General features: G+C 42.7%; 10 protein-coding genes, 1 long non-coding RNA gene, 1 other non-coding gene and 1 pseudogene across 13 annotated transcripts; 3 read left to right on the top strand and 10 right to left on the bottom strand.

Moving 5' to 3' along the window:
• LOC8067356 (calcium-transporting ATPase 4, endoplasmic reticulum-type) lies at positions 7,795 to 13,149 on the top strand. Its single transcript, XM_002440444.2, has 8 exons — positions 7,795 to 9,741; positions 10,003 to 10,072; positions 10,191 to 10,312; positions 10,434 to 10,712; positions 10,870 to 11,247; positions 11,629 to 11,738; positions 11,865 to 12,093; positions 12,203 to 13,149. The coding sequence occupies exons 1-8, from the start codon at positions 8,329 to 8,331 to the stop codon at positions 12,776 to 12,778; spliced, it is 3,177 nt and encodes a 1,058-aa protein (XP_002440489.1). The 5' UTR covers positions 7,795 to 8,328; the 3' UTR covers positions 12,779 to 13,149.
• On the top strand, positions 23,029 to 25,297 carry LOC8070700 (probable membrane-associated kinase regulator 3). Its single transcript, XM_002440443.2, has one exon. It carries the CDS (start codon positions 23,363 to 23,365, stop codon positions 24,368 to 24,370), a length of 1,008 nt encoding a protein of 335 aa, XP_002440488.1. The 5' UTR covers positions 23,029 to 23,362; the 3' UTR covers positions 24,371 to 25,297.
• On the bottom strand, positions 28,741 to 30,628 carry LOC8068709 (UPF0769 protein C21orf59 homolog). Its single transcript, XM_002439134.2, has 5 exons — positions 30,358 to 30,628; positions 30,151 to 30,236; positions 29,499 to 29,628; positions 29,127 to 29,224; positions 28,741 to 29,044 (listed from the first exon to the last, which is right to left on the bottom strand). Exons 1-5 carry the CDS (start codon positions 30,533 to 30,535, stop codon positions 29,006 to 29,008), a joined length of 531 nt encoding a protein of 176 aa, XP_002439179.1. The 5' UTR covers positions 30,536 to 30,628; the 3' UTR covers positions 28,741 to 29,005.
• LOC8067355 (E3 UFM1-protein ligase 1 homolog) lies at positions 36,792 to 46,137 on the bottom strand. The gene is made up of 20 exons (XM_002439132.2): positions 45,720 to 46,137; positions 44,683 to 44,994; positions 44,092 to 44,358; positions 43,965 to 44,012; positions 43,444 to 43,509; positions 43,261 to 43,364; positions 42,735 to 42,828; positions 42,613 to 42,669; positions 42,041 to 42,482; positions 41,805 to 41,959; positions 41,470 to 41,535; positions 41,298 to 41,366; positions 41,015 to 41,101; positions 40,817 to 40,882; positions 39,892 to 39,938; positions 39,750 to 39,813; positions 39,057 to 39,134; positions 38,893 to 38,955; positions 37,859 to 37,951; positions 36,792 to 37,215 (listed from the first exon to the last, which is right to left on the bottom strand). The coding sequence occupies exons 1-20, from the start codon at positions 45,891 to 45,893 to the stop codon at positions 37,111 to 37,113; spliced, it is 2,457 nt and encodes an 818-aa protein (XP_002439177.1). The 5' UTR covers positions 45,894 to 46,137; the 3' UTR covers positions 36,792 to 37,110.
• LOC8068707 (disease resistance protein RPM1) lies at positions 51,741 to 60,326 on the top strand. The gene is made up of 3 exons (XM_021448469.1): positions 51,741 to 52,081; positions 56,413 to 57,118; positions 57,939 to 60,326. Exons 2-3 carry the CDS (start codon positions 56,769 to 56,771, stop codon positions 59,956 to 59,958), a joined length of 2,370 nt encoding a protein of 789 aa, XP_021304144.1. The 5' UTR covers positions 51,741 to 52,081; positions 56,413 to 56,768; the 3' UTR covers positions 59,959 to 60,326.
• LOC110430631 lies at positions 53,855 to 55,948 on the bottom strand. The gene is made up of 3 exons (XR_002448017.1): positions 55,609 to 55,948; positions 54,303 to 54,502; positions 53,855 to 54,230 (listed from the first exon to the last, which is right to left on the bottom strand). It is a non-coding gene; the product is annotated as an uncharacterized LOC110430631 (long non-coding RNA).
• LOC8068706 (nudix hydrolase 9) lies at positions 60,570 to 65,054 on the bottom strand. Of its 2 annotated transcripts, none has more exons than XM_002439131.2 (10): positions 64,816 to 65,054; positions 63,966 to 64,040; positions 63,812 to 63,868; positions 63,164 to 63,246; positions 62,949 to 63,007; positions 62,425 to 62,573; positions 61,748 to 61,885; positions 61,490 to 61,648; positions 61,299 to 61,404; positions 60,570 to 61,118 (listed from the first exon to the last, which is right to left on the bottom strand). In XM_002439131.2, the coding sequence occupies exons 1-9, from the start codon at positions 64,915 to 64,917 to the stop codon at positions 61,309 to 61,311; spliced, it is 918 nt and encodes a 305-aa protein (XP_002439176.1). In that variant the 5' UTR covers positions 64,918 to 65,054; the 3' UTR covers positions 60,570 to 61,118; positions 61,299 to 61,308. The 2 variants fall into 2 exon arrangements, with proteins under 2 accessions (XP_002439176.1, XP_021304145.1); XM_021448470.1 differs by having other exon boundaries at positions 60,570 to 61,105.
• Positions 66,168 to 66,241, bottom strand: TRNAR-UCG. Its single transcript has one exon. It is a non-coding gene; the product is annotated as a tRNA-Arg (tRNA).
• On the bottom strand, positions 80,926 to 87,344 carry LOC8068705 (disease resistance protein RPP13). Its single transcript, XM_002439130.2, has 3 exons — positions 86,351 to 87,344; positions 83,787 to 85,065; positions 80,926 to 83,031 (listed from the first exon to the last, which is right to left on the bottom strand). The coding sequence occupies exons 2-3, from the start codon at positions 84,593 to 84,595 to the stop codon at positions 81,120 to 81,122; spliced, it is 2,721 nt and encodes a 906-aa protein (XP_002439175.2). The 5' UTR covers positions 84,596 to 85,065; positions 86,351 to 87,344; the 3' UTR covers positions 80,926 to 81,119.
• LOC8067354 (vegetative cell wall protein gp1) lies at positions 90,706 to 91,509 on the bottom strand. The gene has a single exon (XM_002439129.2). It carries the CDS (start codon positions 91,451 to 91,453, stop codon positions 90,776 to 90,778), a length of 678 nt encoding a protein of 225 aa, XP_002439174.1. The 5' UTR covers positions 91,454 to 91,509; the 3' UTR covers positions 90,706 to 90,775.
• Positions 103,258 to 104,135, bottom strand: LOC110430548 (proline-rich protein 2-like). Its single transcript, XM_021448315.1, has one exon. The coding sequence runs from the start codon at positions 104,079 to 104,081 to the stop codon at positions 103,362 to 103,364; it is 720 nt and encodes a 239-aa protein (XP_021303990.1). The 5' UTR covers positions 104,082 to 104,135; the 3' UTR covers positions 103,258 to 103,361.
• On the bottom strand, positions 106,775 to 109,697 carry LOC110430240 (annotated as a pseudogene).
• On the bottom strand, positions 125,115 to 127,872 carry LOC8068703 (G-type lectin S-receptor-like serine/threonine-protein kinase At2g19130). The gene has a single exon (XM_021446849.1). It carries the CDS (start codon positions 127,809 to 127,811, stop codon positions 125,226 to 125,228), a length of 2,586 nt encoding a protein of 861 aa, XP_021302524.1. The 5' UTR covers positions 127,812 to 127,872; the 3' UTR covers positions 125,115 to 125,225.

The following is a 129,757-nucleotide window of genomic DNA, read 5'->3' as shown; positions in this document are numbered from 1 at the left end:
ATGGACACTATAGCACTTCCGTTTGTATTTGACAAATATTGTCCAATTATGAACTAACTAGGCTCAAAAGATTTATCTCATAAATTATAGATAAACTGTGCAGTTAGTTATTTTTTAGTCTATATTTAATATTTTATACATGTGCTGCAAAATTCAATGTGAAGAGGAATCTAAAAAAATTTACAAAATTTCTTGGGAACCAAACAAGGCCTAGATGTAGGGTATGCAGCTGATGAAACAGGGGACATAAAACCCATTGCATTTTTAGGAGCCAACAAATATGTTTTGGATATTTTTATAATGGTTGGAGAGACGATGAGAAGTGATTACTGTGTCTATGGTTGGTGGACCTAGAACATAAAAAGCGATGAGAGGCGATTGAAGTAAGGCGATAGGAGACGACAAGTGTGTCTATGGTCGGTGGGCTATAGACGTCACATCGCCTCCAATCACCTATAAAAATTATAGAGATTAGGACCTAAATAGAGGAGTGATAATTTCTTTTTTCGTAGTTCTTTTTTTAATGAAGGGTACATGGGTAAATTCATAATTATAAAAATAATATTTTGAGTAGCATAATTTGGGTGTATGATTCAAGTACTAAAGTCCGTTAGATGAAAATCTTTTTCTTAAGTTTATTTTTTTTAAAATGTTCTTAGGGTTCCACCTACCGGCGTCCACCAATGCGTGGTGCAGGAAGCCAGCACCGCCGATGGGAGGGCACCGTGCGGGGCTGGTCACCGGTCCGCCTTCGGCCGAAATCTCCGGCCCGACGCTGTGCAACGGCGGCGGCGACGACGGCTAGAGGGAGGGAGAAAGTAGGGCTGCGGCAACAATCTGTCGAGGGCGACAACGAGCTGAGTGACGAGGCGAGGGAGAGAAAGGACATGCGCAATGACCATATTACCCTTCAACAAATTAAATCAACAAAAATCACTATTTTGCAGAGGCGATGGGAAGCAATTCCAACCATTGTAGTATGTTTTATACAGTGTTGCACGGTCCCTCGAGGCTTATTCTCTCTTTCTCTGTGTGTTTTGTCATTCTATTGGTCACTCCGTCCTCTTACCGAGTTTCCAAAAAGTTTTGCAAAAAATTTTAGATTCCTCATCACATCAAATCTTGCGGTGCATGCATGAAGCATTAAATATAGATAAAAATAATAACTAATTGTAAAGTTTATCTGTAATTTGCGAGATGAATCTTTTGAGCCTAATTAGACCATGATTGGACAGTATTTATCAAATACAAACGAAAGTGTTACAGTGTCCATTTTATAAAAAAAATTCAGAGCTAAACAAGGCCCAAACCCATAAGGCCATGAGAAAAAACCGAATTAGACACTTAGGCCTATTTTGTAGAACTCTTCTCTGGCTTAGACTCCTATAAAAGAGCCCTACCGAATGGTATAGTAGGAGGAGCCGTTTTAAAAAAAGAAGCCAGAGGCTCTTCTCTAAGAGCCCTACCTGTTCATGAGATTATTTGTCGAATCTGTTAGTTATTCAGCAGTGTTTTTTATCTCAATAAATCAACGAACAGTATTTTTAGCCGTAGCTTTTCAGCTAAGCGAACAGAAAGCCTAAAGTTGACTTTTGCCGCTGCCTGTAATACATTCTTTCCATCCATTAATCATCCATGTAGACTTGCATCATCAAAAGCCGTTCACTTCAGTGGTGCAATCTAGGGTAGGGAGCTATTGAAACAGAGGGCATAAAAACAATAGCACTTTTAAGAGCCAACAAATGTCCTGTACCGTTTGCAAACCCTAAACAAATACGCCTTCTGTTTCGAATTGTAAATAGCCCTGGTTTTCTATATACGGAGAACTATATACTCTAGATATGGTCATATGATAATGTGTATCTAAGTGTGTAGCAAAAGCTATGTATATCTAGGAAAGACTCACAATTTGAAACCTAGTACAATGCGTGCAAAAGCAGGGACAATACCTTATGCTGTGGGCAAAACCTTTAGGATGCTCTTTTATTTGTGGTATTCTTTTTGTCTCAATGGAATCTATAAATGTTATAAAAAAAAGATTCACAAAAATGCCACCCTTTTGAACCCTCTCAACTCTTTATTATTAGGGCCTTGTTTACCTCCCAAAAGTTTTAGAAAATGTTCAAGATTTCTCGTCACATCGAATCTTGCAGCACATGCATAAAGTATTAAATATAGATAAAAAATAACTAATTACACAGTTTATATGTAATTTATGGGACAAATTTTTTAAGCATATTAGTCCATGATTGGACAATATTTGTCAAATACAAACGAAAATGTTACAGTGTCTATTTTGCAAAAATTTTTGCAACTAAACAAGGCCTGGATATGCCTTACAAATTCACAGTAGTAAACTACTCCGATGCACGAAATTATCAGATTGCAACATTGTGAATTTATATAGTTAATAACATAGCTAACAATGAATTTTTATTATTGTTTACTATACACATATCACATATGTATAGAGTTTATCATACTATATTTCAATCTCTCATTACATGACTTATTTTTTTATAAAATCTTTTTGTAACACAGATGGATGCTTAACTCTAGACAACAAATAAATAAATATTCAAATACAAATCCAAACTATTCAACTTATATCATTATCTTATATTTTCATGTTCACCTGCAAATAACCGATTTTATGGCTGTTGGATTCAAAAACAAACAAACCAAAATAACCTAGCTCTCGTTTCCTCGCAGATTGGGAAGGTTCTTTTTAGGCCTGGTTTAGTTTGCAAAAATTTTCAAGATTTCCCATCACATCGAATCTTTGGTCGCATGCATGGAGCATTAAATATAAACGAAAATAAAAATTAATTGCACAGTTTAACTGTAATTTGTGAGATGAATCTTTTGAGCCTAGTTACTCCGTGATTGGACAATGTTTGTCAAATAAAAACGAAAGTGCTACAGTAGGCAAAACCTAAAAAATTTGCGAACTAAACAAGGCCTTAGTTGGTGAAAAGACAATTTTTAAGCATTCTACGCCGGTCCTGCTACTCCAGTAGCATGTCTCATCTGATGACAGAATTTCTGCAGAGATGTGACTCGCAAGGATGACGACGATGGCTTGTGGAAAAAGATGGGAAATTATTCGATCTTTTTTCCAAAGGTGGAAATTCGAATTCCCCCTGCTGGTTTTGTCGCGCGGTTGCGTGCGTGGAGACAAGTCAAATTGTGTTATGGGTGGTGGCCCAGTGTCGATGTCATGGATGACAGGAGTAGATTTTTGGTCACAGTTTGGTTATGACATTTTTTTTCAGATGTTTGGTTCGATGGAAAACCAAAATTCTCTACGCAAAAATTTTTTTAGTGTATTTGGTAATTATTGTTCAACCTAAGAGTAGTTAGACAATAAGGCCTTGTTTAGATCTGAAAAGTTTTTGGATTTTGACACCGTAGCACTTTCGTTCGTATTTGACAAACATTGTCCAATTATGGACTAATTTGGCTCAAAAGATTTGTCTCGTAAATTACAGGCAAACTGTGCAATTAATTATTTTTTAATTTATATTTAATACACCATACATGTGCCGTAAGATTTGATGTGACAGAGAATCTAGAAAAGTTTTTGGATTTTGAAATGAACTAAGGCCTTGTTTAGTTCACCTAAAAACCAAAAAGTTTTCAAGATTTCCCGTCACATCGAATCTCGCGGCATATGCATGAAACATTAAATATAGACGAAAACAAAAAAAAACTAATTATGCAGTTTGTCTGTAAATCATGAGACAAATCTTTTGACCCTAGTTACTCTATGATTGGATAATATTTGTCATAAACAAACGAAAGTGCTACAGTAGCGAAATTCAAAAAAAATACATCTAAACAAGACCTAATTATCAAATACAAACAAAAGTGCCTTGTTTAGTTTCCCACAGAGTTCGAAAACTTTACAAAATTCCTAATTGCACAGTGAGGTTGAAAATCACTAGAGATTACTTAGTCCATAAATAAATAATAATTATCAAATAAGTATAAACAAAGAGTACTATAATGTTGAAATCCAAAAAAAAATTGGACGAGGGCAAGGCCTCCATAGCAAGAGTGAAATCCGCGGTCAGGCCCACGTCCCAGTGGTACTGGGTACAGTACTCTGGGGTAGGGTAGGAAAGAGAAGAGACTTTCGGCGGCGCACGCTCTCCACAACGTTGGCATGCGCTAGTGGTAGGCTGGCCGCCGCTGTGGGGCCTCAGGAGATGGTAGGCCCACATGTTCACAGCACAGCGCGTGGTGCTGCTGCTGTCCTGGCTGCTGGCAATAATTAAAAGAAATATTTTTGAAGTTGAGATGGAGAATTATTCATCCTTGGTCAACTCGAGGGATACGGAGGAAGGAAAGTATGATACGCATTAAGGCCTTGTTTAGTTTTGAAAATTTATTGCTTTTGGGTATTGTAGTATTTTTTATTTTATTTTGTAAATATTGTCCAATTATAAACTAATTAGGCTTAAAAATTCATCTTGTGATTTACAAGCAAACTGTGTAACTAGTTTTTATTTTCGTCTATATTTAATGCTTCATGTATATGCCGCAAAATTTGATGTGACGATAAATCTTGAAAAGTTTTTTTATTTTTAAGGTCAACTAAAAATTTAATAGGTACTGTAGTATTTTCGTTTTATTTGACAATTAGTGTCTAATCATGGACTAATTAAACTTAAAAAATTTATCTCACAAATTACTCTATAGCTATATTTTTAGTTTCTTAAATAATCTATATTTAGTATTTCATTTATGTGTTCAAATATTCGATATGACGGACGATAAATTTTAGCAATCTAAACAATGCCTAAGAGTGGATGTGGAATTGTGGATACGGTGGATGCCGGAGTTAAAAAGTGTAGTCGTCGTTCCTTGGCGCTGCGGCTGCGCGAGGTTTGTCGACGTTGATCGTTGAGCCGGCGGCACACGTTAACATCTCCTACTCTCCTGCAAAAAGTGATGCAACGCTCTTTAGTTTCCTAAAAATTTTCCAAAATTTTTTAAAATTTTTCGTTGGATCAGATCTTACAGTACATATATAGAGTATTAAATATAAAAAACTAATTATATAATTTATATATAATTTGCAAGACAAATTTTTAGGTCTAATAAATATATAATTGAACAATAATAGTTACTCTCTTGTTTCAAAATAAATGACGTTTTTAACTTTTAAAAAAATTATGTTTGACTTTTTTGTAAATTATAAAATAAATAAATCATTTATAAAGTATCTGTTGTGATAAAATAAGTCTTAACAAAACATATAATATTTATGTAAAAAATTAAATAAGGCGAATGATCAAATAAGATATCTGAAATTCTAAAATAATGTTCTTTTTTGAGGCAGGGAGTAAATACAAATGAAAACGGTAAAAAAAACCAAAATATTTCTAACCACAGCCCGCGAACCTTCGTTGACAAAAAATGGATCGCCCCACACCGGCAGGGCATATTCCCCGCTTTCATGTCTCGCTAAATAATGATGATAACAGTATAATAATACTACTACGACTGGTGAAATTTAAAAAACTTTTTAAGATTCCCTATCACATTAAATTTTGCAGTACGTACATAGAACATTTGATATAGATAAAAAATAATTAATCATATAGTTTGTTTATAATTTATGAGACAAATCTTTTGAGTATAGTTAGTCTATGATTAAACAATAATTTTCAATATAACAAAAATACTACACTAAGCAAAAACTTTTCAGCAAGGTAACTAAACAATGCCTAACCACATTACACAAATCTAACTTTATTATTATTACTAGTATAGTACCCGTGCTAACGCTAGGGTAGCATTTTAGGGATGCATCAAATTGGAAATCAATTTATAATGCCTATTTATTTTACCACAATTTGTTTGTTTCTTTGGACCCTTTGTTTTTTATATGGTCCGTTAGATGTAATCTTGTGGTTTTCAAATTCAGGTGTTTGATTTTCATATGTCACCTATTATGTAATTAATGTGAGAACCGTGTGTTTTAATTGTTTCCGTCGCACGAGTGATAGAAGCATTTAAATCATCTATGTTTCCAATAGACTGATTCTTCATTCTTGTCGCCAATAAACCTTGGGACGTTGACACTACGTCATGCCATAGGCTCATTGCTATGATCGAGTACGTGAAAATTTCTTATTTACTCGTACTCCATAATATTCCATCAAAAAAATAAATCGAGTCCTAAAATTATATACCTTAGGTCAAAGGATCCTGAGTTTGACCAATTTTATAGCAAGGAATAATAACGATATTTCTAACACCAATTTTAGACAAGTTAAAACATGTTTTTGACTTTGCACAACTGTAAGTTGAATTATTTACGCGGACTTACTATGTCCAAAATTATAAGACGTTTTGATATTTCTAAATTTATAGTCTTTTACCATATATCTAATATATATCTAGGTAAATAGCAACAATATGAATCTAGAAAAGTTAAAGTATCTTATAATTTTGAATGAAGCGAGTAGTTGATTAGTTTTTAGTGACTACCTCTAATAAATATACACATAGGCCTCTTTATGCCAATTTGTCTTAAAAAACCCAATTTCTTCATTCTTAAATATAAGGGGTATAGATTGTTTTAAGTCAAACTATGCAAGATTCGATTAATTTAACACAAAAAATATTAGCATCTATCAAATGGAAAGATATAAATTATAGAAATACGTTTCCTATGAAACCAATCATGCTATTTTCTTTATGTCGTAACTACCGCTTTTTCTTTTTCTAAAGTCCATCAAAGGCATGATTTGACTTAGGTAATGTCGAAGCTACATAGGTCACGCCCTCCCTCTTTCCGTTTCCGCCGCCCCCGCCCCCGCCTCCGCCCCTGCCCCCGATCCCGCCCCGTAGCGGTTCAAATATCTTAGAGATATCAAAGGATGATGTTTAGCATGTAATAGAGATTTACACATCAAGGGAAATCTTTTAATACTATTGGTTTTCTCTTTAATTTCCACCAAGCTTCATTGGTGACTTAGATTAGACTTAGTTAAAACCCTTATACTTCGTCGGTTGGCGACTTGGCGCAATGTAACATGAAAATCGTTATGCACGTCGTGAGACGCCAGACCATATTATTATTATTATTATTATTATTGTGTCGATATATGTGGCGTGATATTGTATTTTTGTGAGGCCAGACACGTGGACGCGTCCAAAAGACTTAGAAATAAGAAATAAAAATACGTGAGATTACGCGTCTAATAAAAGGATTAGAAACTGATATTAGACCATTTTTAAAATAATATTTGAAAAAAAGATTAAATTTAAAATAAAAAATTCCGCCTGGGTTGGTTTGCGCGTAGTATAGTAGTAGTATCATCATACCAGCACACAACATCAGGCTATCAGTTCTCGTCAAAAAAAAAAAAAAGAAAAAAAAAACATCAGGCTATCAGCAGTGATGAATTCGATTGGCACGCATGCCGAGCACACAGATATGCAGTGATGAGGCCGGGCCCGTCCCATCCCATCCCTGCCAGGTGGCCATCACCTCCACGAGGATGCGACGGCGTGCGCCATCTGTCGACGCCACCGTGGACGACGGGCACCTTTCCCTTGCCTTCCACTGGTAGATGGACCGGTGCCGCGCGGCGCGGGCGGGCGGCGCCACTTTGCAGCCGCAGCAGACCTCCGCTCCGCTTCCATTCCATTCTGGATGCACCCGCATTGATTCCGACGCGGTTTGCCGGACTGCGCTAGCGGCGGCGGTTGGGAGTAGCCGCAGCCGCCCGCGCCACCGCAGGCCGCTTGCGGCTTCCCTCCCCCACCCGCCCCCGCGCCGCAGGCCGTAGTAGTAGTAGTAGCAGCCTAGGAAGCTTCGCGGCAGCTTCGTCCGCAGGCCGCGACCCCAACCCGAATTCCATTTCAAGAGGACGAGGACCTCGTCGTCCTCTCCGTCCTCCATCCACACCGCCTTCTTCTTCTTCTTCTTCTTCTTCTTCTTCTTCAACTCCCCTCCTCCCCTCACCACCAACTTGCAGCACAAGCCGAAGCAGAGCAGAGGAGACGCACCGACCCACCCCGCCCCGACCGACCGCCGCGCATGCGGTTCCCACCTCCTCCACCCCACCACCACTACCCGTAGCCGTAGGTAGGGACCGTCGGGGCCCACGCCGAACAACTTCCGGGACCGCGACGACTCCTCCTCGTCGGTCGCCGCCGTCCTTCCTCTCCCACCGCCACCGCCGCCGCCGCCCGGACTCCGACAACTCCGCCGCACCCGCTTCACCCGTCCCCGCTCCCCCCGCGTGGGCAGGGCATTGCCATCCCCTGCTTCCGCTTCAGCCGGCCCCACCGAGTCCGACGACGGCGATGGGCGAGGCGGCGCCACCGGTGCCCGCCGCGACGGACCCGGACGACGACATGACGGCGTTCCCGGCGTGGGCGCGGACGGTGTCGGACTGCGAGGCGCGGCTGGGGGTGTCCATCACCCGGGGCCTCTCCTCCTCCGAAGCCGCGGAGCGGCTACGCGCCTACGGTCCCAACGAGCTGGCGGAGCACCCGGGCCCGTCGCTGCTGCGGTTGCTGCTGGACCAGTTCGAGGACACGCTGGTGCGCATCCTGCTGGCCGCCGCCGCCGTCTCCTTCGTCCTCGCGCTCTCCTCCTCGACCGCCTCTGGGTCCGCGCCGACGCTCGCCGCCTTCGTCGAGCCGCTCGTCATCTTCCTCATCCTCGTCGTCAACGCGGCAGTCGGGGTGTGGCAGGAGGCCAACGCGGAGCGGGCGCTGGACGCGCTGCGGGAGATCCAGTCCCACCACGCCGCCGTGCTTCGCGACGGCGGATGGGTGCCCGCGCTGCCCGCGCGGGACCTCGTCCCGGGCGACGTCGTGCAGCTCCGTGTTGGGGATAAGGTCCCCGCCGACATGCGCGTCGCGCGCCTGCTCACCTCCACGCTACGACTCGAGCAAGGGTCGCTGACTGGGGAGACGGCGTCCGTCAACAAGACCTCCCGCGCGGTGCCCGTGGAGGATGCTGATATCCAGGCGAAGGAGTGCATGGTGTTCGCGGGCACCACCGTCGTCAACGGCGCGGCGCTCTGCATCGTCGCGCGCACCGGGATGGCCACGGAGATCGGCGCCATCCACGCGCAGATCCACCAGGCGTCGCAGGAGGAGGACGACACGCCGCTCAAGAAGAAGCTCAACGAGTTCGGGGAGGCGCTCACCAAGATCATCGGACTCATCTGCGCGCTCGTCTGGCTCATCAACGTCAAGTACTTCCTCACCTTCGACCTCCAGGGGGGGTGGGTGCCCAGGAACGTGAAATTCTCATTCGAGAAGTGCACCTACTACTTTGAGATCGCCGTCGCGCTCGCCGTCGCCGCCATACCCGAGGGCCTGCCCGCCGTCATCACCACCTGCCTCGCGCTCGGGACCAGGAAGATGGCTGCCAAGAATGCGCTCGTCAGGAAGCTGCCTAGCGTCGAGACCCTCGGCTGCACCACCGTCATCTGCTCCGACAAGACCGGGACGCTCACCACCAACAAGATGTCAGTGGCCAAGCTCGTGGCCATCGGCGATTCTTCACAGGAGGTTAGGAGCTTCAAGGTGGATGGTACGTCCTACGATCCCCAGGACGGGAAAATTCACGATTGGCCTGCTGGGAGCATCGATGCCAACCTCGAGACGATCGCTAAGGTCGCAGCTGTGTGCAACGATGCCAATGTGGCACTTTCTTCGCAGCAGTATGTTGCCACTGGAATGCCAACAGAGGCAGCTCTAAAGGTGAGGTTGCTAAAACTTATTCGCATTTTGCTATTGTTACAATCTCCAAATCCTGCCAGTTAGGAGTAACTCTGATTTGCCGGTTACAAATGTACCAGTTGATTATCATGCTGCAAACAGCCTACTAGGTACAGTACAGTGATAATAACTGAACTGAAAATGGTGTTCTCACATGTGTTGGTCCAATGCTAAACAGGACAAGATTGCTGTCGGGAAACAAGGCGTTGTGTTCACTAACTTCCTTTTTTTTATTACTTCTAGGTTCTGGTTGAGAAAATGGGCCTGCCTGGAGGAAAGAATGGTCTGTCCTTGGATCCGTCTGAGACATTAGGTAACAAATACACGTTCTTCGCGCCTTTATTCTATTTCCTTCCTTGTAAGTGATGCTTAATAAATACATACATGCAAGGAGTCTCACACAAGTGGATTGCAATGCTGTTTGCTGACAGGCTGCTGCAAATGGTGGAACAATGTTGCCAAAAGGATTGCTACCCTCGAGTTTGACCGCACAAGGAAATCAATGGGTGCCATTGTGAAAACCAGTTCAGGAAGCAATGCCCTTCTCGTGAAGGTATCTATTCCCCTATTTCCTGCACTTGTACTGAACGATTTTTCATTTACAAGCTAAGTATGCTTTTCATTGGATCACATGTTTGCTGGACTGGTATTCAGAGTTCTTATATTTATGGCAGGGAGCTGTTGAAACTTTACTTGAACGAAGTAGCCACATTCAACTGAAGGATGGTTCCGTGGTGCCATTAGATGATAAAGCAAAGAAAACTGTCCTGGCAAGCCTCCATGAGATGTCAACAAAAGCTCTGCGCTGCCTCGGTTTTGCATACAAGGAGGATCTAGCAGAATTTGCAACATATGATGGTGAAAACCATCCTGCTCATAAGCTCTTGCTGGATCCAGCCAATTATGCAGCTATTGAGACTGACCTAATATTTGCGGGTCTTGTAGGCCTAAGGGTAAGATAACGCTCCTACTTTGAGCTGCATTGAATTGTCTCTGCACTCCACAATCTGGAATAGACACACTTAGAGACAGAGACGTGCACAATGTGTCAGCACTTGAGTTTCTTATAAAATTAACAATTTTCTTCTCATGGATGTTTTGATTTGCCAGGACCCTCCCAGGGAAGAGGTCTATGATGCTATTGAAGATTGTAGAGCTGCAGGCATCCGTGTTATGGTGATAACAGGGGACAACAAAGAAACTGCTGAGGCAATATGCCGTGAAATTGGTGTGTTTTCACCTGATGAGGATATCACCTTCAAGAGCCTTACAGGGAAGGAGTTCATGGCACTTGAGGACAAGAAGACACTGCTACGCGGGAAAGGTGGCCTTCTGTTCTCTAGGGCAGAACCTAGGCACAAACAAGAGATTGTGAGGTTGTTGAAAGAAGATGGGGAAGTTGTCGCCATGACTGGAGATGGAGTCAATGATGCCCCTGCTCTGAAACTGGCTGACATTGGTATAGCAATGGGCATTACAGGAACTGAGGTAAATACTGTTTTCCATCTTATTAGGTTCACCTCAAATCACATCTTTCTAGTATCCTGGACATAGAGCTACAGCCTTTTGAATTGCCGTATTATTTCTGCTTGAGGAAGCTGTAAAATTATTATTTTTAGATAGGCAATCCAATTCCAGCGACTGCTTTTATTGAAAGGGGTGTGGTGTTGGCCACTAGAGAATGACTGCTGCTTTGTTTTGCTGCTTTTCATATAGCCAACAGAACGGGTTAACAACATCAACTTTATTCTGTAGGGCATGGATTTCTAATATGTTGTTGTGCCCACAAGGAATATTCACATGTAAAACTATGATTTTGTCATGCTATAATATGCAGTGTTTTTCTAAAACAAATCTCTAATGTTTCAGGTTGCCAAAGAAGCCTCTGACATGGTGTTGGCTGATGACAATTTCAGCACTATAGTTTCTGCAGTTGGTGAAGGAAGATCTATTTACAACAACATGAAAGCTTTCATAAGGTTTGTGCTCTAAGAGCATGGTTTGATTATTGTTCACACTTTCTAGTAGTTCTCATCAGTCAACAGTACCAGCATAATTTTTTTTCCCTCTTGAGCATTCTTGACTGTCTTCCTTGGCTGCTGCAGATACATGATCTCCTCAAACATTGGTGAAGTTGCTTCTATTTTCCTAACTTCTGCCTTGGGCATTCCTGAGGGGTTGATACCTGTTCAACTTCTGTGGGTCAATCTTGTCACCGATGGTCCCCCTGCAACTGCTTTAGGTTTCAATCCACCTGACAAGGACATCATGAAGAAGCCACCTAGGAGGAGCGATGATTCACTGATCACTCCCTGGATTTTGTTCCGCTACCTGGTAAATGATCTCCCTTGTCTTTTACTATTCATCCCTTGAATCTGTTCGGTCATTTTTGGAACCTTATATCTTTCGAGACAGTTCCTCATGACTTTTACCTTGTCTGCAGATAATTGGCCTTTATGTTGGGATTGCAACTGTTGGCATCTTCGTCATATGGTACACACATGGGTCTTTCATGGGGATTGACCTTACTGGAGATGGTCACACTCTTGTCAGTTACTCACAGCTTTCAAACTGGGGCCAGTGCTCTTCCTGGGACAACTTCACGGCTTCACCTTTCACCGCTGGAACTAAAACTTTCACATTTGATGACCCATGCGACTACTTCCACACAGGAAAAGTGAAGGCAACAACGCTGTCCCTCTCTGTCCTGGTGGCAATCGAGATGTTCAACTCGCTCAATGCTCTCTCTGAAGACAGCAGCCTGCTCACTATGCCGCCATGGGTGAACCCGTGGCTGCTCGTTGCGATGTCGGTGTCGTTCGGGCTCCACTTCCTGATCCTCTACGTGCCATTCCTTGCAACAGTGTTTGGCATCGTTCCACTGAGCCTGAACGAGTGGCTGCTGGTCCTGCTGGTCGCTCTCCCGGTGGTGCTCATCGACGAGGTTCTCAAGTTCGTGGGAAGGTATACAAGCTCTCCAGGCCCCAAGAGGCGGTCGAGGAAGCAGAAGGGCGAGTAAAGCGCTAACATTGACTCAGTGCTCAGTTACTAAACCATTCCATTAATCATGTAAAGATGAGCGTCAGAGAAAAATGTTCTCAAGCTCCAAATTATTCAATCAATATATCAATACAGGAAAAGTGCAGATGATAGCTCATTTTCAATGTTTCTCTTTCTCCACCTAACACTAAAACAGCAACAGAAGTAGCTTCTTTGTTCTCAAAACAAGTGGTTAGTTGGCAACTTATATTATCCTGTGAATTATGTAGCGTTGAGTCAGAACTTCAGATGATACTTTTCAGTTTTTTTGGCTGCAAGACATGTGAAGCAGGGATACAATACAGCAATTATGCAAGGGACTATACCTTATTATGCTTTTAGATTGACTAATTGGTGCTAGTGCTATCTGAAACATATATTTTCTATTCTATTGGCTTTGGCCTGGTGTATCAATGTATCATTCGTAGATAGAAAAAGCTGGACAACAGCACATAGTATCAGGCGGAGGTGCTCGCGTAACCGACTGCAGTACAAGTTGCACACGTCCAGCGGTTTACCAGGAGTGGACTGAAACATGCTACATTCTGAACATGTAGCGACACAGACGCGCAATGGGCAAGGCCTTGTTCAGTTTTCATCCAAAAACTTTCGAATATTTAAATAAGTATTAAATATTAAACACAAAGGAAAAGATAATCCACACATGATCTGTCATGTAAACTTCAGGTAACCTTTGATTTGAAGGCTTTTTCGCCACCCTAGAGGCTAGAGGGATTCATCATGCATCTTTACTTCCCCTCAACTTTGACCAGTGCCTTGTTTAGTTCACCTGAAAACCAAAAAGTTTTCAAGATTCCCCGTCACATCGAATCTTGTGGCACATGCATAAAATATTAATATAGACGAAAACAAAAACTAATTACACAGTTTAGCTGTAAATTACGAGACGAATCTTTTGATCCTAGTTAGTCCATGATTGGATAATATTTGTCACAAACAAACGAAAGTGCTACAATACCGAAAACTTTTCACTTTTCGGAACTAAACAAGCCAGCTAAGAAAATACTTGGCTCGCCCACCGATGCTTTCAGCATTGGTCTCACACAAGCCATGCTCTCAAAATTTTTTGAGTGGATTTCTTTGACTACTTTTAGTGCTGTCTATTGAGATGATTATGCTTGTTTTTGAACTTGCTACTACTTCTTAGTACTCCTTTCGTCCTAAAATAAGTATCATTCTTATTTTCCGAGAAGTCATCACTTTCAACTTTGATCAAATATATACAAAAAATATATTAATATTTATAGTACATAATTAGTACCACTAGATAGATTATTGAATTTATTTTCATAATAAACTTATTTGAATATACAAATTTTATTAATATTTTATATAAACCTAGTCGAAACTGAAAAAGTTTGACCAGTACATATGAATACCACAACAACACTTATTTGGGATGGAGGGAGTATAATGTTTTCTGGATTAAAATAAACTGGAAATTCCCCTAATCGTAGCACATTCATATTCAAATACTTCCCTTACCCCCTATTTAGTTCCCATCCAAAAACTTTTTCGCTCCATCATATCAAATGCTTGGATACATGTGAATTGGGGCAGATGCATGGAGCATTAAATATAGATTAAAAAAAGCTAATTGCATAGTTTGTTTGTAATTTGCGAGACGAATCTTTTAAACCTAGTTAGTCTATAATTAAATAATAATTATCAAATACAAACAAAAATACTACAATACCCAAAAACTTTTTCACTAAGAAAATAAGAAGGCCTAATTGTGTTTGCAAGCTGATCTTCTCAAGGGCGCCAACGTACGTTCTGAACCTGGGATGTGATGGGAGTTCTACAGTAGCACGTGGATGCTCTCGATAGATGTTAGTCTGTCTCTGACAACCCTTACCCAAAATACAAACTGCATTTAAAGTTTAGGTAATACTACAGTCAAAAGGTTCTATACTCATTTTTAGTCTTCTTCAATAACAAGATTCAAAAGAAAATTCTTTCTGTAAATAGATCTCGAAAAGAGAGGATACTCATATCTGATACCTAAAATTGATCTATAGGTATTGTGTTCGAGACCTATTTTAGATTTTGTCTCCTAATAAGGTCTTTTGTTGGAGATAGCTTGAACGAGTGGCTGCTGCTTGATCTGCCAGTGGTGCGCATGGACCAGCTTGTCAAGTTTGTGGGCAGGTGTACATGGGCCGGCTATTTAGTTGGGCCTTCAGGCTAAATATTTTTTTTATTTACAATATCATATAGAAAGTAGCCTATAGTTAGGGCCTGTTTCGAATGTGATTTTTTAATATTTCTATGTTTTTTCTGTGAAATTTCTGTGTTCCAAACACATCCTTAATAATTCTTGAAAAAGGTGAAAACTAGAGTCGATATTTATTTACAAACTAAGAAGAGCACCAATGGATCGGAACATCTCGAATTACAAGTTTAGAACCGTCTGGCTGTTTCTAACGAGCTCTCAAAACGCATGAGGAAAAGAAAGAAGCACGGCATGAGACGTTGACATCAGAGATTTAAAAGTTTGTGTAAATGCTAGTACAGTAGAAGGCCAGCAGATGACACTACTATATTAATTTTAATAGAGATGGGCAAAAAAGTTTAACCGAGACATTTTGGCCAACCCTCGGACCAAAAGTCACAGTAAATTAGACCTTTGCCGAGGTGGTTTGATGACCGCCTTGGTAAATCAAACAAAAAAGAAAAAAAATAGAAAAAGCTCATACCTAGCCCTAACCAGGCCTCGATCTGGGCCGCCACCGCCAGGGGAGCTGGCCCTGCTCCATGCACCGCACGCCGCAGCCTTGGACACTCGATCCTCCACTACCTGGATGCTCGAGGGAGGCCGCTGCTAGAGGGAGGCCTGCTCGCTAGATCTGCTCGAGAAACACTGCTGGAGGGAGGCCTGCTCGTCGGCTCCAACCACTACTAGAGCCGCTGGGTTGCGTGCCTGAGCGCCAGGCCCGTCGGGAGGGCCCGCTGCCGGAGGGAGACAAGAGAGGGCGTGTCAGGACCATCACCGCCTCAGTACAGGAGTCACTATGTCGTGCTGCTGCATCTGCTTGGAGAAATAGCCGCACCACGTGAGGGGGCCATGCCGCTTGTGCGCCCTTGCCTGTGAGACTGCATCGCCCGCGCTCGCATGAGGCCGCAAGGCCGATGTCCGCGCAAGGTCACGCTGGCCATGCCACTCGCACCTGAGAGGGAGAGGGAGACCACTCAGAGTGGGAGAGAGAGAGAGAGAGAGAGAGAGAGAGAGAGAGAGAGAGAGAGAGAGAGAGAGAGGGAGAGGAGCTGCTCGGAAAGGGAGAGGCGCGCACTCGGGGAGGAGAGGGCGCCGCATACTATGAGGCTTTGGGAGAAGGAGCTCAGAGAGGAGTGAGAGATGAGAGAGGAACCCTAACTTATGATTCTATACTTGGTCATGCCTACGGGCCTGATCTGGGTCGTCTATAGGCCTCGGTTTTTTCCAAGGCGGGGGTATTTTTGGAGGCAGGTCACTTATAAGGCCAGTTTCGGTTAATAAATTTTATGAACCGCCTTTGTTATTCGATTTTGTGAGGCAGGTCACAACCAGAATTTTTAACTTCTCTTAGGCCTTGTTTACTTCCAAAATTTTTTGCAAAATAGGAATAGTAGCACTTTCGTTTGTATTTGTCAAACATTGTTCAATTATGGACTTACTAGGCTCAAAAGATTCGTCTCGCCAATTCCGACCAAACTGTGTAATTAGTTTTTATTTTCATCTATATTTAATACTCCATGCATACGTCTAAAGATTCGATGTGATGGGGAATCTGAAAAATTTTGCAAAATTTTTGGGGAACTAAACAAGGCCTAATAGTGATGTGGGCTTCTCCTAGTGTTTTAACATTCAAAATTTAGTACAAACTTTTCCTAGTAAATGTCTCCTAGTGAGGTTTCTCTAGTGCTATGACTAGTGGTAGTGTTTTATTACTAATTAAAAACACTAGGAGAACTCCAATTTGGTAGGATTGATTGTAACTGCCTGAGCTAATATAAAAAGTGACTGCCTCGATTAATCTCAGGTATTTACCGATGCGGTTGAAAGTTTTGCCTGCCTCTGAGGCCCAATCCAAAACACCATGTATTTTTTTTTGTAGTACTGTGATAAACCGGCCGGTCAAGCACTCTGGATGACACTCTTGTAGCCTGAGTTCAATCCCTCATGAGGACAAATTGTAGCGTCGAAGTTAAAAACCCCTTCATCTGCCTGCGTTACCCAAAGCACATGTTTGTAATACCGGCCTACTCATAGGTAACGATACCGAGCCCTTGTGTATGGATACGCATGCTATCCCCCACAATCTGAGTTTTTTTTTCTTGTATAGTAGAAGAGTACAGATGGCAAGAGAGAGAGAGGGGGAAAAAACTGAGGCTCCATAAGCTTCACAAAATTGATATGGATATAAGAATCCGCGTACGTAATTGGCCCAACAAGCACATTAAGCGAAGGAACATGTCCTCACCGCTTTCCTTCGTTTTTGGCGTATATCGTGGGCCTAGCTGCACAAAAAAAATAAGGCCTGCGTCCTCTCCTCATCATCTTCTTCGTCCTCACTGCTGCCAGATCAATTTGACTTCTAATACTTCATCCGTTCTAAAATAACTATCATTTTGGATTTTTCTATCAAAAGTTTTACTGATTTATAAAAAATATAAAAAATATTTATATCTCTAAATAAATTTGTTAAATAAATTAAATTCAAAGATCTTTTCAATAATACTAATTATATATCATAAGTATTAATATTTTTTAATATATATATAGTTAAAGTTGTTTCTTGAAAAACAAGAACGACAGTTATTTAAGACAGAAAAATATGTTAGATAGGGCTAGACTTAAATTACCAGAACATCACATCGTTTTTATTTTTTGGGTATGAAAAGATAGAGTAGAAGCATGTTATTATAGACTGACAGGTGGAGGAGAGAGCATGTGTCCAGGTACATTTTACTTTTACTGCATGTTTATAGACTGACAGACGCAGGAGTGTGCTAGACGATAGACACGACAGATAACCAGTTACCGGTCTAAAACAAAAAAGTGTGGTTAGTTATATGTACTGGTTACACCTTTTGTGCTGAATGTTTGCTTGACTAATAAATCATGGCTGAAAATACTTCGCTAATTTATTGTGAGAGAAAAATAATACTGACAAATTCGATAAGTTCAAGCTAACACTAAATACAATGAATACAATAGATAACCAGCCTAAAACAAAAGGTATGTTTAGTTTCCTGTAGTAGTTTTAGGTCTTGTTTAGTTGGTAAAAATTTTTAGGTTTGGCTACTGTAGTATTTTTGTTTGTATTTGATAATTATTGTTCAATCATAGACTAATTAGGTTCAAAAGATTCGTCTCGTAAATTACAGACAAACTATATAATTAGTTATTTTTTATTGATATTTAATGCTTAATGCATGCATTCAAAGATTCAATGTGACAAAAATTCTTGAATTTTTTTGGGATTTTAGAATAAACTGGACAAGGCCTTAGCATGATGTTTACTTTTACTGTATGCTTATAGACTGACAGACGAGGACAGCGGACAGTGGACACAACAAATAACCGGCCTGAAACTGATGCCTGTTTGGTTCCAGAGGATTTTATCTGTCTTGGATAAAAAATCTCAGAATTCTAAATCTCTTCCACACCAGCAGATTCTATTGAATTTTAATATACAGACATAAATTCCAATGAACACATTAGATTTTTTATCCAGATTTTTAAATCCATTGGGATTCAAACGGGCACCAAACTCTAAACTGCGCACTCGACCCTTTGCCTAAACTCTACGTACTGGTAGCAAGTACTGAGGTTGATACCGAATCAAACTGCAACCTAGGCCAGGTAATCAAAACCAATTATGTTACGCTATATGCTACTACAAGTTACTTAGCCACCAACATAAGCTGATCTCTTCCTTTGTTTCTTTTGTTTTGCTTGAATTGAAAGGAGAACAGCAATGAAATGGACAACAAGAGGGTCCCTATTTTATAGTATAAGAGGGAGAGGAAAAAAGAGAGCAGCAGCATGCAAAGGTTTTCCGGATATCTTTCTTGTTTTTGTATGGCTCCAAAAGCCAAACAGTTACCAGTAGTAGCTGCCAAGCAACTCTATATAAGACTTTCTTTGAAACAAATAAATCGTAAGAAAAAAACTCATTGCTACAACGTATGTTTGTCTCTCCTCTTTATTTTCCTTGAAGCGAAAGGGTCAGAAAGCAGCATGCATGCAAAAATGTTCCATATATCTTAGCTGGGTGCAAAGCCATATTATTTTATATATTTTAGAAAAATCAACCTAAAAAAGAACCCAAAATAATTCGAAAATGTCGTCTAACCCTTTTGTTTCATAATTTAATTTTTGTATATAGTTTGGCATGACCAAAAACATAACTAGTGGTCATCTGTAACTTAATTCGGTGGTAAGTTATTTTAAAACATTTGCTTAAAAATAGGTCAAAAATAATAATAATAAAAAGATTCACAATGGAACACCCCTCCCCAAGCCCCACACCCACAACCCCCAACAAAAAAAATCATAGACCAATGTCATTAGTAGCTGCGTTGGCATTGATCTCGAATCCTAGTGCAATCTCAATCTTATGGGCTGAATCATTTTCCATACTAAGCTCACCGCCTGACAGTCTTCATACACAAATAAACTAAAGATGAAGCTAGCTAGCTAGCAGCTCTTGATGACTTCATGCTTGCATTACTAGTAGCAATATTTTGCTACGACAGTACTAGGGCTACGGCGGCTCTTCTTCCCCTGCCCTTAACTAGACACTGACTAATCCAGCTTAAGCAATGAGAGCTAGTTAACCCTAACAAATGAAATAATGAGCTAATCAGTCCTCAGACAAGCAGTAAACAAGTAGTTTTTTGCACAGTGTCATGTGTGGGAGTGGAGTCACACACATATCCAGGCACAAGGCAAGGGGCTGGCTTTTGGACTGGAGTCTGGAATGGAGTGTGGTGTGTGGAGCAGACACGAGAGCAAGGCCAAAGGGTGGTCAAACAAAGTTTAACTGCCCTCTTGTGACCCGAATGAATATGCCTACTGCAACTTTTAATAAGCACCCTGTGCCTGTGCCTGTGCAAGCATACACATACAGTGAGATAAAAGCATGTGTGTTTAACTTTAACCCCACCGTAACATCAGTCAGTCCAAGGTAAGGTAGGAAGGAAGGGATAAATCATAAATAAATAAAGAGAAAAAGATGAGTGTGAGGTGCCAAGCAAAGCAAACCCATCTCTCTCCGGTTGGTGGCCGTCCACAATTGCATCTGCAATTGCCACTGCCATTGCTCTTGCTGCATGTGTGTGTGTGCGAGAGAGAGAGAGAGAGAGAGAGAGAGAGAGAGAGAGAGAGAGAGAGAGCAGGCATGGACGCATGGTGATGATGGCTTGGCTGGAGGAGTGAGTGGTAGCTGCCATTGCCAATGGCACATTGGCATGCCATGCCATGGCAGGCTTTGAGAAAAGCTTATTACCATCCCATCCCATCCCATCCAGCCGGTGGTTAGTTAGTCACTAACTCACTAAACGATAGGTACTGTACTGTACTTACTTCACCATGATAGCCGTCTTTAACCGTTGGGAGTCTTTTTGACCGCGTGCCTGCCTTGGCTTTGCTTGCTGCAAGCAGCAAGCTACCTGGTCCCTGCTCCTGCTCGGCTGCTTTCCCTGCTAGCTTGGGCACGGCACGGTTCACAGTCAGAAACCGGCATGGCATTGAATGAATTCAATCGAACGCCAGCCAGCCAGCCGTGCCGTGTGACCAAAAGTCTTGATGCGTGAACCTGCCAAAGCCAAACGGAACATTATCACGGTTTTTACCGCCATCACCGAGGAGAACAATTCCGAGAAAGCATTGACAAGAGAACAATTCCGAGTCAGCTTGTAGCAATTTAGGCCATTTTTAGTCCCCAAAATTTTTCAAGATTTTTCGTCACATTAAATCTTTGGACGCATACATGAACCATGATAAAAAAAATAACTAAGTGTACAGTTTGCGAGAAGAATCTTTTAAGCATAGTTAGTCCATTATTGGGCAATAATTACCAAATACAAACAAAAATACTACAATAATCGAATCCAAAAATTTTCGTAAACTAAACAAGGCCTTAAAACATATAGAGGAGGTAGCCGAAAAATTTTCAGTCAATAACTAGTACAATTAAAAAACAACTTACGAAATCGAAAGCTAGAATCAAACGCAAACCCCCGAGCGCTCTCCCTGGGCGACTCGGGGGACAACCACCGCCGCACCCGAGGTAGCCCCCTCCCCAGTCCTCCCTCCGGCCGCCGTCGCTGCCCCTCCGGCGTGCGGCGGCGGCGGCCCAAAGCAGGTGCCCACCGCGTCCTCCATCCCCCTACTCTCTTCCTCTCCAAATCCTCCACCTCCATGACCTTGTCGGCGTTCCTCCGGTGGGCTCGTCAGCTGGCGGCCCAGATCCGCGTCCCCCATGTGCAGATCCGGCGCCTACTGCTCTGGATCCGGCGCTTGCAGTGCTCAGCATGCCTAGGGTGTTCGCTGCGGGCCCTTGGGTGCTGCTGGCCGCCACTCCCCTTCGCCGCTATTGTGGGTCGCCCCGTCCATGGCTACAGTCGGGTATTGGCGCTGCCGGTCGCTGTGCCCCTCCACAGCCTTCCACCTGTGGTCTCGGGGCTGGCCTCTCCCTCTTCGAGGACACAGCTCGCGGGGATGAGGCAGGGGGGTGCTGTCCCTGCCCGTGCTCCCCTTCGATGGCGACGTGGCTGGCGGGGCTGGAGCCAGCGCCCCCCTGGCCAGACCGGGGCTTTGTGCGGCGGTGCTCCTCTACTTCCGCGCCATTGTCGGATTTCGGGCAAAAGCCCAGCCTTAGATGCTTCTAAGGCCAGTGACAATGGCGTCTAGGGCTGTGCCTTGGGCGTCACCTCCTTCCTAAAGGCGTCGCTGCTGGATCTCTTTTGGCCCATCATTTGTCGCGATGTCGGTGGTTACTACCGTGCGACGAGCTCCTGGAGAAGTCCTCTGTTGTGCCTGTGTGTTTATGTTCTACCGCAATGGGTTGTACTACTACACTTGACGTCGTCGGCGTCGTTGCTAGCTGATGCTTTGCCGCTAAGCGCTTTCTTCGTTGATGCATGCTTCCCGTCGTTGTTGTTGCTAGCGGATGCTTTGCCGCTATCACTTTCAGTCTAGTGGATGCTTTGTCGCTTTTGGTTGTTTGGCTGTTTGGTCCCCCTCTGTGGTAAATGCTTTTGCTACCGAGAGTGTGTTGGCCCGGTTAGTTCGTGGATGCTTTGACGCTATCAGTTGTTTGGCCGTGTGGCCCCCTCTGTGGTAGATGCTTTGCTACTGAGAGTGTGTCGGCCAGGTTCATAGGCGGATGCTTTGCCGCCATGGTTACCCGACTCGTGGGTGGATGCTTTGCCACCATGGCTTGGTCTTTTGGCGCAGGAATCCATTGTGTTCTACCGCATGCACAGGACAGGTCTAGGGTGTTGAGGGCAGTCGCTCTCTCTTTGTATCTGTTATCGCTCTTATGTTTATTCCAGATTATGCACTACTATCTTAATGGTGTGTAATCTGCGCTACGAGAGTTCTCTCATAGCTGACTTGTAATTCACTCTGCTTAATGAAAAACGGGCTATATCCCCAGATCTGAAAAAAAATACAATTCATAACTTTTTTCATAGCCAAACAATGACAAGACTACAAACTGTTTGAGTAACAATAAAGAAAAGAACATATACAAGAAGTGACATAATAAGAGGCAGCTGGTGTTGTGCCACAGTATCATCCTTTTGCCTCCTAACAGCAACACACCTGCATCAACCCAAACAAGAAAAGGTGATATTGCCAAACCAAAATCCCAAAAACTAATCACAACGCCAACCAAACCAAAACCAAGCCAAGCGAAAAGCGAGATGATCCTGACCGATTCATCATCATCATCACATCCACTGCTGTTTCTATCATCACAGTATTCCACAGTAGCTTGCAACAGAGACCCTCTCCTCGTGCCAGATCACTACCATCACTTGCCTGCCACTTTTTTTTTTAAAAAAAATAATTGCCCGCATTTGCATTTGTTTAGTTCATCCAAAAACCAATTTTTTTTTAAGATTCTCCGTCATATCGAATCTTGCGGCATATACATGTAGCATTAAATATAGTCAAAATCAAAAAAATAATTACACAGTTTACCCGTAAATCGCGAGATGAATCTTTTAAGCCTAGTTAGTTCATAATTGAATAATATTTACCACAAATAAACGAAAGTGCTACGGTGACCAAAACTTTTTGTTTCCAAGACCTGCATTTTGCATTCCATATTCCATATATCCATAATCCATCCAAACTGTCAAGAAGCCGTGCATCGCCCAAAACCCTATAAACCATATCTCCCATCTCTCTGGCTCGCTCATCTAGCAGAGCAGCAGACGTCCCCTGTCTTCTTCCTTCGAAAATTCCAATCCCCTCTCCTCCCTTCTCTCACAGTCGGCCAGTCCCAAAGCTCGGAGCTCCAAAGCTGGCATTGGCATTGCGGCAATGGCGAGGCCACCCCCCACAATGGTGATCCAGGACGACTACATCGACATGGACCTGACCCCATCGGTGCCGCCGCCATCCTCGCCACGCTTCGAGTTCCAGAGCGCCGGGGCTGCCGGTGCCGACGCCAGGCACAGGGAGGCGGCGTTCGCGTCCCCGGCGGACGAGCTGTTCTACAAGGGCAACCTGCTGCCGCTCCACCTGCCGCCAAGGCTGCAGCTCGTGCAGAGGCTCCTCCAGGACCAGGAGCAGCCGCCGCCGCTGCGAGGGGCGAAGCGGGACGCGGAGTCGGATCCCGCGGCGGCGACAGAGAGTGGGGACTCCGACGCCGACGCTGCCGCCGCGGCTGCCGGCGGCAAGGCGTGCGCAGCCAAGACGAAGCCGTCTTGGGCCAAGAAGCTCAAGGTGGTGAAGCGGTGGGCGTCGAGGGAGTACATCCGGTCGCTGTTCCTGGCCAGGCCGCCGTTGCCGAGCGACATCGTCGCCGGCGTCGGCGCCGGCGCCGGCGCCAGCGCCAGTGGGCACGGCATCGGCAGCGTGAGCGCGAGGGGGAGCGTCCTGGAGCAGGAGGAGGCGTGCCAGTGCCACCACCGCAAGTCCTTCTCCGGCATCATCCGGAGAGTGCGCCTCGTGGCGACCAGCAACAAGGTGCCCGGGACCTCGCCGCTCTGCTCCTCGTCTTCGTCCTCCTCGTCGTCGACGCCGTCGTGCGGCAACGCCAACGGCTTCTTCTTCCGGACGGCGGCAGCTTCGGCGGGGACAGCGACGCCGGCGCTGAAGCGGAGCAGCAGCGCGGGGTCGTCCGAGGAAGGCGCCATCCAGGGCGCCATCGCGCACTGCAAGCGCTCCCAGCTGCTGCAGCCTGGGATGGTGGTCTCGTCGGCGGCGGCGGCGCGGAGGAGCGTCAGCGACGTCATGTTCTACTCGGTGACCAACACGCCCAGAGCCTCCTCCGTGGCCGCCGGCGAGGTGGCGCAGGAGAGGCGGCAGGAGATGTGCAGGGGTTGATGCCATGGCTCGTGCCATGCCACCCCATGGATCATCAAAGCAACATTCTTTTGTTTCATTTTTGGTTTCTTTTGCCTGTGAAGATGATGAGCAATGTGCTGTGGATTGCTCCTGTGATGATGAGGACGCAATGCAATGTGCTGTGATTGTTTCCCCAGTTCCCTTGATTCTTTGTCATCTTCTCCGATCGAGCCAAGGATTTTCTCACTTGAGCTGTTCATTCATCTTTTCCCCAGCTGCAGCTCATCCTCTGTTGCATTCTTCTCCCATCTCCATCTCTCAAAGGCTCTGCTGGTGCTAGTGCTCTCCATTGTTGGGGGAGGTAGGGCAGGGTAGGGCAGGTGCCAGAGTAAATGGTGCAAGGGTGGCACTGACTTGGTGGCAGATTTGATTCCGCACCCAAGTACACGCAGCTTGACCATACTCCTCTGTACAAATCAGTCTACTCCTATTTGTTGTACTCTAGTTGTAGTCAATGGGATCCAGTGCTTGCACCTACCCCTGTACTGTATTAGTACTCGGTAGATACAGACAGTGTACGTAGAGGTAGAGCACTCCAGTACAGACAGGTCTCCAGCTTAAGCAAAAGCAGAGCTCTCTGCAATCTGCATCTACCTCGCCGCTCCCTTGGCTTCGAAACAAAGCTTATAGCTTTGGAACAGTCGTCTCGTCTGCTCCATGAAAAATGCTTGGTCTTTTGCCAACATGAAGCTTTTAAGGAAGAAAGAAACCCTTGGCGAGCAAGATTACGACGGCCCCATCGTATGGATCATCCAAATGATGCGTCTGCAAACGAACAGATCAGCAAAAGCAAAGCAGTGTTAGGCAAATCTGGAATAAGATTAGGAATGTAGTTCTGGCATAGTGGCATCTGTATTTTTCTCTTTTTTTTTCTTTGTGATGAAAAAGCCAAACCATTTGAATGTTTGTGCTCCTTTTCAGATTTATTTACCGGTGCTTGTGAGCCGGAGATGCTTGCGCCTTTTTGTATTTGTGGGGGTGTCAGCCTGAACTGGAACAGCTGCAAGCCGAGTAGAGCAGCATTGGGCACTGAAAAGCCGAGCGCCTTTGAGATGAATGATCCCCAGCTCTCACCCCCACCATGGATTGTCCTGTGATCTGATAGAGATGTGTCATGCAATCCAACAAGCACAAGAGGCCCAGGCCATGAGCACGGGCAGGCAGACGAGCCACATATACAGAGAGAGCTTTGCAGATCATAATACAAACCCCAGTCCAGAATAGATTCCTTCACCGTCCATCCCTCTGTGAGACTGTGACTGTGAGTGAGTTGAGTGGCTGGCTGCTGTTAAAAGCCACAGGCTTTGAGCACACCACTAACAGCAGAACCAGATGACCAGATGGATGGAAATGGGATGGAGCAAAGCATTTGCCTGCAGCAAGGTAACAAACCAAAGAATCTTCTCAGAGGTGAGGAGGAAAAAAGGCAAGCGAACGAGCTGGGCTGGGGATGGCCCTGTTAAAGTGGCAAGCCACTGAGAAAAGGTCTCACCTTTCTGTTTCTGGTGTTCAGGAGGAGGGAGAAGAAGGAAGGAAGGTGAGAGATTTGCAATCACAACAAACTGGAAAAAGGGAGCAAAAGCCTGAGTGTACTGGCAGCATCACTTTGGTCCGTGTGCATACGTCCTTAGCGAATAACTAGGTCATCATCGTTTAGAATGATTGTCGTCTACTGGACTAGGACATGCATGAACAAGTTCGGCCACCCCCAGCTCCAGCTCCAAATGATGAAGCGCAAAGTTCAGAAATATTAATGTATGTCGTTTTCACTTTCTAAGAACAACTATGACTAAATATATATTCAAAAATATTAATATTTATAATATATAATTAGTATCATTGGATAGATAATTGAATCTAGTTTTTTAACAAATTTATTTGGAGACATAAATGTTGCACCTATTTTCTATAAATCAATTCAAACTTATCAGCATGCAAACCATTGCGAGGGAGTACTCCTAGTACCCAAGGGCAATGGGGGCAGGGGTTTGTTCAAGATGTTCGCAAGACACAGCCATTAAGTTGGCAGATGGAGCAGAAGAGCATTGGGTTTGCTGCTAACCTGTTTGCATCTGGTATGGTATGGCTATGGCTGCAGCGGCAGATGCCAGAGAGAGAGAGAGCAGCAGATAGTTTGACTGGCAGGTCAAAGATTGGAGTATAAAAATGCATATAGTAACACTGTAATAGATCAGGCATCACTGAACAAATAGACCAAGGTATGGTACTGTACTGTATTTTATTAGTTTGCAAAGATACAACAGCATGGCAGCAGGATAGCATCACTGATTCATGCCACATAGCAAAATGTTACTAGCATATTATATAATATAGAGATGAAAAAAAAATGAGTACAACGTACGTATGCGTTTTTTTACCATTGAAAGACAACGGATATGACAAAAAAGGATTCGTACCTGGAGTCTGGAGGCAGGAGGCACCAACTTCATCGCTTGTTTGATTCCTGGATCCAAACCGGCAAACATAAGAATATTTGATAAAAATTTTGTTAGGAGGTGGCTCCAAAACTCAACAGTAGGCTGGGTTTATCTCTGGTGAGACATGCCAAAATCACTGCTTGGCCACTTTCTGAACTTGCAATGACAGCAGGAAACATTTGCCGGTTCTTCAGCCAAAGCACCAACAATTCCTTTCAGGCTAGGCTAGTCACGTGCAGGTTTTCACATTGTGGAGCTGGATGGTTGAGGGAACTCGAAACTATGAATTTTCAAGCTGGCACATCCAGAAATAGTCCTCAAAATACCCATCATGAAAGAATCTGGGATCCATGCTACAAATAACAAATCTGGACTGTTTTTAGAATCAAGGATTTCTCTTTGGAAACAATAAAATTGTGTTGAATTTGTCTAGTGTTCAAAGAGAAATACAGTACAAGTAAAGAATCATCTGTATCTGTCTGCAACCTGACTGTAGTGGGGTAAAGTCATCTACTGAATCAATCTACTGACATAGGAAACCAGAAACCCAAATGAGGGTAGCATTTAGCACACCTTTTGCTCTTCAGTGTGTGTTTGTTCATGGGGAATTAGGAGACATGCATAACAGGACAAGCAAGCCTTGGTAGAGAACTAAATACAACAGCCAAAGTTGAGCTAGAGCCTAGAACAAGCACAAAAGGGGCCCAGGCATGTTGGACCATTTTTCTCAGCACGACTCTCTAGTTTGAAAAAAAAGAAAAAAGAAGAAAGAAAGATACCATCATGTATACCAAACTATATTGCAGAATAAGCTGGCTACATTCTTTTAATAATAAACATAAGGAGCATTATTTTATTAGCTAATTTGATGGGACATATAATACAATAAGAGATTGGATGATCTTCCGGTGTCTCCTTTACAGTTACAAACCTACAAATACTATACAACAAGCTGTTGATGATAATGTATTATCAGGTTCCAGTTCTCCATACAGAAAACAAACTCCGAAGTCAAGCTTTCACTGACTCCAATAGTCCAATCTACAGCCTAACTGGTATATAATGTGAACGGGAGACCAATGTTCTTAACAATGTTCCCTCCTAATTTCCTAGAGCGATTAGATTGATCACTACTCTGAGCTTAAGTGTGAACACAGGTTAAGCCCAATAGGTGGTTCTCTTCTGACATTAATATTTTCTTCAAACTTTATATTTCTCCAGTACTTAAATTCTGTACTAACTGCTCTTGACAGGATGAGACTTATGTCTGCAGGTCCACTCCTGCTGTCAAATTCTGCATCATCTCCCTCGAAAGGGAACAGCCGCTTCAAAGTGATTTGCATGATTGTATCTAGCCATTGATATTCATTACGTATGCACCTCTAAGTTTGTGCAAGGACGTAAGCCCGAGTAATTAGGGGCTGTCAAACATAGTATTCCATCTATCAAATTAAACATCACATCACCAAAGTAAAGCTATTTAACAAATAAATGTATGCACCAATTTTGTTCATTAAATTTCATATAGTATTAGAAAGCATCTCTATGTCAAACAGGCAAACAGCTATTGTTATCATAAGGAACTCCTTAAGTTTTAAGGTATTTTTACAGGCTGTCAATTTGTAATAAGCAGAGATGCAATCAAACAGACGAAGAGGATGCTAGCTCGTCAAATTATAAAAATCATAAAGAAAGACAAGTGGCACATACTATCAAAAGACAGCAATTTAAAGGGCACGACATGCACCATTTTCTTATTTACCAAATTCTATATATTTCTATTAGGTGGCACCTTTAAGTTGTGGAACACTGGAACTGAAGTGATGGTAAGAACCTCTATAAGTATTCTGGTGTTCATAGAGGTTGTCAGTTGGTACACTTGGCAGTGCTACAGATCAAAAGGATGATAGCTCATGTAAAATTTATACCATCTTATTAAATGGGGATAACTGGCACATAACACCCAAAAGGAAGTAAACCTCTGTGAGGATATATTGTACAAGCAATTGGTATAAGAAGTCAAACACTTACACCTATTGTCAGTTAATACAGGTGAAAAGAATGTGGCTCAAGGGAATTAAAAATGTCTTACAGGGACTGAGGGACAGTTTCCATATCCTATTACAATCCAAGAGGAAGCTAACTCTACGATATCAATGAAGAGGTAGGAGCACAATCAACGCTCATCACGAGCTTGAGTTAGCCTGACGACAATCTGCATAGATTACGAAAAAAATAAAAAAAGACAATAAATAGATGAAGCAATCATTCTTGCACTGTGGATGCAATGTTGTTACCTTGGTTTTATCATTAACACCGATATAGTCGGATAGCTTCTGGTCCATGGCTAGCTCTTTCCCAGCCCACCAAATCTGTTTTCTCTCATGCTTGTTGTCTGGGAATCGCATACAAGAAAGAATTGATTGTAAGCAAAGGCCATTCCATGTCAAACAATCCTTTTATTTTTCAACTTGGAAGCTGGAAACAGTCGATATCAAGGTTTATGCACTTCATGAAAGACTGAAATACAGGCACGACAAAACTAGAAAAGAAAAGTGCAGCCTGTGTAGTGATAAATTGAACTTCACTCCTGGACTATTGCATATGCATGCTCATTTTGTTTATTTATCTTCTGAAAATTGAACCTATCTATCCTGTGCTTGTGCTACCTGATGATGACCCTTGCAGAGGCAATGCCTCCAGAGGTTCGTGTAGAGCAGTAGCACATTTCTTCTCAATGTTCTTGATATGTTCCCTTAGAGCACGAGGGGACAGGAATCTGTTACGCTGCACTTGCTCCTGTAAGAAAATTCAGAATCCTGTCAAAATCTCCTTAAGTGGATAGGCCCTGAAACTTCAGTACATTTGCTAAAATCAGATTGACATATGTCCTGTGAACAAGTTACAGCTAGTCGTACAGCAGAGTAGTGTTGACTGTAGTCGATGATGAACAGAACAAAATGTTACTTCTGCTTCCTTTTCCCAATCTAAAATAGAGATCATCTAATTCAGTTTTCAATTTTTGCAAGCACAATAATATGACAGTGGTCACAGTTCTCAAGCATGGTAGAACTCAACCAGTGAACGCGTGTGCGTGCTACTCCAATATGTAAAATTAGCAGACTTCAGTAAACCAGGTCGATCGAGAATGACTCTCAGTGCCAGTGTATTAAATCATAGAATGTATTACTGATGAACAACCTGACACGTACACAAGCAGAAAGAGGTTCATAATGATAAACCAAGCGCAATTCGCATCTAATTCAAACTCAAGCGTGCGAGAAAACAGCGAGGGAGTGGGGGAAACAAAACAATGCTGACCTTGGAAGCGTAGGCCTCGGCCTCGTCCAGCGCCCTCTCGAGCTCGCCCGTCGCACCAGCACCAGCACCAGCACCCGCGCACCTCGCTGCGGATCGCAGAACCGGCCACGCCTCTCGTGTCAGTACGAGTACGACTCGATCAGCATCCCCCCACGACGGGAGGTAAGACTAAAACGACGGACGGGTCTCTGGGTGAAGTTCTCTCACCTTGGATGCGGCGGCAGAGGGAGAGGAGGGCGGCCTGGAGGCCCGCGAGCGCGGCGAGGGCGGCCGCGACGTCCGCCACGGCCGCGGAGGCGGCGCACTCGTACAGGAACTCCGTCTCCTCGTCCCCGTCCTGCGACGGGGAGGCGGGAACCGCCGACTTCACGTGCAGCACGACCATCTCGCCCCGGACGGAACGTTCCAGAAGCTTCGGCTCGCTCCTGGGGAGACGAAACGGAACGGGAACGGCCACCACACGGCGCGCGGCCGGCGGTCCAGTCAGGGGTTCAGTTGGTACAAGTCGTCCGTGCTGATCTTGGCCACACAGGGCCGATCCAACGGCCGCAAGGAACCCCTGAGAAAATGAAAGATCTCTAGCCTAGCCTATATAAAAGCTTGTGTATAATGTGTTGGACTCGGTACAAGTTGATTGGAAAAGTCTTGGCAAATAGTCTCAAAATCCATATCTCCTCCCAGATATTTAAATTTTAGTGACCTAAGGGCCAGTTTCAATGGGATTTTATGGGGGATTTCATGCATATTTAAGTGAGTGTCACATTAGTAATCTGTGTGAAACGAGGAGGACAGAGAAAGAATTCATTTCATGGCCATGAAACGACTGGGTGGTGTTTCCAACACCACAAAACGAGAATGAAACCCGCGTTGAGGAGCTCAAACGTTTCATGGGTGTCACTCAGCTTCATGGTAGAAGAGATGCATAAGAGAAAATATAGTAAGAGGAAAGATAGAGATGAGAGAAAAAAATAGTAAAATAAGCTATTAAACCGTGTAATGAAATTTTACACTGTGAGAGAACCTCGTTTTATATCAATGTTTCGTGTGTTGGAAATTTGAAGGTGAAACTCATTATTGAAATTAGCCTTACTAAACTTCGAAATACACTGACTAAAACAGTTTAGTTCCGCTACTCACCCTAGAATATCTAAAATAATTTTAACTGGCTAAAATTTGTAAGGAAACCAGTAACATGCTCTCGAAAAGGCCCAGCAAGCCCCCGCATGACTCTCCCACCCGAGGCGGCGTCGGTTGCTCTCGCCGTCTCCTGGTCCCGGCGCCGCATCCCGAACTCCCCTGTTGCAAGCGCGGCCATGCTCGACGGTGTCCGCGACCTCGTCGTCCGTTGCCGCTGCCCTGCTGGCCGATGCCCACTACTGCCTAGTGCCCAGGTTGCGTGTGACCCGGCCCCAGATCCCGCCATCCCGGTGCCCAAGCGTCGTCAGAAGCCAGGATTTATATTTGTAGGTCCGGCTCTTCTCGGCTCTTCTCCTTGTTTCCAATAATCCCTGCAACAGTATCTCTGTTTATTCATACCAATTTTCCATTTTCGTCATACTCTGCACAGTTCACATAAATCTGTAGGGCTTCACTTTTCGGGTGCCTGCTGATGGCGGCTCTCCATGCAGATTCTATTTTGGACCCCTGACCGCATTTGACACATATATACAAGAAGATCTTTTCGAGGCTAGCAAGGTGCTCGATGCCACCAACTAGACTGCGTTCTTGCAGTTCCATTGCACCTTGTCCCAGAGCAAGTAGTATCTCCAGTCTCTGTAGCTGCGGCATTGCGGCTGGCTCAAAAGTCAAGCTTGGCAGCTCACCACAAAAGGTCAAGCTTGGCAGCTCACCACAAAAGAATTTGAAGCACTTGAGGCTGTGGAATGTTTGGGGGTGGATGATGATGTTGTTCTCTGGGATTGTTTTAGCTCTTAACTGGAGGTAGATGAGGCAGGGCAACTGTGCAAGAACCTGAACATCATCACTTGGGAGCTCCTGGACCTCTAGTTCAACATGCGCCAACCTGTCTGCATGCCCAATCCAATTTGGGACCTTGGGCATTGTTACGCCGTACAAGCTAAACCTCTGCAGATGCCGTGGTTGTGCTAAGCAGTTACTCCAGAATTGTGCTGATGGAGCCCTGGCACTTGACACAACCTCAAAAGCCAGGTTGCGGAGGTTGCTGTTCCCAAGCTTGTTAAGAGAAGCTGCCAAGATTGTTGTCTTACAGTTATTTTCTACTCCATCTGGCTTTGAGTAATTGTACATCATCACCTGAAGATTTCTAAGATTGGTCAACTCACTGAGATCTCTGATGCAATCTGTGGAATTAGAACCAAAGTCAAACCAGAACAGATCACGTAGGTTGCGCAACTTGCTAAGCCCATTTTTGATAATTACACATCCTGGTAAACTGAGATGCCTTAGAGATGACAAGGAACTAAAATCTGATATTTGTTCACTAGGATTATCCAACCATGGCTGGGACATATTTAGGGTCATCAAATGCTTTAGCTTGCCAAATTTCTTTGGCAGCTTGATGCGAAAGCCCCAGACCCTCAGATACCTCAGCAGAAAGAGGTGATTTATAGCAGACACATCAAGGCACACAAAGTGCATAGAAAAGCTACGCTCCATGTCCAATACTCTCAAAAGCTCAAATTTCGAAAATGGAGGCATACAATCAGCCAGACGCAAGCAAATATATGTCCGAACTTGTGATGCACTCTCGACCGTGAGGGCCATGTCTCTGTTTTGGAACTGGTGGCTGATCCGGCGAATCTGCGATGCTCCATTCATGGGGAACTTCCTATTGATTATAGTGATCAACTTTTCCTCTTTGCACTTTGATATAATAAGCTCAAGCATTAGGTCGTGAACCTGACATGTCAACACCTCACCAAAATCATATTCACTGAAGCAAGGTTGGATCATACTTCTGTTGATGAGTTCATTGAAACAGCTCAAGGCAGCTTCCTCCAGATCTAGACCATGCTTTTCCCTAACAAATCCTTCAGCCATCCATTTTCTTATCAATTCATACTTGTGAATTTGATGATCTTCAGGATATGTACCAAGATACAACAAGCATGTCTTGAGCTCATGTGACAGGTCATTATTATAGCTAAGACTTAACACATGCCTCATCCATTCTAGTGTAGGATTTGTGTACAACTCGGAACCCAATGAATTATGTATCTTCTCCCATATCTCAACATGCATGTGGTTAGCCAAAAGGCTAGCAATACTAGTAATTGCCAATGGTACCCCTTTACATTTCCTTAACATGCCATGTGAAATCTCTATGAATTGCTCAGGACAACTATCTTCTGTACCAAATACCCTTTTGAAAAACAACCTTCTTGAGTGAATCTCATTAAGAGGTTGCATCTGGTATACATGGCCTTGACTAGGAAAGCAACATGCTATACCACTGTCTTGAATACGTGTGGTAGTTATCACTCTGCTGGCATTATTATTTTCCACAAAAGCGCACTCAATAGTGCGCCAATCCTTGATGCTCCATAAGTCATCAATTATGATGAAGTACCTGCAATTACGTGTTGCTGCTATTAGTCTATTAGATGACAATGGGAAAAACTGTAAATATTTGAGACAGACAACTAGAAACAGAACACTAAAAAAGTTTACAGAAAAATATATTACCATAAACTCCAGATGAACACATACCTCTTATCGTTGAGCGTTGCTCTAAGTATCTCAATAAGCTTTTGGACATCATCTTCCACTTCCGTGTCACGATATCCAACTCCGGACAGTATGTCCTTGAGAAACTTTGGAATGTGAGGAGTTCTAGAGACTGTCACGAACGCTGCGCATGCAAACTCATCCTTGATTTTAGAGTACACTTGGTTTGCAAGAGTTGTCTTGCCGAGGCCACCAAAACCAACGATGGATAGCACTGCACGTAGCCAGCGGTGGGGCTAGGGGCTACCGCTGCTGGCCTAGTGAAATTTCTAGTGTTTTTCTTCTAATTTTAGACATAAATTTATAAAGTAGGGTGGGCTGAGAACTTTATTTTTTAAATATATTTTGTGAATTTTATTATTGGTCTATATTTTTAATCTAAGACTACTTTAAACTAACATATTTTTTTTATTACGAGGGATAATAGTAGAGCTAAGTCGATGTAGAATTTTTGTTCAGCCCCCCCTAAATTTTTTTCTGGCTTCGTCCCTGTCGAGAACAATGATAGCCGTCATCTTCTCCCATCAACCTTTTTATGATTTCCTCTCGTGGACCATCAATGCCCACAAGCCTCTTTGCATCCTCAAACAGTGCAGGCAGCCTTGGATCAACTTCCACCACCACTCTAGACTCTGAGATGGATCCATCATCAATCCTGTATCTCTCTCGGCTTTGACTCTGCTCCACAACACGAGCTCTGAGCTCCTGAATCTTGTCAGCAAACTGGTAGTGCAGGCGTAGCTCCCTAACCTTGCCTACAATCCTGCGAAACAAGTTGTCGTCGTCGTCGTCTCCTTGGCCAAGCTTGAGCATGAAGATGTCGATGGAGTCCTCGACATCATAGGCCATCTCGCGAACTTTGTCTCTCCACACCTTTGTTTGGGCATCAAGCTTCTCCATGTCTGCTAGCTTCTCTAATGCCGCGTTCATGTCTGTCAGCTCACGGCGGAGGAAGTCGATGTCCCTTCGGAGTCCCTTGCCTTGCTTGTACTGGTCAGTGAGCAGGTCCGATAGCTTGGAGAGGAGTGAGCTCAGTGCCCCAGTGGCAGCACTCACCACCATGCCTGCCATAGGTTAGGGGAGGAGGATGTGAGGATAGTAGGTGCTCAGGAGTAACTATCTCAAAAGCTATGGCAACCTGGAGTTTGGGGAATTCTTCTGTTGACTTTCAGCTTCTCAAGCACGAGTCTGTTTGCCCGCTGGAAACGGCACAATTAAGGCCTTGGTTTAGATGCAAAAAGTTTTTGGATTTTGACACTATAGCACTTTCGTTTTTATTTGACAAACATTGTCCAATCATAGAGTAACTAGGCTTAAAAGATTCGTTTCGTGATTTACAGGTAAACTGTGCAATTAGTTATAATTTTTATCTATATTTAATGCTTCATGCATGTGCCGCAAGATTCGATGTGATGGGAAATCTTGTAAAGTTTTGGGTTTTTGGGTGCATCTAAACAAGGCCTAAGGATGAAAACTACAAATCCTCACCCACGGGTCTCGCCGCACACGGCACACCAACACCACCTGCAAAATCAACGACTCCACATACCACACGAGGTGGACGGGAGTTGGGAGGTGCCGACGTTCAGCGTCTCTGGGAATTGGAGAAGCAAGCAAGCACTCGGTCGTCGTGACTTGTGAGATTCGGATCGTCTGACTTTTAGCATCAAAGTTAGACACTCTAAAACATTAGCCCATGTTTGTTTCAGTGGCGGATCTAGGATTTCAATCATGGGGCCACGGACGAAAACAATGTAGTTCATCAACATAGACATAACATAATTATATCACTAAACGATGATAAAATAATTATGAATGTAGAGTGTTGAGGCTGTTGTATGGACTGAACATACTAGCATTGTACTCCCTCTGTATCCATAAAAAAAGTCGTTTTGGACAAGGTTTGGGTCAAACATTGCGAATATAAATTATGAATAACTTAAGTTGTTGAATTTGGAAATGTAAAAACCATATGAATAGATTTGTTTTGAAAAATACTTTCATAAAAGTATATATATACCACTTTTTGGTAAATATTTTTATAAAACAATAAGTCAAAGTTAGGCTTTGAAGAATGTGTCATTGTCCTAAACGACTTCTTATATGGGTATGCAGGAAGTATATAACAATATATTATACATGTACATATTATTAAAAGGTATATATACTAGATGTTTTTCAAGAAATTTTGAGAAACAGTTGTATCCGCCCTGCCCTGTTTTCATTCACAGCACAGATTTTTAGCATTTAAACAGCCTTGGAAGTTTTTATGGTTGGAGTTATTAGTTATGTGCATCAAAATAAGATCCTATATGGTAATTAGTACTCCATTCATTCCAAATTACAAGATATTCTAAGAATCTTAGAGAGTCAAAACATAAGTTTGACCAAAATTATAGAAAGAATTATAAAGATTTATAACATTAAATAGATACTATGAAAATATAATTAATTAAGAACCATACTTAGGTAATATCATAAATATGATTATCTTATTATATAAATTTGGTCAAATTTAAAATACTTTGACTCTTCAAGATTCTTGGAATACCTTATAATTTGGATGGAGGGAGTATGTCTTTTTTTTTATTGTGCTAACTATTCATGCTTCGTGAACACTCACTGAAGTAACACCAGCAGCAATCGGTTGTCAAAGTTCAACACAAATTAATATGCATGAGTCGTTTTATGGCAAAGTGATACCAATGTGATGTGAATGCGAGCTGTTTGTTTTCCAATTATACGGACTTCATGGGAGCGTGCAGATATGGCATTGTGTGTTTGGGTGCAGCAAAATTTACTCATAAATTTCCTCGAAATAAAAAAAATTGCTCAGCCTACGGATATCGGAATCAGACTGAGCCAGAAACAACGACGGACTTCTGTAGAGTGGTTCTCTTATCAAGCTTTTCTCGCATGGCCTCCAACGTGTCTGAACTCAAGTGGGAAAATTAGTGATCTCATCTGCCGACTAAATTTGGTATCAACATACACTATGTTATACATTATACACCATAGGATAATTCTGTTGTCACTAGAAACCCTGCAGTGTGTAGGATTGCGAACGGTACTATAAACTAGTAGGATTCTTATAATCAGTATAAAACCTATTTTCCCTGCTATCTTTTGCTTTAAAATGGTGCAAATTGCAAGAGACGAGCGCCAAAATAGAGAGGAAAATTAGGGTTTTCAGCTAATGGTAGCTATGTGTATGTACGCCGAGATGGCTCAGTATGCACATGATGTTGCTGATCACTCTTTGTTTGTGCCGAGGACCAGGGATTTCAGTTCTGGCATCAGCCTTTCTTCCAGATCTTCCTTCCTTTCCCGCGTTCGGTCTGATGTGCAATCTTCTTCCTACAGGACAAAGACAGTACAAGTTTCATGGTTCAACTTTGTTCCCGTCCTAGAAGATTGATAATTGTTCAAACACCATGCTCATGCATATGATGCAAATATATGGTTCGCAAAAATTTTCAAGATTCCTCATCACATCGAATCTTTGGTTGCATACATGAAGCATTAAATATAGACGAAAATAAAAACTAATTACACAGTTTACCTGTAATTTGTGAGATGAATCTTTTAAGCCTAGTTACTCCATGATTGGACAATGTTTGTCAAATAAAAACGAAAGTGCTACAGTAGCCAAAACCCAAAAATTTTACAAACTAAACAAGGCCTAAACATGCAGAATCACAAATAGTTGTCAGTCTGTAAAAATATATGGCTGTGCTAAATTGCTAGAGGATGCATTTGTTTATGTGCAAGTTGTGATGCTTAAGCGTATGTGGCCTCATAATTGCAGAATCTAAGCCAATGAATATATTACCAGCTAAAGCATGGTTTTCAAAAAGATTTGATCTAAGGATCTCTAAAGTTTCAGCATTATGCACTACATATTTCAAGCCAGCATCAAATACCTATTGCAAAAAATATCAATACTACTCCAATGCAAAAGCATGAATATATAATTTGCAGTCGTGTAAAGTGGACTTACATCATCAGTAGCAGCAGCTTGTAGTGCTAGAAGTTTCACTGTAGTGCTGTGATAATCAGCCAATACCTTGTAAGTTGAAGCTGGCAGCTTATCCTGCAAAATGGCGGAAGAGTAGTACAATCAGACAGATTTAGCTTTCATGAAAATTTAATCTGAATATGAGAAATATAGCATCATGTAAGTTCAAACATCCAGATTTCTATTAAAAAAAACTTAACCAACTGATGCGCAAATATGAACTGGGAAGGGGTAGATTCTCCAACCTATTTCAATGGATTTATATGCACATGGAGATGATTTCCAAACTTTTAAAATATAATTGATAAGCTATTAAGACTTTTTTTTTAAAAACCAGGCAGTTTCTAGCAAACAGAGAGGGAATGCATGTTCATGAGTCCTAGTATTTAATCCTCATTTATGCACTGTGCAAAGAAATACATGATGGTCTTATGAAAGGCCCTTTCTACTGTGAGAAGTGACTCTTCCTCTCTGTGCACTCATGCAAACAAAGGAAGTGACCATTTTTTTCTCAAATGATGCAGGAGAGCTGCATGTCATTTCATTAAGAGAGAAAAAACAACGGAGGAGAGGCAGAGCCTGCTTCCCCAAGTAACCAATTACAAGACTCTTAGCGCCACACACTATGAAAAACAGACGAGCACTACCCAGAGAAGCACCCAAACAGCTATAGGCAGCAAGGAAGTGACCAATAGCTGGCTAGCCAATTTCAAAACGGGATTTTTTTCCTTATTTGTTGATGAATAAACAAAGTTAAGCTGAGTACATAACACACAACACATTGTACAAGCTGCTCTTCCCAGAGGGGGGGGAGGGGAGGGAGTTTATCATTATGAGATGTGGGACAAAAAAAAATCTTTTGGAAGTCAAATGAAAAATATGCAGCTCAGTGAGTCAAGCAAATAGATCATCAATCTGCCATCTTTAATGACTATTGCTACAGAAGATGATGTTCTGCCAGAACTACAGAAGAATGTCTAACAAGTAACAAGAAATTGAAGTGAGAGTACTTGTACCTTCAGCAGTGTGATAACAGCACCAACAGCCCTTCCTGGTGCCTGAAGAGCCTTATTATATGCCTACAAAATATTTAAAAAGGTTGCAAATGAGATCAATATGAGAATATAGAACGACGATTTGATTGAGAAATAAAAAGGAGAAAATATATAATCAAACTAACCTGCAGAAAAAGTAAAGCAACGACTTTTGGAAGAAAGGAAACAGGATCGTTCTCTGATGAAACTTGGGCTGTCAAGTCCTTCATTGCATATATTAAAGTGTCAAATATTATCAATAGATAACTTTACGCATAAAAGCAATTAACATGCCAGGCAAATATCATATTCTTTGTTCAGTACACTGTATACTATATTGGAATAGTCTTTTTCCACACCCAATATCTCAGCAGTTTAAACTCTAAACATCACCATATCAATCTATCGATCTCTGTAATATGATCAGATATTTTGTGTTATGGACTTATGGTACTTGTGCTTGCACTATGCTCATGGAGTGATGGAGACACTAATACCACCATATAACTAATACATAAATATTAGCAAATCATTATTAAGCCAGATACAGAAAATTCAAACAAACAGGTGAACAAAGAAAAAAACTACAGTACATCAGTTTCGAAAACCCTACAAGAAAGGTTCCAGCTTTCCTAGAGTTTGCTAAATTTCCAATTCATAATTTGATTCTGGGGCATACACATACCTAATGAATTAGCAGATCAAATAGGATGGATGTGGTTTAGGGCATGATCTGGCTAAAATTTGGAAACCTGTTCAGGGACTGGTTTACAAGGAACCAACTGGTTCAAGCCAGTTCTCTGAACCCTGTTGTGCAGTCCAGAAAGCAAAAAACATACCTTGCGATAGGAATGCAGCATTGTTCTCTCTAATCTTTTATCAAGCTTCTTAAATGTCAAGCCACTGCTTCCAAAAAAAAATGAGTAAGCACATCGATGACTATGAAAAATGCATGTTACAGTTACAAACATTACATATTACCTTTCCTCCAGTACATCTCTTAAGGCATCCATAAATGAATCAAATCTCTGCCACATATTATTCATAAAGGTTAGAAAGGAACAAATTCTGGGTCATTATTGGATGCTAAACAGCTTCATTATATATTCAGACAGCAATTTGTCATTACTGTTAGACAACAATAACTACAATCACATGCTAGAAAATGTGTGTAACTGATGAAGTAATCATATGACTCTTTAGGTATGCTGAACTTCTCATAAAATCTAAACCACTGTCTAAAGCCACGTTTCGAATTAGACAACTTTTTCTTACATGATATACTAAGAACAAATTCAATGCTTATCTTTGTGTATGCATACCTTTTCCGGATATCGTTTTCGTATTCATTCTACCTGGCATTAGAAAATAGAATAGCTGGTATCTTGGCAGGACATTTTAAAGGATATAGGCACAGCACAAGCAACTACAGATTCGCTAGTGTATATAACAAAAATCAGAATATGGCATCTTGACAGTATGGCACTGAACCATACTCAGTGGTGGAGCTAGTAGTTCGTGGGAGGGTGAATTGGCACAAACATGATTGTGTTCGAAATCAAGAAGGCTAATTTAGCATCTAGCTAGCGTGTAGAAGGTAAAACATAATGCTAGTATATTCTTAAGAAAAATGTAGCTTAAGGGAGGGCCACGACCTTCTTTGGCCTCCTACCACTGAAGAACGTCCTAATAATGCAGAATCGTAAGTGAAGAACTTCTGAAGAGACAATTTCATTGCTTCAAGAATATTTTTCACATTTCCATACCAGATACCACAACTTATAGGTGCTACCTTGTAATTTCTAGTGCATCACCAAAATTGCAGTAAATATTACAGATGTAAAAGAAATACAAAATTCAGGACTTAATAAATATGCCAAATTTTACTTCATGTTCAAAGTTATACCTTTCCCTCCAGTGCTTCGATTAAAGCTTGAGCCTTCAATGACAATGCACCAGGAAGATCCTTGGCCTGAAGAATTATTTTGCATTTACATGGAGGGTAAGTCCATAAAGTTAGACCAAATGAAGTTCTCATTCAGGACTGATGCAAGGAATTATCACATGATACATGGCAGAATAAAACAAAAAAGGTTAATTATACCAGAGAGCTTCGGTCAGCAGTACTCAATTGGACATGATCTTCGCTATCCTCAACCTCCATTCCATTCTTCAATTTGCTATCCTTATCCTATTGACAGTTCAGTGAAATAACTCTTCTCAAGCTCATAAAACAATAGAACACCTTAACAACCACCATAGCCAGAGTAAAACAGCTATAGTAGTATAAACTGTGGAAGGAAAACCATACTACGCAAAAGAAACTAGTCCTAAATTTCAAACTTGCTGAAAAACATGTGTGCATGAGCAGGGGTAATAAAGATTACCAATGTAATCAAAACTTTGTCAACTATTGGAGTGCCCATACTTCTTAGCAGATGCTTGTGTAGGATACCCTGCAAACCACAAAAAGAGATAACCACAAGGAACATAAGTAAATGCTCATAACTAATTTGAGAAGCAAGAAATCTTGTGAGAATGGTGCCTGTGGCAGCTTACAGAAGTAGAAGGATCATCCTCAAATACATCCAAAGCTTTCTCATAAAGTTGCATATCCAGGACAGCCTGATCACAATAGAAAAAGAATTCCACTCAAGGAACAACAGATAAAGAATATATGACAATATCATCAAAAGGGTCACATGATTTACCATCACAAAAGGGTGCACAAATGTGGAAAAACGATTTGGAAATTAGACTAGAGCAGCAATGGCATAAAACCATGAGGCAGTACATATCTAGATCAACAATTTGAACACAGCCACCCCGGAAACTAAAAAAAAGCAGGGAGAGTACAAAAAGAAACCAACATATAAATGGGATAAACTGGTTACCTCATCTATCTGCTTCTGCAGATTATCAAGCAAGCGACGCCTCCTTTCAGCATTTCCAGACAGCATAGTGTTACGTTTCTTTGTCCATGAGTCAACAAGCATTGGCCTCAGGTGAGAAGATAACAATTTAAGGGGGGCATTCGAGTCATCAGAGCCTAATATTCATTTAAACAATTAGAAAACTTTTAGAATCACTTCAAAAACACTGTTGTCTAAATATTGATCTAATTCCTGACCTCCCAACTCTTCTAACTCTGGAGCGGCAGCCAAAACCTTTTGCTCTATCAATTCATCAGGGAAGATGTTTGTACTCTCCTCTTTTATTTTCTCTGACGCTTTTTTACCACCATGTTTTACATCGCCTGATGCACCAGCATCCTTGTTTTTCCTATGAGATTTCTTTCCCTTAATAGGAATACTTTCTTCATTGTCATCATCCTTTTCAAGTGATCCACCTTTGGTAGACCCTGTCCCTTTCCCCCTTTTCTTCTTTGACCCTCTGTCTGATGAAACACCAGTACTGCTAGTGTCATTATCACCGAGATCTTTTGTGTCCGAGTACTGACCACATCCTGTCTTGTGCTCACTACCCAGATTCGCATTCAAAGGCCTTCCTTGACCAACACTATGTCTAATACCAAACGAGTCCATATCTTTCTCAAGTCGGTCAAAAATGCTCTGATATTGTTCATAAAACAACGGACATTGAATTAATTCATAAGCTGTAATGGTATAAAATAGTAAAAATACAAAGAGTAGACAATTGAAAGAAAGGTTATCACTAGGTCATGAAGCTGTGAGGACTCACCTTAATAAACATGTTACTAAAGACACATGACTCTCCAAATACCACTGCTTTAGAAGACTGCAAAAGAAAGAAGAGTTGGTCATCATGAAAAATGTACAACTTGAACTAATTAAAGGCACCACCTTGATAGCCTTCTGCAGAGATGGACAGATAGACAAAATTTTGGTTGCATCAGGGCCACTAATATATGATGGAAGAACTGAAAGAGAATCAATCCTGAAAGAAGAAAGAATATCTTATGGCACCATAAAAGTAGTCGTCATGGCAGCAAAACGGAGTAATTACAGTCAACTAGGAAAATGCTGAAAAAGAGATAATGATGTACTCGAAATTGTTGATACTGTCTTTTTAAGTCCCAACTGTTTTAGTGAACAATGAACATAACTTTGTTAATTACTGAAAAGTGTGAAAAAGAGTTACTAGCTATTCTGTTTACATAGCTTGTTATTACTTGATCAGTTTACATCATTTGCACCTCTACTATGATGCTATATCACAACCTGTTTGTCATAGTTCAATGCCATGCATAGGGAGAGAATCAAAGAGAAATAGATGGGATTTTTTTTCAATACATGTCAAGTTAGGAGCTCATAGCAAATAGAAGCGGAAAATCACAATAAACTATTGAGAGATGAAATTTAACAATACCAGTGTCCGTTCTCAATTGCATCACCGACAGCAGTATCGAGCATATCAACCACAGAAGGATGAACAAAGACAGCATCCAATGCAATACCATCTGGATATCGGGCCTATAGGAAATAATTAGATAAACATTCTAAGAAATAAAGATGACTGGAACAGGAAATGCATATTGGTAGCCTCAAGTACCTCCAAGAACTGTTTAGGTTGAGGAATTGCAAGTTTCTGAAGCACATCATACCCAATGTAAGAGTTCTGTACACAAAAAATGAACAAGTCAATACAAAAGGAAATAATGCATCACAACAACGCAGAGTATGAGATACAAATAAAGGTGATTGTGTTAAATACAACTCCCTCTGTTCCAAATTGTAAGTTGTTCTGGTTTTTCTAGGAACATAGCTTTTGCTACGCACCTAGATATACATTATGTCTAGATACATAGTAAAACTATGTACCTAGAAAAGCCAGATCCACTTACCATTTGGAATGAGGAGTAGATGCAAAGATGTGAATAGTACTAGCAATGTGTGGGCAGGTGGGCATGTGTGCGTGCGCGTGCATGAAAATACCATACAAGCCAGATCCATATTCCATACATATTTTGCTCTGTGAAGTCTGATTTGCCATTAGCCCAAAATACCCTGATAGTCTGTTTCTAACATATGCTGAAATGTAGGAACAAAAATGTAGGTTACAAATATCTCAACCTGTGAGAAAAAAGCATCAACACTCTCCTTTTGGGCATGGGCAAAAACCTAACAGAGAATAAAAAGTCGAAACTGTTAAGCACAGTTCAACAATTAAGAATATCAATTAAACAAATGCAGATCTTACAGCTGGTGTCCACTGTCCTCCTGCACGGACTGATCCCAGTACAGCACCATCTTTTAGCAAACCATTGAAAATGGATTGGAAGAATGAACCTTCCACAGAAACTCCACTAGCACCATGCATCTCATGAAGCTGTTGCTGCAAGGAGTTCCAAACAGATGGCAAATTTGTCGGCACTGTTATACCCCTTGCAGCACCACGGACCATAGCAGTAATTCGTGAGACGTATGCTGGAGTGTATAGCTGTCCACCTTCTAGCCTTCCTTTCACCTGGGAGGGCAATAAGACAGCAGGACATATATAAAAGTTTTTGCGAATGTCATATATGTAAAAAAGTTGAAAATAAAGTATTGCAACATGAACATTTAAAGTTAGAAGATGTGGAACTGAACACTATATTCTGATCCTAAGCACCAGATATGGGAAGAATAAACTACTTCTTAAAACAATTTTATGGTTCTTCTAAGAGCTGATTCATATGAATCAGCTAATTCATAATGCTTGAAATGGCAGGTTGCATCAAGATTACTGAATTGAAACTACAGAGCAAAGGAAAATGAACTACCACTACAAGAAAAGCCATGAGAAGCATACAATAGTTCCAAGCCGTGGCTCGAGGATACTGATGACAAGCTCTGATCCAATATGAAGCTGGGCAGCAATCTCTGCCAAGGCAATCTGGCTGCGCTCCTGCAGCTTCTCGTTTATCTCTTCTGTCACTGTATCCCAGTAAGATTGTGACATGATCTCGCCATTTATCAGCATTAGAGTGGGATCATCCGAGACGACCTTCTGTGACTGCCTCTCAACATGGTAAAGATCCACCCCTAGAGTATCTGATAAGTCAACTAGAGACGCACGGCCTCTCTTCTTGATCTCCATCTTAATTTCATGCTTCAAATGGTCCTGCCACACCATAGTTTACCATGAATCAGCTAAAAAATCAACGAATTCTCAACTGAGCAAGTGTTCGGAACTGAACTGAACAACGGAAGAGCTATGCCATATCATAGGAATGCTAGATGAAATTATCCAATAACTCTTATCCTTGCTAGGGGCATAAAAATGTGCAACTGCCTATGTATCTCTAATGTCTGCTTTGATGGTGAAAACATGAGAGAAAGATCGAGTCTTCATTATAAATACCAAAAACCCATCCAGAGGTTCCTCTAAGATATTTCTAAACCAGAATCCAGTCCCGAATCAAAAACATGTTTCACCGGTTTCATAGAATTCCCTGCTTCCAAAATGTATAATGCCATCCCAATATCCTTTTGAGTTATTAACCCCGATATCCTAAAAACCCTTACTAAATGTTGGCTTAGTTCAGCAACTACTATGATAAAAACTGAACTATATATGTTAATCAAGTTCAGGCTAGTCCACAGTGATTAGATCGCTGACAACAACAGTTTCTGCATTGTTTATGATTCACACTCCACACCATTTATTTCTATATACAGAATACGCTTAGGAGCTGCTGCAATCCCTAGGCTACGCAGCCACAGTAAATCGAATCAAATGAGAGAAGAAGGGGCGATGGTTTTGACGGGATTGGGGGAAGCAGCAGCCACAGAAACAAAAGTGGAAGGGACGAATAGAGAGATGGAGGACGGGCAGGGGGGACGTACGGATGTGATGTACTCCTTGCCGGAGACGGTGTGGAGGAGGTCGAAGTCGATGATGCCGCGCTCCTGCAGCTTCTGCACCAGCTCCACCACGTTCCGCTCCGACAGGCGCACGCTGGACTTGGCGCTCTGCGCCGCCTCCAGCTGCCGCTGCAGCTCCAAGAGCTCCGCGTCCATCTCCGCCCCCTCCCCCCTCCCCCCTCTCTCGCTCGCTCGTCGCGGGCGAGTGCAAGGCGTGATGCCGCCCGCGCGCAGCCTCGCCGGAGACGCGGAGGACGCGACCGCGAGATCGAGCTGCGGGGCAGAATTTGTGACTGGCAAGTGGGCCCCGGCAGATGACGGCGGCGTGCGAAAGCGTAGAGACGGAAGGGGATCTGGGGCTGCAGCGGAGTGCCGACAAGTGGGCCCGGTGCAACGCCCTCGTGCAACTGCAGAGAAGGCATGCGACTCCGAGATACAGTAGCTTGTGGGGATGGGAGGTTTTACTCAGAATTTGTGTAAGCTGTCTTGTTTAAATATACTACATCTGTCCTATAAATAATTGCACTTTTTGACTTCTATGATTCATATTTGACCATTCGTCGTATTCAAAAAATTTTAATAAATATTATTTATTTTTTCATGACTTACTTTATTGTTAGATATATTTTTATAAATTTATTTTATTATTTGCATAAAAATTTTAAATAAGACGAGTCAAATAAATACATTTACTTGTGGGGCGGAGAAAGTAGGAAGTAAAGTTTTAGCACATCGGGTATTACGTGAGAGTATTACATCAAGTGTTTAGATAATAATAATAAAATAAGTTACAAAAATTGCCAATATTCCACGAGGCAAAATTATGAAGTCTAATTAGTCCATCATCTCTACTATAATTGAAAACTTCTCCAAGCCAATTCTTTCCCTCAAGATCTACGGATGCAACAGTTGAGATTAAAAGTTTGGTGAGGTTTCCCTCTCTCTCTCTCACCACGCCAATGCTCGTGCGGCCCTTATGATCACAACGTCCGCCGCGGGTTCGAGTACGGCATCCATCGATTTTTTTTTTTCTCCTTTTTCTACTTTCCACGCTCGATGACCTTCTCAGCCTGCCCACGCCCAGCGACGCTGCCGCCGCCTTCCTCGCCCCATTCGACGACGCCACCGGGGCCGATCGGCACTCCAGCAAGAGGCAACGCATTGGCGGTGGCAACCGACAGGTGCCGGCGCTGGCGGAGTCTCTGATGAACGAGTATGTCTTGCAACTGCCACTGCCACCCGCGCCCTCGCCCGTGGTCACGGTCCCGACGACGCAGGTTCTGGAGCCGGTCGTGTTCGTGCACGACGTGGACACCAACAAGACCGGCAACGGCGACGCATGCCAATCCATGTAGAAAATTGGCGGCAAGCTAGGCAACACCGTAAGCGGATCAGCGAGAAGACGGCTGAATTGGCGCGGCTCATCCCCGGGGTGCACAAGCTCAAAACCTTCGAGATGCTGGAGGAGGCCGCTTGCCACGTGAAGCTCTCGCAGCGTAGGTCGGCGTGCTCGACTTCATGCGCGCCGCCGGCTCAAGCGAGGTGCATAAAAATTGGCTGGCAATCGCCGCGCGCACGCATTGCATTACAAACTCTCAATGTGCATCTGTCCCTATGTTTTTTTGGGATCATGATGTCCAAATTGAGTCCCTGTGCATGCATGCAGATGCAGATGAAGGAGGAGAAGATACTGTCGGCCATGGCGCAGGAGTGATGTGCAAGAGCGACTGGCCACCGAGGGTAAGTGCCTGGTGCCGACGAGTCCGGTGGACGCCGTGGCAAGGACGACGGTGTCAAGGCCAACCCGGTGGTGCGCAGGGATGTCGCCCGGTTCGTGGTGTTGTAGAGGACATAATATCATCTGCAATGAACAACTATCAAGATCACTAAGGACGAAATTTGTGGTTGACATTTTGGCGAGTGGTGCAAACAATATCCAATATTTAGTTAAGGAGGTAGGGAGGATGTAAATATGTCTAGAGATATAAAAAATAGTGTAAACGACAAACTCTGTAGAAACAAATTGGTTCTTTTAAAAGTATTCTTTATTAAAAACTATAGCGTTAGCACGAACATTATACTAGTTAGTATATGTTACTGTAGCTTTACTGTAACACCATATTGTGAAATTATGAACTAAAAAGATTTAAAAGAATCATTTTATAAAATAGTCACAATCTGTGTAATTAAATTTCTTTAGTCTATACTTTATGTATATATCAAAACATACGATTGGATAGTGAGTAAACTTAGGAAAAACTAAACAAAGCAGGCGAGGTCTTTAGCTTCAGTTGATTCCCAGACTCACGAGCTCGTATATGCATTACAGCTTTTTTTAAACTTGAGATCTCTCATATAGCGAGTTTGGATGGTTAGGATACATTGACAAATCTCAAATTTTAGGTGAACAAATTCCTCGCCACAGCTTTAGGCAATTTTAGGAAGTCTCGAGTGTCTAGAATACATGAGGCTGAAATCTAAGAAAAACAAACAATGTCAGGTCAGCTGCCAAGTCTAACAAATTATGGCCTTGTTCAGTTCACGAAATTTTTTGATTTTTGCTGTTGTAGCACTTTTATTTGTTTGTGATAAATATTATTCAATTACAGAGTAACTAGACTCAAAAGATTCGTCTCGTAAATTACAGACAAACTGTGCAATTAGTTTTTATTTTCGTTATATTTAATACTCCATGCATGTGTACAAAGATTCAATGTGATGGAGAATGTTGGAAATTTTTGGAAACTAAATAAGGCCTATGGTAAGATGTGGTAGTGAATAAAACAGTCTCATTTGCCTTTAGCTATTCATGATTACACAGGCAGGAACTCTATTGGAATCAGTCGATGGCCCCTTGTTCCTTATTAACTCATCACACACACGCATGCCCATCGCAACGCCCATGTGTATCACTTTGTTTGTGACCAGCGTCAGTTTTTCTGTCCCAAATCCAAATCACTAGATCTAAGTCGTTGAACTTTTTGTATGTGAATACCCAACTTTAAAATTCTACCTTCGCTAATGCTGATCTAGACCGAGGTCTAACACGTCACAAAGTATAATAGGTTTGTTGAATGGTCACTCCTATATATATACACAGGCCAAGCAGGAGGAAAAGGCTCCTTCGAGTTTGTTTTGCTGGCCTAAATTTGTTTTAGTAAAAAAAAACTTTGATAAGCGATACATCTATCCAAAATATATTATCTTACCAAAAAATTATAGACTAACAAAGTACTTCATATGTCGTGAATCTAGTAAGGTTAATATTGTGTTGTTAGTTTATACAAAGTTTTAGTTAAAATGAAAATAGCTTGACTTATGATAAATATAGCCGAAGATGTATTTGTGATCAATGGAAGTAAATTAGTTGTACAAATTTGGCAAAACTTCTTAAACTTGCATCCTCACGAGGTCTTCACCTCATCAACCTGATTATATATATCCCCATTCGGCGATTCCCACCATCCTCTTTCAGCTTAGCCTTTACCAGACGCTCATTGCCGCCATGTCAAATATCAGCGTTGGCAGCGTGCCACTAACCACCTCCTCCACTCTTTTCTGTACAAAACTTTCTCAACGTATTAGTGGTACTAGTGAATTTGTCCTTGGCATTGTCAACTCGACTGTCCTTTAAACAATAAAGTCCTCCCTAAGCAAGGATGTAAGGACACTCTCAATGCTAAAAACTATATGTAGTTTCTATATCTATTAATTTTAATAGACACTACATATAGAAAACCATGGTTCTAATGGATAGTTTCTACAGAATAATTTTTTATCCAATCACATTCATTCTCTCTCCATTCTCAACCAATCACATCACTTCATGTCTTGGTTCTTGTATAGACATGGTTTCTAACTTAGACCCGGTTTCTATGATTTTTGCTATCTCTCTCCAATAACTACCATACCACATCAGCAAAATGTTTAGGTAGCAATACAATTAATGTTCATAGAAATTATGATAGTTTCTGCATTAGGAGTGTCCTATGGGCTTGTCCATAAACCCTCATATAGGCTTAATCTCTATGGGTTCACCAATAAATCCATCTATCCCTAGTCTTAACACTAGCCTCCCACCCTAATACCATTTGGCGATCCTCTCTTTAATAAGGTGAACACTTTTTGTTTCATGTTGTTACTTGTTCTACTTAACAGCCTACAATCTCAGTTCCACCTAAATGTGGTTGCTTTTTTATGTTGGTGGCGTGGCAGGATGAACGGACGGGACGGGAGTTATTTTGCCACTCAATCCACATAATTACAAGAGCCATTCCTTTTTAGGTTGGTGGCGGATTCACTGCAAGAGTTACGCTTGTTGCTGCCGTCTTTGTCTTTGTGTGTCCGCACGCCTGCCCCATCTTCTGATCACCCCTAGCGCTCATCGCCTCTCTGGCTGCAAGCATATTCTGCAAAGCTCCTCCGTTTGTCATTCTACTTCGCTTTTGAGAATACCACAAATCTGCTGCTCTTTGGTTCTCCTTGTCCTAATTCCTTGCGCGCACAAGAGTTGGGAGGGTAGACCTCCGAAACGCTTGTCGTCTTCGAGTTCACCTGCTCGGGTGAAGGGCGCCAATTACATTTTTGGGGAGTGTCACTGGCGGCACAATAAAGCTTTTTCTGTCCTTGAGGACATATGCTGTCACCCTCCTACATTTCTGGCGACACGACTACTCACATCGACATTCTCTTCTTCTGGGTGTCGGCGTTCGTGTCCACTGATCGGTACTGCTTCTATTCTACACTACAACAAACAGGACGACCGACAGACACACTATGTCGACTAGTGCATCAGGCTCTATTGCTGGGTATACCTAGTAAGGTTGTGTATCTATAACTTGCTGATCATATAGTCAACATAGCGTTCAAGTTTAGTTCACACAAACACATATATGGTGTCACCAAGATTAACGTTATTTCCGGGTCAAATTGCTATTGAAAATGGCTTTATCTAGCATCCTCCTCACAATTACTCAGGATGCGTGAAATCGCCGCCAGACAATTATTTGTTCGTCGCTGCCTGCTTACCTCCCTCCTCTCTCCGTCTTCCATGTGGACCTTCGCCGGCGACGTCGCCTGCCGTACGGTTGCACTCCCTAAACAAGCGCTGCATGCATTGTGGCAGCTAACTGCTTAATAAACGTTGGTCAATGTATGCTCGACACAAAAACGACGGCAGTTTGTCACTATTCTACTGCTCCTTAGTTCAAGATCCAAAACAATATATAAATATATAATTTATATGTGCACCCGGCCTCTAGATCTGTGCGAAGTCACAGGAGAAACAAAAATACCTGTTGGGATCCAGTTTTCTTTTTGGCATCTGTATATTAAATAATTACCGTGGTAGTATACTTCACCGTCCGCAGTCACTGCCTTGTTTATTCTCGAAAAATTTTGCAAAATGTTCAAAATTCTACGTCACGTTGAATCTTGTGGCACATGTATAGAGCATCAGATATAAATAAAAAGATAACTAATTATATAGTTTATATAAAATTTGTGAGAGAGATCTTTTAAGCATAGTAGTCTATAATTAGATAATAATTGTTAAATATAAATAAAAGTGGTCCGGTAACATTTTGTAAAAATTTTCAGAAAAACAAGGCCTAGATCCGTGCAAAGTGGATCACAGCAGTCAGCACCAGCCACCGGGCACCACAGCAGTCAGCACGCAGTCAGCGGGGCCTTGTTTAGTTCACCCTAAAAACCAAAAAGTTTTCAAACTTCTCCGTCACATCGAATCTTGTGACACATGCATGAAACATTAAAATAGACGAAAACAAAAATTAATTATACAGTTTAGCTGTAAATCACGAGACGAATCTTTTGATACTAGTTAGTCTATAATTGGATAATATTTATCACAAACAAACGAAAGTGCTACAATACCGAAAACTTTTCATTTTTCAGAACTAAACAAGGCTCAGGTTCGTCGCAGCTTCATTATGGCTCTAAGAAAGTATGTACAGTACATCACTTATCATTAGCTTCATTATCGCTCTTAGTCATCCAGACCAAAGAGCCTGTGTGGTCTGCTCTCTGCTGTGCCGGACGTCGTCTGTCCGGCCGGCCGGGAAGGAACGGGATACCAATCTGACCGCCGGGCGATCGATCGAGGTCGTCGATCGAGGGCGACGATGGAAGCGGCCGTAGTTAGCGCCACCCTAGGCGCTGGAGCGATCCTACTGCGGAAGCTCGGCAACATGGTCGCCGATAGGCACATGTACCTAGGCGACGGCCTGCGGCACGAGATCCAGGAGCTCAAGGACGAGCTCGACAGCTTGGCCGCCTGCCTCCGCGACCTTGACAGCAGCGGCGACGACGACAGCCGGAACCAACTGGTGCGTCACTTTTCAGCTCCTCCCACACCACCGCCACCCACCCACACCCATCTCTCTGTCTGTCAATCTGTTAGGTTTCGCCCTGAATACTCTACTGTCATTAATTTTTTTTTCCGTTACGAAAATTGGTGCACTTATGAATATATTTGCTTTATTTGAGCAATGAGGTAGTCCAACATGCATCTTCATGCTTCTTCTTCTTTTGTTTGTATTGTTGCCAAATGGGAGTAGATGGACTATAATTGTTTTTATATATGTTTTTTTTTTACAATAAGATAGATGGATCTCTCAATCAACCATGATATCCTCGTATATGTCGAGTTCAATTCAAAGGTTATTTTTTTGGTTTAAGAGCGATGTATATGTATATGTATATATCGGCTATGCTGTTCTAAGGGCAATATGTAGCAATAGCAAGCAAGATGATGACTTAATTGACAAGAAAATACCGAATTAAGAGGGCACATCAAGATTTATATGGAAATACCTTGCAGGGAAAAAAACATATATAGACAATGTCGAGCACAAATGTATAGTTTGTTAGGTGAACCAGCAATAAGAGTGTACCTTTTCTGAAATGTATTTCAAAAAATAAAGTTTTGTGACACTGCACGTATACCTATAAATAAAACCACCATGTCTTGGCAGTCGCATATTAGCAAACTGCAGCTGCATGGATCACACGACGAATCTAACCAAGAATACTATTGAGGTCATCAAAGTAACAACATGTTTGGTACATCTTAGGCCTTCCCAACGTCACCTTTTTCCTAGTACTCTAGTAGCCCAAGTGCTATGTAAAATCGGATAAAAAAGTAGGTGCTCTATACTTGTTATAGTGGCTTGTAGAAGCTAAAGCTATGTATGTTTGGTGAGAGAGAAGATGGTCCATGTTAAAAAATAAGAGGAAGAGGAAATAAATGTGATACATGATGAAAGAAAAAGTTCCTTTACAAACTACAAGTAGTGATAGTTTGCATTACATGAACAGTAGTCTCAACATTTCCTTGTTTATGTGGATCATTTTATTTGTACTACAACCATTAAGTGTGTTAGCCTCCATCGGTGGTGCCCTTAGTTTCATTAGTGAAGTAACTTTTCTTAGCTTTAGCTTAAAAATAATTGTAGAGGTAAAGCTGTTTTGGTGGATCCTTTGGTAAAAGAGCAAAATGACAATAATACCCTTGTTTTTCCCCAACATGTCTTCTTTCTTATCCGGTCATTCATTCACCCCGCCCTTTGCTCATGGCTCCTCCGACTTGAGGCGTGTCCACCCGCGAGACGGGCACTCTGAGCACCGGCCACTCGCGTGTGCCTCTCCATGTGTCCAGCGACCCCCTCCGTGCGCTCCGGCGAGCACCCATGCTCTAGCAAACCCAGCACCGACGACCCACTCGCGCTCCGAAGACCTACCCCTGTGTGCGCTCCTCCGTGTGGCCTAGCCGCGATCTGCCCGCGCCCCTGCGCGCCCCACCCCTCCATGTGACCCGACTACCCGAGCACCGGCGAGCATGCCCTCCACATGCGCCCCTCCGTGTGGCCCTACGACCCGAGCACCGCCGAGCATGCCCTCCATGCGCCCGCATGCCACCGGTGGCGTGCCTGTGCCCATGCCCATGCTCAGGGCCCACCAGTGTCAGAGCAAGCGGGGTGGAGCTGGTGCTAAACAGTCTAGATGGAGGAGCCGGTTTGAGCACTTTTTGGTAGAAAAAAGAGAAGCTAGAATAGTTTTGGAGGAGCCACAAATTATAGATTTATCAAAACGGCTTTGGCTCCTCGAGAGAAGCCTATATAGAAGAGCCCTCCCAAACACATCCTTAATTTACTAGTATAATATCCGTGCTAACGCTACGACTTCATCGGAGGGGCAACATGAAAACAACCAAACTACGATGGTATTTTATCACATAAATAGAGTACAACAAGATCTTTGACAACTATGAAGTGTAGCTTGATGTCGTGCAGAACATAGGCATCAGCATCACCAAACCAAGCATCTTCTCCTTTGGAACTTCTTAATGTCATCCGAGCTCATCCGTGGTTTATCAACATCCACCGTTTTGGATTTCCCAACTCGGATATCTAGGCTCTTCTGTGAGATCTGTGAGGACTTTGTAGCCGCTTGAGGTTTTCCAACTAATAATTACACCTAGGCAGTAGGCAAGATAATTAGATCAGATCCGAATACCAACTAAAAGGGAAAGAGAAGGGGTGGGCATACCTGTTGTATGCTCGTAGCCGAAGAGCAAGAGCAAGCTTGAGCGTGAAAGGCTGCGGTGCGGTATTGAATTGTGGATATTCCAGCTGAACAATCCCTGCAAGGTTATTAAGGACATTCAAATTGGACACAGAGATGTCTAACTTGTAATTGTCATCATAAAGATAATCCTCAGCAGTAACCTCCAGGTTTACATAGTACATCTGCAAGAAATAAGATGTGAACTTGTTAAAATTGGCTCAACTCAACTGAACTTCAATTTTTCTGAAATTCGCAGAAAGGTATATTCAGTGAATATGCCAATTACATGCATGCTAGAATTACTTATAAAGCAGTATATAGCATCTAAAATGTTGCAATATCTAGGACTAAAGAATTAGTATTTAAATGCTAAGGAGGTACATAAGAGAGCTAAATAACATGAAGCAGAAAAATATCTTTATAGACTATTGGAAAGTAGATGGTTGTTGTTTTCTTCTAAAAAACAATAGAAATAAGTGCAACTTTAACAAACTGAACACATAGAAATCATGACGAAAGATCAGTTTCTATTTTCAAATGACACTTTAATTTATATGAAAATGCAATATTTTCTTAAATGAAGAGGACAAATACCACATTGTGCAAAAAAAAAACAAAAACAAAAATAAGTGTATGATCCCTGACGTATGCAGTCTCAGTCAGTCTAAAAAATATGTTTTAGTCTCAGATCATGCGAGGGCAGCCAATGCTTTCATCTTCTCGTGCATACCACAGTGTGCTAAAATTTTTTAAAGAAAAATAAGTGTCGTGGAGGCTTTAACAACTATATAATATGAAAAGATTGTATGAGATAGAAAAGTATACACAAGCAGTTAACTCTAATTTATGAAAACTGCAAGACAGTATCGGGAACCATCATTTAGAGATGCCTGTCAGATTTGCATTGCCACAAGTGAGTTGAAATCATTTGAGAGCAGCAATCATATTAAGGCAGTACAAACAGAGGAAAATAAACACGCCATTAAGCGAAGCATTGGCCAACAGAAATCATGTTATGTCATAATTAACTTGGAAGCTGTAACTGATGTGAACCCCAATGGTCCTGTTTGAAACATGTTAAGAGAGTGAGAGAATGGAGAAACTAAAATGAAGTCCAACTGTCCTAGGCAGTCTAATTAAAAAGTGAAATCAATTGTTCTGGTCGCTATATATCTTAAGCCGAAATGTTTGAGAACAAATAGATGGATACAGAGCTCTGCCATGAACATCACGCCTATTTTTGGATCTAAAATAAAACAAAATCAACAAAGAAAAAGAAAGAACATACCAGGATGTATGGACTGGAGGCAGCCAAAGAAATTAGACGATTTGGGCTAGGGTTTCGAGGAGTTGGACTGCTAGGAAGCGCTTGGGGATGGAGGAGGCAATGGGCGTCCTTCAGCAACGTCCCATCCTCTTGTTGTGGTGGCTACCTCTACAGAGGCACGGGAACTTGGGTAGCCTCCTGGTCCTAAGATCACGCCGGCCATGGAGGAGGCACGTGCGGCCAGGCGACGAGTGTACGTGGCCTAGGGCTGGCGGCCAGGCGGCAGGGCGCCACCAGCGGCAAAGACAAAGCGGGCGGAGTTGGCCCTAGGGCCGGGGGCGAGGCGGCACCGGCAGATGGGAAGGAGTCATGCGAGACGTGGTGGGGAGATGACGATGTTTCTTTTTTTTTTTTCTCGGAGAAAAGAAAAAGACGTGCAGCAGGTCTCGAACTTGGGCCGTTGATCAGTGAGAAGGGAACAGGCGCAGGTGCGAGACGAGGGGGGTGAGAAGCCTCGCATCAAACTTTGTCTGTGGGCTCTTGGATTTGACGTAGCTCTTTTGTAGCCTTTGATTTTAATGGAGATAAATTGTTGTGCGTAATTTTCTGGGTACACAATGGTTAGACTACTCAGTGAGGGACGTTTTTGTTGGTGGACCTAAAATAATTTGAAATGGTCAATTATAGTAGAGATAACGTATGACGTTTCACTAAACAATCTATGCATGCATATTGTTTACATGAATGACTCTTTAATAATTTCCTAATGGAACTTGATAAAATAATTAATTAATTGCTCTGGCTTGTTGTTGCCTGTGCCTGCAGACGAGGGCTTGGATGAACCAGGGTGAGGGAGGTCGGCTATGATGCAGATGACCGCATCGAGATTTTCTACCACCACCTGATGAGCAAGCAGCTGCAGTCAACAGGTCGTCTGGCGAGGCTTGTCAGCCTCTTGAGAACAACAATTAAAAGTTCGGAACAAGCTCGCAAATGACATCAAGACCCTGAAATCTACTGCTCATAAGGTAAGCGAGCGGAGACTGAGGTACAGGCTGGACAATGCCGAGACCACCAGCAGCAGCAGCTTGTTCTTCGACTCCTCCGATGTGTATCGCAACCGACAGCTGCCTGCAGTACTAGCCGCCCTCCACGGCGGCGACGAGTCACGGCTGGTCGGGATGCAAGGTGACAGAGACAAAATCATCGGATGGCTAGACGACGACGATGCTGCTAGTGTTGACGGAGGCCGGCTTCGGGTAATCTGCATCGTCGGCTTCGGTGGCCTGGGCAAGACCACCCTCGCCAAGGCTGCTGTTTACGACAGCCCGGCGGTGATGCGTGGCATGGGAAGCCGTGCCTTTATAACAGTGTCCAAGACCTACGATGAGCGGCTGCTTTTGGAATCCATAGTGAGAGAGCTTGTTCCAAGACCCAGCAGGGTAGAAGACGAAGATCCCCTCCAAGGCATTGAGCGCTGGGATATGTCACGCCTCACTGACAAATCGAGACATCACCTAGCAAATAAAAGGTTATATATATTACTTCTATCTTATTCCATCATTACTCCTCCGATCCTACATGCATGCACATGATTATATTGCTGAATGAACGAAATTGGGATCGAAACTGCTAGTGATCAGTACGTGTTCATCATTTGTATTAATAATCAATTACATCTTTGATAATAATTATCTAGTAAACATGTCTACTTTTAACTTTTAACAGTGCTAGAGTGTAACTTGGAAATATATGTAGCATACTTTATGGATAAATCATTCAATACATTACATGTAGAATTGAGAACATTTTTCTCTATTTTAATTATATAACAAACTAAGAGGGATAATTTACTTAAAAAATTAAATAGTTTTACATCATAATATCTTTCATAATAGCAAAGGTACGTAATTTATAAGAATATAGTGTGTGTTACTTTTAATTATCTTGCATATGTTAGAGTTGTGTAATTTAGATATAAAATTAGGAGTTACTTGGAAATATCTTTCATAATGATATAGGTGGGGTCTCATTTAGATGCAGATTTAGGGGGTCATTATGAATTTTCTTTCATAATAATAAAATTGGGTAATTTAAATATAAATTTAGGGGGTTATTCTGAATTATGTTTCATAATGGCATGGTGGGTAATTTATATGCAAGATTAGGGGGTAATTTAATAAGTTTTTGTCCATCATATATATATTCACTATGGTGGTTCCTGATATACTTTGAATTGGATTATTATTGTCCCCCCAAAAAATCAAAGGGTTATTATGACTCGTAGTTGATATATTTGTAGCTAGCTATATACCTAAATTAACTAGCATTTCTTTTTCATATGTATTTAGGTACTTCATTATTCTTGATGATGTGTGGAGCCCGAAAGCATGGGAAAGATTGAAAACAGCATTCCCTAACAATGAGTTGGGAAGCAGAATAATCATCACCACACGTCATGAGCAGGTTGCAAATTCCTGCGCATCATCCAGTGAGCATATTCATAAAATGCAGCACTTAACCCCAGAAGACTCCAAGAAGTTACTATTCAAGACAGTGTTTGGATCAGAGCAATGTCCACGCGAGTATGATCATTTCAAGGAAGTCTGCGACGCTATATTGGAGAAATGCAAGAACCTGCCTCTAGCCATAGTGAGTATAGGAGGAATGCTTGCTCAAAGGAAACATAAAACTGTGGCAGATTGGCAAGGAATAATCAAGAGGATACCTTCTGAGTTGGAAACAAACCCAGCTTTAGAGGGGATGAGAAGGGTACTCTCCCTCAGCTACGACGATCTGCCATACCATCTGAAAGCTTGCTTCCTATACCTGAGTGTCTTCCCAGAGGATCACGTGATCAGAAGAGGAGCCTTGGTCAGGAGATGGGCAGCGGAAGGCTTCGTCGGCGCGGCAGCGCATAGCAGCTTGAGCTTGGAAGAGGCTGCTCACAGTTGCTTTGATGAGATTATCAGTAGAAGCATCGTGACTCCTGATGAAGAGCTGAGCAGCAACGGCGAGGTCAGGAGTTTCAAGGTCCATGACATAATGCTGGACGTCATCACCACCAAATGTGTCCAAGAGAATTTCGTTTCGTTTGTTGGGAAGACGACCCACCACCAGCAGCGCAACGACACAACAACAATAGGGCACGACAAGGTTCGCCGGCTTTCCATCCAGGCCGCTTGCTGCAACAATAGCAGCAGCCTGTCCAGCAGAAACCTACCCAATGTCCGTTCTTTGACAATCCTGGGCAGCACAGCCACAGAGAGACCACTGGCTACCATCAGTTTCACAGACATGACACTTTTGAGGGTGCTAGACCTCCAGGGCTGCCGCTGGTTGAGTAAACAAGACCTCAGGGACATCTGCAGACTCCACCTGCTGAGGTACCTGAGCCTGAGAGGCACAACCATACCGGCACAGCTGCCGAACAAAATAGGGGAGCTCAAGGCACTGGTGACGCTGGACGTGAGGCAGACTTCAGTGAGATTCTTGCCCAGGAGCATCACACGGCTGCAGAATCTGAACCATCTGCTGGCAGGTGGATACAGGTACTACACCAGGTCGCACAGCGTGAAGCATTTCGACTACGACACAGCTGTGGTGATGCCGGCTGGGTTTAGCAGCATGAGAGCGCTCCAGAGGATCCCTTTCCTGGATGTCGAAAGAAGCCCCCATGCGCTGCGTGAGGTGGAGAAGCTGGAGCACCTAACCAGGCTCTGTGTTATGCAGAAGGTCCATGGAGCAACATGGGAGTCTTTCGGCAGCTCCTTGAGCAAGCTGAGCAGCTCCCTTCTCTCACTGTCAGTCATGCAGTATGCACATAGTGGCAATGAGTACCCACAGCTGAGCTTCTTGAGCAATGACAGGGATCTTGATAGGTCACCCCCTAGACACCTTCAGAGCCTGCACTTGATGGGAAAGCTAAGTGTGCTGCCTCCATGGATCTCATCCCTCCACAGCCTCACCACCCTGTCACTCCGAGAGACCTACCTCGGAGATGGTATGGTTCATGTGTTGGGAAACCTTCGCAGCCTCGTGTCTCTCAAGCTCTACCGCCTTTCGTACACTGGCAATGTGCTATGTCTTGAAAGGCACCAGTTTCTGAGTCTCAGGCAACTGGTTGTAGACAACATTGACACACTTTTTAGGATCACCTTCCAGCAGGGGGGAGCACCTTATCTAGAGACGCTCTCACTGGCCTTAGGCTGTTGGCGCAAACGGCGCATCCGTGGAATTACCAACCTCACCAGGCTCAGGAAAGTGGAGCTGTACGGTGACATCAACGAAGAAGAGGTCAGGACACTGACAGAGCGGATCGATAGGCATCCAAAACGCCCAATAGTTACCAGAGAAGATCGACTGGACTAATACATCATATTATATCTCTCTACTAGCTATAGCTACCTCCTTGCTTAATTCTAGCTAGTTCATCTTTAAATTATTTTATTTACGCGGTCAAAACAATTACTGTATCGTGTTTTTTTCCTCATTATAAAGATTGTGAACATCATGTGCACTTTTTTCTGTATATATACTAAAGTTTAATGGACTCAGCCCCTGTATTTATTTTTTTTTCGATCACGCCGAAGGAAAGCAGAGAAGAGTTTCAACGCCACAAACAAGGGGACGGCAACCATTAGTGACGTTCTCTTTTTCCATTGAATTGAAACTGGTTTTTGTACATTAAGAAGGAACATTCCATCTTGGAGAGCTGCTGTTTCTAATTTGTAGCTCAATAATAAATATATATACTCGTCTTGTGAGTTGTTAAAACTCAATTCTGTGTTCTGAGCCATAAGCAATGTCATTCAATATTCTCTTCAGATGGCCAAATTGTGTCAGACACTCTGGTCAATTCTGCTACCATCTTCCTTTCAAGTTCCAAGAATCCAATCGTCCAACCAGTTAGGCAGAGAAAAATCCACAACCCATTCTAAATTCACCGAGGTAACAATTATAGGGAGCAACACAAGTCAAGATGCGAATTGTAGAATCCATACTCTAGCATGAAGTATATTATCAAGGTAACAAGTATCTCTTCTTTCGCACATGAATCATAATATCATAGGGTCCTTTGCATAGGATCTTTTTCAGAGTAATAAGCTAATATAAGTTTCACCTTCTGTTCCTACATACGCATCACTAAATCAAGAGCATCGGCATAGGATCGGGTATTGTTGAAGTTTCACGATCCCACAGAAGAACTCACTGACAGGCTGAGGCCTAGGTTGCCCGTGAATTCTGTTCTTATTGAATACCATTACAATCTAATAGAGTCATCTCTGCATGTAAGTTAGCATCGTGAAATTTCTTCCGTACAGTCTTCCGAGAAGATTTAAGCTTCATTCATGCTTTTATTTCTTTGGGCACTTCTGCTGTGACAATGTCCAACAAATATGGAAATGGCACATCTACTGCAAATAACAGTAATCTGATGGGTCTGAACATGCAGTGTTCTGCGTCGTGTTTCCACACCTATTTTCTGATGTGACAATGCCATCAGAATTATTCAGTCCTACAAGGAAAGACTGTTTAACTTTAATTCAGCATCAGGAAGCAACATGCCAAGAAGGGATAAAGGGGAAATGAGACTTGAAATAAGGCAAGGCTTCATAAATTTTGAAGCTTTGCATCGCTGCGTATGTTTCCTAAGTTAACCTGTTCAAGATACACCACAGAATAAAATCCGATATTTCAATTACACTTACAATGACATCTTCATGAACTTTTGGCAGCATTCCTCATCAATTCATATAGAGCAAAACCACCATTGTGGCAGCCAGGCATTCGCTGGGTCATTCCTTGCAGCTCTTCCTGTAATTCAAAAAGCAACTTCAGTGATTAGAAGCAGTCATAAGCAAGCTAAGGATCAGAGAGCTGCAATCGCAGCTAAACTCACCACTGATACTGCATATAGTTTAGTAGATTCATAGCCATCTTGAGCTTTAGAATAAAGCTCATTTACACCAGTGGAATCAATGTTACATTTTGTAAAAAAGAATGCAGTTGGCCTAACATTCATTTCACGGCGAGAAACTCCAATGAAGACAGGATCCGTCTGCAAATGAAATGTAGATAGTTAATGAAAATGCCAAGAAAAGTCCTAAAGAGAAGAAATCTATTGGGTCCTGTTCATGTATTGTAGGCCTCTACTTACTAGAGAACTAGCAGGAACTCCAGTTTCCTCAACCACTTCACGGATAATTCCGTCAAACATTTCTTGTGAAACTCGACCATTGAGATGAGCAAGGTCTTCTTCATCAGTTTGATGACTCAAGATTCCAATTTCTTGTGGCTGGTATAAGCAAAATGAAATTAAAAAAAAATTAAGATACATGTATATTACTGTTACTGGTCCAACACTCCGATTGATCCTCTCGGGTGTAAAACAAAATATATTTTCCTAGTGCGCCCTCTCTACCCCCTAACTTCCTCAAAAAAACAGAAGCTACTTTTCCAAGTTCTAGATTTGATCCCTCCAAAATTTGCTTCGAAGTCAGAATGCTAACTACCAGAAAAATAAAAACTGGCCATACATAAGGCAGAGTAATGCATGATCCATAAATTCTGGTTAAATTTCAATAACTGTTTCAATATATATTTCTCTAAGTCCTAATTATGAGGTATAGCTTCCTCCTTGAATGCCACTTCAGTTCAGCATGCTACCTCATCAAAAATAAAATTCAGCAGTGTTGTCATCGTCTTCATTTCACAGCAAAGAGGAACTACACTGCGCCTAGCTAGTAGTTCTTAAAGAAAAAGCTTAAATATATGCACGAGTCTTTACTTTCATCAACTGCACTCAATATCGTCAAGCAATCTTAAAGAATTTACCTCTGAGTGTCCTCCAGGGAAAACATAGTATCCTGGAAACTCCCCCACATTGTAGCTCCTTTGCAATACAATAATCTTCTCATCAGATGTCTCAACAATCGCACCATTGCCAAGTGGATTTGACATGTGTTGGCAATGTACAGAATCATCTAACCCCATCAGATTGAAAGAGGTATTGTTTTGGTCAAGATCGATCATTCTTACATGTTGTCTGACTCTGAACACAGAGTACTAAGACAAACTACCTAATTAATAGTCACTCACAGACAAGAAGTTCATCTTCCTAGTGAACTTATATGTGTTGGGCAGAGAAAATTTAATGGGAAATGGAAGGCAAAACAGAGGGACATGAATATAGTTGTCAAGGATTCATATTTCTGAAAGTTGGAGCAATGGAAGAAACAGATAGGCATTAGGTACTTAGGTAGTAATGGTCATGATTCATGAAACTACAGGACTCCAAAGTTAAGATTCAAAAGGCCCTGCTACACACAACAAAACTGTGACTAAAGATTACAAATTACCTTCAGATGGGACCAAAAACTTCTCCCACGATGGATTGAGATTTGTTCCCACAAATGTCCTATTTTGTGCAAGTAGACAGAGTCGTTAAATTGAGGCATACATTGAGATATCACAAAGAAAGTAACAGGGGTAGAGACAAAAGTAGAAGAAATATAGGCTACCAGAATTCTGTTTTATAAATATGTTTTGAGTTAATACAAATAGTTAAACCAACCTGTAGTCTGTGAGACCCAAATGAAGCGAGACACAGAACTCCTGATTGGGTCCATCTTTGTCGTGCAAGGCATTTCCTCCATACTGAAATTTGTGACTGTGGTCAAAATCTGCATTCTAATCCATTATGAATGCAGTAAAACAGATAAAGGGATATCATTTCAAAATAATGCATACATTAACTTCTATAATGAAACATGCTTAGCTATAAAAGGAAAAAAAAGGAAATACTAACAGATTCTATGACGCAAGCCATGATTACTTAACATTCATTGCTTTCAGTTCCATACAGCGAATAAAAGTGAAGAACTGAAGATGAAAGTGCGTTTTGACAAAAAATGATGTGTGCAACTGACTACGAATTTCCCTTAGGACTTGGAAGCATGCATAGCAAACCCCTACATTTTAACAAAGACTTGGAGAGCTACACTGAATCCGTTCCATGGCTGTGTAAATTCTAAATGAAGACATTTTTTTTGTATAACCATCTTCATATAGAGCATGTACCAAGTCACTTAACATGGGAAAAACTTTCAGTTCTTTTTTAGTTTAATAGCACAATGTGCCTATTACTAAGTGAAAGCATCTTCAAGTATCAGTGGAGCAGAAAAAGGCACAGTTTAATAATACAAGAGCTACACATGCATACCCGAAACTTTGTACCACTGTATAGAGATGGGTTCTGCTGAAGCCTTTGGTTCCATATCTGCAGGAACAACAAATATGAGGAATGGCCGTGCACGCATGCATGCATCAGATAGATGTACAATTGAAAAAAAGGGGACATAAATAGATAACATTACCTCACTTATAGATTCCTCCAAGGCTGCATCCGGGTGAGGAATCCTGTCGAATGACTGATGAAACTTAACTGAAACCTTCAGTTAACAACATGAGCTCCGTCAGAATGTTACTGTGTTGACACTCTTGGTACTTCCTCCATAGGTCCATCTAGGTTTGTCCTAAGTCTTAACCCTTTTTTTTTACATTTGACTGTCAATATATAAAATTTTATAAGGATTGATAACACAAGATGTAGCATTACAAGATTCAAAAAACACTTCAAAATATACGAGTCTATTTGGATCAAGATCTGACAAGTTTGCCTGGTCAGAAAGCTCCCCAAGAGGCCATTGGTTTCCGCGTGCCTCAACGAGCGCCCAAGCCAGGCTTCAATTCAAACAAGCCGTAGCTCTTTTTATTTAAAGTACAATATTTTTATAAATATTATTTGTCAAAGTATCATATTCAAAGTGTGCTCTACTAATTCCGGTCCCGGTCAGAGAAAGTAATATAACAGCACTTATTAGCACTCCGCATAGTCCTGAACGAGCTAAAGATGTAACATCACCGCAGTTCATGGCAACAGAAGCGCACATCCAAACACTTGAGGCTTAGTTCATCATTTTATTGTTCATCAGAATGTCATAGCTGGAATGCGTCATTCAGGATTTGGGGGAAACGACATAATAAACAGAGAAATACAGGCCAAGCAACAAAAAATCGGTCTTGCCGCCGCGCGGTTGTCCGACCAACCATGAAGGAAACGGCCGGCAGCGACAGGCGCCGTTCCATGCAACCAAACGGAGCATGCAATCGGGGGGAGAAGACGACGAGGAGGAGGAAGAAGGAAGGGGGCAGGCAGGTACGCACGCGGGAGCGAGGGAGGCCGTCGGGGCAGGAGACGAGGATCTTGAACGCCGTGCCCGGATCTGCGGCGGAGGCGGAGGCGGAGGCGGAGGCGGGGGCGGCCATACAGTCTTCCGGTGCGGGTGGCGGGGCAACGGAGACGGGGTTGGCCGGTGCGCGACAGCGGCGGTCGGCGGCAGGTTGGGTCTGAGAGGCGACGTACAGTACAGTACAGTACAGTACAGTACAGTACGAGACGCTACCGCGCCTTCACAGTGTGTCAGAAAAACTCCATTCATAAGCATTTCTTGGCTTGTCTGAATGTCAGGAAATTGCAAATTTTCTGTGAGCTGAGCGCTCAAACAAGAACGTTGTGTACTGCTCCCTCCGTCTAAAAAAATCATTATTATTAACTTTCAGACATCTTATTAAAATTTTTTATATAAATATCGTCTATTTTGATATAATTTATTTGATCATTAGAACTGCTTTATTAATAATTTATCTATTTTAGAATTTGTACAAAAATTTTGAATAAAACGAACGATTAAACATGATTGATCAAAGTAAAAAATATCGATATTTTTAAGACGAAGAGAGTACAAGATTTTTGTAGATTTCTGTGTGAGGTACTGAACTTTTTTTTTGACATTTGTTTGGTAAGTAGTAGATTATTATGTGCCGGGTTCAAATTAAACTGCACGAGATAGACAGAAATCTTGTACAAACTCCTGTGGGACATTCTGCATTGCAAGTTCGATTCCTTGCACCCGGAAGCGCGATTTCTCGTTGCCGGGTTCAAATTAAGTTCATTTGGCTGCTGCTGATTTGTACCAAAAAAAAGAGATTGTTGTTGAATGTTGATAACCTTGTGCGTGAGATTTGTGAGCAACAAGAGGAGTTGAGCATGAGGAAATGGATTGGCCGATTGGGCAAACCAGACCAGGAGGTCTGAGCAAGGTCAGAGCAGAACTCTGGCCTTGTTTAGTTTGCAAAATTTTTGAGTTTTGCCTACTGTAGCACTTTCGTTTTTATTTGACAAATATTATTTAATTATGGAGTAACTAGGTTTAAAAGATTCATCTCACAAATTACAGGTAAACTGTGCAATTAGTTTTTATTTTTGTCTATATTTAATCCTTAATGCATACGATAAAAATTTGATGTGACGGAAAATCTTAAAAAATTTTGCGAACTAAACAAGGCCTCAAGTGTTTGGTCCACATTCAGACATTGCAGAGCTCTGCAAGATGCTCCCTGGCAGACGATTTGCTCGCCGCCCGCCCGTACGTGTTTGGACTAGGAGGAGGGGGCAAAAGGGGAAAAAAAGAAAAAAAAATTGAGCGGACAAAAAACAGAAAAAAGATAACATGTGTCGACCACAGTGGGAGTCGAACCCACGACCTTCTGATCCGAAGTCAGACGCGCTAATCCACTGCGCTATGCGGTCATTTGATGTCTCTGGTTTCCGTTCATTTTACTTGTCGTTTTGCATCGCATTCTCAAACCAAAGTCCGAAAACTGTGAGGTCTCCCAAACACCGAGATTAATTAGGTTGTCTGAGCTTCCCATAAGCCAACTTAACATCTTTCTCTCTCTCTCTCTCTCTCTCTTTTAAAGGTAAGTGGCAAGAGCTATGTCTTCGAACGAAGATAAAAAAAGAGTTAAGTCCGGTTTATAAGGAAAATCAGGTCGAAAAATATTATACTTGCATGGTTTAACTAAAAAGGAAAACCACTAACAACCCTAAAAATCGATAGCATAACCGGTTAGCCAGCACAAAAACAATGCAGCCCCACCACAAGTCGTCATTCCCTTAAGGTTACAAACACACCCTTGTAGCGAGAACTAACACCACCCCAAAAGAGGTTGCAGATGTCACCATTGTGGAGCTATGTTGGATCCCCACAACATAGTAGCTCTAACTTTGCCAAAAGCAAATTCTTCCAAGCAATTCAATCACCCCCTACGGGCGGAGTGCAACACACAAAGGTAGAGCCTCATCGAAAACGAGCAAGAGGACCAAGTACGAATCAGTGAACATGAACTCCGAACGATGCCTCAAGGAAAAAGGATGTAGTGCTAGAAGCATCACTATCGCTGGTACAAGGAATCTGGACATGTTTTTCACCCAAAGAATCATGTAAAGTAAGAGGAAGGACAACACAATGACACCCCGCAAAAAGGGGAAGCAACGCCCTTGAGTGTCGCTATCGTTGGCTCCGGTCGCACCAGTCAAGCCTTGTGCCGTGAGCCATCCATCCACAACGGCCACGTGACGCGCCACATGCCAAGAGGGCATCAATCATGATGCCTGATGCGAGCATGCCACCAACAATGTGATGCCAGCGCCAAAACCGTGGGCCTTGCTAAGTTGTCGTTTCTAATATTACCAAAAAGGCACAGCTAAGGCCATGGTGTGGCCGCCGCTTGCTGCCAAAGGCAAGATGCCATCCATGCTGATCCAGCGCATGACCAACGCTTGACCAAGACGTACCAAAGTCTGACCTTCACACTACCACCATAGACTACTCCTGGCTAGATCTAGTCATAGGGAGACTAGATCCACCCAAAGGGACGGCAAACAACCGATCCTTGAGCCAGCTAGCCTCACCAAGGTCACCTCTAGGAGTAGGCATGAGAGGGAAGGGGATGAGAAGGAGTACTTGGGCTTAGGAAGAGAGCCCTGTCGCCGTCCTTGTGCTTGTAAAATCTTCTAGGGATGCACTCATCAAGGTAGAGAGAGGAGCAAGATCTATGATGGCGACATTTCCACCCATGCCGTCATTGGGGTGGTGGGGATGGGGTGCTCTAGTTTTACCTCAACATCTTTCTAACAAACACCATAAGCCACCTCGATATATTTCAAACAAACGAAGGATGACATTAAGATCCAAATAAGATTAAAGGTGTATGACCTTGTGTTTTGACAAATAAAGCGGATACACATGCATATGCAAAAACCCAAGGAAAATGATCAAGACCATGCGCTCTTGTTATTCAAGTTCTTGCATAAGTCATTACATGGCATTATGGCCCTTGTGATGCATTCATCCCTACATCACCAACTATTCTCATTCACACCACTCCTTGCACTCAATTACCATGGTTGGTTTTCACCTCCACATGCGGCGGTAGTGGCTCGCCGCCCCAGAAATCGCTAGGCCCAGAGGGCGGTATGATCTTGTATGGCAGCAAATTCCCAGCCACGCTATGTGATGTCGACGGAGGCAGCACATCCAAATAAGGCCGTGCATCCGCCACCGTTGTCAACAGGAGCGTCGTCGCTAGTAAAAGCAACACCATTGCCACCTTCGCCCTGGTGGCGGCAGTGTTCTTGTTGCTAGTCATGGCTTCAGGTTTTCTACCCTCTTCTTTTCAGTATTTTGGTATAGGAGAGAGTACTGTGGTGGGTACAAGTTTGGGCACTAATAACATGTATATATAGTTGAGCTGAGACTAGATTTCTCTTGTGGAGAGAAAATAAATGGAAGACATTTAATGCACCACACCATGGTTTGGCACTCATTTATATCATCCTCCATTTTTCAAATTTAGTTTATGCTGATGAGCTGTAATTTGGTCACGTGGGGTACCGATAGAGCCACAACAAAAACAGCTGACTCTCCTTGACCATAGAGTCGTCACCCTCTACCTTTTGTACCTGCAACGACGGCTGGTTTTACTTGGGCGGGGAATGGAAGACAAAAAATAAAGAAACAAAAGGAATTCTTTAATTATATTTTGTCATCCATTTTAAGTTATTTTTGTATGTACTAATGTGCCTATGTTTTACATGAAAATCCAATATATTTTGGAATCAGACTCTGTATCATTGCTAGACGTGAGTTGTTTCTAACTCGTACAAGCATGAATCATGAATTTGGTTTACATATAAGATACCAAAGGCGCAAGGGCAGCTCATTAAATTTTTGCTCTTTAATATTAGAAAAAAAAGTGGGTCAGAAAAATAATTTTGCTCTTTAATATTAGATATGCATTAAATTTGTGACCGTACCTCAATTATATTCTCTGTATGGAATCTAATCGTCTAGGTTTAAATAATTGACTTGACACATATGCTCATATTTTTTATATATTTATTCTAAGCGATTCTCATTAAAAAAATGTGTCTATTTGATTTGACTCACGGTAAGATTCACATCTTTTTTTGTCCAAAGAAGAATGTGCAAACACATATCATTTGGTGATATATATATTTGAACTTTGGTGTTTAACCATTCCATATTTTTTCAATAGGTACTCCCACCGTTCAAAGTTATAAATCGTTTATGTTTGTTTGTGTATATCGTTTTTGCTATACTACTAGAAGATTCAAAACGACTTGCAATTTAGAATGAAGAGGCTACTGTAGAAAAAGATATTCCATCTTAATTAAAATAGAAATATACGACTTTTAGAACAAAAATGCCCCATAACATAAATAATGATGTACAATCACATCAATGCTAAAGAAAAAGAAAATGGACCATGCATGAAGAGGGAAATTTGAAATAATAAGAAGTGCTCTCGCCATTCCAAATTATAAAATATTTGAATTTTCTAAATACATAGATTTTACTGTACACTTAGGTATATATTAGATATATAAAATCAATGCATCTAGAACAGAGTAAAAAGATTGTAAATAAAAGTAAGTAAAAAATAAAAATGAAACAGGAAAAAAAAACTAAGCGACAAGCCGACAAGGTACACATCACGCGGACGTGGTTGTGTCTGAACGCTTAAAACGAATGAACGGACGAAAACACGTCATAGGCCAAAAACAAATAAGAGTCCTCGCAACATGCGCACGCTCCCGGTGGTTGCATAAGCTAACATAATTTTTCTATGTTGAATGGATATGCTTTTTTTTGTTTTATATGGGTTGATTTATGAGGTTTGATCCTTTGTTTCCTTGATTTTTCAGATGTCTACGTAATGATGTGGTCTAATTTCTCTTTTCTTTAGAATGTCTGATGTCAAAACTTTTCTTTTTTGTCTGAAAAATCAAACTTTTCTTTATTATTATCTAAAAAAACTAACTAAGGAATGTAGCTGAGATAAACGTTACCCGGCAAGTAGGGTCAGTTCGGATTCTTAAAAACTAGTTTTTTCCTCTACTTTTTAAAATCCGGATTCTAAACAAAAACTAGTGCGGGTGTTTGGACCCTCCGGTTTCTAAGAACCTGACTTCATTTATTGTTCTATGAGTCATAGGAAACTGGCAAAAGCTGGGTATCAACAACTTCCTAGTTTCTAATTTGAAAAAAATTGGCAGAAAACACTGGCCTGTTTTGGTTTCACCCAGTTTTAAAAAACCAGTTTTTTTAAAAAAAAACTAGTAAAAATTAGAGGGATCCAAACAGGACCTAAGCAATCAGCTGTCCGGTTAAAAACAGTAACTATCAATGTACTCATTAAATTAGCAAGATCTGAGACTGATTCGCAAAATCCTCACTGTTAGCAAGATATCTGAGACTAATAATCAATGTACTCATTAAATTAGCAAGGCCTTCACTCGGGAGGCTCCGATTCTTCTCAGATTATGTTTATTTGAACCAACTAAGACTAATTATTTGCTTGAACTAAAAGTTAGCTAGTTAAAAATTAGCCAACTAACTATTAGCCAATATATGTTTGGTGGATTCTTAGGCTAATAGGTGTCACTAATAATAAATAGCTAGTTATATTTGGTGAATGAACTAACAACTAGCTAAGTTTAGTTAAAAAGTAACTCATCTATTAGCACTCCTGTTTGGGTGAACTAGAACTAATTTTTAGCTTGTTCATGAATACAAACATGCCCTCGATTATGATCATGGTGAGAGACACGATCCCGACTTTGCTTGCCCGCGACAACGATCAATACATGGCAAATCATCAGAGAAAATCCAACAGAATGGAGGCCTCATATCATACAAGATTATATGGCATAACTGTTTTTATTTTAAGCTTTTGGAAATAAAGTTAAGATTGCCATTGGAGGGGTTGCTTTATGTGCTTTTTTTTTGCTTGGGAAGATTCCAATTTAATATTATGGGGAGTGAAAAATATATGATAAGATTGGAGATGCTCTGAACGACATGGAACGCATCACAAAGTGGCCCAGAGCACACCATGGGCTGAAAATAAAATAAAACAGAGAAGACCTCACAATGATGTCGTGGATCGCTTCTCTTGTCTAATAAAAATTGTGGCAAAGCTCTTTCCTCCTTTCGAATAAAATGTGCATGCTCCTCTGGCAACTCTTCTTATTGATCCTTTCTTGTTGCCTAAGAGTTTTAGAAGAAGTGGAATGCGAGAATTTTTCAAAGACGACATCATCCACTCGTTGCAAAAATCGAGCAATGTTGGATCGATGTTGACGAGGTAACACCGAGCGATATGCGAGGAGATAATTTCAATTTTGGACGAGGTTTAGCGATGTTGGATCGATGTTTGAGTCTACTCTGGTGTGGTTTTGGTATTTTTGTAACTTGTTTTTTAAAACTCCTTCCCTATTCGAAAGGATGATCTCCTCAGCAAAGCGTGTTGGCACAGATCTCCTCAACAAGCGTACGTGTTGGCACAAATCTTCTCAGCAAGCGTGTTTCTCATGTTGACTGATCTCCTGCATGCTTGTAGTTGTAGTAGCTTTAAAGAAACGGCTTACTGAGTTTTATTATTTCAGAAGAAATAAAAAACGCCACAGTTGGAACTTTGTATTCAACAAATTGCTAGTTGCCATGACCAAGAATTGACACGTAAATTGCTATTGCCATGGCCCATTTGTAAAGAGTCTTACAAGCTCATCATCACTAATAAGCCCTAACAAATTACCATTGATGATGCTGAGGCCTCTTTCGCCATGGAACATGACATGAGAAGCACACCTCATGCAAACATGCAGCAGGATCGAAGCGCAGCAGGTACTCCGATCTCGAGAACATCACATTACATCACGCCTGGCGAGGCGCGCGGCGGCTCATTGTTGTGACCGTCGCTTGGCCCAGAGGGAGGGATGGGTACTAGGATGACATTCGCCGCCGGCGAGATGTGCCACCGGCGGTCCACCGAACGTGCCGTTGCCGGCAACGGCGGGGAGACGACGACGACGCTGCTTATCTTGGTGAAGCCTGGCGATTGGGAAGGGGAAACGACCTTCGTCACCACCAGCTTGCCGGCGGCGACGGCGGACGATACCTCGCTCAGCTCGACATCAGTCGTCGCTACCGGCGCTGGAGCAGCAGATTGCTGGGGGCTGGGGTTAGCCGGTGCAGGACGCGCCGCCGAGGCCAGGGAGACGGTCGTCGCAAGTACAAGAAGCGGTGGCAGAAGCACCGGCGGTCCTGCTGTTTCGGGTGGCCATTGTTGGCTGATGTGTTGGTGGTGATTGACTGGGCGCTACTCTCTCTCTCTCTCTCTCTCTCTCTCTCTCTCTCTCTCTATATATATATATATATATATATATATATATATATATATATATATATATATATATATATATATATATATATATATATATATATATATATATATATTTGGCTGCCGATATATTTTGGTGTATGAATACGTAGCTAGCTTGGCATGGAAAGACGCTACTATACAGGCAGCATATATGGATACAAATAAATATATGAGCTATAGTGGCGCCTATAATAAATAAATGAACTACATAAATGCAAATTGAAAATATATACACCATGAAAGATCACGCTTTCGTTGAGATGGATGGTGCTTGAAAAATAGTGAAATTGCCTCTGAGCACACGAGATCATTGCAACCAAAAATATGGTTTAATATTATAAACCGCTGATCGGGTCACCAAGCGCACGGCCAATGATTTATCTGACCTAAATTCTTCTATTTAGTGATCTCGTATAGCGATGATGAGATGGGGCTCTGGGCAGCAAGGGAGGGGCTAGGGTTTACCCGCTGTCGACCTTGGCTTCGCTCTACCTTCAAGAGCTAGCCTCCCCATGGCTCCCTCCTCCTCTTGCACCCTCCTGCTCTCTTGCTTTCTTGGCTTGGGTGGCTCTGCTCTGTCGACCCCCATCTAGGTTGATTCCTGACGACGAGATATTTCTCGTGGCTGCTCTTATCCACCATGCGTGCTTGCGTTGACCTTGCTAGGTCTCTAGGTCGGTTCACCACAGTAGGGTGCCTTTTGGCGGCTACTCTGGTGGCTCGGTGCGGAGGTGACCATGGCGTCGGTGCTGATGGGTTGACAGTGTGGGAAAAGAGGGGAGAAGAGGAGAGGAGAGGGGAGGGGCGCCGTGGGGTCTTAGGGTCTCGTCGTGTCGCCATTTACCTTTTCTAGCACCAAGGTTGTGGATGTTTAGCTCCGACAATGCCTAGCAGTGTGATCGCATAGACGGAATCAACCCAATGGTAGTACACGAGATGCAAGGATTTGTATTGGTTCAGATTTCTTGTCAAAAAAATATTGGTTCGGGATGCGGTGCATGCTAAAACCTACTCCGGTGATACTGGTTCGGGATCGGTTGAGATGTGTTGAGCCCGAGGTCCCTACCCTACTTTATATAGGCATGAGAGGTATAGGGTTACAGAGAGGGCAATCGGGCTAACAGATTGTGTTCCTAGTTTGTTACAATAGATTGATCCTAGCTATCATCCAGATACACTTGTCTCGATTTTCCTTGATCTCCACGTTGGTCGACCGCGTTTGCCCTTGCGGGGCTCCCCTCGACAACTACTGGGCCAATAACTTGGTGATGACCAGATATACGAGCGGTGCAGGTACTCTTGGCCCATATCTCTGACAATAGCCCCCGTAAGACTTATTGATAAGGTAGCTAGCGTGTAGCTTTAAGCCTTCGGCCAGGACATTGTAGTTTCCCCTGTAAGTTATACACGTAAGTGCATAGTGAGCATCCTTGGGTAGCCCGAGGTATCTGAATAGTGCAATTAGATATTCCCGAGTGTCGGGTATGTTGCCGGTTGAGTATCAAAAGCATTTCTCAGATAGCGAGAATCTTCAAGTACTGAGTGGAGAAATGGTACTCCCTCCATACCCAAAAAAATCTGACGTTTAGAACATAATTGTAGTAACCAAGGAGTGATTAATTAGAGGTTGTTTTTCCTTCTTTGTCTCTAATAAATAGGATTGTAGTTGCTCTTTATACAAGAAAATTAACCTGCTCAACTGGCTAGTCACAGGTTTCAGTGTTGTGTCCAGGTTTGAATTTTGCCAGCCCCACCTTTTGTGAAGGTCCAAAGCATGCAGTTAATGTGGAGAGTCGAATGAGCAGTTGGATGGTCGCGCGCGTAATGGGAGAGGGTAAACATGTCCAGAGCCTCCCTTGCTACAGCAGAACGCATGTCCAGAGCCTCCCTTGCTACAGCAAAACGTCAGATTTTGTAAAAATATGGTGAAAACTCAAAACGTCTAGTTTTTTAGGTACATAGAGAGTACACTATATATCAGGAACATGGTTCCTTGGTGACTATAAGTGCTTGACTCAGGTGGGGTACACCCCATATGGTGACTATAAGTGCGGTGGTACACCCCATATCAAGAAACATGGTTTCCTAGACGTAACCCTCGGGATGTTTTGGTGGTGTTCCTGATAACCGGAAGCATGGCTTCTAGGACATCACGGATACCGTATTTAGGGTAGAGATACTGCTATACTCGAGAAGTTGGTTCTCGACGTATTCCGACATGTAACTAGTGGTTGTGCATAATTAAGTCCTAGTCGTAGAACAATAATGAGGATGGGGTAGGCCGGTGCACCTCCATCGTGCGCGCATCACTGGCTAGAGTATCAGTGCTGTGGGAGTTTCATGTGAGTTTCATTCATATTAAATAGATTGTCACATAGGTATTTTTGATGACATGACAATATATTTAAAAAGAGAGAGAGAAGAAATGAGTTTCATCTAGATAAAACTCTCTTGACTATAGATGGCCATCGGGCCGGCATGGCCCGACCCGGCCCGGGCCCGGGCTAGGCACGGCCCGTAGCGTGCCGTGCCGGCTTGGCCCGCGTGCCTGTCGTGCCGTGCCTCAGCAGCCTGCGTGCTTGGCCTTCGGCCCAAGCACGGGCCCACGGGCCAAATTCAGGCCGTGCTCGGCCCGAGCAGCACGGCAAAAATAACATGTCGTGCCGGCCCATGGCCCATGTAATTCAAAATGTCTCAATCAACTCATCATTTCATCAGGATTATAACACACCACAGAAGCACAGAACAAAGAACACAAAAGTTAAAAGAAAATAAGATATGTGCAATGCTACCTCATTAAAAATCTTTCTAGGTAAAACTCACCTTTGTGAGAAACCCCAGAAAGGGAAAAAGAGTGCAACACAGCTCCTATATAATGAAAATGTTCAAAGGTTCACAGATACATCACAAACTCACAGTCACAGTCACAGTTATGTGTGTCGGGTTCACTAGTACAATGAAGCTCTGTACAACCAGTTCCAAACCTATTGCTACGGGCATTTCTCAGACCCGCCAGCGCTGAGGGCCAGTGGAAATGAAACTTTCCACTGCCGGTTAATTGAGAACCGCTAGTGGAAACCAATTTCCACAGGTGGTTGGCTAAGACAACCGCCTGTGTAAAGTTGTTCAAATGTTCCCACCAAACCCTATATATACAAATTGCAAATATATGTACACCATGAAAGGCTGTGCTTTGGTTGAGGTGGATAGTGCTTGAAAAATGGTGAAATTTTTGCCTGATGGTTCACAATACCATCGCAAGAACCAAAAAATGGTTGAAAGCCCTAGTTTGGTTTTGGATAATTGATGAAACCCTAGTACTAACCTCTATACTAAGTGTGTGTAGACTTAATGAGGTTGGTACATGCAAGTGATGGAGCAAGTGATGATCATGGTGATGACCACAAGATGATCAAGTGCTCAACTTGGAAAAGAAGAAAGAGAAAAACAAAACCCTATGGAGATCAAGGCAAATGTATTGCTTAGGGTTTTGGTTTTGGTGATCAAGACACCATAGCGGGTGTGATCACATTTAGGATAGATAGCCGTACTATAAAGAGGGGAATTCTTTGGCTAAGCGGTTATCAAGTGCCACTAGGTGTCATTGTTCATGTGCATGCATTTAGCACCTAGTGAGCTAACTTAACTTCTTCAAAGAAAATGATTGTGAAAATGCTAACACACGTGCACTTGTTGGTTTACACGTTGTGGTGTTGGCACGCTTTGAGAAGGAGGTGAAGTTTGAAGGGTAGAGAGAGGATGGGTTCCTCTCTCCCTCCCGCCGAGCTTGCGAGGCGGGATTCAGCGCTTTTTGAGAAAATGAAGTGCATATTTTCTATTGCGCCGGTGGGAACTTTGGACAAGTCGCGGGAGTGTTTCTCACTGAAGAAACACTCACCGTACGCTGGCTTCTGGAGCACCGAACACTGAGTCTGAGCGTCCGGTGCAGACACTGCCTGGCCCAGCTAGGGTAAGGCACTGGACGACAGGCACCGGACGCAGGCCTATGCGTCTGGTGGTCCGTGTCCGGTGTGAGGTCCGTTTTGCAGAGCTCTCTGAGTTTAAGTCCGGTGAGCACCGGACGCAGCGTGGAGCGTCCGGTGACCCTGTGTTTCTGCAGACCTCTCTAAGTTTAGGACCGGTGTGCACCGGACGCGTCCGGTGCCAACTTGCTCAGCGTTCGGTGCACTGCAGGTGACCGTTAGACTCTGACACGAGAAGTTCAAAAGGCGACACGTGGCTGGTGTTGGAGCACCGGACGCAGGTGTTGAGCATCCGGTGCCCCTTTAAGAGCGTCCGGTGACCCCGAGTTTTGCCCAGTGAAAGAGCCAACGACTCTATTTGTTTGAGGGGCTATAAATACGTGTTTGGCCGGCTTAGGGCTTACTCTCTTGGTATTCTAACATACTTGATATCCTTGTGAGCCTAAGCAAACACCTCCCACTCATCTCCTTCATAGATTATTCATCTTTGTGAGATTGGGAGTGATTCCAAGTGCATTTGCTTGAGTGATTGCATCTAGTGGCACTTGGGGATCGATTTGGCTGCGGTTTTCTTGTTACTCTTGGTGGTTGCCGCCACCTAGACGGCTTGGAGCAGCGGAGGAGCTTTGGCACGAGTTGGTGATTGTTCGTGGCCATCTCTCGGCGATTGTGAGAGGTTTGTGCCTACCTCGGCGGAGAGCCAAAGGCAACATTAGTGGATTGCTCGTGTCATTGAGCTACCTCACTTGTGGGTAGGTTCTTGTGGTGTCCTAGTGAGGATGAGGTTCGTGCTACACCTCTTAGCCACCGAACCACAAAGTGTTGGTCGACACAACGGGGACGTAGCGTGCCGACAAGCACGTGAACCTCGGGAGAAAAATTGCTTGTCTCCATTGTGTTTGTTGATTGGATTTCTCCCTATGATTGGACTTCATATTATTGATTGGTTCATCCCCTCTACACGGCGGTATAAATATCTCATCCTATCATTTACTTACCGCAAAGTAGTGTAATTAGTTTAGTTGCTTACTTTGTCTTGTGTAGCATAGGTCACTAGTATTCCTTGTAGAGACTTAGTTCTTGTGTGCATAGTGATCATAGCAACTAGAATTGTTGGGTAGGTGGCTTGCAAACACCCCTTTAGAGCTAGAGCAAAAAGCTTCGCTTTGTTATTTACTAACCTCTTGCTCTAGTGAGTTTGTAGAATTTTTAAATAGGCTATTCACCCCCCTCTAGCCATATTAGGACCTTTCAATGGTTTAAAATTATAAACTACTGATCGGATCACCGCACAACCATGATTTATCAGACCTATTTTCTTGTATATAGCGATCTTGTATGCTGATGATGAGATGGAGTTGCACGACCTTGCGACTGAACCTAGGGTTTACCACGCTATCGACCCTGGTTTTGCTCTACCTCTGCAAGAGCCTAGCTCCTGCTCTCTTACTTTCTTGGTTGGGGTGGTGGCTCTGCTCTATTGGCTCTTGTCTGCCATGTTCCCTCCTTCTCATTGTGCTTGCTTCTACCCTTGTCCTGCGAAAGACTAGGGTGCTGGCCACACTATCCCTAGGGAGTCCTATAGATCCACCCGCGAGGAACAAGCCTCCAATTAGCAACATTGTGACCCATGTTGGGTCGCTTATGCTGGATCGGTCATAGTCGGTCCCCCCTACATGACACTCATTGCTTCTTCTACCTCCATTGCCATGGATGGATGGGATGGTGACCTCGTTGGGTTAGAGTGCCCCTCATATGCATATAACAGGGTGACGAAATTGGTCAACACCAATACCCCTTCTCTATATGTGGCATGCACCACAAGGTCACCACTTTTGTAGCTAGTTTTCTTCCTCTCGGTTTGGCGTCACTGTGCCGCCAGTGACACCCATCAAAGATGTGGGTGAGGCTAGCCCTAAAAAGATGTGGCATGGCTCAAATCTAGCTTTGTGGCTTCTTCCCTTTGGCCATTGATGTCTCCACTCTAGCTTACTTTGAGTTTCAACCTATGCATCCTTCTACCACAAGTGCCTGCTTCCTGGTCCTTGTACTCTTCACAACTTCGTGATGCTCCTTCATGCCTTGTTGTTTTGCAGAGGGAGCAAGAGAGGTGGTTGTGTTGTTATTGTTGAATGGATATCATCCCCGATCGACATCCAGTTGGCGGTCACCAAGGAGGTCATTTTTCGTTGTCAACGAATGGCTAAGGTTCACATGTGTGTCTACCTGGCTATGGGCTCGAGCTTATTGAGTTCTTGTAGAACCAAATAAAACCCGATCCTTGTAGTCTTTGGTTGATGGCTAGTTTCGCCAATCTAAGGTTGAGAAGGTTCTTCCCATATGAAATTATGTTGCTTGTTTTTTTAGTTTTTGGAAAGCAATGTTAGGTTCATTACTACTGCAGGAATGATGTTTCTTGATGTGCCTAATTTATTTATTTATTTTGGAAATGTTCCAATTTAGAATTATTGGGAGCGTGGAGAATTACTAGTTATGGTGGGAGAGAATCTAGAGATAGCATAAAATTGGGCCAAAACAAGTCATGGGCCCAAAACTATATGTAAAGCGAAAAGTTCTCACAATGATAGATGTGCACACTTCTCTTGTCTAATAAGCTCATGACAAAGCTCTGTTACAATCCTTTGGAATAAAATGTGCATGCTGATTGCATAAGCGAGATATAACATTTAAGATTTTCTTTTTGGAATCAAACTCAAAACATATAGTTTTACCATTTGACAAATCATTGACAGCTTGCTGCTCTATAAATTATTTGAGAAGAAAATGTCACAATTTTTGGCACGTTTGTATTCAAATTGCCGGTTGCCAATGCAACTTACAATGACCTAGAAATGGCACAAAATAAAGAGTCTTGCATGCAAGCTCAAGAATACTTGTAACACGAGAAACACACGCCTCTTGAAAGCATGCAGAAGAACAAGTACCCAGCCAGCGAACATCAGGCCAACTGGGCAGCCGGCTGCTCATCTGCAGGCCCAGGGCTAGATCTGTATCTGTTGTGCCCGTCGCTAGGCCCGGAGGTTGGGATGCCTCTCAACGCCGGCGAGGTGCGCCGCTCCACCGAGCGTGCAGCTGTCAACGCCGGGGAGACGACTGCTTCGGAAGGAGAAGCCACCAGCAACATGCCGCCGGCGACGGACACCTCGCCGAGCTCGACATCAGTCGCCACCGTCGCTGGAGCAGGACGCGCCGCCGAGGCCAGCGAGACGGTCATCGCCAGCAGGAGAAACGGCGGCAGAAGCAGCAGTGCCGCCGCCGGCACTCTGACGGTGCTCCTGCTGTTTCGGGTGGCCATTGTTGGTGAGCTCTTATTTTGGTGTTTGACGCAGTGCGTGCTAGTTGGCTGGGCTACCACTGCTCTCGTCAATTGCCGCTATACACAGGCAGCTCTCCCTGATATAAATAAACATGAGCTATAGTGGCTGGAATAATAAATGAACTATATAAATGTAGATATATCATATATGCTCAATCCATCCCAAATTATAATTAAGATGTTTGACTTTTTAAACACAAAATTTGATCACTCGTCTTATTTAAAAATTTGTACATAATATCATTTTTTTTGTTGTGACTTGGTTTATTAATAAAAGTTCTTCAAGAATAACTTAATTTGATTATGCTTGTATAATTTTTTAAATAAGACGAGTGGTCAAACTTAAGACAAAAAGTCAAACATTTTATAATTTGGGATAGAGACAGTATAAATATGTACCACGATATAGATGGTGTAGATATGGCTGCTGGAGATCATGCTTTCGTTGATCTGGATGGTGCTTATTTTGAAAAAAAAAATGGTGAAATTTCCTATGAGCTCACGATATCAGCGCAAGAACCAAAAACAAATCTTAATGTTACCACTAAATATACTCTACATTAATCCTCATGCGCCTGATGAAAGGAAGATATTATTCAGATTTTGTTTCAACACGGAACCTTAATTTCATTGCCAATAATAACACAACTATTAATAAAGGAGAACCACCCTGATACTCCTCTTTTCAAAAATCGCACGAACCTTGAACTAGCCCAGCTAACTAATTAAACATGTGGTTAATTATTATTTTTCACCTGTGTACCGTATATATATATGGGCCGTCCAAGCCCAGGCCCAAGCCGAACTCAACTCTCTCCCTGATCCCCTTCCTTTGGATTATGTTCATCTCTTCCATTTCTGTGTGAGCCAGCAAAGAGGGGACCTGTTTCTCAAAAAAAAAAAGGCAAGGAGGGCATGGCTCACACATCTCAGCGAGCGCCGTCCTGATTAAAAATTTCGATCAAATTTGAAATTTTAGTCTAGTCTACAGTTCAAACAAATTAACAGCTAGTGTAAATCCCGTATATACCGAATGTACATTTGTTGTTGACAAAGATAATGGTATTCAGTTGGATACTCTAGTTTCTTGTAATACACGTGCATGTGTATGCTGAGAGTATAATTTTTTTGACAAAAAGTAATAGTATTTAGTTAAATACTCTTTATTTCTTTTGAGAATAAATATTTTCAAATAATAATGCTAGGCCTGCCCGTGCCCCGAGCTTGGCCCTATAATTGGGGAGGAGGGCCCAATCCATGAACAGCTCATTTGTCCTAATCCTGTTCGCATCCTCCTCTACATCGACGCACACAACACATACCATGCCTACACACTTCTGAAATTATAGCAAATTGCAATCAAAATTAGGAAAGGCCAGAGCAAACATGATCAGGGTTCAAAAATATAACAAGACACAAATCTCAGAACAATTTTTAGTCTTCTTGGCTCCCCCGTAAGTCATGTCCAATTTCTTCAAACTCGTTACAGTTTACACTAATCAGCATGGATTGACTTTTCGGGTGCCTTCTGATGGCTTTTCTGCATGCGGACACTACTTTTAGTCTTCTTGACTGCCTATGATCGCATTTGACTCGTATGAACAAGTAGATTTTTTCAAGGCTAGCAAGATTCTCGATGCCACCAACTGGACTTCCCCTTGCAGTTGCATTGTATCTTCTTCACAAGCATCAAGATCTATGTTCAGTATCTGTAGCCGTGGCATCGCGGATGACTCAAAAGTGAGGAACGATAGCCCACAAGAGAAATCAAAATGCTTCAGGCTAGGGAATGTGTTTGGGTGGATAATGATGTTTTTCTCTGGGATTGTTTTAGCTCTTAACTCGAGGTAGATGAGGCAGGGCAACTGTGCAAGAACCTGGATGCCATCACGCCCAAGCTCCTCGACTCGTAGTCCTTCCAAATAGGCCAACCTGCCAGCATGCACAATACAATTCGGGACCTTGGGTATTATATGTCCGGTCAAACGAAGCCTCTGCAGATGCTGTGGACATGTGATGAAATTACTCCAGAACTGTGTTGAGAGGGGCCTGCCATCAAACTGAAACTTATGAAAATACAGAAGACGGAGGTTGCTGTTGCCAAGCTTGTCAAGAGAGGCAGACAGAATTGTGTCAGGATCATCTTCTACGTCACCTGGCCCAGAGTAATAACTCACATCAAGCTCCCTAAGACTGGTCAGCTCACCAAGATCTCTGATGCAACGTATGGAATTACTTGTCCTGATGTAAAAATGGATCAGTGTGCGTAGGTTGCACAGCTTGCTAAGCCCATTTATCCACACTACATTTCCAAATTGTCTTGGAAGAGTGAGATGCCTTAAAGATGACAAAGAAGTAAAATCTGAGAATTGGTCCAAGGGGCACAATATTGTGGATTCAATATCTAGAGTCATCAAATATTTCAGTTTCCCAAACTTCTTTGGCAGCACCAAACGAAAGCCCTGGACTCTCAGATACCTCAGCAGAAAAAGGTTATTTATAGCAGATAAATCAAGGCACATAGATTCTGGCCGCACATATGAGCCCCGCTGGTCCATGTCCAAAACTCTCAAGAGCTCAAACTTCGAAAGTGGAGGCATGCAGTCAGCTGCAGGGAAGAACTTATATGACCGAATTTGTGATTGACTCATCCTCTCAAATACCAGGGCTATGTCTCTGTTATGAAACTGATGGCTGATCCGACGAACTTCCAGTGCTCCAATCATGGTGAAGTTCCTATCAATTATAGTAATGAAGTTTTCATTTTTGCACTTCGATATAATAAGATCAAGCATTAGGTCATGAACTTGACATGCCTGCACCTCACCATGAGCATTGAAGCATGGTTCGATCATACTTCTGTTGATGAGTTCGTTCAAACAATTTTCAGCAGCTTCCTCCAGATCTAAACCATGCCTTTTCCTAACAAATCCTTCGGCTATCCATTTTCTCACCAAAACATTTGTCTGAATTACAGAGTCTTCAGGATATGCACCAAGATATAGCAAGCATGTCTTGAGCTCATGGGACAGGTCATTGTAGCTAAGACTAAGCACCTGCCTCATCCATTCCAGTGTAGGATTTGTGTCCAGCTCTGAACCTATTGAATTATGTATCTTCTCCCATATCTCGACATGCATGCTTTGGTTAGCCAAAAGGCTTCCGATGCTAGTAATTGCCAATGGTACACCTTTGCATTTCCTCAACATGTCATTTGAAATCTTTCTAAATTGTTGGGGGCAACCATCCTGTGTGCCAAATAACCTTTTGAAAAACAGCATACTTGACTGAAGCTCATTAAGGGGTTGCATCTGGAATACTTGGCCTCCACTTGGATAGCAACAAGCTGTGGCAACATCTTGAATGCGTGTCGTAGTTATCACTCTACTGCCATTATTATTCTCCACAAAAGCACACTCAATAGTGCGCCAATCTCTGGTGCTCCATAAGTCATCAATTATGATAAGGTACCTGCAATAAGTAATTTCTAAGTCGAAGTCTCAGCTGCATGACATCTGTTCCTACATAGCGTTTCCACATGATACATGCAAAGTGATAAAGTTTTAGATAGAATGGTCCAAGAAAATATGAGGAACATGCCATGACTTAGGTCTTGTGGAATGAAGCAGAGGAATAAATTTTTGTTCCATGATGTTTTGGTTATGGTTCATGCTTAATTCCAGGTAATGGGTAACCTCAAAATAACGTATTACATCTTTTGTGCATAGTAAAATTTATTTGAAAACTAAAACTCATCCTAATTTTTGAAAGTGCAAAATATACTGCTACTATCACAGAGTATACACACCAGATATTTTTTCATCTTAAGTACAACATTGTTAAATAAAAACTTTATATACAACATTACGGTTAAGGGGGAACTTATCTAAGAAAAATGAATCCCACGAAAACAGAAAAAAAAATCCATAAATCGGATAAACAAAAAAAATCTATGTCAAAATAAGAACTCTTAATTTTAATTTTGTGATGTTATATAGGAGTATTATGACTTTTTGTCGGTAACAAATCATGCATGAAAATTTTTAATCAAAACGACTTGGTCAGTGTACAAGATAGCTTAAGCTTAATTTAGAAAAACTTGGTATGTTCACATATTGCTATTAGACAATGATGATATATAGATATTTGAGAACAGCGACTAGAAACGGAGAATTAGAAACTTTGATTAATAAATACGTTATCTCAAATCATAGGTAAACATGTACCTCTTATTTGTGAGTTGTGCTCTGAGGATTTTGACAAGCTTTTGGACGTCATCTTCCGCTTCCTTACCATCAAATCCAATTCCATACAGTATATCCTTTAAAATCTTTGGCATGTAGGGAGTTCTAGAGACGGACACAAACGCCGAACATTCAAACTCATTTTTTATTTTAGCGTGTACTTGGTTCGCAAGTGTTGTCTTGCCAAGGCCACCAAAACCCACGATGGACACCACTTTAATTTGTCCAGAAAGACTGCCACCTTCTTCAATCATCAATTTGGTGATTTCCTCCCGTGGACCATCAATACCCACAAGCCTTTTTGCATCCTCAAACAATTCAGGGAGCCTTGGGTCAACTTCCACCACCACTCGAGACGTTGAGATAGACTCATCAATCCTGTATCTATCTCTTATTTTACTCTGCTCCTCCACACAAGCTTTGATGTCTTGAATCATGTTTGCAAGCTGATAGTGCAGTCGCAATTCCCTAATCTTGCGTGCAATCTTGTGAAACAAGCCATCCTTATCATCTCCTTGGCCAAGCTGGTGCATGAAAATGTCAATGCAATCCTCAATATCATAGCCCATCTCACGAACCTTGTCTCTCCAAACCTTTGTTTGGCCATCAAGCTTCTCCATGTCTGCTAGTTTCTCCAGTGCAGCATTCATATTAGTCAACTCACAGCTGAGGAGCTCGATATCTCTTCGGACCCCCTTGCGTTGCATGTACTGATCACTGAGCAGCACTGATAGCTTGGAGAGGAGCGAGCTCAGCACCCCAGTGAAAGCACTCACCACCATGCTTGCCATCTCAACCCCCTAGCTAGCCCCCCTCTAGCAGGGGCAATGGTGTGAGGTGGTTTGTGCTCTGCATTTGAGTGCAGTGGTTTAGTGGAATTTCCATGTAACTGGGTGGTGGAGGTTCTTATGATGCAGAAATCTGCACAATTCATTTTTGTCATTGGGATCCACACCCAAGTTGAAACGTCCATCATGGAGATTGGCCAAAGGACAAACAGAATGCACCACAGATTCGTCTCTCTTGCTTTGTCTTCTAGGATTCCCCGTGAATTACAATGCTTTAATAAAAATTCAATGGTGACTAGTTCTGAGGGTGCTCACTCGGCTAACTCAAGTTTGAGCCTTCCTTTTTTTAATGATTATTTGGGAGCTCTGGATAACATGGAAATGAGATATTTTTAAGAAAGGAAGCTTTTTTATAAAAGGGTGTTTCTTGTTGACGCTTGTCAACACATGCACGCCACGTAGGAGTAGGCGATCTGCAACATATATTTAGTCCTAGTTAGTACCGGACAAAGCAGCCATACATTTTGTGAAAGTAATGCTGATTGTACTGCTAAACGATTGATAATGCATGATTTCTATATATTGAGCTCATCAGCTGGCTCAAAATTCAGGCTTGACAGCTCAGAATAATGAAAAAGCTGGACACAAATGATCTCAATCTGTATGAAGTTGGCTTATGCAGATCAGACTTCATATTATTTTGCAGGATGATGCATGATCCATCTGTGCCATGGAAGACTAATAGACCAAGCACCACCTGAAAAAGGAGACATATATTTGCAGTCCTATTTAGTACTGGACAATCTTCTTAATATAATGAGCCGCAGGTCTCCTGCGTTTTCGAGGAAAAAAATAGTACTAGGAAACCAGCAAAAAAAAAAGAAAAAAACTTAGACAAAAGCCAAACAATTGGTAGTTCAAGGTTTGTACACCAGTACACCAGGACCACTTATAGTGTGACAAATCATGCACATAACCTTCTTTAGCAGTTTAGCTTCGGCAAAAACATAGCCAAGTTCCAGGGTTCCAGGTAACTCACATACATTTGCAGAGTATAAATAGATGACAGCTACACCATGTCAATATCACATTCCTTACTTCACATGCCCTGATGAAGGTCATGATCCTTAAGTTGTAGGAGCATTTTACATAGCGCTAGTCATAAGGTTAAGAAATCTGCAGTTCCTATGTCATAATTGGTACTTCTTTGATCGTAAAAAACCATATTTGCAGTTTCTGTGTCATATAAGGTTATGAGGAAAAAAATATGGAATTTCTGTGGAATTTTTTTATACTTCTTTGATCAGAGAAAAGAAATATATCCTCTCTACAATTTTGAAGCTATATATTGACAAAAACAACAGATCACTTAGAGGTGCCACTTATAATCTTTTAATCAACTACAGTCTTAGTTTAAATGGAAGAACAAAATTTAGAGCATGGTCTTTGGCAGTATTATTGTGAACAGATTGTATGAAGGACAGATCAATCATTTTAGTCTGATGACAGGTAAGATTTTCTATGAAAAGAGCGATGACCTTGTGCCTATTTATTTTGCACCTATGGCAGAACCAATCATGAGAGTTGAAGGCATGAGCAAGGCATCCAAAGTAGCAGAGCAAAACATATACCATGCATTGATGCATATATTCAAATCCTAATCAAAGAAAGGTACAGAGAAGATATGATTATAGTTCAAAAATAAAAGAAGAGACGAAGCACAGAACAAACTAAGAACAGCATAAGCATACTGCATACCAGTAATCCAGCATTTTTAGTCTTCTTGACTGCCTGGTACTATTGCATATTTATCCTCCTCCACTAATCCCAGCAATATTCTGCCATTTCCATTTCCATTAAACTCATATACAGTCTACATGAATCTGTATGGCTTGACTTTTAGAATGCCTGCTGATGGTGTCTCTGCATGCAGATTCGATTTTAGACCCATGATCACATTTGGCATATATATACATGGAGATCTCTTCAAGGCTAGCAAGGTGCTCGATCCCACCAACTGGACTGCCCTCTTGCAGTTGCATTGCACCTTGTCCACGACCATCAAGTAGTATCTTCAGCCTCTTTAGCTGTGGCATTGTGGCTGGCTCGAAAGTGAGGAGTGACAGCTCACAACGGAAATCAAAATGCTTCAGGCTAGGGAATGTGTTTGAGTGGATAATGATGTTTTTCTCTGGGTTTGTCTTTAGTTTCTAACACGAGAAAAATGAGGCAGGGCAATTGTCAGGCAGGTGAAGTCCTAAGTCCCTTACTCTCTGCTCCTGATCTTCGTCTCGCGCCGGTGAAGGCCACCGCAGCCCGCAGGTGATGGTGACGCAGGGAGCTCCAGCCCTGTGCTGGCCGGCCGTGGCGGGCCCTCCGCTGGCGGGCCGTGGCGGCGACACGGCGGTGGAGGAAGTGGCGAACGGCGGTTCGAGGAGGACTGGAGCAGGCGGACAAGCCACGGGGAACGAAGGGACGGAAATCGAGGAGGGGAGGACGAGCCACGGAAGCACAGGAAGCGGATGAGCGCGGCCGGTGGCGCAGTCCGACACTGGGGCTTAGATCAGGCCGGCGGTGGCTCGGATCCGCTCGATCTGTCCGGCGTTGTCGTCGATAGGGAAGTGGCAGAGATTGGCAACCGGCGGAGTAGGACGAGATGGGAGCGAGGGAGCTCCGCCGGGGACAGGGGGAGGCGACGGTGTCGGCGACCGAGGGAGGTCGTCGGGTGAGGAGGGAGATGAGAAGACCCGGTGGCCAGTGAGGGAGAGTGGGAGACGAAGAGAGGGTGCTCTGATTTGATTCAAAAAAAAAAAAAAAATCCTGAGTCCTGACACGTGGAGCCCGCGATTTTTTAAGAGCCACCACGTCATTTTGGATTAGGCCTTCTTTAGTTCACCTAAAATTAAAAAAAATCAAGATTCTTTATCACATCAAATATTGTGTCACATAAATAAGTCTTAAATATAAATAAAAAATAACTAATTATATAGTTTGTCTGTAATTTACGAGAAAAATCTTTTAAGCTTAGTCCTATATATATATGGGCATGCAGCCCAAGCACATCAGCCCCGCATGAGGCTCTTTTTTAGCCCGGTCAATCACGGTCTGACCCAATGACCAGCGGGCCTAGGCTAGCACGACCCGAGGGAGCAGGCCGTGTCTAGGTCTTACCCTAGGCACGTGGGCTGGCACGGCATGATCCACAATTTTGGGGAGGTCCAGTGGCGGCCTGGTCACTGACCTCACCTGTTAAAAATCCCCCACTCCCTAGCCCAATACTATTCCTAACCTAACTTCCCCTGGCTCAACGCCTCCCTCCCCACCGTACGAGCGCGCCGCACTCACAACACGCAGGCGCACGTGCCTCGCTCCGTCACTCGAATCCCTTTCCCTGCGCCTCCCTCTACTCGCCATTCCCTTCCTCTACATGGTCGGTCGTCCCTCCTGCATTGTTGCCCAAGGGAAGCCAACGAGCAGCAACCTTCTCCCGCTGGCGCTCGACTGGCCGCTTGTCTGGCTATCCCTCACGACCTCGTGCTCCCCTTCTCCTTCGCCAATGAGGCAATGACGGCCATAGCTGCCCTTTGCGGCTCCACCCTTGGCCTTGGTGGCTCAATTGGATCCCACTAGGTGTGGAGATTCGACCTCGAGCACTGCCGCGAACGCGCCGCCACCTCCGCGCGGGAGTCGGACACGAGCACGCCTACTATCACGAATGTCGACCTTGCTCCGCCGTCCATCGCACACCACCTGCGGCTCCCTACCTCCCCTTCCCTCTCAGTGGGCCTCGGGCTGGCCCGGCCAGCCTAATAGGCCGTGCTTATCGGACCAGCTCGGCTCAAAAATTGGCCTAGCACACCGTGCCTGGGCCGAAGGCCAAGCCTGCGTGCATGATAGGCATAGCCTGTAGGGCATGACATTCTTTGTCGGCCTGCCTTCATCGGGGCGTGTCAGGCCGGCCTGGCCCGTTGCTCATAGTTAGTCCATAGTTGAACAATAATTGCCAAATACAAATAAAAATGCTACAATATCAAAAACTTTTCACACCGCAAACTAAACAAGGCCTTAAAGGGCAACCAAAGTGTGTGTAACAAACCTTGGCTTGTTTACAACTGAAATGTAATGCTATTTAACACTGAACACTGAAAAATGAAGTACTTGATCCAAGGCAACGAATTGTGTAGGAAAAAAGAACGTGATTATTAAAAAAACATTGTATAATGTAATAAGACAGCTGTTGTATTAAGTACGATCTTACGGTGTGAGAAAATTTGAGCTCAGTTCAGCCTTTGGAACACTCTGATGTCAAGCTAAACTCCCTCGTCTCTAATCCTGCAGGTCCTAGTACTCTCATTAGGTGAGCAACAACATTGGGCCTCCACTATTTTTTTCTTGAATTATACAGGAAAGCTACATATCATTTTATTAAAAAGAAAAATAAAAGAATACGAAGGGAGGAAAGTAAAATAGCGCTTCCTAGACACCTCCAACGGGGTTTAGTCAATACAACGTACTAGAAAATAAACTAGGTAAACATGGTCAGTAACCTCAAACGACCAAGACCTAGGTATGATTCAAGACGAACGGCCTCGCAAGGAACTCATCTAAATGTCGAGGCTCGATGGCAATTTCTACCCGAAACCCGATGGGTAAAAACCCTATTAGGGCAAGGGTATGGCTAATTTTTTCACCCATGGGTAAGTAAATGGGATAAAAGTCTTACCCAGCGGGTAAAGCGGGTAAGGGTATGGGACTGCATTGCCCAAACCCTTTAACCCATTGGTAAATTAAACCCGAACTAACTCTATGAATCATGGGTCAAAATTACCACCACACAGCCCAAGTCCACTAAAAATATATATAACGCAACCCTAGGTTTTCATCTCCTCATCCCACTTCCTCCCTCCCCTCCTACGCTCCCCCCTTGCGGTGCTGCATCTCACGCAGTCATGAACGTAGAGACCGCAGCCGCGAGTTGCCGTGACTCCGGACGTCGCTACCCCCATTCCTCGTGACTTCAGACGACAGATTTTATATTAGACTATTTGATCATGTGCTCGTATGACTAGTTTGTTTGATTAATTTGTTATTGATTTGTGGTTCTTTGGCTAAAATTGGGAATCTGGTATATTGATACATGTAATTTTGATATTGTAAACATTCTTAGATCTATGGGTAAGGATAACCCATGGGTACCCGTTACCCACATAGGTAAGGGTATGGGAAAGAACTTTTACCCGTGCATGAATATGGGTAAATTAGTGAGTAAAATATTTCCTCGTGGGTAAGGGTATGGGCAGCCATAACCCGGTGGGTAATTACCCATTGCCATCTTTAGGCTCCTGCCATACACCGTAGATTACTCTCATTTGCCACAGATTGAAGAAGCACCTACATATTAGGCCTAGCACCTTCAAAAAAAAAAACGCAAGCATTTTGGTGCTTCCACAATTCCAATAAAGCAACTGAAATGATCAGACTGTTGGGGCCTTTGCGTGAACCCATTAGACCCCCTTTGACGGTGCCGCATCACCAACCAGGGAAGAGAATATATATTGAATCCTTGAGTAAAATATAACAAGTCCAGCTTTTGAAAAATCAGTTTCCAAATTTGCCAGGCCAACACACAGGATGTGTTGAATATTTTCCTCCACCTAATCACAAAGCAAGCATGCTAGCGGGTGAGGAAGCCCCCGCTTGGCGAGGCAATTGGCAATCCAACAACTGTTGTTAATGGCCCTCCAAACAAAAATTTACATCACAAGGTGCCCAACCTCTCTCAATACGCTTAGGGTTCGTTCGTTTAGGCCAGGATTGGCCCGGGAATTGTTCCAGCTGCTCATAGCTTATGTAAATATAGCAAACAATCCAGCCAGAAATGATTTCAGGCCATGGTTCCCCTTCAAACGAACGGGCCCTTATGAGGCTCGAACCAAATGCTTCCAAGGGGAAAAGCATTGTACGCAGATCTGCTACCATATGTTCCAGTAATACTTAGCTTCTATTTGTGCTGGAACTGTTGTTTGTAAAACTAGGTCATCAACCAACCCCCAAATAAACAATATTGTCATGTACCATGATAAGTGTAAAACTAGGTTCGAGCGCAATATGCATGAACTCAAGAAAAGTAAACAACTCGGAGTGCTCTTATTATTTATGTCATTGCTTAGAGGTTACATCGCATCATCCTTGAGTACTCATCCCTTCATTACCAACAAGTTTCTCATTTACATTGAGCGCATGCTTATCATGGTCGATCATTTCCTCTATGGATGGTGGGTTGGTAAGTTTACCACAGCATGGTGGCAGCGGAACGCGGCTAGGCCCCCGTGGCAGCAAATCCCCAACCACATTTGGTGTCATCGCCACCGTGGAAGGAGGGTTCCTAGGTCCGACGGGTGGTGCTTTCCATGATGGTGGCTTGCCAGGCGAAGGGCTAGGCCCCCGTGGCAGCAAATCCCCAACCACATTTGGTGTCATCGCCACTGTGGAAGGAGGCTTCCTAGTTCCGATGGGTGGTACTTTCCATGATGGTGGTTTGCCAGGTGAAGGGCTAGGCCCCATCGGAAGCAAATCTCCAACCACATTTGGTGTCATCGCCACCGTGGAAGGGGGCTTCCTAGGTCCGCCAGGTGGTATTTTCCATGATGGTGGCATCGCCACCATAGGCGGCGGATGGCTAGGCCCGGAGGGAGGTACCCTCCCCCGTGGCAGCAAATCCCCAACCATGCCATGTGGCATAGCGGAGTATGGTTGTGCATCTACCATCGCTGTCAAAAGTGTGGTTAGAAGTGTCAGTGCCACCACAGCTACAATTGATGACGCGGTGGCCCCAACAATACTATTCTTGCTACTAGCCATGGCTAGCTTGTGATTTTTTCTTCTCTTTTTATGGATCTTTGTGCATAGGAGAGCATTGAGGTGGATGGAAGCTTGGGACCCCATGTATATATATAGTGGAGCATAACTTGTAAATAAGGCATGCATATGGAAATCAATCTGATTATTGGAATGCTTTTATGGCCCTTACATATGTTTGGCCTGCATTTAGAGTCTTATATATTTATCAAAAATTTTATGTATTCTCAAATGGAAGACTTTTATTGCACGGCTGAATATATTTAGCTTGCACTTATATCTTCCTTAACTTTTTCAAAAGTATCTTCCAATAGAAGACCAATTTTGGAATGTTATTATTAGTGCATTTTTGTGCTTTGCCTTCTTTTTGGTTAATTAGTCCTTATTAAATTTTTCAATCTTAAAGACATAATTTCAACTCTTCATTTACTACTACTTTTATAACTCAATATAATGAATATGTTATAATTCAACTAGTTGTAATATAGGTCCCTTTGATATTTATGTCACCCATACTTTCTCAAGCTCCAACAATCGATGTACATGAAAACGTAGTGACATTATAAAATTAATGCTATTAGTGTACTAATAAAAAAGGTACATCCTCTGTTCCAAATTATAAGGTGTTTTGACTTTTCTAGATACATTGCATTTGCTATGCATATAGATATATATTATATCTAGATACGTAATAAGAGCAATATATCTAGAAAATCCAAAATGTCTTGTAATTTGGAACGAATCTAGTATTTCCATAGTATACAAACCTTTTTATTTTCAATGCCATATTTTTCTAAGAAATTCAAGTCAAATTAAAGTCCAATCATAATTGTGGCAAGGGGAGTTATAAAAGTAAAACATTTTTATAGACCTCTAGCTAGCAATATTATTTCTATGTAGGATGTTTCTCTGTCTATACTATAATGTTATTTCCAAATTGTTTCTGTTTTCACCTTTCTATTTCAAATAAAATCAAAGATGGTATGGCCAGGAACAAAGATAGCACTGGTATTACAACAAATTTGGCATATCTTCTTCACTGGCTTTAAAGCATTAAATGGCTTCACCCAAGAAGTCTCTTAAATTGTATACTATAATGGATATGTAGAGGGTGGATCCAAAAATAATGGTTTCACCCAACTTCACCTGCCCGCTGGGCTCGATATGGGACTCTGCGAGGGAATGTTTCATAGCTCTATATTTGGAGCTACTTTGTCCATCGGTTTACCAAAATGGCTCTTGCTCCACTAATGTAGTTGTTTATGGAGCTACAACCAAAAAATGGTTTCACTGGTGAAGTGAAGCCATGCCAATATGACCTTAATATCGATCGGTAGTCGATAATACATGATAAAGGAATGGTTACACAGGACTGTATATATAGGAATGATAAGACAAGTTTTCAACCATGTTAGGTCCACATTACCCATGATCCATTGTCGTATGTCCATATTATCTTCTACACAAATGCTAGGTCCTACTTATTTCACCAACTTAAGTTAGGATCCCATGATCCATTGTTGTTAAGTATGAATGCATGAAGTCACACAACAATATACATGTACAAAGATTGGTCTAATATTTACTTGCATGTCATTTATATTAACATGTTAATATACATAGTTGGTTAATAGTAGATGTACTAAGATCATGCCTGTGCATTGCAATGGGAACAAAATAATGCAACGATGATATATTTAAGTTTGAACATATTGTTGTACTATTAACAAAAATGTTTCTTGAGTGTGATGTTCACGACAAACCATTTATAGCCAATCTGATAGCAGTGATTGATTTTTTCCACCAGGAAGCATAGTAGTATGTAGTTTGCAAACTTTTATCTAGTGTCATACCAATTGTCGGTCGATGAGGTTATGCCACAACTTCAGCAGCTTTTGCTGATTCACAAAAATAATTAAACAATTTTACCATAGCGCAAAGTTCTTGCATTGACATTCATATTTAGATCAAAAGTTGAAAATCAACGTGTGTTGCAATAGGATAAAAAATATAATTATGATTCATTTTGAAATGTGTAGGTAACTCATGACTCTTTTTACTACTTTTAAGTCACGGTAATATAGCAGTAAGAAGTGGTGGTTTTAGTCTAGGAGTGGCACTAATTAATAAAATTGAAAACCGCTAACATGCAAAAGAGTATGTGAAACTTGATCGATGTAGAAATATACATTTCGTCACAAACAACAAATTATAAAGTTTTATCAAACATGCATGTAAGATCAATTAATTGAAATGAATACTGTGGATTATTCTGACACAAACATGACCACGGCTAGGTTGATGCCAGAGAGGCAACAAGGTTCCAATAGCATGCAAAACCGATCTAATTGTTAACCCATGACATCTAAGTCGACAATAATATTTCTAATTTTTTTTTTGCACTCATCCTGCTCAACAAATAATTTTTTTGCACTAATCCTGCTCAACAAATAAACATGTAGATTAGTTGAGAATGTATAATCTATACCTAATAATAAATTGTGAAAATTTTAGTTCACCATGAAATTCTGTTCTCACCAGTCCATCTGTATAGAACTATGATTCTTTACCTCATATTTAATCAAGAAAATTTTAGTCTGCCCACTTTTTCTGTCCGCCCATAGTATATGAACACAGCTCGACCGGGATAGTTGAGTTCGAGTAGAATACAGAGTCTGATCCGTTCCCAAATTTCAAGGATGCAACAAGTTAATCATGGCAGCGATAGACCCAGCTAATAAAAAATCTTTTGTAACAGAGAACGTGTAAATCTTTACCTAATATTTAATCAAAGAAAATTCCAGTCAAGCCAATTTTTTTGTCCGCCCATAAATAACAGATTACCTAAAATTTAATCATGAAAATTTCAGTATGTCCACTTTTTTAGCGGCTCATAAATAACAAATTGGGAAAAAAATTACGCAAGCCCGAGGGCTTGAACCCTGACGAACCAAAATCTACCTAGATATAAATACTAGAAAATCAAGAACATAAATAAAACCATTCTTTTCTTTTTTAATCCCCAGTAAAAAATTATAAGAGTTTGCGTAGGGCTAGCGGCGGGGGCGTCATGCTGGAGTGGTAGACAGAAACCCTATGGTTAAGGTAGGACGTCGTGGGAGGTTGTGAGGCAGTGATCCTGTGTGAGGTGCGGTGCCGACGGTGGGTGCTAAAAGCCTAATGGAGAGGGCGCTCACTGAGCAGTGCATGAGACAGCGGACGCAAATGAGAGCAGGATTGGAGGCGGCGCCAATAAGTAAGAAGAAGGATCGTACAGTTTCCAACCATGCGATTCTTTTCCCATAGCAACGTACGGGTATATTTCCTATAAAAACTTTAAAAGCATATATTCATGCAGCGGGGGATCCAAAACTTGTCCTGAAACTCGGTGGGCTTGGAAAACCTGCACGATGCAAAAAAAAAAGTTTATTTTACCTCTCAGTTTATTTTGCCCACACGCATGCTCTTATTAGCATCTAAACAGTACGAGTTATATATGCTAGATGAACCCAAATATTCCTCTGCACGTACGAGATGGGGCTGAAGTCCATTTTGCTGCAGATTCCAAATGTTTGTCGTACTTCTTTTCAGAAATGTATCTAATAATGGAGTTTTGGAGTTGCAAAGATATCAAACCGCAGATATTTTCCTAAATCCTAACTACATATTCATCCTGCAAAATAGGCAATCCATATATAGATTAAATGAAATTCGGTCCGCATCAAATTTTCAAATTCATCCCTAGTAGGAGACAAGGAGTACTTCGGAAGAAAATGACATACAAATGATATCCCATGAAGTCAAAAGAACACCATGGTAAACATTACATTTTTAGCAAGGTTTGTAAATATACCCAATTTTACTCAAAAGTTACAGAAGGGTTTCAAATCTAATTAAGGTAAATCACGGCTGATGTGCCTGGTTATATGCTTTTTTTGGCTTATTGTGCCTAGTGCTTATATGTGTGCGTATGGTGTGGTCCTGTTTGATTTATTTGATCCCATATTACCTACGAGCAGCAACACAACTGAAGGACAGAGGAGAGGTCAGCAAACAGTGTAGTGGTCATGCAACTGCAACTATGTTCTAACTTCTAAAACAATAATAGATCTCCCTTAGATAGCCAGAGGTAGAATATTTAAAACTACATGAATTTTATAGAAAACAGGATGACATGATAAATGTGGGTTTATCCCTGATGAAAACTAGATCTTGCAAAAATGGATGGAAACCCGGGCCCGCCTCTCCTGTTTCACATCCTGTTCCCGTATTTTTCCTTAAATCCCATATTTTCCTTAATTATAGAATAAACTAGCAGAACAAAGCTGAAAACAAAATAGGACTTTCATCGCTATATATATGATTGGCCCGTGTGGCGAGATGCCTGTTTGCCAGCGTACGGTTCGTGTTTGCCGCATGTGTAGGGGCGAAGCTAGAGCAAATTAGAGGGGATTCTTTTCTCTTATAGTCATGAAAATTTAATCTATAACTATGATGAAATTTTGTTTCTAATAGTGATTTTTCAAATTTTGGTGGGTGCCTGGGCACCCACAACCTTCAACGTAGCTTCGCCCCTGCCGCCTGATGATGTTTGCAATGTTTATTGGTTATAAAAAACTGAGTACATCTCTGCCTGTGCTTGTCGTCTGTTGATATTTGCCGGCCAGCTGATGATGATATCGGGAAATTTATATTTATGAGGTTAAGGGTTATGGATATGTGCAGGTTGTTGCGATAGTGTAGATGGGTTGTTTGCAATGTTTATTTTTCTTGTATTCTACTGAAAGTTTGTTATCTTGTTCCTTCTACTTGTGACCCAAGATTGTAATGTCATGCTACGTGTTATTCTTATCTTTATTTAACACGAAACTGTGGGCCTGAGAAGACATCACGTTACACCAAACTTCACAATTGTCATGTGTGTTTTTTTCATCCCTACTCTCCCCAATGCCATCGCCAAATATAATTCCCTTCTCTTATGCGGCCCACCGATGAAGCCTTCGGCTTTGGTGGGCCGGCGCCCATCTCATCCCCCATCGAGGCCCATTCAATGCGGTTCCTCCCCTCCCAGCGGGGCACTCGACCATGCCCATGCCATCTCCGGCGCTCCTCACCCTCGCTCTCCCATAGCTCAATCAATTAGAATGACAACGGATATGGTCGAGTGCTGAGTGAGTCCCATGTGCTAGTAGTGCCTACTACAATGGATTTGAGGGTCCAAATTTGAGGGCTCCCATTAAAGTAGATGCAAAAAAAAAAACATACCCTCAAAAGTAATAGCAGCCTCTCGAATCAAACGTAGGGGCCCTAATTTGAGGTCTTTTGCTGAAGTTGCTCTAACACATCGATATCTATGTTATAATTGAGCCAATTGTAATTGCAAGTCACTATAAAAATTATGATACTCAAACTTTCTCAACTTTTGATAGAAACGAAGATACAGTAACAAAGCACAAAATTATGTTATATTCATACATTCACCATGAACATATTTCAATTCCCTGAACTACTACTACTTTCATAACTCATCAATATCTATGTTCTTTTAGGGAAGCACAAAGGCCAAAGCTCTACTACAACATAATATTATACCCCCTACATTCTAAGTTATAAGATTTTTGACTTTTGTAGGTACATAGTTTTTGTTTTCGCACTTAGATATACACTATGTCTAGATATATAGTAAATGCAATATATCTAGAAAAGTAAAAGATAAGACCCTCAGCAAAGGTTTAAAAAAAATAAAAAAATGTTGCCGAGGGCGTGAGAAAGTCTTCGGCAAAGAATTTTTTTATAAAAAAACCATTGTGATAGCAGGCCCCATGCGGCGTGGATGGCATAGAGCTGGTCCGCCCAGTACTGTTATGGGTGCGTGCCCCTAGGCACAACCCATTGTAATAGCAGGCGGTGCAGGGGTATGCCAAGCCCTATACTGTAACATGACAGCCATTGTACGAGCTCCTTATGCTGCCGTTGTACGAGCTCCTTATGCCCAGAGTGGACACTGGACAGGGATAGCCCGGGCCCTCTGTTGCCTGACCCTTAGATGGAGCCCATGCCCCAGGGATTAGGTAATGCCTTGTTTAGATCCGAAAAAGTTTTTGGATTTTGACACTGTAGCATTTTCGTTTTTATTTGACAAACATTGTCCAATTATAGAGTAATTAGGCTTAAAAGATTTGTCTCCCGATTTACCGGCAAACTGTGCAATTAGTTTTTGTTTTCATCTATATATTTAATGCTCCATAAATGTGCCACAAAATTTGATGTGACGAAAAATCTTGAAAAGTTTTTTGTTTTTGGAGTGAACTAAACAAGACCTAAGTCGAAACTTCGCCCTAGATAGCTGCCGACAATGGGACCCCAACGCGCCTTGGAGGAGGGTCGGGGAAGCGTCGGAGTTGGACAACGATGTTTCCACCCAACAAACGCGCGCCGTCAAGCACAGCACAGCGCCGGCAGTAGTAGTACGAGGAGTGCGGCGATCGCCGGTGCTGTGGAAGCCTTTCTGCGCCCATTGTTGGCGCTAGCAGACGAGCTGCGTGTGGGTGGCTGTGTGGCTGAGCTTCTATGGATCGATGGGTTGTTAGATCTCTGTCGGAACGCTGCGTACACAGCCGGGGGCTTTCTATGAACTTTTTGACACAACTCAACTTCACTAGTAAATCTGTTTTTTTAGAAAATAGCTTTATGAGCAACTTTCTAGATGAAGCGAGCTGTTTTGGAAAAAATATTTGGTAAAATAGCTTCACTAATTACTTCATGTGAAACTACTGTGAGCTATACCAAATAGACCCTACATATAGCGTGCACTCAGAAGATGGCTCCCGTGCACTGCGTTTGCTGCTGCCCTAAAAATAGTGATCTTACTAATATATATAAAATAAATAGTGTTCTTAAGATTGTTCTATTTCTTAATTAGAGCAACTCCAAAAGGCTAGGAAATCTGCGCCGTCTTTTTTGTTTTTTGGCCATTTTTTCGAAAGATCTTTGTGCCAACCACCACCGCCCACTACCGACTTGGAATAAAAGTAACGGTACATGTGACCTTTACTGTGGCGGTTTGTTGCTCGCCTTGATAAATCGAATAGAAAAAACAGAAAAAAGAAAAAACTATGGATAAACTGCAAGCCCACATGCCCGCCAAGCCCATCTATGCGCCACTCCTGCACGCCACCGCTGCCGCACCTGCGCACTGCAGCCGTCAGGGAGCCCCGCCACCACACAAGACTGCCAGACCTGACCTCCTCCTTGACGGATCTAGTGGTGGCCGCTCGATCGTCCTTGCTGGAGTCCTTGCACCTCCTCCGTGCGCCGTCGGATCTGGAGAAGAGCTGGAGCACCACCAAAGTAGAGGTAGAGGTGGAGGGCAACAAATCCGGGAGGTTAGCCACAATGCCCTCGCGCCGCTGCCATGCCCCGCACTCGTTGTCCCTGTGCCGGCCAAGTGGAGATCTGTGGCAGCCTGCTTGGTGGAGGGGCGCCGAAGAGGGACGCACCAGGGGAGCGGAAAGAAGGGGACACGGGGGAGAGGAAGACACCGGGGCTCCTGCCGGCCCCCTCGTCAGGGCGCTGCTCCTGCCCGGCGCCAGGGCTCCTCCTCAACTAGTGGGAGTGTGGCGAGGGAGCCGTCGGGGTGGGGAGTGGTGGGGGCACGGCGTGTTGGAGGAAGAGGACGCAACACATCGGAGGAAGAGGGCGGCTGATGCGAATGAGAGAGAGTGAGCTAGGGTTTTCATTAATATACTGTAATAGTTATCACGCCTCGCCTGGGCTTCGTGGGCCTCAAGAATATTAATCGAGACGGACCTTATAAGTGGCCCGCCTCGGTTAATAGGGCCATTTCTGAAGGCAGGCTCCTTTATAATAACTGCCTCCGTTAATGGATTTTGCGAGACGGTTTCTTGTAACCGCATCGGTTAATAAAAAATGACCGTCGGCCTCCGAGACCACTTTCAAAACGCCTCGCAAATTACTGTGGCGCCATGCCATCTTACCTCAGTGCCAATAGCAATGGCGCCAAATCTAGAGTCCACATTCGAAAATCAAACCACTAGAGATGTATTTGTGAAAAACTTTTGAAAAAAAGACCCAAAAAAAACAAAAAATAGGGGATGCCGCTGCTGCCATCCAGGCCCATCGCTTGGCCAGCACCGCCTGTACCCTAGGCCCTAGCCCTAGCATACGCTAGAGCGTGTCACAAATAACCTTAGGCCAAATAATTAAAAAGTAATAGGAGAAATTATTATTGATATATTATTTTATGAGTAAAGTCCCCCATCGGTCCCTAAACTTGTATTGTCATATCATTCTGGTCCCTAAACTCACAAATTGATCATTTAGGTCCTCAAACTTGTTCGTCTGTATCATCTCGGTCACTAAACTTGTTCACTTGTGTCATTCTGGTCCCTAAACTTAGAAATCATCCATTTAGGTTCTCAAATTTATTCAACTGTGTCATCTCGGTCCCTAAACTTGGTTTTGAATCTCATCTGGGTCAAAACAAAGCGATCTAAAAACTCTATATCAAAAAATAATACATAACTTTTTCATATAAACTCGATTGAAGACAAACTTTATATTAAAGTTATAGTCCTCAGCACAATCTACAACTTTGTAGTTGATTTTTTTATTTGAAGTCGTTTAGTGTTATAAAATTTAATTTTAAATTTTAAATTTCAAACTTTATAAACTGATAAAAAATATTTTGTGACCCTAAACAATTTTAATTTAAAACTTTTCAACTGCAAAGTTGTAGATCGCGTTACTGCCTATAATTTTGGTATAAAGTTTATCTTCATTTGAGTTCATATAAAAAGTTATGAGTTATTTTCAATATAGAATTTTTAGATTCGTCCTGTTTTGATCCAGATGAGACTTAAAAACAAGTTTAGGGACCGAGATGACACAACTGAACAAGTTTGAGGACCTATATGGGAGATTTTTAAGTTTAGGAAACAGGATGACACAACCGAATAAGTTTAGGTACCTAAACGGTCGTTTTGCGAGTTTAAGGAACATGATGACACATCCAAACAAGTTTAGGGACCGCTGATGGACTTTACTCTTATTTTATTTTTGCACAGGCGAGGCAGAAATATTTTGTAATTAGATCTCTATTAGCCAAATTATTGAACCACGTAATCCTTGTGTGATATGGCCACATGCATCCAGTGATGTAACAATGAAATAGAGATTTAGGGGAAAAAATACCCTCCAACAACTTTTAAAACTGAATATCCAAATATAGCCATTTTCAACTATGAATTTCTCGCTAGCTAAGAATAGAGAGAAAAAATGATTCCTTAGAATACGCATAACATATAGAAAAGCTATCGGAGAATTGAAATATATATAAAAATTTATTCAAATAACTCTTCAGATTATGATTTAAAGAGTGAGTTTTAGAAAGACTCTTGAAGAAAAGTTCTTAGCAAAGGCAAAAAAAAAACCCTGGATCAGAAGAGCAGTGGGGTCTTCAGACTTCCGATCGAACCAGGCGCCTGTACTCCCGATGGAAACCTCATCACAATTTTACATGGGTTTTCATGAGACGTTTATTTCTCCAATCATCAAGAACGTCCACATAATGTGTTTTTATACATGGTATATATACATTATGCATGACAAACAAAAAACAATTTATTCGTCAGAAGATATAGTAATGCGGCGGCGGTTACGCTTCACTGAATCACTGGGTTGGGTGACGGAGGATGGGTCGGCGCCGGAGGAACAGGTGCTCGCCTCGCCGCTGCCGTGGTCGTCGTTGGCGGCGGCGGTGGAGGGTCGATGATTATGAGATCGTGGGGGAAGCGAGGGGGAGGAGGGGAGGCGATCCTCCCGGCCTCCAGCCGCCGCACTCTCGCCGCCGAAGCCGTGGAGGAGAGCAGGAGGCAGCAGACGACGAATGCCGCCGCCGCGGTGATGGCACTGGCAGGCGTCTTCATGTGCCCCGCCATTGACGTTGCTAGCTAGTAGAGATGCTCTTGGATGCATTACAATTTGCACAGCTCCTGCATGGGGCATTATATATAGGTTGAATTCGCGTGAAAGCTGGAGACAGGTGTGCGATGCGAGCTCACAGGAGTAATAACTCTTGGAGGATTTGATCAGTGATCATTTTGCCATATATATGGACAATGCAGTAATTAATAAGATTTTTTTGTATTTTATAGTTTTCCATTTGGATGGAACGGTAGGCCTTGTTTAGTTCGTAAAATTTTGGTTTTTTGGCTACTATAGCACTTTCGTCTTTATTTGACAAACATTGTTCAATCATGGAGTAACTAGGCTCAAAAGATTCATCTCACAAATTTCAGGTAAACTGTGTAATTAGTTTTTATTTTTATCTTTATTTAATGCTCCATGTATGCGACCAAAGATTCGATGTGACGGAGAATCTTTAAAATTTTTGCGAAGCAACTAGCAGGAAGATTTGAGAATGAAATGATAATGCCATCAATATTTCATATATTCGTGACAAGTATATAAACATCGAGTAATTTGATCGATTGACATTTAATACTTAGATTATAAGCAAAATTGATTTTCACATGCTCCCTATTTTTTAGCACAGGCGTGGCGGCTCTATCGAAAATTGCCTATAAAATTAGTTGTGAGATGGCCTGCTTCTAGAATTCGATTTGTAGATGCCGTTGGTGTTCAGCCGCTAGAAATGCCCTCTGTGTTCAGACGCTGATTGACAGTACCACCAACTGTCTCCAGAAATCTCATTCCTAAATGAGCTGAGTGCTTTCAACCCTGTCCATTTGTACAAGCACAAGCAAGGCTGCAGGGGTTGTAAATCTGTGTCATGAATAATTTGTACAAGCACAAGCAAGGCTCCAAGGGTTGTAAATCTGTGTCATGACTCATGATCAAATCACTGCAATAAGTTGATATAATGAGATTGCCCCCCACCCCCAAAAAAATTATGGCTATTGCACCCATCATCTAATCAACAGATTGCAAAGCTCCAAGAAGTACTAGAAATGGACTCCGGAGCTCGCTATTCTTCATTACTGCTTCTTGTATATTTCCTAGGATAATTGCTTGTAAAATCTAGCTGCATCACTTTAGTTTTGCTTCTATCTTAGTAGTGTGAACTAGATTCTCTGTCCTCGCAGCAACTTCCATTTTTCTTCTTTGTTTCAAACATTATGGTGGTGACCTTCAAACATCTAGTGTGTATTGCTCTTCTCTTCCATCTCCATCTCCCTTTTGAAAAAAGTTATAGATTTATTTTGTGTGGCATTTATTTCTAGAGGTGCTTTCTTAAGAGGCACCAAAGGAAGTAGTCTTACTTTTAAAGACACTTTTTTAAGAGAACCTCATACGAAAGTCCAGTTTAGAGGGGAGCCTCTTTAAGTAACAGACCATTTTAGAGCAGAGCTCTGTTTTAAGATTTGTCTTTCTTAAGAGACCTTCACCTGAAAATCTATTTCTATAGGCGGGTACACTCATTAGGCCTTGATTATTTTTACAGGTAAGTGTTGTTTTTGGTAGCCACTGAAAATAAAATGTAGCATCTCAAAAAGCAGAGTTATAGTAGTCATTTACGTTTGGATTCATATGTTTTAGTTTCTTTTGTTAATCTGGTCCTGACTCGAAGAAATTGAACTACACCTTCTTGCTAGCCTGTTAGTGATAGGTGTTGTTTGTTTATAGTCAGTTTGCAAGAAGCTAGAGGATCTTACAACACAAAGTTGAGATGGAGGCTGTCTGAAGGTTATTGTAGGAAACTTCATCTCCGAAGAAAGGTGACATTTGGGTTCAGAGAAGAGAATCTTTCCTAGACCATATGCATGAACTCAAGAAAAATAAACAACCCAGCCACTCTTATTATTTAGTTATTGCTTATAAGTTACACCACATCATCCTTGTGTATTCATCCCTCAGTTACCAACAAGTTTCACATTTCCACCAACGGAGGCGGATGGCTAGGCCCGGAGGGTGGTACTCTTCTTCGTGGAAGCAAATCCCCAACCCTGCCAGGTGGCGTCGCAACCAAGGGTGGTGGATGGCTAGGCCCAGAGGGTGGTACTCTTCCTCGTGGCAGCAAATCCCCAACCCCGTTAGGTGGCGTCGCCACTAAGGGCGGCGGATGGCTAGGTCCAGAGGGTGGTACTCTTCCTCGTGGCAGCAAATCCCCAACCCTGTTAGGTGGCGTGGCAACCAAGGGCGGTGGATGGCTAGGCCCAGAGGGTGGAACTCTTTGTCGTGGCAGCAAATGGCCAACCACGTCAGGTGGCGTCGCCACCAAGGGCGGTGGATGGCTTGGCCCGGAGGGTGGTACTCTTCCTCGTGGTAGCAAATCCCCGACCCCGTCTGGTGGTGACGCCACCAAGGGTGGTGGATGGCTAGGCCCTGAGGGTGGTACTCTTCCTCGTGGCAGCAAATCCCCAACCCCGTCTGGTGGTGACACCAGCAAGGGTGGTGGATGGCTAGGCCCTGAGGGTGGTACTCTCCCCCGTGGAAGCAAATCCCCAACCATGCCATGTGGCATTGCTGAGTCATCATATGGCTGTGCATCTGCCTCCATCATCAAAAGTGTGGACAGCAGTGTTAGTGCCACTACGACCACAATCGGTGATGCAGTGGCCCCAATGATATTGTTCTTGCTGCTAGCCATGTCTAGCTTGCGATTTTTTTCTTCTTCTGTTTTTGTGGATCAAGCGAATGGGAGTACTGTGGTGGATGCAAGTTGGGCCCCTGTTTATATAGTCGAGCCTAGCATGTAAATATGGCATGCATATGGAAATCAACCGAATTAGTGGAATGCTTTTATTGTCCCTCACATATCTTTGGCTCGCATTTATAGTTTCTTATATTTATCAAAATTATATATGCTCAAATGGAAGACTTCTATTGCACTACTGAATATGTTTAGCTTGCATTTATAGCTTTCTTAAATCTTCAGAAGTACGTTCAAAATAGAAGACCAATTTTGGAAATTGTTTAGTGTATCTTTATGTTTTGCCAACTTTTCTGTTTCTGAATTAGTCATTAAATTCTCTGTACCTTTGAGTCACATAACATCAATTCTTCCTTTACTACTATTTTTGTATAACTCAATAACTCAATATGTTACAATTCAGCCAATTGTAATATGGTCTCATTGAGGGCTCTAACTTTGATATAAACAATATCTTTATTTGACACGATACTCTAAATTTTTCTGTCGGGTAAACCATTTTCCTATCGGTATGTTATTTTCCTTGTCGGTTGACCGCCCACAGAAAAATTTGTTGTCGACAAGTTTAGAATTAATTTTTTTGTCGAAAGGTGACGACAAGAGAAAAAAATTACCGACAAGGAAATACATTCTCTATCGGTTGAGGAACGATAAAAAAACAGAACTTACACCGATAGGAAAACACTTATTTTTCTGTTGACCTTAGCCCAACAGAAAATAAAAATTTTCCATGTCAACTCACCACCAATAGGATAATTCAAACAAATTGACAGAAAATGTATTTTTTACAATTGCATTCACCAGACCAGAAAAGGATCTTATTCACAATTCCATACTATTCAGCTAGAACACAAATATATTACATCAATTTGTCATCATCCACATGACATACACATTAGAAGCCCACAGCTAGCATCAATAGCCACAATTAAGATGCTCATAGTTTTTGCATCTACAGCTACATGATAAGATGTTCTAGGTCTTGCATCTAATATTTTTACAAAAGCAGTAGTTGATTTCTCTTCCCAAAAACTGGCATCAAGCATCAACTACTTGGCTGCACCTTTACTATCTAGAGGTTAGAAATGACGTACCAACAGCTTCTACAACACATAAAATGGCATTATCAGATTGTGATGACTCCAACCTTCATGCATGGTTTCCACAATGGACGTTCACTATTTCTAGTGCAACTCGACGTGCGGCATTGTCTTCATCTTGGCCATTATGAAACAAAACTTCACTGGCCTCTGCATCAACTTCAGAACGCTCAAACCATTATTTTTTGACGACATGCTCAAAACCATATGTAGGGAAGGCATAATCATGTTTCCATTCTCACTGACCTTTTAAGGTGAGTGTCATACTACATGCAAGAGACAATAGACATATTGTAAATGAGGATAGGAAAAATCTGCACGAAGTTTTAGTTTAACACTTTGACTAGACCTACAACAGATCTTGCACCAAACTAGATTGAGTAAAAATAAGTTTATACAAAGATGACCAGCACTCATTATCACAAAATCCTTCCTCGTCAAAAATTGAAGACTTGCAATAGCAGACATGCATCAGCAGGGTTCTTCATCCCCATGTTTAGCTTGCATTGTATCTAGCACTACAAGAAATCTCAGGTGCTATGACAATTTTATTGCGTCTGAATAACGAACACATGATTTTCATCCGAAAGTCGTTCTCGTTCTCCTCCTAAAAGTCTTTTTTTTCTCGAATATGTAAAAGATTTGCATGGTATTTGTAACTAGATGATACCCTACGTGTACCTGCAGGATTTGTAGGTTTAAGAGAAGAAAAGATTGATGACGTTGGCATGAGAAAAGCGACCTCGATCGCCATGGGCTGCCATGCCTTTATACCTTCAACTTTGTATAGTTGATATGTGGAACCTATACGTTACTCGCTCAGGTATTCTCTTTCATCTCCATCTCCCTAAAGGTTATGGATTTATTTTGTGTGGCAGTTATTTCTAGAGGCGCTTTCTTAAGAGACACCAAAGAAAATAGCCTTACTTTTAAAGATAATTTATTAAGAGAACCTCATACGAAAGTCCAAGGGGAGCTCTTTAAGTAAGAGACCATTTTAGACGAGGGCTCTATTTTAAGATTTGTCTTTCTTAAGAGACTTTCACCTGAATATCTATTTCTATAGGTGGGTACACTCGTTAGGCCTTGATTATGTTTAGAGGTACTCCCTCCATACCCATAATTCTTGACGTTTAAGACATGATTGTGGTAACCAAGAAGTGATTAATTAGGGGTTAGTTTTCCATGTCTGCCCCTAACAAATAAGATTGTGAATGCTCCTTGTATGAAAAAGTAAATCAGTTCAGCTGGCAAATGCGCAAAGGTTTGAAGTTCGATCTCTATTGGCCGCTTGTTTTGCTTGTTGCTTCATTTTGCATGTTTTTTTTCTTTCTTTTTTTGCATGCGAGCGGCTGGCCGATAACTGGTTCCATGCTTGCTTCCTAGACCATATGCATGAAGAAAGGTGACATTCACGATCAGAGAAGAGAATCCTTCCTAGACCATATGCATGAACTCAAGAAAAATAAACAACCCGGCCACTCTTATTATTTAGTTATTGCTTATAAGTTACACCACATCATCCTTGTGTATTCATCCCTCAGTTACGAACAAGTTTCACATTGCCACCAAGGGAGGTGGATGGCTAGGCCCGGAGGGTGGTACTCTTCCTCGTGGAAGCAAATCCCCAACCCTGCCAGGTGGTGTCGCAACCAAGGGTGGTGGATGGCTAGGCCCAGAGGGTGGTACTCTTCGTCGTGGCAGCAAATGCCCAACCACGTCAGGTGGCGTCGCCACCAAGGGCGGCGGATGGCTAGGCCCGGAGGGTGGTACTCTTCCTCGTGGCAGCAAATCCCCAACCCTACTAGGTGGCGTCGCAACCAGGGGTGGTGGATGGCTAGGCCCAGAGGGTGGTACTCTTCCTCGTGGCAGCAAATCCCCAACCCCGTCAGGTGGCGGAGCTACCAAGGGTGGCGGATGGCTAGGCCCGGAGGGTGGTACTCTTCCTCGTGGTAGCAAATACCCAACCCTGTTAGGTGGCGTCGCAACCAAGGGTGGTGGATGGCTAGGCCCAGAGGGTGGTACTCTTCGTCGTGGCAGCAAATTCCCAACCCCGTTAGGTGGCGTCGCCACCAAGGGCGGCGGATGGCTAGGCCCGGAAGGTGGTACTCTTCCTCGTGGTAGCAAATCCCCAACCCGTTCAGGTGGTGTTGCCACCAAGGGCGGTGGATGGCTAGGCCCAGAGGGTGGTACTCTTCCTCGTGGTAGTAAATCCCCAACCTCATCAGGTGTCGCCACCAAGGGCGGTGGATGGCTAGGTCCAGAGGGCGGTACTCTCCGCCGTGGCAGTAAACCCCCAACCATGCCATGTGGCATTGTTGAGTCATCATATGACTGTGCATCAGCCTCCATCATCAAAAGTGTGGTCAAGTGTCAGTGCCACCACGACCACAATCGGTGATGCAGTGGCCCCGATGATACTATTCTTGTTGCTAGCCTTGGCTAGCTTGTGATTTTTTTGTTCTCTTTTTGTGGATCAATGTGAATGGGAGGGTACTGTGGTGGATGGAAGTTAGGCCCCTATATATATAGTCGAACCTAGCCTGTAAATAGGGCATGTATATGGAAATCAGTCGAATTAGTGGAATGCTTTTATTGTCCATCACGTATGTTTGGCTCGCATTTATATAGTTTCTTATATTTATCAAAATTATATGTGCTCAAAATCTCAAATGGAAGACTTCTATTGCACTATAGAATATGTTTAGTTGCTTCCATAATTTTCAGAAGTACATTGAAATAGAAGACCAATTTTGGAATTTGTTTAATCCATCTTAATTAGTCCTGATTAAATTCTATCTTCGAGACATAACATCTACTCTTCATTTACTACTACTTTTGTATAACTTAGTATCAATATGTTACAATTCAGCCAATTGTAAGGTTTCATTGAAAGCTCTAACTTTGATATAAAAAGTACTTTATTTTTTAATGCAACAAGCTCTGCTACGTGATTATTATGGTACTTAAATTTTATTCTATCTTTTTTAGCATCTTAAGAACTTCAATGTGAAAACTCAAAACATAAAGTTGTAGATCTCATTGGGAGCTACAACTTTAATATAAAAATTATTTTTATTTAACACCATACAGAAAAGATATTTTTCTCTAATGCAGCAAGCACTAGAACGCGGTTATTATGCTCTTGAAATTTTATATTATTTATTTGAGCATCTTAGTATCCTTAAATGAGAAACCTCAAGACTAGAAAGTTGTAGATGTCATCGACGGCTACCATTTTTATATAAATTTCATCTTCATCCGATGACATATACCAAAGAGTTATGATTTCTCAAATATTCGGTCTTATCACGCCAGGTGGCATTGACAGAACAATACTGTCACACTAGCAGGAGTATCTTGTCATCATTTTTCACGTCGAAAACATCATCTAATGTAGCAGATGTTACCACGCAAATACATGTGGTACGACAACATTACTTGGCCGCGCCTGCGACACTAGGAAACCAAAAGGGTTAGATTTGAAATTTTTTTAGGAGTGATTATTATTAAAATATGGAACAAAAAAATCAAAAATAAAAAATCCTAATTTTTACTATGCAGTTAGATATACACTATAATGCATTGTATCTAGCACTACGAGAAATCTTAGGAACTATGACAATTTTTATTGCGTCTTAATGACGAACACATGCTTTTTGTCCAAAAGTTGTTCTCTCCTCCTAAAAGTTGTCATAAAACAGAATGAGTTATTGACAAATTGACTCATCGTCACGAAAATATTGTCATGGATCCTCAGCTTTCTTGTAGTGTAGAAAAGTCAAATTGAAATGGAATACTACATAATATAGTTAATCCAAGAGAGTTAACCCAAGTGAGGTTCTAATTGAACCATTTGTGACCACAAGTTTCTTTAAGATTTATGCCACTCAAACGTTCTCAACTTTTCATTAAAAACGAAGATATATATAGTAAGAATGCAAAATTATGTTATACGAGTACATTCACCACGAACAAATTAAACTTCCATAGTATATCCTAAGTCTTTCAAAGGTACTCCCTCTCCATGCAATTTTCAGATAAAATCAACTCGGTTGTTCACATGATTCATCACATCGTTTATTCAGTAACCTGAATATCCATTACCTTGACCTCCCGCTCAATGAGAAGCAAGCACGAGATAACGCGCGGTAGTCCAGAACCCATCCAAAAATGCAGCTATTTTTGGGCTGACGGCAATTGTGTTCGGAGATAGTTATCGCTTAGCTCGGCCCACTGGCATACATTGGAAATTATGCAAAGTTATTAATTAATCATACACAAAACCATACAACAATATGGTGCTTGTTATAGCTTTAATTTTTCAACCGATCTTGTAGCTAGCTACCGCGGCTTCAATTAATTTATCAATTCCAAGGCTGCAGCGACGACCAGCCGGCGGCAGAGGTTGGTAGTCTTCTTGCTGCACCGCCGCTGGAGCCTGCTTGTCCATGGTGGAGGCCTGGAGGGCAAGTCCATGTCATGTCCCGGCCGTGGTGGCCGGCCGGAGTGCAGAGGTTGCCTTTTCTTATGGTTGTGCGCCCCGGCCCGGTGTACGACAGCAGCAGCGGTAATAAAGAGGACAAGGAGCGACACCGGTGGCGTTCCTACTGTGCCCGGAGGCTGCCATTGTTGTTGTTGTTGCTGCTGCTGCTGCTATCTGTGCTTCTTGTTGTTGGAGGAACGACGCGTTGTTGTTGCAGCTATCTGTGTTTCTTGTTGTTGGAGGAACGATGCCGGCCGGCTTTATACTATTTATATACAGCGTGAACTCGCTCGCTGGTGGCTTTAACATTTGCATGAACAGATGGGCGTCGTCTAAACTAGGTGGTCATTTACTTTTTTGCTCTGAGAGAGCTGCCAATACTGTGTTGCATAGATAGATGGACAATCGATTTTGAAATTAACTTAATGGGCTTTGATACTTTACTTGCTTTCTTGGTTGTTAATTTGACCTTATTAAGACCCACTTTGTATCCCTATAGATAATAGCTATATAGTTATCTTTTTTTAATCCAAATAAAAGTAGCTAATAAAATAGTTAATTGTTAGTTGGACCTCTAGCTAGGTAATAATTATCTCACTAGTTAGACCAAATGAGATAATAGCAGCTAGTTATCTTAGTAGCAATTTTTTATTAGATGTACATCCAAACACCCTCTAGCTAATAGTTAGCTAACTCATATTAGATATGAGCTAATAATAGCTAACTATTAACAGATAATGAATCCAAATAGAGTCTAACTTTTCCTTATACTATTAGCAAAGGAGAGAGGGCGTGGGCCTCGGGCAGTGGAGAGGGAGAGGGTCGCCGCCGCATGGACAGGGAGGGGCCGAGAGGGATTGAGGGAGGACGTGGCATCGGGGAGATGGAGAGGGATTAGTGGGGCTGGGCACCAAGTTGAGAGGGAGGAGCTGAGTGGTGGGGTGGGTGCGGCTGGTGGAAATAATGAGCTATGGTTAACTTCTCATCTTATATACTGTGAAGTTATTACTGGGCCGGAATGGACCATGTTGAGCAGAGTGGGCCCGGGCATGATTTACTGAGCCCCACCTTCGTAAATAGCCTAATTTTTAGCGGCACACTATAAATTGATTTTAGGAGGTGGTTATATTTTTGATGGCCTTTATAAATTGATTTTACGAGGCGGACAAATTTAACCGTGTTCAACATGATGAAACTTTTGAAAAACACATCTCGATGTCTAAAACCCTTACCAACACACCTCCCTTGGACCCTAACCAAAACTCCTACTACATTCGCAACGCGTTTGGATCGCGAGTATCCGTCGACCTTGGCACAAGGCCACAAAACCTCTTCTTGGGCCCTCGGTGGGAATGGACGTTCTTGTCGGCATAGTGGAAGCATTTGGATCTTAGCTCTCAATGGACAAGGACCCCAAATTTAGTTCTTAAACTTCATAACCTTCTCTGGTCAACCCAAGTCAACTCATGTCAACCCTGAGCCTCAAGGAGTCAAGGTCATCATCTGTAATGGGATCCCTAAGCCTTAAATGGTTCCTACAATCTTTATGAGCCACATTAAAAATCCAATTTCCATCTCTCCACCTTAATAAATCCTAAATTCCCAAAATTCATGTTCTCTCGCACTGTTCACTTGAACACTTATGCACCAGAATCTATTAGCTAGAATGAGCTGCCATCCTCTACTCCCTCTAGGCCCCACTTATCAGCTCAAAATTGAGTCCCCAAGGTCGCTGATTCAGATCCTCCCATCTCTTCACTCTCATCCCTCTCTCTCTCTCTACACCGAGTGGAGAAAACAAGAACTAGAGAGAAAACAGGGAAGCAAGAGTTAGGCATCATCTCCATCACTTGAGTGAGCTCTAGTTCGTTATTGGAACTAGCTAAAAACTAACCTATTTAACTGGGTAGTCAGGACATAGCAAGATATGGTAATTTGGAGCCGGTCCTCGATGGAGAATTCCTCTATTATGCCTTGTTGGGTTGCAAATCAATCCAAGGTGATTGAAGAGGATTGAGGAGGTTTAAATCTCTAGCAAGTCAAAATCCCTCCTAGATCCTCTTCAGTCCCCATGGAATGGGGAAGAACCGAAGAATGCCTTAGGGGATGGGGATAGGGTAGTTCAATCCCTATGGGGTTAAAAATGAAGAAAAGTTAATACTAGTCAGGTTTGTAGCGATAAGGATGGGGAACGATCCCCCATCCCCATTCCCCACATATCGGCCCCCACAAAGTTGCTCTTACTCTAAATTAGTCCATTGGGTTTGGTCTGGTTGGCGTGGTTGCTCTTGTGATTTTGGGCTAGGTGCGAGCCCCTTTCTTTTTGGTTGGGTGCGAGCCACTGATTATATTGGGATGTTATGTGCTCTTTCTACCGGGATGCTATGTGTTCTTCTTGTTATTTTAGAAGGGATGTTGTGTGTTCTTCCCTTGTGTTTCCAACCTCTGAGAAGCCATGGTGGGATTATATGGACATCTAAGGTCGCATACTTTCGGGTATAGGGTCTCATTAGGTCTATATTGTCCACTGATCATGGAAGAGATTGTACCTATCATGTAGAGAATTGTGTACACCTCTACAAAGTTTACTAAATCTATTCGAATAGCCACATCCTTGGAATAGGTAGATGCTAGGATGAGATACTATGATCAGATGATGTTTTTCTTCCCCCCTTAATGAATGATGACAATGGAAATATAACTTCATACTAACTGGGACTAGTGGTAATGGTAATACTCTGCTAGGACCAACCCATATTATTACACAACCTTTCTATTTCCACTTTGTGGTTAGGCTCCCTGATTAAGTACTCACCCATTGTTGACTCACAGACTTCGGCACTAATGAAGACTTCAACCTCGACAAAGAGATGTCTGACGATGAGTAAGAATGCATGAGTTTTCTGACCTAGATTTACAGTGGTTCACCTAATCCAACTACGGATGTAAAATCATTAATAGGGTGGTTAGTTTGTGTGAACCATCTGTGTGAATTTTTCTACATAGGTGGATTACCTAAAGGGGCCGCCCCTAGAAATTGTTTTCCAAAGGTGGTTTGGTAGCATATAGCTGCCAGTGAACTTTTTCTAAATTAAAATTTGCCACCAGTGAATTATTTTTTATTTTAAAAATTGAAATGAACCCAAATATAAATCACACAAAATTATATTTCCATGCATGACAAAAACAATATTTACTTCAATCTACCATAGTCATCAACCCACGTGTATATACAACAAAGTTTTCAACTTATAATTTCCATGAATTCTCTAGTAATCATCTTTGTTTGGTTATAGCCTAGCAAAATCTATAAGATCTCGGTACCACGGCTTAGCTAGCTCAAGCCTGGCAAAATCTATAAGATCTCGGTACTATGGCTTAGCTAACTCAGATGTATCATCATGATGATAACTCAGATGTATCATCATGATAACTTCACATAAATACACAAGAACACACAATTCATGGAAATACCTACATATATTTTGGATAAAGTAAAGTAACTAGCAAAAATGAAAAGGAAGAGAGGAGAGACATCATCTAACCATCTTAAGCAACCTTATTTGAGCAAATAAAGATATTAACTTAGCTACTATTCTCTCTAACATATGGTGAAACCCTAGATCTGAAAAGTGGCTCAAATTGAGCTAGAATAAACAAAAGAGGCAAGAGAGACATAAACTAATCTTTCTTATCAACCTCCTTCCAAGAAATGAAGATCAAAACCTCTCCTCTTGTATTTAGTGAAAACTAGACCTCCAAAATGGTCTCCTAGGAAAGTGGCTGCGAGAAACAACTATGCTCGGGGAGGAAGAAGAGATATTAATTTGTACCAGAGACTTCACTGACGGTTGGCTTAAAGAACCGCCTATAGAAATCCTTTTACACTGGCGGTTCACTTAACTGACGATTTCATTAAGTGAACCGCCAGTGTAAATCATTTTCTACAGGCAGTTCACTTAACGGAACCGCCAGTGGAAAGACACAATTTCCATTGGCGGCTCTGTTAAATGAACCACTTGTAGAAAGTGGTTTACACAGGCGGTTTTTGAGTCGGGCTGGTCGTTTTCTTTGCACCGGCGCACTATAACCGAAGCCGCCTATACAAATTAGACACAATCGCCGCCGTTTGTACTAGTGTACGTGAACGATGAACATTAATTGGATAAAAGATATTTTTTTAACCGAGGTAAACCCCATTTCCATTATCTCACTAACAAAAATACATCGTCTTAGAAAGCAGTTCAGATAGACAGAAGGGTAAAACCCAGAAGAACATTACGACTACAACAACTAACATAATGTTTGAACTACCGAATTCTAAATCCCCAGCTGCCTGGCTGAGAGTCCCCAAAAAACAGTTCAGACTGCAAGTCATGAAAACAAAATGATCCCCCTCCAAAGCATATCTTAGTCCTCGTCTATGGCATCCCTTCAGTCTTCCTAGTTGTTGATATCATTGACTTTCATCAGCAACTCGCCCTCTCTGTTCCTCTTTGCAAGCAGAGAAGTAGCGATCTTGAGCATCGTGGTTACTCCAGTTTCCAGAGCTTCTTTGTCCAGTTCTTTGAAAAGACCTGCTCAATAATAAAAACAGAGTTTATTTGGGGTTTCCCCTGGAAACATGTTCTGTTTTGGACTTTCCAGATAGCCCAATATACTGCCGCAATCCCAACTGTATGGAATTGTTTTTTCTGCAGGTATCCAAACATCAAACCAATTCCAACATTGCAATTGGATAAAAGATATATATCAGAGAAAAAAAGTTTTGGTGTTTGGTACCACGCGACACAACAAGTTAATAAAAAACAGGAATCTCAAGCTAGCACAGTAAAGTAGCAGTACATATACTATGTAATTAAGCATACTATATCGAGAAGTACGTATTAAATAAACCCTAATAATAATAACCAGATGGCTTGCATTGTACAGAGCTAGCTAGCTGTCCCCGGCCGGCGCGGCTGCGCGGGCGGCGTCCTGGGCTCTCAACCTCAGGATGAGGTCGGCGGCGGACCTGCGGGCGCTCTCTCTCAAAGCGGTGATCCGCACGTCCGTGGCATGGAAGGCGGCCATCCTGCCGCTGTACTTGTCGTGCTGCTGCTGGTTGCCGAGCATGAAGCGCTTTGGCATCTCGGCGATGCCGTAGGCGCCGTCGTCCTCCTCCACGAACACCGGCGGCACCACCTCGTCCAGGGACCTCTTCTTTGGATTCGTCGTCGCAGCGGCGGCGAGCACCGCCCCGTGATGAGCAGGCGCCGCCTCCATCTCCATCTCCATAGGAACAGGATCCATCGATCCAACCGCGCGCAGGCCGCCTACTTCAAGTCTTTCTCTCCTCGTAGTTAGCTAGAGACTATGTATGTATGTATGTATGTATAGGAGTATATATATATATATATATATATATGTAGGGGGACGGGAAAATCAGAGTCCGATCCAGCTGCCAGACTAGCTCGACGCGACAGGAGAACGTACCGATCAGATAGAGTACCGACGCGACAGTAATTAGTTAATCCGACTCGATCAAATAAGTCCTCCGTACGATGATGTCACACACAGATCACGATCGGTTATACGTGATCAGATAATATCTTAATTTGTTGCGTCATGCATATGTGTAGTTTCTCCATCCGAGGTAATTTACAAAATTTGAATTTAAAATTTGAGAAATTCAAACGTAGTTTTCCACGTAAGATGATCTGAAATGAAAAAAATTATCAACTACAAAGTTTCATAACTTTTCGAGATCTACAACTTTTATTTTGGTAGTTTTCAAAAGGAGGTCATATAAAAAGCTTAAAAAATTCAACTTCAAATTATTTCTACAGACGGTTTTCTTAAAAAATCACGTATATAGAAATAAGATTTTTAGTGGCGGTTCCTTAGGAAAACCGCCTGTAGAAATACATGATTTCTATAAGCGGTTTTGTTAGAAAAACCGCCTATGAAAATCAATTTTCACTGGGGGTTTTCTTAAGAAACCGTCAGTAGAAAGCACCATTTTTACTCGCAGTTTAGTTAGGAAAACCGCCAGTAAAAATTAATTTTCACACTCAAGCCCGCCGATTTCTTTTCACAGGCATTTTTTAATTGAAACCTCCTATAAAAAAAATTCACCGCCAGCATAGAGCTTTTTTGTACTAGTGGCCCCCCTACCACCACGAGATCCCCATGTTGCCCATGGAGTCCCCTTAAAATGAGATTACAAACAACAAAGCTAAATCTATGTGATCCACGTTATTTTAATACACATATTTGTTCGCTATAGGTTTATGACTCTCGTACATGAAATGGAATACATAAATATCTAAGTTTGTATTTTGACAAGGGCCTATATGTTTGATCCATAAACTTATTCAAACATGATTATGCAATTTTTTTTATTGTAGAGTGAAGGGTAGGAGTATGTCGTGGCACAGGTGGATCCAAACTGAGTCCCCCTCCTACTACCACACACACATGTTGCCCATGGAGCCCCCTCTAAATGAGATGAAGAATACATCTACCAATTACAGATAGCAAGCTACTAAATCTGTGTGATCTATGGAATTTTAATACACATATTTGTTCGGTATAGGTATATGACTCATATGTGGAGCGAAAGAAAGAAAGAAATGGTGAAGTGTACTATGTGTTGGGAAAATGCGCACTGCACTCCCCGGCAACACGCTGCAGTGAGAGTCTTGGCGACAGTGAACAATGAGCTCGACGGTAGGTGGGAATAGTAAATGCGCTCTCTCCCTCTCTTAATGGTGGCTTCATTCCCTTTATATAGCCAGGGCTCGGAAACCGACCTAAGACTACTACAAAAATGCCCCGTGACGGTGGGGGAATATCCCAGCATATTCCTATGTTATAGTCTACTGACCACAAGTTACTCAAGTAAATTCACACTACGAGTTTCTCACGCGCTTCTCACCAGGGGCTCCAGCTCGTCAAATGCTTGAATCCTTCGTTCGGCCACGGAACCTTCGGCGTGGAGATGACGAAGGTTCCTCGGCTTGGTCGTGCCGAAGGTTCTTCGGCCCGGGTGTGTAGTAAAGGAGTGTGGACTAGATGAGAAGTCAGAGGAGTTCTATGTGGCAACTATGTTGTTTGCCCAAAAGTACAACCGAACGGTTTTCAAGAAAATGTCGACAATTCAAGGAAGGTTGTCGTGGCTCAAAAAGTGCTGCCGAGATTGGAGTTGTTGATGTGCTGGACTGTTAGAACCATTAGTATTATGTTCTATTTAGCAGAGATGTTCGAACCATTTAAATTGAGCTATTATATGTAGCAGCTATCTGTTTGAATTGTGATGTTCTATGTAGCTAGCAGCTATCTGTTTGAACCATTAAGTTCTATATTGCAGCTATCTATTTGAACCATTAAGATTTATGTAGTAGCAGCTATCTGTTTGAATTGTGCTGATGATTATGGTTTCATTTGCTGATGTCAAACATGTTGTATGCACTTACCTTCTATGTCAAACATGGTGTATGCTAATGAAGATTCATTTATATGAATAGGATGAAAATGAGGAGGAGGAGGAGGAGGCATGGATTCTGCGATGTCAGAAGATAAGGAGACAAATAGCTGCTCTCGGTGGCCTATACGGTATGTTCCACTTCGAAACATACATGAACAAGGAGCCGTATAGAGTACCCACTGAATCTGGTTATCAATGGGTCATGAGGTGCATAGGAAATAGAAGATTCTGCTACAACATGTTTAGAATGCATAGGAATGTGTTTGATAAGCTGCATAATGTGCTTGTGGAGTCATGGTTTGAAGTCAACAAAGAAGATGTCATCAATAGAGACTTTAGGTCTTTTTTTTGTGGATGTGTGGTGCACCTTACGGAATGAGACAAGCTGAAGATCATAGATTTTTTTGGTCTACAGAAACATGCAGTAGGAAGTTTGATAAAGTACTGTGTAGTATGGACAAGCTTGCAGCTGATATCATTAAGCCAAGAGACCCTAAATTTAGGACTGTGCATCAGAGGTTACACTCTCCTAGGTTTACTCCATACTTTTATAATTGCATAGGAGCAATAGATGGTACACATGTACCAGTTGTTGTGCCATAAAAAATGGTAGTGCAACATACTAGAAGACATCGCTACACCACTCAAAATGCGTTGGCTGTATTTGACTTCGATATGAGGTTCACTTTTGTCATTGCGGGATGGCCTGGCTCAGTCCATGATATGAGGGTGTTCAAGGATGCAACTGACAAGTATGGCGACAAGTTTCCACATCCACTTGAAGGTATTGATTTCTACATCTCTGAACTGCGCAACTATGTTTTATTTTGTTTGTTTGTATTCTGTTAGTCTCTAGATCTGATGCCATTGCTAAAATAGTTTGGGCTTGTACATACAGTAGGAGTCAGAGTTGGCATCTCAGGCGATTAAAGTTGCTATCTACCCGCAACTCTGCATTTACATGTAATTGTAGTATCCATGCCAGTACTATTCTCTGTTTGTACAGTGTGTTTGTTTGCTTCAGTTCTAGACCATGTGTTTGTCAGTTTTGAGTTTTAGTTGCTAACTTGGTATACTATTTTCCTTTCAATTGTAGTAACCAAATTAAAATGATTGTGTAGACAAGTTTTATCATGTGAACTCGGGATACCCAAACCAACTGGGTTATTTTGCACCGTATAGGGGTACAAAGTATCACCTCCAAGAGTATCGAGAAGGGCCAATGCCAAGAGGTAAAAAGGAGGTCTTCAACTTTGCACATTCTTCACTTCGTAATGTCATCGAGCGGTCTTTTGGAGTTTTGAAAATGAAGTGGAGGATCTTGTTGAGTTTACCAAGCTATCTGATGCCAAGCAAAGCCAAATAATTATTGCATGCATGGCAATTCATAATTTTATTAGAGAGAATGCTCTACCGGATGTTGAATTCGATAGGTGTGATCACGATGAAAATTACATGCCGGAGGTAAAAGATGCATAAGCTAGTAGCTGTCCAGCGGACAATGATCAAAATATGAATCAATTTCTGGATTTTATAGCCAATGGTTTGTTTAGTAGGTCTTAGCTATGATCATTTGTAGTAAACAGATTTTTGTACTGCATGAACCACTTTGGGATTTGTAGCTTGTAATGAAGGGACTTGAAAATATGAATAGTATTTGGCCATCTTGTCGTCAATGGCTGCTAATCTTGGCGGGAGCATCCAGGGGTAGCAGCATCCGTGGGAGCAACCACAGATAGAAGCACCAAAAAAGAGCCTCTTTGGGAGTTCACATCATATGGGCAAAGCAGTCTTTTTTCAACTACTTTAATGTTGTTTAGTCACTTTTAGTTGGGAGAACCAAGCAGGGGTGACTAAAATTTAGTCACTAGTTTTAGTAGCTAAATTTTAGTCAATAGGAACCAAACAGGGCCAAATTTTCCATCAACAAAATTCAAAATTGAAAGCGTGCCCTTTTATTCTTTCAGCTTCGCCATACGCCACATTTGTTGAAACAGAAAAAAAAAACTACTACAAAGTAGGGTTGAATTATTACATTAACTCCAGATCAGCGTGTTCCATTAATTATAGTTGCAAGTACTCTTGGCATTGGGGGCATATCAAGCTCTAGGAGACCCTCGAGAACCAGAACAACGTCAACCATTGTGGAGCGATCACATTCAGTGTCTTAGATGCACCAAAAAATGCTACTTTGCACAACCGTACCTTTCACCCTTCCAAATTGAGGTCCCTAAGTCGTCGATCGATCGTCTCTTTAAAATGGGAGCCGTCTCCTCCTTAATGAAATATGTGAGTTCTTGAAAAAAAAAAGGAAATGGGAGCCGTATTTTTGTATCAGTGACTCACAGACGTACGAGAGTGAGGTATAGAAGACAAATTCAGATTTGCGCTGCACAACATCGCAACCTTTTTGGTTTTCTTTTTTATTGTTTAATTATATGCGGAAGGGAAACATATGCATACATGGGCTTGAAGCCCGAGCCTCCGCCACCACATGAACGCTTGCAGGTCCACGCGATGTGCACGTACGGCGAACGCACACAGTGGCGGTCACCACACACCCGAATGACGCGGCCACAGCCTGGACAGGACACAAATGACCGCGCATGTAGCTTAGAACTGGATTACAACTCGACACATGCATGCAACTAGGAATGAAAAAAACCTAACATAATACACAACTCGGAACAAGGTTACATAAATATAGTAATAATAACTATACTTTCCCTTGGTTTCAAATTGTAAGACGTTTTTGTTTTTTTCTAGATATATTACTTTTACTCCACTTTTAGATATACATTATGCATGTCTAGATACATATAGCTAAAGTAATGCATCTAAAGAAAGCAAAACATCTTATTATAATTTGGAATAACGAGATCATAGTACATCGTAACACTTGTGGTACCCAATATATCGAAAAAGCTTTGGTTTGCATGGTATCCGGCCGGTCCGGGGCGCCCGCGAGTAAGTCAAGTGGTGGACGATAGCAGTGGCACGGCAAGGAGGGGCTTGGCGAGCCTCAGCACCAAAGTGCAGTGGTCGCTAAGATCCACGTCCTTGGGGACCATCCCTTGGGGCAGCTTCCACTCGATCTTGTGCAACATGGAGGCCAGCACGAGCGGCACAAACCTCGCTCGCGGAGAAGTCCAATCCAGGGCACATCCTTCGACCCGCGCCGAATAATGGTCTGTAGGCAAAGTCTGAGCCCCGCCGGAAGCTCAACGTCGTCCGCCGGCCGGGTGTCGAGGAACCTTTCGGGCATGAACTTGTCCGGCTCAAAGGTTGACGAGGACGCATGTGCCAATCGGCATGGGGAATCCTCCCAGCGAAACACCGTCCGCCGCCGCTACCTCCCGTGTTACTACTGGCACCGCTGGATGCAGCCGCAACGTCTCCTTCACCACGGCAGGCATGCAGGTAGGGGAGCTTACCAAGGTCGCTCTCCGGCCTCGACGAAGTCCTTGGACCCCAACCTTAGCTTGCTGCGATCTCTGCACGCAACTTGTGCATCTTGCTTGGGTGGCGAAGCAGGTTGGCCATAGCCCATTCCACGGTGATGTTGCTTGTCTCGCTTGCGCCAATAAGCTAGCATATCCTGTACAAAAAAATTGCGACAGGAAACATGAAATTAACACAACATAAAAACTTCATTCGTCATTTATTATAGAATTATATATATATATATATATATATATATATATATATATATATATATATATATATATATATATATATATATATATATATATATAAGAGAGAGAGAGACACACACTCATGCAAGCAGATGATGCATATAAATAAACAACAACATACTGTGAATAGCTTGCCGATGTCGGAACGGGTGAGCTGCGACCTGGCGTGACGCTGGAGGGCGGCGTCCAACATGTCGCAGGGCCTCTCACCACTGGCTAACCGGTGCTCTACGAGCTCATCGAACAGCTCAAAGAGCTTTGCCAGATTTCTGGAGGTGCGGCCGCTGTCGGGCTGGAGCTCGGAAGGAAGGCTACGGAGCCCGTGCCATAAGCTTGGGCGAGCACGCTGTCGGGTACGAAACGGGCTGCGAGTCCCCCGCCACCTCTCTCGGCTAGGGCTTCACGTGCCAAGGCCGGGGACGACAGCACAACGAAAGTGCAGGTCATGCCGGGCCGGAAGGAGAAGATGGGACCGTAGGTTCGGGAGAGGTCGGCGAGTGCGCAGTGAGGGTTGACGCTCAGCAGCCGGAAGAAGGTGAAGGCGTTCCCGAGGATGGGGAGCCCGACGGGGCCAGGGGGCACCGCCGGATCACATGAAACTACTTGGCTTCGCTTGTGTTTACGACGCAGGACGACGCACCCCACATAGATGGAGGTCAGCCCTAGCATCATGCAAGCCATCATCATGGTCATGGTCTCATGGAGGAGAGAGCTAGATCCCCATCCCTTCTAGGTCTATGGGTGGTCTGTGGATCTCTGTGTGTGTGTGTGTGTGTGAGAGAGAGAGAGAGAAAGAGAGAGAGAGATGCGCTAGCTAGCTGCACACAGCCAGCTCGCCAGTGATCGCCTGCAGGATACTTATAGCCTCCGATCAAACACCAAGCCAATGCAACCCGTTTTATATGTAGGATGTACTAGCTCCCTCCGACCTCCGTCCCAAAATGCTATAGTTCTATATATATGTATAGGTTTTGATTGGATCAAATTTTCTTAAGCTTCTCTAGTTTTATATAGAATGGTGACTCCCTCTGTCAAAATTCCTCGCTTCCCACCATGTGGGCGCTCTCTCTTGCATGCATGCATATCACACTATAGATTTCTTTCGCATATATATATATAGCTTGTGTTTTGTTTACTTGTGAGCCAGGCGTTTCTTAATTATGTCCAAGATTGAGCAGAGGCCATAGCCGGTGTCAGAGCAGCAATTGACAAGCACAAAAGCACATGGATACCCTCCGGCCCCCCTGATCCGTCCTTCCCACCCCACGATGCCGCTGATCCCGCAACCCCCCGTGCCGGCGAAGCCACCAACCAGCAGCATGCTCTCCCTTTCCAGACGCAGATCCAAATCTCCCTCGCCCTGTGATCTACTACCGTTCCATGGAGTTTGTGCACAGGCTCCTCCGCTCCCTCGCGTTTGTTTGAATAAGTCCCGAGCTTACTAACAATAGAAAGGTAGCAAGGATCGCGGCATGACCCTGGTGGTTGGGGTGGCAACTAGTGGCGGACTCAGGATTTGGTCATGACTAGAGCCAAATTCTGGTGGCCAAATCCTAGTGGCCAAAATCTGAAAGCTACAGTCTACCTACAGTATAGTCTATAGGAAAATTTACGTTGACAGCTTCAGGCTTCACGTTGACAGCTTACAGTAGACTGTAGCTTCACGTTGACAGCTTCAGGCTTCAGTCTACAGTCTACAATATAGAGAAATAAGATGCAATAGTCCTTCACGTTGACAGCTTCAGGCTTCTGTACAGGGGGGGCTCTCCGCAGCCACGCAGGGACAGCCGGACAGAGGGCTCCTGGCTCCGGCGGTCTTGCCTCCGAGCCAGTGCCGCTCTGGGCTTCGGCAGGCCACAGGCCGCAGCCCAGGGGTGAGGGGCGAGTGCGTCTGCGAGGTCGCGAGCAGAGGACAACGGGAAGACGGGCAGAGGGGACGCCGACGGTGGACTGCACGAGGGTGACGGCGGGCAGGGGAAGGGGCCGGGTGCCACGCCGAGTCGCCGACCACTGGAGCAGCCACGCAGGAGGCGACGGCGCCGACGCCGAGCAAGAGGAGGGAGGCCGGACCGCCGGAGGCAGGACGCCGGACGCCGGAGCAGAGCGGAGGCGAGGGTGTGGCTAAGTGGGCGCGCGGCTCGGTGGTTGAGCGACTCGTCTCTTGTAGTCTTGGTCTGCCCTAGTTTTCTCCTTAATAGGCTTCTTTCATGGGCCAAAACTGAAGAGTTGCTCCTAGAATTTTTGGGCCACAACTTGGGCCATGACCCTACTGGCCCTATGCCTGGGCCCGCCCCTGGTGGCAACTAATGATCACGAGCATGTTGGGATTGATTGGTTTTCTTGTAACCACATGTATAGATGCATGTATTTCCTTTAAATAGAAACTAGCAAATTTGCCCGTGCGTTACAACGGGAAAAACACCATCACACTTAAACTAATAAAAAAATTAAACAAGACCTAAAATTTATCTTTCTATTAAAAGATAAATTCCACCATGTAGTCGAAGCTCTGCCACAACGGTGCTACACTGCTACTGCTGGGTTAGATGGTGTTGTGTTTGGTACAGGTTTCCATTGCTCATGAGAACAGCACTGGTGTTGCTTGTGACAACAATATGTCGGCAGCAGTGAACCAGACTATGAACGACGCAGCACTGGTGGCATTGTTTAGGATGATGGCGAGGTTGCCATCTCCTAAGATTTTTTTTTGAGGGATTTTTTTTTTGAGGGAAATCTCCTAAGATTTTGAGTCGTGCTAGCTTGAGCTCGGTGTCAGTGATGGGCTTCTCGCTAATATGAACCCAAACAGTGGTGAGGACTGAGGACTGGGATCTTGTTAAACCTTCGCGAGGGCCTCACCTGCTGCAAGAGTATCGCTCTTGGCAGTTGCTGCCAAGCATGTGGTGAGAGTAACATGTGCAGGAGTGCCATGGCTATGGCTGTAGAAAATATGGATGGATGGATGGACTGCTACTCCGAGGAGGAAGAAGAGAGAATATAGAAAGTGGATGCATTTGCAATAAAAAACAGCGTATGTTCGGGTAACGTGGAAGAAACAGCAACGACGCTGCAGGTCCAACTGCCTGCATGTTCAGCACTCAACTTTTTTTTTTTCTGTGTTCCACCTGACCTGACCTGGCTGCCAGTTGTAGAAGCTAATTGGTACAACTACAACCACAAAGTCCAGAAGAGGTATGTGCTCCTTATATGAACCCAAAATTGGCAAACTTTTGGTTAGCAATCTTTACAGAAATATGACATTTCATATCAAAAAGGAAGGGATGCTAAATATTTGTGGAGCTGAGATATGTACTAGTATTTCTCAAAATCAATATAACAATGATAACGTTATTAGGAAACACAACAACAGTTATTTGATTATCAATTACTAATGATTGTCAACGCCATAGAATCCTAGAGAACCACTTAAATCTCAGATCTTAGGGTGCCTTACCATAGAAAAAGTACAGGGGCTTAGCCGCCCCTGTATATATTATAGTCTCCGTCAGCTTAATTAGACCAGGCAGTGCTGCACTGCTGCCAGCCATGCTCAATCACGAGGCTTCGCGTGACGATGCAGATGGAGCTAATGCCTCCACCGGCTCGCCCCATACATGCAGATGGAGCTGATTCCATTCATGGCACGCACACATATATAATAGTAGTAATAATAAACAGAGTCTCCTCTGTTTTTTTTTTGGAGAAAACAGAGTCTTCTCTGATGGGCTCAGGGTCCTTATGCTCAAGACTGTTGCATTGGGCCCTTCTTGACCTCCTTGTTCTTCGATATTCAGAGCTTTTTCAGATCCTGGAGCACTTCAATGTTCAGCATGCAGTTCAGGGCTGCTTGTAGAGCTCGTTATTACAAATTCATCTTCAAGGACGCCTTTGCATTGCCCTGGTTATCCATAGTGCAAAGAGGAGATGTTATTTTTTTTCCCTAATTAGTTCATGGCTAGAGATCTTTGCGTTTCTTTTATCTTCTTTCTTTATCCATAGTGCGGCTATGACTAATGCGTAGGTTGAGGGTCAGCAGTCAGTAGTGAGCTAGCAGACATCCTCAAAGAAGTGGCATATCTTTAAGGGCAGCAGTCAGTAGTGAGCTAGTGGCACACATCAAATTTTCCATCAACAAAACATACACATATCACCAGCTTTTGCCGGATTTTTGCTACAATCAGCATAAATGAACAAACAGGGGACACATCCACCATGAACACAGATTAAAAATTGAAAGCATGCCCTTTTATTCTTTCAGCTTCGCCATACAACTAGTCAACTACCACATTTGCTGAAACAAAAAAACAAACACTACAAAGTACCGGTGAATTATCACATTAACTCCGCATTGGCGCGTTCCGTTATAGCTGCAAGTAGTCTTGGCATTGGAGGCATATCAAGCTCCTGGAGACCCTCAAGAACCCGAACAACATCAACCATTGTCGGCCGATCACATTCGTTATCTTGGATGCACCAAAATGCAACTTTGCACAACCTTTCAGCCTCTTCCAAATTAAGGTCTTCCTGTAACTGAGGATCCACCAAACTCTGCAGGTCACCCTCATGAAGCTTCCTGATGGCCTGCACCGGGAAATAGGCAACATGATAGCTGCTCTTGCTGAAAACTTCTGGCGTGTTTCTTTTCCCAGAGATGATTTCCAAAACCACCATACCAAAGCTATAAACATCGACTTTCGGTGTGATAGGAATTGCACTAAGCCACTCTGGGGCGAGATACCCTGCTGTTCCTCTGAACGTAGTCAGGACTCGGCTAAAATCCCTCCCTACAAATGCTGCCATCCCAAAGTCTGAAATTTTCGGAGCGAATGACGAATCGAGAAGTATGTTCTCCGGCTTGATATCGAAGTGTATGATGCATTCATGGCAACTCTGGTGTAAGTAGCACAATCCTCTAGCAACTCCAATGGCAATTTTGTACCTTCTGCTCCAGTTTAGTACAGCAGCATTGCTCTGAAACAGATGGGCATCAAGGGACCCATTTACCACGTGCTCATACACGAGTAGCCTCTTATCACCTTCGCAGCAGAAACCAATCAATTTGACAAGATTAATATGTTGGATCATTCCAATCGAGCTCACCTCAGCACGAAACTGCTTCTCTCCTTGGCGGGCATCATCAAGTCTTTTCACTGCGATAGCGGTTGAGTCACTTAGCACTCCCTTGAACACAGAACCAAAACCACCTCCTCCAATCCTCTCACTGAAATTCTTAGTAGCACGAGACAAATCAGTGTATTTAAAGGCTATAATTCCACCACCACCATCTTGGATGCTGTGAGCATTGCACCACCTGAATCTATTCCTCCAAATCAGAAACACTAGCATGAGCACTAGTAATCCAGAACCAACAGCACTTGCAGCAATAGCAACAGCTGGTGTTTTCTTGTTGGTTTTGTTCAAACTCTGAAAATCACTTTTGGCAAGGCGAAGGTAAAGAACATCTTGAGAGCTAATAGAATTGTTGTCGGCCTTGTTTACGCTAAGCAGGTCCCCATGCCAGACAGAGCATTTACCATTATTGCTATAGGAATAAGCAGTGCAATTGCAATCCCCAAGGCAAGCTTCTGCGCAATCGCTTTGTGCGGCGGCGCCTTCTATTCCCCGGGGATTATAGGGCAACGCCACTTGAGCTATAGGGTGGAACACATCTGTCGAACCTGATGATGAACTGCTTCTGTTGGTGCTACCTTTGCAGTCCAAGGGAGTTCTTCTTGCACACCCTCCTGTCAGATCACTAAGCCCCCAATCCCGAGGCGACGTCAGAGAGAATGTCTCCATGCATCCACAGCTCGACGACGTGCCTGAACCTGAATTGCCATTGCAGACCGTGAAAGGTCCACAAACGCCAAACGTGAGGCAGAAATCAGAAGGCTGGGCGTAGATGGTCTCCCAAGACTGCTTGGCTTCCGACCAGAGCATCAGCTTGAGCTGGCCGGTGATGTCGATGGGGACGAACACGGAGGCCGACTCGTTGGTGATACTGTAGGTAAAGTACACCTCGTCGGCGGTTTCGACGTAGTCCGGTACCAGCAGTCCCTTGGTCCTCAGATCCATGTTGATCAGAGCAGTCAGCGCCGGCACGAGCTCCTCTAGTCTCCCGGACGTCCATGACCAGTACGTCACGAACGGGGCGTTGCGAGTTGTGAGCTGCATGAACCCGTTGGGATCGATGTTGATGGAGTATGAGCCGGGACTCGGATCGATGAGGCTCTTCTTGGAGATGAACTGGCGGTCGAAATCCGGCTTGCCGCCGGCGACCTTGTTCCAGCCGATCTTGGCGCCGGGAAGGCCGACGTCGGTTGGGTAGTCGAAGCTTTGCCACAAGTAGGAGCTGCTGGTGGGTGCTGCTGCAGTGGATGCCGATATGGTTTCTGCTGGTAGCAGGGCAAGGTTGCCGGTGTTCATGAGGACGGCATGGACGCTGCTAGCGTTTGTGGTGCTGTTGGTGACAGTCACAGTCACAGCTGAGGACCAGATTGGGGATTCATCAGTGCTGGTGTTGTTGGTGACGATGAGCTTGTTGCCGTCTGATGTTGAGATTCTGAGCTGGGATACCTTGAGCTCGGACTCAGTGATGGGTCTGTCCCGGTTGGCGATCCAGACCGGGGTGCAGACCGGGATCTTGTTGAACCATACGCCAAGGTACCAGCCGGGGGAAGAGATTATTGTGCTGTTGGTGATGCCGTCGTCGCTGCCACCGCCTGGCAGGGTTTGCCGGAACTGGAAGAAGCCGAGCGCGAACTTGCCGTTGCGGGAGACGAGCTTGTCACCGGCGGCGAGCGCCTGGCCTGCCGCGAGAGTGTCGCCGTCAGCAGCAGCTGAAGTGTGCAGCGAAGAGAAGAAGATGAGCGCAGCAGCTAGTGCTACCGCTACGTAGATGGGGTTTGGAGGCAGCATGGCCGGAGGCCGGAGCACGCGAGGCAACTGGGGAGACGATGATGGCAGAGAGGAGTAAGGAGCACACATCAATATAATAGTGTATCATATAGGCGTAGTGACCGTGGCGTTTGTGCTGAGCCTATTGGCTTGTCTAATTAAAAGTATTATTCACTAATTTATTATAAAAAAATACTATTAGCTGGTAGAAAAAACATGTTGTTATCCTGGGGAGCACAGCTACTTATTGTGTATAAAGAAAACTAGAGGTGATGAGCTGAATTGAACAACCAACAAGCAGAATTAGAAATTCCAGTGCTAATAAGAGTCCGTTTTGGCAGGGTTCTTTGGAGTTTGGAGCAAGTTCTCCTTGAGGATGAATCACTCCTCAGCCAACTACTGAAAGTTCGCATGTAGATTTTAGTATGTATAGGAAGCAAACAAGAATACCTTTTTGACACAGTTGCTCTCTTCAAACTTCAGATTAACAAGCCTTTCTTCATGGAGATAATTGTTGCAATGTTCTAGGAAATATGGTCTGCACGAAGTGATGTCATCTTCCGGAAACGCAGTCACTCACTACAAGCCGTTAAGTCCACCTTCAGGCAGGAGTTAGTCTGGTCTAAGCTCAGGGCTAAGAAACCTTTTAGTGCACAGTTACAATTATGGCTAGACAACTTTGTGTAATCTTGTTAATTTTCTTCATTTCTTTCTATGTATCATGATTCATGATGTATACCTTCTGGACACTGAGTCTTTTTGTTTCAATTAATAAAATTACAGTAGGGGGAAACCCCTCCTGATTCCCTAAAAAAATCTCTTTTCACGTTTATACTGGGATACAGTAGTTACAAATATCCGCTCATCATTCTCCCTATTCAATCCAATCAACTCTCACTTAGCTTACTACTCGATCATTTTTTTTAATAATTCGACCTCTATCAAAATTAAAGAGTGTACTCCAAATTAAATAGGTTCCAGGCACCGAGTTGCATGCCTTACGTCGATGCAGGAGATGTGTGGAGCAAATAATGTAATAATAGATCAAACACGAGACAAAAAGTTTTGTATGAAAAACCTTTGCGGGAAAAAAAACTACGAGCACCACCATATGAGAGTTTATAGAATGCATGGAATATAATGAGTCATCTCAATCCTTCCTGTACAGCGTACATGATGTATCTATAAGACTGACTGACTGCAGTTAAATACGAAAGCAAATTCGCTAATAATATAACCCTAATCGCAGGCCCTCTAAACGTCCCCACAAAACTCACGTCAGAATTCGGATCATACTCCAACAAGATGGACAATTCACATATACTCCAACATTTCTCCTCATATGGAGGCTTCCTCAGTCCTTAGACATGGATAATTGTGTCTATCAAGATTCAAACTTGAGACCATTAGATTTGATAACATATTGAGTTACACGTTGCAGCAGCGAGCAATTCAATTGAAAAGCTTAAGCTCATGGAGAGAGGTGAACAATTCATTTGTACTAGTCTACTAGAACACTTTGGTTGAGATATGCATGTAGGTATAGTAAGATTACTAGTTACTAATTAGTACTCTCTCTGTACCCATAAAAAAGTTGTTTAGGACAACGATACGGTCTCTAGAGTCTATATATATATATATATATATATATATATATATATATGAAAGTATTTTTAAGATAAATCTATTCATATGATTTTCAGATTTCTAAAAACTCAACAATTTAAAAATTATTCATAATTTATATTCTCGATGTTTGATCCAAATCCTATCAAAACGTCTTCTTTTTATGGGTAAGAAGAGAGGACCAGTAACTTAAGTTGACTAGTAGTAGCAGCAGCTAGCAAGGACAGAGGCTGGCGGGCGGCCAGGTCAAATAGTTATCTGGTGAGCTGTCCTAATCGATGATCAACAAACAGTCTTGTCGGTTGGAGCAGCTGCACGTTATTATTAGTTACGAGTGATGA

The sequence above is a fragment of the Sorghum bicolor genome, chromosome 9 (genome assembly GCF_000003195.3).
Source record: "Sorghum bicolor cultivar BTx623 chromosome 9, Sorghum_bicolor_NCBIv3, whole genome shotgun sequence".
Taxonomy (NCBI): domain Eukaryota; kingdom Viridiplantae; phylum Streptophyta; class Magnoliopsida; order Poales; family Poaceae; genus Sorghum; species Sorghum bicolor.
Note: the sequence above shows the minus strand (reverse complement) of the source record. Positions and strands in the feature narration are given on the sequence as shown.

What these genes read in the sequence shown, in the direction of transcription:
- LOC8067354 (XM_002439129.2), bottom strand. Translation starts at nt 91,453, where the DNA reads ATGGCTAGTAGCAAGAATAGTATTGTTGGGGCCACCGCGTCATCAATT.
- LOC110430548 (XM_021448315.1), bottom strand. Translation starts at nt 104,081, where the DNA reads ATGGCTAGCAGCAAGAACAATATCATTGGGGCCACTGCATCACCGATT.
- LOC8068709 (XM_002439134.2), bottom strand. Translation starts at nt 30,535, where the DNA reads ATGGTCGTGCTGCACGTGAAGTCGGCGGTTCCCGCCTCCCCGTCGCAG. An exon ending in CCTCTGCCGCCGCATCCAAG is followed by an intron (nt 30,237 to 30,357) that starts GTGAGAGAACTT and finishes TGCGATCCGCAG; the next exon opens with CGAGGTGCGCGGGTGCTGGT. An exon ending in GTGTTAATGATAAAACCAAG is followed by an intron (nt 29,045 to 29,126) that starts GTAACAACATTG and finishes TAATCTATGCAG; the next exon opens with ATTGTCGTCAGGCTAACTCA.
- LOC8068705 (XM_002439130.2), bottom strand. Translation starts at nt 84,595, where the DNA reads ATGGCAAGCATGGTGGTGAGTGCTTTCACTGGGGTGCTGAGCTCGCTC. An exon ending in GCACAACTCACAAATAAGAG is followed by an intron (nt 83,032 to 83,786) that starts GTACATGTTTAC and finishes TACTTATTGCAG; the next exon opens with GTACCTTATCATAATTGATG.
- LOC8068706 (XM_002439131.2), bottom strand. Translation starts at nt 64,917, where the DNA reads ATGGCCGCCCCCGCCTCCGCCTCCGCCTCCGCCTCCGCCGCAGATCCG. An exon ending in GTTTTTGGTCCCATCTGAAG is followed by an intron (nt 62,574 to 62,948) that starts GTAATTTGTAAT and finishes TGATGGGGTTAG; the next exon opens with ATGATTCTGTACATTGCCAA. An exon ending in AACTATATGCAGTATCAGTG is followed by an intron (nt 61,405 to 61,489) that starts GTGAGTTTAGCT and finishes TTTGAATTACAG; the next exon opens with GAAGAGCTGCAAGGAATGAC.
- LOC8068707 (XM_021448469.1), top strand. Translation starts at nt 56,769, where the DNA reads ATGCAAGGTGACAGAGACAAAATCATCGGATGGCTAGACGACGACGAT. An exon ending in CATCACCTAGCAAATAAAAG is followed by an intron (nt 57,119 to 57,938) that starts GTTATATATATT and finishes ATATGTATTTAG; the next exon opens with GTACTTCATTATTCTTGATG.
- LOC8067356 (XM_002440444.2), top strand. Translation starts at nt 8,329, where the DNA reads ATGGGCGAGGCGGCGCCACCGGTGCCCGCCGCGACGGACCCGGACGAC. An exon ending in GCAATGCCCTTCTCGTGAAG is followed by an intron (nt 10,313 to 10,433) that starts GTATCTATTCCC and finishes TATTTATGGCAG; the next exon opens with GGAGCTGTTGAAACTTTACT. An exon ending in AACATGAAAGCTTTCATAAG is followed by an intron (nt 11,739 to 11,864) that starts GTTTGTGCTCTA and finishes TGGCTGCTGCAG; the next exon opens with ATACATGATCTCCTCAAACA.
- LOC8068703 (XM_021446849.1), bottom strand. Translation starts at nt 127,811, where the DNA reads ATGCTGCCTCCAAACCCCATCTACGTAGCGGTAGCACTAGCTGCTGCG.
- LOC8070700 (XM_002440443.2), top strand. Translation starts at nt 23,363, where the DNA reads ATGGCGAGGCCACCCCCCACAATGGTGATCCAGGACGACTACATCGAC.
- LOC8067355 (XM_002439132.2), bottom strand. Translation starts at nt 45,893, where the DNA reads ATGGACGCGGAGCTCTTGGAGCTGCAGCGGCAGCTGGAGGCGGCGCAG. An exon ending in AACCTAAACAGTTCTTGGAG is followed by an intron (nt 43,365 to 43,443) that starts GTACTTGAGGCT and finishes TATTTCCTATAG; the next exon opens with GCCCGATATCCAGATGGTAT. An exon ending in AGGATGATCCTTCTACTTCT is followed by an intron (nt 41,367 to 41,469) that starts GTAAGCTGCCAC and finishes TGTGGTTTGCAG; the next exon opens with GGTATCCTACACAAGCATCT.